This window comes from Melanerpes formicivorus, unplaced genomic scaffold, assembly GCF_026170545.1.
Source record: "Melanerpes formicivorus ecotype bairdi unplaced genomic scaffold, bMelFor1.0.p_v2 SCAF_63, whole genome shotgun sequence".
Classification (NCBI taxonomy): Eukaryota; Metazoa; Chordata; class Aves; order Piciformes; family Picidae; genus Melanerpes; species Melanerpes formicivorus.
The window spans coordinates 2,058,080-2,202,258 of record NW_027142415.1 but is presented as its reverse complement, the minus strand read 5'-3'; the positions used below and the strand labels follow the sequence as shown (position 1 = coordinate 2,202,258).

The 144,179-nt window shown below is 42.5% G+C and overlaps 2 protein-coding genes across 4 annotated transcripts in view; one reads left to right on the top strand and one right to left on the bottom strand.

Annotated features, from left to right (window-relative positions):
* GJA1 (gap junction protein alpha 1) overlaps positions 1-3,840 on the bottom strand; it is a 9,545-nt gene extending 5,705 nt beyond the window's left edge. The window contains exon 1 of the mRNA XM_068162317.1: positions 3,615-3,840. The gene's annotated coding sequence lies outside the window, so the exon portion shown is untranslated. The remainder of the gene's footprint in view (positions 1-3,614) is intronic.
* Positions 3,841-35,648: 31,808 nt separating this feature from the next.
* On the top strand, positions 35,649-100,909 carry TBC1D32 (TBC1 domain family member 32). Of its 3 annotated transcripts, none has more exons than XM_068162314.1 (34): positions 35,649-35,731; positions 36,971-37,125; positions 40,560-40,721; positions 41,667-41,844; positions 42,436-42,507; positions 43,927-44,052; positions 44,909-44,987; positions 45,132-45,232; positions 46,017-46,078; positions 46,850-46,994; positions 48,453-48,512; positions 50,163-50,262; positions 50,526-50,663; positions 52,251-52,343; positions 52,598-52,740; positions 55,733-55,860; positions 56,950-57,151; positions 59,138-59,220; positions 61,120-61,258; positions 62,325-62,412; positions 63,420-63,538; positions 64,600-64,716; positions 66,186-66,274; positions 72,056-72,178; positions 73,486-73,594; positions 74,659-74,752; positions 82,095-82,220; positions 86,222-86,305; positions 92,907-92,976; positions 93,953-94,071; positions 95,440-95,594; positions 97,027-97,167; positions 99,037-99,225; positions 100,003-100,909. In XM_068162314.1, exons 2-34 carry the CDS (start codon positions 36,971-36,973, stop codon positions 100,141-100,143), a joined length of 3,930 nt encoding a protein of 1,309 aa, XP_068018415.1. In that variant the 5' UTR covers positions 35,649-35,731; the 3' UTR covers positions 100,144-100,909. The 3 variants fall into 3 exon arrangements, with proteins under 3 accessions (XP_068018415.1, XP_068018416.1, XP_068018417.1); XM_068162315.1 differs by having other exon boundaries at positions 35,684-35,744; XM_068162316.1 differs by lacking the exon at positions 35,649-35,731 and adding an exon at positions 35,781-35,994.
* The last annotated feature ends 43,270 nt before the right edge of the window (positions 100,910-144,179 follow it).

The window sequence follows — 144,179 nt, the reverse complement described above, 5'->3', positions numbered from 1 at the left end:
CAATATAAACTCCAGGAGGAAACATTCCACGCTTGAATTACTCATACACAGTTCTGAAAAGCACCAGGGTGGGTTTTTTTTTAAGGAGATCAGTTACATGCTAGCCTTTGCCGGTGAAACAAACCCCCCCACACACACCAGCTCAACACACTGGACTGCTAATCAGATAACCTCGTGGTGGCACAAATGTATTATTCCTTTGCTTAAGCGTTGCTTTATGAAGCACAGTACTTCGTTTTGTTGCAGAGAAAATTCATTCATCAGCTTTAGCTTGTTTACTTTCAGGGCGCTGAAAGCCAGTTTTTAACAACTGATTACAGTAGCTCTTTGCTAGGTGTAAAAAGAGGGCTTGCAAGGAACAGTTAGTTAATAATCTGGCTTTGTAAACCATTTGAAATGGATGGCAGGTAACCTTTAAAAATACTTCTTCAGCATCCTGGACTTCAACTTCTACACTTCCAAACACTTTAAATGGGTCCACTGGATGCCACAGGTTGACCTGATCAATTGATACAATTTCAGCACGCCAGGAACTTAAGGACGTGGCGGGTGATGAGTACGTGTGTTTCAGGAGTTCTTGCTGATTATTACTCCACAGGATTATAACCTTTTCCTGACACAGACTGAGGCTGGCCTAGTAAATTCTTTAAAAGATGGGTTTCTTCCAGGTCCTACTGTGTGTGGGTAAAGACTGGGGGGGGGGGAAAGCCATAGAGCAGCAGGAGATAGGACAGCATTCATCTGCGTGGGTTTGGGATGACCACATATATAAGAAATTTGATTTGTAAGCCACAATTAAGAAATTCTAGAACTGTTTTTTATGGACAGCATTCATCATGTCATCTGGTTCATATTTTCCAGGAGGAATAATGCAAACTCAGTGCTGTGGTAACATGCCCAGGTCTGACTAGTGTTAGAAGGTCACATGCCAGTGGATGGAAGAGCAGTAAGGGTTAGAATGGGATTTAGAACCGGACAGTGTGGCTGAAGCTGTTGGGACACAGGCCAAAGTTTTGGTTTTCCAGCCTTTCCTACCTTTTAATGTGAGCTCATGCACACCAACAGCCAACAAAACACAAGATTCTGGACCTTGAACATCATTCAGCTTGAGTATTTCCCCAAAGCAACTAATATTGCAGAGAAAGGAGCTGTGACGTGCAGCGGATGGGGTTTGGAACAGAGAAGGTTTGTTCTATGAAATCTTACAAAAATCAGCAAATGCCTTCCAGACATTCCCCTGGGAAGGTGTAGTTCATTTGCATGTGTGCAGATGAGCTTTGGTTCACTTCATCCAGCAGACAAAGATTAGGCACTCAATGTTGCAGTAACTAGAATTTAAAGCGCCACAACTCTAGGTTTATTTGTTTTCTCCTAGAGTTGCTGGTGGTCAGCCTTGAGAAGGTCTACCCCATAGCCTTTGCCTCCCCGTGTTGTACCCTCCCCACCTAATTTAATTCTAGTGCCTAGTTGCAAAAGTGACTGGAAGCACTTTCTTAGCCATTCTCTAGCTGTACAAGGCAGATCTACCCTCTGTGTTACTGCCCAGATTGATCCCTTTCCTGCCTCACTTTGGAATGAGGAGAGGAAAGGCCGAATTCTCTGAGGGGGACCTTGGGCCCTCCCATACTCCTGATGGTGGATTTTGAAATATGGATGCCCAAAACATACATGTGGCATAAGCAACAGACTGGGTGCCTCCAAGCGAGATAGGGTTGCAGAAGGAGGAGATAACAGAGACCGGCGGAAAGACATCAATGCATGTGATGAAACAGATGCATTGCTCAATGTCATCTAACCTTATGCCCACAGGAATCCTTGGCCTAAGCTGAAGTTTGTTTCAGAGGCAAATCGTTTATTCAGCTTGCATAACAAGGAGAGCCGAGATAACTTTACAGTGTTGAATCTGTTTGCACTGCTGAGTGTATAAGCATTTAGATTTATGTCACAAATCAAATCCCTTGCGTGTCTCTCTTCCCTCTCCTGAACTCTGCTTGCTGCTCACCCTTCTCCCATTTGTATGCTTCCTAGGTATCATGGGTCACTGCCAGTGTTTGGCTTTGAAGTTTTCGAAGGAAACACTTCAGTAAACATCTCAAAAGGCTAGAGGCTTAAATGCTACAGTTGTAGTGTGCTGTCCAGATGTTAAAAATGGCAAGATGAAAGCTTCACTCAAGTCCTCCAGCTTGCTCCCTCTGTGCACACACTACACACATGCACACACAGAAGACTCAAGGCGTCCATAGCACATTTTTATCCCCATTACTAGGTTGGTTGGGGTTTTGTGGTCGTTGTTTTGGGTTTTGATTGTTGATGTTTTGGGGTTTTTTTGCATAAATCTCGCATACAAAAATCAAAAGGAACTCCTCAAACAAAATCCGCCACTTCACGAGGCTGCCTGGTTATCTCAAGGCGAAAAGTGAGGACACATAAGCACATGGTATTCTTGTTTAGGAGGAGAACGTGTTACTCGATAAGATACTCTGTGCTTCGTCTGTCTTTCAGCTGAAGGCTCTTTTCCTGCCTCCTCGTGTTGTTCTTTAAGTACTGGCAAGCAGCAGGCAACGATCGCTATAAGGAATCACTCCAAGTCCCGCAGTGTAAAAAGCTTTTTACTTTTCCAAGAGATGCCGCTCAAGCATTTATTCTTTTTCCCCCTCCACATTTTGGTATTTAAGCCTTCAAGGTAATGTAAAGGGAATGTGTCATGTTGGGCTCATGACACATATTGTGAATATTCTTATACATTCTTCCTAGACAACTTTCATTTACAGCTCCCCAAGACTTTCACGGACATTGCCAGCGTGGTAAGGCATATCATGATATCTCACATTCCTTCTCTAAAATCCTTCACTGAGGTTGCTAAAACAGAGTAACTATATACAAACCAGGTTAAAAATCCATAACCCACGTCTGGATTTTATCACTTCCATTTAACAGAAAAGAGGGAAACTTATCATGAAGACCACGTGAAAGTCACCACTTCAGAAGCTGCAGCATTTAACAAAGCACCTAATTAAGACCCTTGCTCCGCGCCAGCTTGCAGGCATCAACCAAGATTTCCATAGGGAAGCAAAATATGTGGGGCAGAAACGGAATAAACTCGGGACGAGGTCTCCCTCTTACTATCTTCTGATGCAATTTGGATACTGCAGAGAAGCTTGAAGGTTTTATCACCTCGAGTTTTTTTCCTCTTCCCCCCCCACCCCCCTCCTTTTTCTTTTCTTTAAAGGAGCTCATGTAGTCCGAGACAAGCAGCGAGGAGCGAGTCACTCAAGCACAAGCAACAAGTATGTAGCTCAGCCCCGCGTCTACAACTTCACCGCAGCTTCTTCTCCAGTGCAACAAGGTTACAAGTTGTAAAAAGTGGAACATTTGGGGAAGAGAAAAACCCAAACAACAAACAAACAAACAAACAACTCAGAGGAAGATGACGAAAAGAACTCAGCACTTTAAAGAGAACTCCCGCTTTTAGAGATGCGGATTTTTACACAAGTTCACTCACCAGCGCCAACAACACCGAATTCTTCGGGTGAAAAAAAAGCAAGCACGAGAAAAGAAGTGTTTTCAGAAAAAAAGATACACAAAATGATGAAAAAGGAAAGATTTCAACTTACCCCGGCTGCTCAGCAGTGAAACTGGATCAGAATACTTCTTTGGAGGGTTGAAGTAAAAATGGAAGAGCACGTTCAGGCACTCAGACCTGTCTATCGAAACTTTAAAAGTCTACGGCTGCTTTGGATTTTTCATCCTTCCTTCCCCACTAATGAAAGAAAAGTGCTGATACCTCGTAAAAGTTTTTTCTAACTTGGATCACTGGGAGAGCTTTTAACAAGTTTGCAAGGCTGTGACGGGCAAAGAGGAGGGGAGAGGGAGGGGTTGGAGCCCGGGAGGAGGGGCTGGGAGAGGGGGAAGCGGGGGAGGGGGGGAGAGAACTGAAGGCACAGCAAAACCAGCCCGGGGACAAGGAGAGCGCCAAGGCATTGAAGTCCACTTTTGCTGATGTAACAAAACAAATCAAAGGGGAAGGCAGCATCCAACCCCCACCCCGCTGGTCACTAAAGACACCTGGGTGGCACTTTCTCCAGATCTGGGCTTGCGCCCGGAACAGATGACACGATTTAGCTCTCTGGTGTGCACCAGAAGTTACACTACAGGGAAAGGGAATAATGTGTGAAAGGGATTAATGGGTAACCAGTGTGAGCCTCCTGGATTCTGGGGATGGAAGGCAGAGCTGCTGCTTCCATTGCCACCTTCCTACCATGCAGGAGAGGAAGACCTCTGAAGACCTCTCTACTTTTTGTTGGGAACACAGCTTTGTTGACTTTGGTCAGTTTCCTTTACGTGCACACATGAAAGTACACACCAGGAGCAGCGTGTTTGTTTCCACAGGAGATACACATCACACATTTTTTTTATTATCATTTGTGTGTGTGTGTGTGTGTGTCCATCCCATGGGAGAAATGAAGACATGATCTCACATTCCAGGAAACTCTTTCCAGGAAACTTCAGGAAATAAAGCATAGGACAGAGAATCAGTCTTCAAGAGGGAGAAGAGAGAATCATTTCTGAGTGTGTCTAACAGAATACAAACATGCTCCAAAACTGATCTGTTCAATTAGAACAAAACTAGTTTGCCTTCACTCCTGACCAGTCCTTGCTTAAATGCTTCTTGAAAAATGCCTCCTCTGTAGAACAGATTAAATTATTTCTCTGCCTGTGTTAAGCTGCTCACACATGAAGTCCTAACTGCATTAGGACTTGGTCTTGTACTCGTTTGCGTCGTGGGGTATGGACTCCTCTGCGGGCCTGCTTAAGAGCTTCTCTAGATGTCTTTGTGGTTAGAGAGTTCTCAATGAAGTTTCACAATTTGAGTTGTACCAGACTCATTTGGGTTTCAATTCATGTTATTCTCATGGGCCATTTCTGGGCTAAGTAGCATGGATAAAAAAGCTTTTGCTTTTTGAAGGCTATAAAGGAGACAAGAAGTCCAGTAGTGGCCATTGAGAAGTTCCCGAATAAAGGTCTTCTTTGCAGTTTCTAGAAACACTGAATATTATAAGTCTACAACACAATCTAAGTGTTGCTACTTAGTTTTTCACAGCCCATACCTACTGCTTTTCAACCAGAACTCTCTGGAGAAGAGAACTAAGACAAGTTCTTTGGAGAAAGATACTCAGCAGGGAGTTTTGAAGCCGGGAAACAAGCACCCGCTCCTGGTTCTTGCTCTGAAGTTCTTTTTAGCAGACCACACTGCCTCCTGTTAGAGGAAAAGAGCTAGTACAGCCACACATCGTCCAGTCACCTTCCTTCGGCTACAGAGATGTCTGGTTTCCCAGGCTTGCCCCCTTCCCTTTGATGATATTGACTGTTCATTTTGACAGCTCGTTCAGCTTTTGCACTTGCCCAAGCCATATGGCAGACAGAAACCTTTTCTTCGTGTCCTCCAAGTGTTGTTTTAAGGTTGTGTTTTCTCTTCATGGTAAGAGAAACAGAGCTTTGTGTTAACAGGCTGTGGGCTCTTCTTGAGAATGAAGAAAACTGTAATATGAAAACCATAGTGTTCTGCTGCTTCATGACTATGGCGGAGACAGCGATCAGAGCGCACAGAACTCTCCTGCCCCATAAATGTTGGTTATTCTGGAGCAAAGTACAAAATGTCACCAACATGGCTACCTGTGTGCCAGTGCAGAGACAGTGAAGAGATTTGGGATGTTGCATAGCTTGTGCTGAAAGAGCTGCCCCTTAGAAAAACAGAATTATGCCAGGAAAAAGCACTTGAATTATGGCATGCTCGAATGCAATGCTGGCAGGATCAGAAAGTCCAGCTTGCCCGATCTTGCATTTCTCCGTGTATCTTCCTGCATAGGCACTCCAATTGTTCAAACACCCTTTTTAAAAGAAGGACTGAAGAGTGTTTCTCCACTTAAATACACAAAGGGTATTTGTGAGAAGCCCAACACTCTTAAAATCCACTTTGGAAAACTAAGGAGGGAAGAACAATTTTGCAGCCATAATAAGCATAACACTTGGCTTTGCTAGGGCATTACCCACATGAAAAGGGAAAATATTTTGAGTCTCTACCATGATACTGTGTAGAAGTAGGAATTGGTATTATTACTAGTCCTGATACAAATGCCTTGGAAATGTCTCTTAGACTTTGGAAATATGTCTCCATGGCCACGTTTCATAGCCTATTACCAGAACATACTCAGCTTCAGATGATGCAATGAGCTAGTATTTCATCAGGTTACCAGAAAGCCTCTCACTCATTGGCATCCCAGTGGAAATAACCTTTTCAGACTGAACAAATGTCTTCACACACAGCCCCTCTTCAGCTGAAGCTATGTTCATCAGGAAAACATGGGGGTGTCAGATTTGCAAGTCTGTTCTTAGTTATGGACTAGAGACGGGCAAGAAGGTCACAGCTAGATTTGAAGCCTTGTTTGTGGAATACAGAATCTTTTCACAATATAGAAATGAAGATTTTGGGGGCCCACAGCTCTCTGGAATCTATATAACCATTCATTGACATTTCACCTTTTGGAGCAAACAGTGCTGTCTTGTGAGGCATTCTGTCAGTGTGGCAATGCTAGGACTCCAGAACCTGTTTGCCTTTCGTTTGGCAGTCTGCAGCACGATCTGCAAGGGCACGTTCACACCGCGACCCAGACACAGTGCTGGAGCCCAGGCTCCAACAAGTGCATTGTTAGGACTGAAGCTCAGGGTGACTTCTTCAGGATTTCTGTCCACTCTCTGCTGAATCTTTGGCTGAATCAGTGAAATAATTCAGAGCCCATAGTGCCACTATTCCCTTTCTACACAGACTCAGCAAAGGGACCCATAGATTGGCTTATTTGGTAGTTCCAGGCTGTGACACAGTTTCATGGTTAATAAAGAACTCAGTCCAGTGTTTTCTATATATTTATTACCTGAGCACAAGTACAGAATTCTATGCAGAAAATTTTCCCTCATGCTCCCTCAAAATTACTTTAGTAACTTGATTTGCCAGGAAAACCCTAGTGATATTTTTTTTTCCCCATTTGTAAGGCTCTCCAGTCCTTGGAACATTCCAAAATATCCCATTGATACCAGTGGGGTTCACGGTCCTACTCCCAGTTAGGCACATCTGTGATCTATGGAGCTCTTAAGACAAACATCATGTCTTCACTTGTTTTCAGTGTGTTTGCAAAATTCACTCCCTTGTGTTCCCCCCCCAGTGCTGTCCTCATCCTGCGACATTTGGGAGAGGAGTTCATCAAGTGAGCTGAATACCCAGGAAGCTGAGATGAACATCCACGTGCAACACAGAGCTTCTTGGGTGCCTTCTAAGGCAGCCGTGCCCTCACCCACGTCCCTGGATGGCACGTAGGCTTCAGCACGTTCTCCCCAGTAGCCCTTCTCACACATTTGGCTCGAAAGACAGACTGTGAATAATACGCGGCCCTGTTTCATGCCCTATTGAGGTAAAAGCTTCTCAGAATGTCCAGGGAACAATAATGTGGTATTTCTTGATTACCTAAGCACATAAATGTGCAGTCTAATGCCTTTTTCTTCTTCTTCTTCTTCTTCTTCTTCTTTTTTTTTTTTTCCCCTCAAAGCAGGCAGTGGTTTTCATTTGTTTAAGGAATTCACATCACACAGAAATGTAACACAGCTCTGAAGTTGCTGGCCACAGTGCCTGAACGTTCTCTCAGCTGGGAGTACTGGGTTGGAGCCCACTGGATGCACCCAGCACCACAGGGTCTGCTAGAAATAGCCTTTATGCTCCCAAGTCCCCAAGGGTCTTCTCTTGTTGAAAGCAGAGGCAGTTAGAGGCTATTGTCATCCCTCAAAGCAGGAGCTATTCCCACTTGGGTAGCTCAGCACATAGCATATAAGAGAAGGTTTTCTGATAACCATATGGAAAGTAATAATAAAAAGTGGGATAATCACAAGGCTGTCTCTTAGTGAGCACACTCACCACTCCTTGTTGGAACTGGTCTCTGAGATTCATTTGCTACAGGACTATTAAAGCTACCTATTCCCCAGGGCAAAAGAGGCTTAGTCAGAGCACGATAGATTCTGCTCTTACTGATCTGCCTGCAAAACAAAAAAAACTCCTGTTTTTAAAAGAGACCTTGCTGGAAACACTTCAAGACTGAAGCACCTCAGCTGAAAGCATGGAGAAGTTCTCAGTAACAGATGCCATTGGATCAGAGCCTGGCCCAGCAAATGGTCATTACTCTGGAAATACTTTGCAGTGTTGCACAGTCATCTGTTTAGAATCTGAGAGTGCTTTATAAATACAAACATAGAACAAATTATCTTATATTAACCTCTTTTATGGAGATAGGAAGTTTGTCATGGAGAAGATCAGTAGCTCTTCTGAGTCAGACAGCTCATGACGCAGCCGAGATTAGGAGCAAAATTTCTTAATGCCAGGCTTCTTTAACCTGAAAATTATTCTGTCCTGTTCTCTGGTTGTTTTTTGACATATCAGCTAGCAGTGAAAACAGCTAAATGAGTGTTTCTCTTTAAAAATTTAGGAGGATAACAAAGAAGGAAAATACAGTGTTCAGAGTTTGGGGTGGTTGTTTTTTTTTCCTCTCTGTTATTTCTGCTGGTTGGTGCCTGCCACTTCCTACCACTAAGACATCACAATTCTTCATGGTGGTACTCCGTTTGCTCACTTTCCCATGCTACATTTAGAACTGTGGATTTGCTCCTGGCTTGCTGATGGACAAAAAGAGAGAAGGGTAATACATGGAGGCTCAGAAGCTTTTCAGCTGTTCCAAGCAACTCCTAAACCTCATTACAGACGGCTTAAACACCAAAAAAAGTTGGTCTTAAAAGGATTTATCCCAATGTCGTAACTAATTCCAATCCATATCTCCTCTGAGCTTGCTGCCCCTCTGGAAAGACACTAGAAAACCACTCAAAGAAAGAATGAAGTATGAGTTCACAGATCCTTATGAATTTGGCTCCACCTTCTGTACACAGTGAAGATAAACATGAATTACATTGGACCTTGAATGTCATTTAAGCTTTGTGTTTATTTCATTTTCCATTTCACTTCCAAAAAATCCTGCGTTGAGGTGGTCTCATGCTACTCTGTGAGCTTTCATTTCTCTGTACTGATGAGGTTTTCCAGCCCTTTGGTTCCAAAGGATGGGAGGGCTTTTTTAAAAACAAACATGGCCATTTCAAACCATAGCAAGTGGGAAAGTAATGTAGGCTTTAACAAAAAAAAAGGGTCTTTACATTTCCTCAGGGGGTCTTGAAGTGAGCAAATACATTAGCAGTGAAATAAAACCAAGTTTCAGAATCGATATTGACATTACCTGCTACTTACTCTGATTGGTCATCTCATTGAATCCAACAGATCTGCACACATTGAGTGCTAGCCAGCAATGTAAATAAAGGCTCTATGGCCAAGCTCCAAAACAGAAACCTGAACAAACAGAATAAAACCAGGAGAGGTAGCTCCCTCAGATTCCTACTCGGTTGAAGATACTTTTGCCCTTTTATTGATGAAAAACTGTTTCTTCATTACCAAAGAGCAAATCAGCTGTGCAATAATCGTTGTGCTCTGGATTGTTTAGAAAAAGTGAGTGGTTTTGACATAATTCTAATACTTTTTATCCAGGCTTTACAAACAGCAGCTGCCTTTCTGTGGTAGCCTTTGAAATCTTGAGGAGATTGATGAGTTTTCCACATGTGGCTAAACCAAAAGACAGAAAGCTTGGCTTTTTTGGGCCATGTCAGAATGGTGAGCTCCCTTCCGCTGAAGGAATCTTGCCTTCTCCATTCTGTCCTCAGAATATCTTCAGGTTTTATTCTCTTTTGATTTCTGACCTCCTCATTGAAACCATTCCAGAGTTTCACTTTGCAGCTGAATGACTTTGGTAATGGGCTTCACTGTGTTTTAGTCACAGAGTAATATTTGTTATGTTTAATTAGGCAATATAATTTGTTACGGTGAATTAAACTGAGCTGCTTCAATACTTAAATAAGCCTTGAAGTCTAACCAAAAGTACTGTTTATCCAGAAGACCAAAATGCACTTTTTATTTGTGTGGGCCTACAAACTGTTTAACATTTTGAAAGAAGTCCCTTTTTTTTGTTTCCTACCACTTTCTACATTGAAACAGAACTAGAGTAAAATATGTTTAAGCTCTTGTTTATTACAGAATCACAGAATCACCAAGGTTGGAAGAGACCTCAAAGATCATCAAGTCCAACCTGTCACCACAGACTAAACCATGGCACCAAGTGACACATCCAATCTCCTCTTGAACACTTCCAGGGATGGGGACTACACCACCTCCCTGGGCAGCACATTCCAATGGCTAACAACTCTCTCAGTGAAGAACTTTCTCCTCACCTCCAGCCTAAACTTCCCCTGGCACAGCTTGAGACTGTGTCCGCTTGTTCTGGTGCTGGTTGCTTGAGAGAAGAGACCAACTCCCTCCTGGCTACAACCACCCTTCAGGGAGTTGTAGAGAGCAATAAGGTCTCCCCTGAGCCTCCTCTTCTCCAGGCTAAACAATCCCAGCTCCCTCAGCCTCTCCTCGTAGGGCTTGTGCTCAAGGCCTCTCCCCAGCCTTGTTGCCCTTCTCTGGACACATTCAAGTGTCTCAATGTCCTTCTTAAATTGAGGGGCCCAGAATTGGACACAGGACTCAAGGTTATTGTTCCATACATTTGAATAACATTAACATGTTATTAAATTTATTTACTTGTTTAATTAATCACAAGATTAGAGAATGCTTGTGGCCAGGCTTTTCCTGTAGGTATAATCATTTCCAGATTGCATGTGGGTTCGCTGACATTTAGCTGTGCTCACTCGCCTGCATACAACTTCTGCTGGTCATTTTAAACTGCCACAGAAATAAAGTGGATTGACTTTCCTTTCTAAGTTTCCTTTTGTTCCAGGCAAGAGGACTTTAATGTCACCTTAGAGAATGGGACTGAAATGCACTGTTTCAAAAGGTTACTGAAGGACAGTGGCAGGGTGTGTGAGATATTCCGGCTGAAAGGCAGAGGCAGTCTCGTGGGGTTCCTGGGTAGCATCACAGGGGTGTTTGAGGACATGCACATTTCAAGGCTTCCCTTTGAATTGTCCCTTCACCACTCTGTTGCCATTTGCTGTGCAGCTGCCTAGATGTTGGCCAGACTCATTTGAGGAGCATAATTGATTCTTTTGGCAGTCTGTAGGGTTAACTGTGTTGTAGACATGAAAGGGTCTGCGAAGAACTGAATATCAAGAAAGGTTACATAAAAGCAAGTAAAAATTATTAATAGGGTTGGCTGCTGGTAAAAACACAAATTGGTTATAAATACACAACTAATTAAGGAGTTCCCACAAGAACAGCTTTGGGAAAACAACTGGAAAATGAATCTACTGGAATTAGCAGTTTCAGTTATAAGATCTTCCCAGAAAGGAATCTTCCAGTCTAATCCATGAATACTTTTCCCAGGCAGTAAGGAACATCAGGTCCAGTAGTCTGCTTTGAATTTAAATGTATGCACATTCATTTCTTCAACATCTCAGAAAATTTATAATTAACTGAAATGAAGATTGGGGGGGGGGGGGGGAGGGAATAGTTGAGTTACATGGTGTATCAGTACTTTAATGACATGCACAAACAAGGCATAGAGAAGATAAAAATCCCTGACTCCACAGTTCAGGCTGGGAACTGCTTGTTAGCTATTCCTAGCACTGCTCAGCAAATGTGAGTGCTGCATAAAGGAAAACATCAGATAGGAGATAACAATGTCCATCGCTGTGCAACTTTCATGCAAACTACCTTACATCAAAAGAAGCTAAAAGCATACAAAACAAAATCAGTTGAGTGAGAGAAATTAGCTGTAATGTATTAAACTGAGGGTTAAATTTCACATGTCAGCCATGAATAACAAAACCCAACAGCTTTACAGCTTTTTTTTCTTTGCAGGCTGCATTCAAGAGAAACGAATTTCAGTTACCTGCCCCTCAAAACTGACGCTGACATATCATCCAAGAGCATAATTCTTGTTACCTTGATCACAATCAACCCCAAAATGGGTACCAATAATCTCAGGCTATTCCATATTTACAGAACAATTTTCAGAGGAAAGGAAAGTGAGAATTAATTTGGTGTTTTCTCACAGTCAACCAGGGGTTATATTTGGCAAATTATTCTGGTTTAAAATCTAAGTAAGAACTGGGAGGCAAACCCAGTAAGATGCTATCTCCTGTGAAAAAAAAATATACAAGCTTCCAATGGGCACAGCACAAAAAGATGCAATCCACCTGAGCCTGAGAACTCCTTTTGCTACCCATTGCACACTGGGTAATGGAAATTGTGAGCACTTACTACATTTTGTATGAACTCCTTTAGTCACTGTTTATACTCTTCTGTGTAAATTCCCTTTCTGAAACCTAGAAAGTAGTCAGAGGTATGAAGCCAGTTAAGCTGATGACTGTAGGAGAAACTGCCAAAACTGTTTGCTGATAAAGGAAGATCATGCTGATTAGCCAAATGAGCCAGAAATGAGGGCTAATCTTAGCTAGAGGAAAGCGAATCACACACTACAAACTGCAAGTGAAATGCTAAAACCAGAGTAAAATCTCTTTGTATTACCTCATGAAACTGTTACTTAAAGCACAGATCATTTTATGCATTCAGGTAGAGTCAAGTGACACTGATACACCTGCACAATTTCTTTTCTTTCCACGGCACATAAATAGATCTTCCTTACCTATTCACCTTTTTGTTCCCTGCCTTCAATACCATTTGATTTCAAGTAGGAAATCTACATCAAGAACAAATAGCATCTCTAGCAGCCTTTGAAATGGAAATGTAGAAGTCTCAGTGTGAAATTGTAAAACTCCTTGATATGCAACCTGCTTGACCTGGAGACTGCATCTGAAAAGTGCTGGCCTATGTGTTGGAAGCCCTGGTGTTACACACCAGCATAAACCAGCTCACTTCTACCACTGTTGTCTGCTTTAACAACTCACCACCAGTTTTTAAAGCTTTGATGGTGGATGTGTGCAGGCTTAACATCAGACTGGCAACTGAGAATTCAGTATATATATTCCATATATATATTTCATATACTTATTCTGAATATCCATGAAATCTAAGGAAAGACATTTAAGGCAATACTATGCACTTAAAAAAAAGTGTGAAGCTTCTTTTAGCTCCCTTGCAAACTCCCCAGTGCAGGCAAAATCAGGATAGGATAGGATAGGATAGGATAGGATAGGATAGGATAGGATAGGATAGGATAGGATAGGATAGGATAGGATAGGATAGGATAGGATAGAATTAACCAGGTTGGAAAAGACCTTTGAAATCATTGAGTCCAACCTATCACCCAATGCCATCTAATCAACTAAACCATGGCACCAAGCACCCCATCCAGTCTCTTCCTAAACACCTCCATTGTCCTGAGGAAGGTTTATTCTTCTCAATAAAATGCCAACTGGCTGCTACTGTTTTCAACTTAGGGGTAACAACAAAAACAATGAAAGAATGAACAACAACAACAAAAGACCAAACCAACAAAAAGAAAACCAAAACAAAACCCAAAACCCAAACCAAACTACAACAAGGAAAAAAACCAAACTACCACAACAAAATAAAGAGAAACAAACCAACCCAAACCACCCCAGCATCACTGCCAGACTTATTTTTTTGAAGATACTAAAATGTACTCAGGAAAGCAGGATGATCATGAGCTTTGCAGATGAAATCCCTTAAAAAGGATCCTAACACTGCAGTGCTAATCAATCATGCCCACGCTGATGATCACCACAGGAAGAACCTACTATGATTCCTGTTCAAGCTTAGAAAGATGTTTTCCTTACACAGACTCTACAGACAGAAGCATCAAGCAGCTTCATGCTCTCAAGACCAGCATGCTCCTACAAAGTCCCAGCAGGAAGCAATTAAGGAACTTCTCAGAGAATTAGGTGCCTCCAGACACGGCAGTTGCTGACTTGGAACTTCCAGGCTGCTACAACTGTAGAGAAAGACCTAAAATGTAACTCAGCACCAGAAATATTGTGTGTTTTTGAGCCAAAACGTTTATCTTAAATACTAAATGTAATGCTGAAATGTAATCCTTCTTTATGTCACTGTTAATTCCTGGTTTTCCTACAGGCTCACATTTCTGTGCAGTTCTGCAAGCCAAGGTTGCAGATAGATATTAGACTCAGTTTGCAGACTGCTACTGGGCAAAATGCCCTATGGGTTGTTTACTATCCCAGCCTGAATCAGGGTCTGAAGATTTGGTAGGCAGGAAAAGATGTCATCTGCAAATACAGCAAAATTAACCTGGAAGACACCGAGGACAGCACATCTGAATTTCCCTATTCAGATTTGCACCTCATCTAAATGTAAATGAAGCTCTATACTCAGGCTGGATGTTAGGAAGAAGTTCTTCATAGAAAGAGAGAGTGACCATTGGAATGTGCTGCCCAGGGAGGTGGAGGAGTCACCATCACTGGAGGTGTTTAGGAAGAGACTGTATGGGGCACTTGGTGCTATGGTTTGGTTGATTAGATGGTGCTGGGTGATAGGTTGGACTCAATGATCTCAAAGGTCTTTTCCAACCTGGTTAATTCTATTCTATTCTATTCTATTCTATTCTATTCTATTCTATTCTATTCTATTCTATTCTATTCTACTCTATTCTAGTCTAGTCTAGTCTAGTCTAGTCCAGTCTAGTCCAGTCTAGTCTAAAAACAATACAGAAAAGCACAATAAGACATTTTTTAAAGTACACCTTTTTCACTTAACAGAAGTTTTATTGGTAGCTATATCATTATTCTAAATAATTTGGAGCTTACCGAAATTAATTCTGATGTTATTCGAGGCTGAAGTTCAACGAGAAAAACTTCGATAGCAGCTAGACCTTTGGGAAGGTGTGAAACCTGGGGCAAGTAGGAGATCCACGTTCCGACCCGGTCCCACTAGGGGGCGATGTGAGACAGAGGAGCTCTTGGTCACCGCGGCGCTGTTGAGCCCTCTCAGTTGCAGTGATGTCTTCTACATCCATCAGCATGTTCTTATGCTTATGTATCCAAACACAAACACTTTTTACAGTATCTGCTAGGAAAAAAACCCCAAACCAGACAATTTTGCTGTTCTACCCCTCCCCATCCTCTCCAAAAAGAAATTCAAACGTTCATAAATGCAACAGAAAAGAATAGAATAGAATAGAATAGAATAGAATAGAATAGAATAGAATAGAATAGAATAGAATAGAATAGAATAGACCAGGTTGGAAGAGACCTTCAAGATCATCGCGTCCAACCCATCAACCAACACCACCTAATCAACTAACCCATGGCACCAAGCACCCTGTCAAGTCTCCTCCTGAACACCTCCAATGATGGCGATTCCACCACCTCCCCGGGCAGCCCATTCCAATGGGCAATCACTCTCTCTGTGTAAAACTTCCTCCTGACCTCCAGCCTGAACCTCCCCTGGTGCAGCCTGAGACTGTGTCCTCTTGTTCTGGTGCTGGGTGCCTGGGAGAAGAGACCAACATCCACCTGTCTACAACCCCTCTTCAGGTAGTTGTAGACTGCAATAAGGTCATCCCTGAGTCTCCTCTTCTCCAGGCTAAGCAACCCCAGCTCCCTCAGCCTCTCCTCATAGGGCTTGTGTTCCAAGCCCCTCACCAGCTTTGTTGCCCTTCTCTGGACACGCTCCAGCAAGTCAACATCCTTCCTAAACTGAGGGGCCCAGAACTGGGCACAGTACTCGAGGTGTGGCCTAACCAGTGCAGTGTACAGGGGCAGAATGACCTCCCTGCTATGTCACTGACACACCAAGAGTTTTGGTTCATTAGGGCCACTTTTATTTCAGGAATGAATATCTGTGAATTTGAAACTCGTGGATTCTGAACGGTTTCTACCTGAAGCGGTAAGGATTTGTCTTTCAAGGTCTTCTATACATGCTTATATAGTTGGCAAAATATAGCTGTCATAAACTTTTCATCCTTTGACAAAGTGATCAGCAGTTTTTGGCTGGGTTTTAGTTTTCCAGTGAAAGCCCAGGTAAGCTGCAGGGATGTTTGCTTTGCTGCCTATCAGCTTGGGACATCTGCAGAATCAATCAGCTTTCACCAAGGGCAAGTGCATCTCAGAAGATCAGCTCTCCTTGTTCCTCTTGTGCCAGGATTTCTGCATTGCAGCTGAAATACAAAAGACACAAAGTACATCTCAGAAGATCAGCTCTCCTTTTTCCTCTTGCATCAGGATTTCTGCATTACATCTGAAATGCAGAATGCACACAGTCTAGTGGTTTGGCTAGCACCCCAGAGTTTTCAAGGCCTCCTAGTACAACTAATTAATTGTCATTAATTTTAGTCTGGGTTCCTGACTATAATTCATATTTCTCTGTTAAAACATTCTGGCTCTTCTGGGAGCAATTTGTGGTATCCTTTTGTCAAGAGCCCTACAACACAGACATTTTTCATTAAAGGTGTCAGTCAGCTGTATATGAAGTGAGCGATGACTGATAATTGATTTGCTCAATTGCTTCTGGGCAATACCACAGGGCAATTGTTTCAACAACAGTGTCAATCTCAGAGAATATATGTCAAGCCTTCATGTTTTCATCTGGAGACCATGCACACCTACAGTAAAACCAAGTACTTCTATCATTTGAGATCTAATTATCTCTAGAAGGCTTGAAATTCCTTTGCAATAAGTTAATTAGAACAGTGTCAACTAATAATGCTACCTAGGGACATGCTGCCACTCGATGTCACCTGCAGGAAAGGCACTCTGGGTGTTTTGGACCTTAAAAAAAACCCAAACAAACAACTGTGCAAGGTAAACTGGAATGGGTTGTCCAGGGAGGTGGTCGAGGCCCCATCCCTGGGGGTGTTTAAGAGCAGGCTGGATGAGGCTCTGTCCAGGCTGATCTAGTGTGGGGTGTCCCTGCCCATGGCAGGGGGGTTGGAACTAGATGATCCTTGTGGTCCCTTCCAACCCTGAATGAAACTATGAAACTATGAAACTATAAACAACCATAGGTAAAGCGTGGAGCCAGCAGCAGAAGCAAGCAGCAGCAAGATCCATCAACGCAGAGCTGCAGTTAATAGTGGTGCATCCTACAGGGGTGGGGGAGATTTTCATGGAAGAAAAATGCTCACAGGTCTATATGAAATATTAATGATACAGAACAGACAGTGATTTGATTAATGCTTGGCTGCATGGATTATACTTCTGTAAATATAATCTGACTTCTTCTCAAAAAACAACCAGACTGAGGTATTTGTTTAATTGTGATCATCACACTGACTGAGATTTTCAGTTTGCCTTTTCACTTTGGTCAGTTTTTTGTTTGCTTATCTTTTTCCTTTGTTCTCCATTTGACTTTGCAATGAGCAGTGTTCCTTGTTCAGTATTAACAACTTTGCTGGATTAACATAGTTCTCAAAGAACCCAGGCTTTGGAACACGGTGCAGGGTTGAGCTAAGAATGGATAAGTGGAGAAAATGGGAATTATCTCAGCTGTAAGGACTTGGAAAGACAATTCCTAAAAGTATCTGGTTAATGTAAGATTTAGTGGCTGGATAGAATCAGTAAGAAGTGTAGCTCTGTTATGAATGTTATGCAAAGTCATGGAGTGTGCACATGTAATGCTATGACATTCATGCTTTGGGTAGATGTTGCTCTTGCTTGTTTAGTTGCCTTTCCCCCCCAGCTTTTCATAGAATCAATAAGGTTGGAAAGGACCTCAAAGATCATCAAGTCCAACCTCATCAAGCAAGGCTGTATTCTACATGTACTACCTCCAGTGATGCAGCTTTGAAAGTGTTTGGATTAAGTGACAGATCTCTTTTTTTTCCAATACAAATCATCTGTGGCACCAATTGTATCTACTGTCTGTGGAACAGATACCCTGCCTTAAGACTCACAAGTAGAAAAATCAGAGTAATTAGCATCAGATAAACTGGGGAAAGCGTTATCTGAAGGTGAAAGTTGAACAAGAAAACCATTTGGGGATTGTATTAACTAAACAGGGAAGGATATTCAAGTGTGTAGGGACCTTATCAGTCCCATTGCCTTCTCACTAAGCTGAATGTTCCTTCAGTTATTTCCTGATCTAATTTCTCCTGGAGATCAGCCCTTCCCATGCTCCAGATTGTTACCCAAGGCTGTGCTTCTGCACAGCTGAACGCACTAATGCCATTTGCCAAATGACCAACAGGTTCCTGTCTTGTTGCTGTAGCTCTGCACCAAGAGGTTAAAAGGAAAGCTTACAGACTGAGAACAACTGTAAGTAAAACTCTGTTTTTATGGAGGCAGGGGTTTTCCTAACAGTGATTCTAGGAGCTGGTTGCTTTACTTCCAGTTGTAAACTCAGATAGAGATGTAGGGTTTCCTCGTACATCAATTTCTGTTCCTCCAAAGCATACTTTGCCAAAAAGGTAAGACTGTTGAATTTTCTTTCTACCTCAACTCTTCTTTCTACCTTGAGTTATGGCATAAGAAAACATCTGGCTTGCACATGTGCTTCACCACGGGCTTTAATTACCCAAATTCTCACGATGGCTATATATTTGGATTTGCTGAATTATTAAACAATGCTGCAGGCTACAGCAGTTGCTCATGGTCTGCCCATTTAAAAATATGATGGCAATTTTATCAACATTTTTAATGGAAGTCCATGCTGAGGCCCAAGTAGCCAGCTATTAATCTGAGCAGTTTCTGTCCTACAGAGGCAAGAATATTGATGGGTGCATATTTGTCAGCATGCAGAACAAACTAATATGAAACCATTTTAATGAAAGGCAGTTCCCCCTTCAGCAGGGCTTTAGTTGCTGCTTGCTTCCACTATTTATTTGAATCATTTAATAAGCTGTTGCAGTCCAATTAAAAAGACAGATTGGGCTGAACCCATATTCGGAAGAACAGGGCATACCACCATCTCCTGCTGTCAAAATGCTGTTTAATTAGCACTGAAATGTGCAGAACCTACCTTTCCACCTAAATTACTGTAGCCAGCTAAACCACACTGTTTCCATATCTGTGAAATGTTCAAGATAATCAGGAAAGGAGCAGCTGTGCCTTAGCTCAGAGGTTTCAGATTCTCCTACATGCTTAGCTGAATGCACTCAGATAAAATCTTTACTGGTATCAAAGCAGCAGATCACAGACCTGGCAACACATTCAGATTTGTTCCAAGGCAATGAAGCTATTGAATAATTAAATGAGTTGAATGCATTACTATCTTGTTCTGAAAGCAAAACTGGTATTTTAATGTTCAGTGTGCTCAGCAGAGCCAGGCTGTGGGATGTGTGTGTCTACATAAGAAAAAGCAAGAGGAAGAATTGCTAACTACAGGAACATGAAGGTCCATATGCTCCCAACAGCTGCACAAGCTGCAAAATTGTGAGAAGCTGGGGAATATTGGCCTGACAGAGTCATCTGCCTGAGCACACAGGGTGCAAGGTTTGAATGTCACAGCCAAATTACTGCATCTGCTGCTGTCTCATTGAGGCTCCATTGTGGAGATACAGCCTGCTCCACATCCACCCTTCATCTTCTAGGTGACTGCAGTGACATGAATAGCATCTTGCTGCCCAGGAAGTTTCTGTGGGATGACTTCCAGGACAAGAGACTCCTCTGCTAAGAAATGTTGGCAGAGTTTGATATGGAGGATAAATGAGAAGCAAAATGGTGAGAAAAACTGAGGGCTAAGATAATCTTTTGTCACAAATAGTAGTTGCTCTTTCTGATAACTTGGTATCATCAGGAGTTAGGATTTCTATCTGCGCCCCAAGAATTTTAATCAGCAGGAGCTGCACTGAAGCAGTTTGCCACCAGAACACTTTCATATCGGAGACACATGGCTCCTGGTCTGCTCCAGCTAGCTCTCTGTGTTGAACCTGCCTCTTTTGGGATGGCAGATGCAGGGCATGGATTTATACTTCTGGAATACCTCTTGTGAACCAACTTAGGCACAGCTCGGGGACCCCAGTGGAAGGAGTACGGAGCCCAACTTTCAAGTACCAGTCACTCATTGGTCCATGGTAAGAACCAAATTTATGCAAGTACAACATGGAACAAAATTTGTTCCTAATTTGTTCCAAGAATACTATAACATTGTTTTCACTGACACATCCTAAAGTTCTTGCCCAGGTTTGTCCTTAAGAAAACTGAACTATGTTCTGCGTTTCCCCTGTGAAACTCCCACCCTTTGGAAGTGCATTGAACCAGGGCTCTTCCCAGATCTGGGTAAAGAGTTCTTCAAGGTGAATTGAACTGTGGAGCTTTGAAATATGTTCTTGTATTAGGAACCTGACAAGTATCACATTTCTACCTTGTGCATTCGTTCTTCGAAATGTGACTACAGTCGGATTCTAATATGCCAAACAGCTATGCCTCTTTTGCCTGTCATCTGTGAAGGAGCTTTTTCTTCATATAGAAAATTAGCTCTCTTGCTGTCACCTTTTTGTGTTGTGCTTCCTTGGAAAACAAGAGCTGTGGGCTCTAATTTGAGTGATACCATCACTTCAGAATTTTCACTTTACCTGGGAAAATTCAAAATTGCTAAGAATAAGAGAAGGGCAACAAAGCTGCTGAGGGGTTTGGAAGACAAGCCCTGTGAGGAGAGGCTGAGGGAGCTGGGGTTGCTTAGCCTAGAGAAGAGGAGGCTCAGGGGAGACCTTATTGCTCTCTACAACTACCTGAAGGAAGGTTGTAGCCAGGAGAGGGCTGGTCTCTTCTCCCAGGCAACCAGCACCAGAACAAGAGGACACAGTCTCAAGCTGTGCCAGGGGAGGTTTAGGCTGGATGTTAGGAAGAAGTTCTTCATAGAAAGACTGATTGGCCATTGGAATGTGCTGCCCAGGGAGGTGGTAGAGTCACCATCACTGGAGGTGTTTAGGAAGAGACTTGATGGGGTGCTTGGTACCATGGTATAGTTGATTAGATAGCATTGGATGATAGGCTGGACTCAATGATCTCAAAGGTCTCTTCCAACCTGCTTTATTCTATTCTATTCAATAGAGCTGTCACTTAGAGGAAAAACTATGCCAGCAGGATTTTTTCTGTGCTAGAAAACACATTAAATACTAAGACACTGCTAAGGCTAAATTGATCCTCCTCTCAGAAATCATAAGCCTTTGCATTTTATTAAAACCTGAAGGACTTGATTTGCTTTAATTATCATTTGTTTAACTCCTGTGTTCAAAGCTCTGATCCCACACTGTAGCAGCCACATGAAGTGCCTCATGGTTAAAGGGGGATGAATTATTAGCGAGAAGCAAACAGGCTGAACTAACATCTTAGAGTTCAATTACAGGTACTGCCTCACACACAGGATGCGGGAGCCTAAACAGGATTTAAACAGATGCCAAGGATGGAATCCAGTTGCTTGAACTGCACATGGTGAAACTGCCTATATTTAGCAGATGCAGAGGTGTGGTGCTGAGGGACATGGTTTAGCACCAGGCTTGGTAGACTTAGACAATGGTTGCACTCAACCATCCTAAAGGTCTTTTACAGCCAAAACTATTCTATGATTTTACTGGTGGCTAGGGCCATTTGTTGTCCTTGGGATATCCATGGGACTAGGAGAAAATTACAGAATTATAGGAGGTGCTCAGCTTTCTGGTAAGACTTGCCTTTAAGTTCATCTTAAGTTAGTTCCTCTTAAAACCCCTTTCAGTTTAAGCTCACCCAAAAGAAACACAGAAGGCTTGATTCAGTGGACTAAACCAGGCATCTAGTGCCATTTAAGATGCCCTAGGGCATTGGAGACGGGCACATGTGCCTGGCAGATGTGACAGAGGACAAACAGGATGCCTACACTGTTCTGGAGCAGCTGGATACCACACACTGTGCCTGAGGACATGTCAGATGACACTAAATGCCATTTTCAGACAACTGAATTTGCTGCTTATTGCCCCCAGAATACCATTAGCCACAATAAAGCATTGTAATGGAGCAAAAGGCCACACTTCCCAATACAGGCACCTTGCAGCTAGAGAACAGTCAGGATTCAGATAGTGAATGGTTTCATTTCTGTGAATAACCTTCTTTATCCTTTGGGTAAATAATAAAGTTTAGCAGCTTAAGATGGACTCACACCGTGGACTCTTTGGGCTTTTCCCCATGGAAGAAAACCGGCAAGGAAGGGAAGTGGCTGTGCTCAGAGCTGTCGACTGTGCTGAAATGCAGCTCAGCTTAGCACTGCAGCACCAGCTCCCCAGGCCCATTAGACTTGCTAAGTGCCACTTGCAGATCTGCTCGGGAGCACTGAGAGCAGAAGCTTATATTATATCTGATCCCACTGAAATTAACTGAAAAAGAGTTTGCAGCCAAAAAAAAAATTCAACTTGTAGGAATATGAATGGAATTAACTCTGTCTTCTCTAATAATCATTGAGTAATTTTAAAGGTAATTTCTCTCAGGATTCTCCTCCACTGCCCCCTAAAATCTTATCAAATATTCATTAGTTAATAACTGGGTTAGATTTACTGTTTTGTCCTGAAATTCAGGCTTTGTTGTTATTTTTTCCCCTCCCCACTGCTTTGCACACCCTGATTCAGTTCATATGGAGACAATAACCTTACCAGCACTGTCTTCAAAATACATTAAATCACTGTCAATTCACCACAGAGTAAGTTCTATATTCACATAAAGTTAGGTCCATTTTCCTTAGTGTTAATAAGGCTGTTTAAAGTATCCCTCAGTAACACAGTGAAAACAGGTCTAGGGAATGACTCTTCACATAGCATAAGTTATTTATTGTCACACAGGGGGAGAGGAAAAAACAATGTAGTGAAACAAAATGCCTCTTGATGATTCTGCAAAGCATGCCCATCCATCACTCATCAAATGATAGTAAAGAATTCATTAACTCTTTCCCTCACACACACCCCCTTTTCTCTTAGTGCAGTTTAAGCTTCTTAAGTAAGACTTGTAGTCAGTGAGGCACTGAGTGTCACCGTGCTGCAACCTTCTTGCTGCCTGGTGCTTAGAGACACAGCTGCCTGGCTGATTTCATGCTTCCCTTTTCTCTCTCAATTCAGCAGACCACAACTACAGGCAGAGTGGGGAAATGTTTCTGTGATGTGGTTTCTTGTGGAAATTTGACTCAGTTTTTCTCTGCTTGGCAAAGGCTTATTCATTTCCATGTTCTGAGCCAATCCTGCTCCCCAGCCAATGATAGCAGTGTGAATGCATCTGAGTGCTGAATGTGGCCCTTTGTATTTAGCTGGTTCCATAAAGGCTTCTTCTGACTCAGCTCTCATTCTGGCAATTAGTTGCAAATTTCAGCCAGTAGAATTGCCACTTAGAATCACAGAATCATAGAATGCACTGAGTTGGAAGGGACCTCTAGAGATTATCTAGTCCAGGTTGTTCAGAGCCCCATTAAGCCTAGCCCTGAATGTCTCCAGGGATGGGAGGTTTTCCTTTCATAAGTTGGTCTATTCCTACTTCACTTTTATTAAAACTTAAAATAAAACATCTTCTTTCTAAGAAATTTGTGGAGTCCACCCTAGATTACAGCTTCAGGTGTCATTAAGATACTGTCTAGCATTAATAGATTCATAGGTAGCACAGAGAAGCAGATGGGACTATTCACCACTTGCTTGCCTAAATGAGATGGCATCAAGGATCTCTCCAAAATATTTGATCATCTCCTTTGTCTCATCCTCTTTAGAATTCTCTTGAACATCTAAATGAGATTTCATAAATTCTCTGAGGGTTTGCTTTTGGCATGGACGATTGTGACTTCCATCCCAGTTTCGATTCATAGTGAAGTTTGAAGCAACTGTTTATCTGCTGCACAGTGCTGCTCTTTGAGGAGAGACTGAGGGAGCTGGGGCTGCTTAGCCTGGAGAGGAGGAGACTTAGGGGTGACCTTATTGCTCTCTACAACTACCTGAAGGGGGGGTTGTAAACAGGCAGAGGTTGGTCTCTTCTCCCAGGCAGCCAGCACCAGAACAAGAGGACACAGTCTCAGGCTGCGCCAGGGGAGGTTTAGGCTGGAGGTCAGGAGGAAGTTTTACACAGAGAGAGTGATTGCCCATTGGAATGGACTGCCTGGGGAGGTGGTGGAGTCACCATCACTGGAGGTGTTCAGGAGGAGACTTGACAGGGTGCTTGGTTGCATGGGTTAGTTGATTAGGTGGTGTTGGGTGATAGGTTGGACACGATGATCTTGAAGGTCTCTTCCAACCTGGTTTATTCTATTCTATTCTATTTGCGTGACTGCTGGCTGCCTAAACCAGCAAAAGTCACATTGCTGCAGCCATCTCTTTCCTCCTTGATGAAAGATCATGCTGATCTTTTTGTTTTTTTCCCTTGGTAAACTAAATTATTTTGAACATATAAGTTGGCAGAGGTATAGAAGAAGAATAAAAACTCACAGTTGAGAAATCATAATACAGTGAGAGGAAAGGATTATAAATACCAACCAACAAAGCAGAATTTGGGGATCAACTTGAACAGATTTTGTACTAGCTTCATTTGACATAACTTTAAAGTACAGATCCAGCACAGGACACGCAAGGATTTAAGACCATATGAGATCTCAATTATTGGGAAGAAATAAAAGACCCCAGAGGATATTCTGATTTAGTCTTTAAGGCTGGAAAAAGTGCAGAATTGCATTTAGAGGTCAGAAGTGACTGGCAAAACCCATTTACAGAGGAAAGACCTTGTTGTGAAAGTTAAGCCAAGAACCCCTGAACATGCAGGTGTGCACAGTTAGGAGATACATGCCAAGAAGAAAATTAGGAACTCCAAACTTTGCAAAGTAATTTCTTCAACAGTCATTAAAAACATTAATGTCAGATGCCCAACTTGTTGCACAAGTTTACCAGTCAGCTGTTGATACCTGAATGGCACAACTTGGCTAATACATTGAGAGTTTTAAAATGAAGCTCAATAAGCAGAAAAACCTGACCAAATGAAGAAGAGGTTCAGTGAGGAGCAACAGAAATGGTCAGAAGGCTGGGACTCATGTTGTAAACTACAATTAAATGTGATCAAACTTAGCAGAAGGTTGGCAGAGGGACAATGTGACTGGTCACAGACTGGGGTTTTAAAAAGTGTGATATTTAGAGCTAGAAGGATGATTAAGGGACTTCAACATCTCTTCTGTGAAGGAAGACTGAGAGTACAGGGCTGTTTAGTCTTGAGAAGAGAAGGCTGAGAGGGCATCTTACTAATGTCTATAACTATCTGAGGGGTGGGTGTCGAGGTGGAGGTGCCAGGCTCTTTTCAGCGGTGCCCAGTGATAGGATAAGGAACAATAGGTACAAGCTGGAACACAGGAAGTTCTACCTCAGCATGAGGAGAAACTACTTTACTGTGAGGGTGCTGGAGCCCTGGAGCAGGCTGCCCAAAGAGGTTGTGGAATGTCCTTCTACGGAGACTTTCCAAACGTGCCTGGATGTGTTGCTGTGTGATCTGCCTTAAGTGGTCCTGCTTTAGCAGGGCAGTTGGACTGGATGACCTTTAGAGGCCCCTTCCAACCCCTAACATTCTACGATTCTATGATATGATAGTGATATTTTGGCTAAATATCAGTAAAAAGTGAGAATGAGTGTTTTCTGGTGTTCTTGGTGAATAGTAAAGGAAGTTGCACAGCCTGGGAGTATTTGGTATGAGGCATCATTGCAAAAGTGCAGATGGATTATAGGAATCAGCTGCCCACTGCCTTTATGGAGGGGGGCTGGGGGGAGGAGGAGGGGAAGGCAGGGTTGAGGGGAGGGGGGGGGTTGGTGGAGAAAAAAAAGTGATATTCCTATCACTGAGAAGTTAATTACATTTCAAATAGCTCAGACACGAGTCAAGAAGGGGCTCCTCACTGTTGCTGTAGTTACCACTGAATACAACAGCAAGCAAGTGTTCTGGGGAATTAGGGTGAGCCATGGGGTCCCTTTGACTTGCTGGATAGTGTTGCTACAGAAAGAAATTGTGACCAGCACAATCCTTCCTGTGGTCTCATGGCCATTATCCAAACCTCCCCAAAGTCACTGGGAGTCTTTCCACTGATTTAAATAGACTCTGACGTTCTCACATAGTGAAATGAGCTTATGGCTAGCACCCAAAGTTCAGGAAAGCTCAGAGGACAAGGTCCTGACCTTTCCATGCTGAACAAGATTTAAAAAAACCAAAGAAAAAAGGGGGGAGAGGGGGGAAGAGGCCAGGAAGGTCTTATAAAGAATAGCAACTTTGGGGATTTCTTCCCCAGTGTCTAAGGTAATGATACATGCTGTGGCTTTGCTCCAAACTGATGGGGAAGAGGAACCATAGGAAGCTGGGTGGAGGAAGAAGAGTCTGGCAAAGCAGAGGGGAATGAAGATCACAGCTGGCAGCCTTTCCACAGAGCTCTGATAAGGGCTGCAGGGATTTAAGATGCTCCAACTCCCTTAAGAATCTCTCCCATTTTCCTATTTCTGTTACACATTCAAGCAAAACTAAATGCTGAAAAGCTGAGGAGACAAAGAGGAAAGGCTTTGTTTTGGTGGCAAGAGAAAGGAAGTAGGCCAGTTATGAGGGGAAAATATAATGCAAATCACAGACATAAAATGCAGTGTCTGATGCCCTGCTGCTATAATAGCACATGCTGCAATACTGTGAACTTCAAGGCTGTTAAGAACTCAGAGCTTCTCTGAACTACTTAGAGACTGGAAATGTATATGGTATAACAAATTAGGGGGAAGAAAGACACATTCTCATGTTTGGTCTTTTTTCAGTGGGTAATGACATTTGGTTCTTTCTCTCATCCAAGCACTGAATCAGTCACCACTAGGTGTCAGAGATGTATTCCTGAATCTGATGTCATCAGTCTTAGTATTGAATCAGACACAGAGTGTCTGATTCAAACGGTGTGCTGGCAAGTGGTGTGTTTCTGGTGGGCAGTCAAAAGGACTGGTGCAACCTGAGACCACTATCTTGTTCTCCTATCACTAGTTACCAAGGAGAGGAGACTAACCCCCAGCTGGTTCCAACCTCCTTTCACTAAAGAGCTAGGAGGTCACCCCTCAGCCTTCTCCAGGCTGAGCACCTGCAGTTCCCTCAGCCACTCCTCATAAGACCTGTTTTGTTGCCCACTAGTTTTGTTGCCCTTCTCTGGACAGGCACATGTGAACATCCACATCAGAAAACTGATGACATTAATAATAATAACCATCATCATCATCTCACACTAGCAATGTTTTAATCTAAGATGGCACAGAAAGAGCCTCAAATTTTGTCTTCCTGGAAGGTAGGGAGGCTTGGCAGTCACAGACCACCCCCTCAGGCATGTTCCATGTAACAGGTGCTGCTCAGGGCTTTTGCCAGCAGTGAATTCACTGGAAGGGTTTTGCCTCCCTCCCCCTGCCAGCCAGCCCAAGCACAAATATTTATTCAAATGGGGCAAACATTGGGGGGAAAAAAAAAATACAAGGCAAGAAAGAGAAATTCACTTTATTAGGACTGTGGAAAGTCTGTGCCAGACATTTAAAAGTATAATCAAGCCACTTAAGTCCAGCCATAACATTTAGATTCTATTTATCCCTAATGTATTTTTGTAACTGATTTTTGATGAATCAGCCTTCTAAAAATCTTTACATAAACTGTTCTTTGGATTTATATGCAAATACTACCCTTTGAAAACCTAAATGTTGGCATACATATTCCTCCTGCCGTTTACAAGCAGCCGAACTGTTTTCCTTTCAGATTATTCCTAGATCTTTTGATGGTAAATAGCACCCAAAGAAAGCAAAGTGCTACCTTTTGGTCCGTCACTAAAATAAACAGGGTTGGGGACCACAGAAGTCCCTCTGCTAACATACTGGCAAGAAGGCTAACCTGAACAGGATGAGCTAGCTCAGTTTTTGTTCTGATTATTTGCTTCTCACATGCAGTAAGAACAGCTGGGGAAGATTACTTGCATTATAAATGAGCTACTTCAAGGACTGCTAGACTGTCAAAAGTCATTTCACCTTTTGATGTTCTTAGTTGACCAAAATGCCACCCTTGACTGGAATGGAAGTGAGGTACCTGAATAGACCCCAATCCAAAAGAAGCAACAAATCAGTCTTGTAAAGACCTGTTAAGCTTCCCTACCAGTTGAAGTGCATTCAGGAAGAGGTAAGAGTTGGGCAGGAACTATGCACATCCTTCTTCTTAGGAAGAATTTCCTATCCTCTTCTGTTCTACAAAAATGGAAAGAACTTTTCATGACAAACTGTGCCAGGGGAAGTTTAGGCTTGAGGTGAGGAGAAAGTTCTTCATGGAGGGAGTTGTTAGCCCTTGGAATGTGCTGCCCAGGGAGGTGGTGGAGTCACCATCCCTGGAGGTGTTCAAGAGGGGATTGGATGTGGCACTTGGTGCCATGTTTTAGTGATCATGAGGTCTTGGGTGACAAGTTGGATTTGATGATCTTTGAGGTCTTTTCCAACCTTATTGATTCTATGATTCCATGATCTTCTTGTGTGCTTCTACAGTAATGGATGATTCTGAAGAAACTTGCTTCTACTTGGTCTCACAAGAGTTTCCACACTTGCATCATTTCCCTTGCGCTAAAGGTATCTTCATCCCTGTCCAGCAGCCAGGAGCAGTCAAAAAAGTTACTAAGACAACAGAAAACACGAGTCAAAGTCTGAGTTAACAGAATGAGCAGTAAAACAAAGATTGGGCATAGCTGTAACCTTACACGTAGCAAAGGCTCCAGAGATGAGCAGTTAGTGCAAAAAGGTCCTTAATCTCACCTTTCATGAGAAACAAAAATTTAGATTTCACCTCATGCCACTTCAGATTTCCAAGGCATCTTCACACACTCCATATTGCAGGTGACAAAGCTATCATTTCACTGAAATATCTGTTGCATTCGCGCTGCATTTGGGTGCAGCCAATAACTAAGTGCTCATATGGAGCCTGTCAGGTTCACTCAACTTCATTTATGCATTTTTTCTTTGCAAGGATTCACGAAACAGTTCATCTGAGTAAAACCTCCTGCTTAAGACACCAAAATGTGTAAAATCCCTCCAAAGACACTCAGCTGTGTTATACACAATACTGCAGTCCTAATAACAACTCCTACCATCTTCAGTGAGTACATCCTACGTGAAGTTACCCACGGGACAGCAATGTCCCCTTGAGGCTGAGAGGGTCAATGGCATGCTGGGGGGCATTAAGAAGAGTGTGGCCAGTTATCTGCAGAGGGCAGCTCGTCTCAGTATGCTCAGTTAAGGATTTCAGTCTCTGATGGATAGTTATTGGAGTCTCCTGGCTAAAATGCAAAAAAAATTCTACATATGGTTAAGTAAGAGAGAGAAGAAATGGTTCATACCTGCAAAGTGAGATTGTTGCCTTCAGGAACAGCTGAGAACGTGCAAGAAGCCTCAGGACTGATCTTCAAGCAACCTCTGAGGCAAAGCATTACAAACATGAGCTAATTTTCAAAACCAGGTGTAAAACTCATAAAATTCTAGCAGGGCTTATTGACTGCTTTATACCAAGATCTATGTTTGTGTAGAACTGCATGAAAACTGCACCTTGGATACCGTGGGTTATTTCTTGAATAAAAAGTAGGGAGAAAGGGAATAATAATTTCCCTGTATTTTCCCTACATTTTTATATCATTTGCATCACAGCATATAACTTACCTGTAACAATAAACAAATGCAGCAGGGCCTCTCTCTGTTTCATAATGCTATGTTTATTGCCTTGAGTTATATGCAATATAATGCACATCAATACCATATGGTGTATAAGCAGTAAAATAAAGAGTATGGAACACAATGGCATTGCAATTATTTAGTGCTATAAACACTATAAACCATCAGAGGAGCTAGCAAAATTATCCTGAAAACTAAGCAGGAATGTATTGGGAAAGTTTTTGGAGACCTTTGCCAAGAATACTCAGCTGTGAGTATATCTTCAGCAGTGGGGCTGAATCCTCCACTGGTGTAATTTAAGATAGCTCCATCAGCATAAATCAAGTTAATCAACATGCAATATCTGAGAGTCTACAACCACAAGGATTCCTCCCTTCGGCTATTGTATTATTCCCCAGTGCAAGCCCAGGAACCGGAGTTAAGAAGAAAGAGTGTGCCAAATGGGAAAGAAACTTGAAAATAGTAATTATCACATTATTAGAATACTTTGCATTGCTATGGGAGCACTCCAAGGATTCCATGCAGAATAATCAGTCTTCAATCAAGCCCTTACAAGTCCACAAAATCCATTTTACAGATGAGATATTCAGTATGTGAAAGAACTCAAGACTACACTCAGCTTTATCAAAACAGGATATGCTTGCATTTTCTCTGACCATAAAGCCAGGTTATGAGGTTCTGACCCCCATCATTAGCTGTCTTCTGAGTTTACAGATAGAACCATAGAATCATTGCAGTTGGAAAAGACCTTTAAGGTCATTGAGTCCAACCATTCTCTTAACTCTACCAAGTCTGGTGCTAAACCACGTCCCTCAGCACCACATCTCTGCCTCTTTGACACACCTCCAGGGATGGGGATTCAACCACCTCCTTGGGGATTGCATTCCAGTCTTTGGTAACCTTTTCAGTAAAGTTTCTTCCAATATCCAACCTAAACCTAGTGCAACTTAAGGCCATTTTCTCTTGTCTTATCACTTGTTACCAGGGAGAAGAGCCCAACCTTCACCTCAATAAAACCCCCTTTCAAGGAGTTGTGAGATAAAAGAAATTAGGACATTTCATGTTAAAGGGGCCTTTCTGGGACAACAGTACCAGAACTTGGGCCCTTGTGCTGGATCCCTTGTGGGAGCAGAAGCGGAACCAACAGATGACTTGCAGGTGTGACAGTCACTCAACACTACGCTTACACTACGCTGTCCAGGAGTGAAAGAGGGAGAGGAGAGCCCTGCTGCAGAGATGTCTGCCTTGCATGACGGCAACTGCAATTTGCAAGCCCCTGACCAGGCAACTGCGACCAAAATGAAAGAAGAGAGTTCTCTACATTGTTTCCTATTTCTGGCGTGGATGTAATTGCCTCACCTCAGTAACAGAAGCGTTTCGTAATAATGCAAAGTGTATTGAGTCTAACGGCAAAAGGAGAAGTGTTACAGATTCTTTTTGAATTAAACCCCTGCGGTGCTGGTGCGAGATACAGTTGGCCTGAGTGACTCCAGCAGTGATTACAAACGATTAAGATCACATGGAAGAATGGAACTGAAAGGAGCCCTACAGACAGTCTATAATCTCCCTCCAGTAATCACAGATAGTATCTGTAGCGTTTTGAAGTGCTAATGTAGTGCCCACAAATGAGCTAACAGCTGACTTCAGAAAACACACAAGATCCAGACTTCTCTGAAGCCATAGAACGGATTCCTTTAACTGCAAGCAACAGTCAAGTATTTATTTAAGATGTTTAATACCATAGGAATAGCTTCTGACTTATAGTTTCATAGTTTCATTCAGGGTTGGAAGGGACCACAAGGATCATCTAGTTCCAACCCCCCTGACATGGGCAGGGACACCCCACACTAGATCAGGCTGCCCAGAGCCTCATCCAGCCTGCTCTTAAACACCCCCAGGGATGGGGCCTCGACCACCTCCCTGGACAACCCATTCCAGGGTCTCACCACTCTCATGGTGAAGAACCTCCTCCTCACATCCAGCCTGAATCTCCTATCACTACCTGAGATCCTGAGAAGTCCTTCCCCAGCCTTCCTGTAGGCCCCCTTCAGATACTGGAAGACTTTTCACTAGACAAAAGAATAAGCAATCCCATCACCCCGGTCCAACATATTTTCTTCACATCCTGTGGTGATATTTGACATCCTATACCCACAACTACAATATCTATGCCATCAAAGTTTGCCTTCAGCATATAACAGTAAACACAAATAGCTCTACATGGAAAGAATTGCCGCATTACAGGTCAATAGGTTCAAAAGTCAGACATCCATGCAACTCTTGAATACTGCTGCCACCCTCAGGAAACACATGATTAAAAAAAAGTCTAAAATATTAATTAGAAATGGCCAAAAAATGGCAAATAAAGCAGGGATTTACGATGCCGTTTCATTAGTCTAGTGTACTTCTATGGCATTACTTTTCATAATGGAATATCATTGTATTAATCTTCATTTTTCCATAAAGACCTAAGTCCAAAATGAAGAGGTTTGCCTAAGGCAAACCAGAGCACATGACACATAGGGCCTTAGCTCCCTGAAGTTTCACCAAGAATGATTTGTGGATCAGAAAGCCATTTTGTTGGCCTTTGGGTATTGCCATTGAACCTTATTTTGTCCTTGATTCGTTGAGGCTGTTCCTCAAGTAAGGGCTATGATCATGTGTGAAAAATAGCTACTTAAAACATACCTCAATTTAGGAAGGATATTGAGACACTTGAGTGTGTCCAGAGAAGGGCAACAAAGCTGGGGAGAGGCCTGGAGCACAGCCCTGTGAGGAGAGGCTGAGGGAGCTGGGGTCGCTTAGCCTGGAGAAGGGGAGGCTCAGGGGAGACCTTCTTGCTCTCTGCAGCTGCCTGAAGGGAGGTTGTAGCCAGGTGGGGGTTGGTCTCTTCCCCCAGGCAACCAGCACCAGAACAAGAGGATGCAGTCTCAAGCTGTGCCAGGGGAGGTTTAAGCTGGATGTTAGGAAGTTCTTCCCAGAAAGAGAGATTGGCCATTGGAATGGGCTGCCCAGGGAGGTGGTGGAGTCACCATCCCTGGAGGTGCTTAAGAGGGGATTGGATGTGGCACTTGAAGCCATGGTTTAGTTAGTCTGGAGGTGTTGGGTGCTAGGTTGGACTTGCTGATCTCTGAGGTCTTTTCCAACCTTATTGATTCTTTGATTCTTAGATTCTTAGCACTGAAGTGTAGATTTTAATGCCTGCTCCGAACCACAGTTCCAACAGCTGCTTTTACAACCACACTCAGTGTATCCTTCAAAAACTACCTCATAAAATACAGCTGGAAAAATCAGTGTCTGTACAGCCACTAAGTTAAATTTCTAATCAATAGCATTCCTGATTGTTACTGGGCAGGATGGTTCCAAGTCAGTGCTTTACAATGTTATGCAACAGTACTATCGATTTCCTGATAGTTTCTCACTTCTTTTCACAGTATCACACAATTTTCCTCAGACAAAAGAAATCAGGAATGGCAATGTAAGATCTTCAGGCTTTATGAAATGCCAGCATAATTGGAGTTTAACTACCAGGTAAGTAAACTGACCCAGTTTTGTATTTTGATTCCCATAAAACCTCACACACGTATCACATTGGCTGAGCTCTGAGTAGCAAGGTACCAACTCATCTGATCTAAGTTTCAGCTGAGACCATGATACTTCTTTTTTTGTTTGCTTGTAGTGGAACTGATGTAAATTCTGTAGGGATGTGTCTCAACACAAGCCTCCTGAGTGCAGCTGATGGCATGAAATGATCCAGCCTGCGACCCTCATGCCCCTTTACCCACCGATTCCTTCTTGTTTGCTTTAACGGAAACATGGAGTAATGGGTTTAGTATTTCCCCAGAGTGCATAGGGAGGAAAGGACAGATGGTCTCCAAAATAGAAAATTTCCTTTGGAGATGATTTAAAAAGACTTTCCCATCAGCAGCAACATTTAAAGCCGTTTCCTTTTTGATATTTATGATTAGATTATGATCTAATGAAGTTTCAAAACATGCTCATTGTTCCTCCAAATGTGGAAACTCCCATGAACAGCGATGTGAGAGGGCACCAAATGCCACAGTGGTCATAGAAAGGTTGACAAAGTGTCTTCAGCTTTTATTTGGGGGCTCAAGGAACTGCTTAAGGGATATCAGAAGTATTCAGAAAGGTGGGGTAGGCTTCTTGTGTTATCTCCAGAGGCAGACTTCACACTTACTTCTCCTTTCCAGGTATCTATCTTACTCCTAGTTTGGGAAACTAAAATGGGGATATCCTGACTCGTCCTGGTAGTGATTTAGCTCTGCAATAGAATAGTGAAAGTTGTTTTTTTTTTCTGAAGTATAGTTTGACCTCTTCTTCAGCATATATTCTTTGGGAAACCATGTCAGCCAAGGGAAAGCATAAAGTGGCAAAAGAAGTTTGATGAAGTACAGAAGATGGAAGAGAGTAGAAAGGAATGTTTCAGAGCACCACAGTACCACAAGAACATCTTTATGTAATGCTCATTACAACTGCAGTTTTTCTTACAAGGTGTTTTATAAGGTAGAAAAGGCATGCTAACGTGGAGGCACTTTCAGTAAGGATCAGGAATGATGAATGTTATGTATGCTGAGTTTCTTATTCCATGCCAGTCATGGAATTGAGGTGCTGTCACTTGACTCAGAGCCTGTGGAGTGCTAGAGAAACTAGAAGTGTTGTACCACATCACAGCACATCTCAGTTTGGATGGAGACCAGAAAGATGCAGACTGCTCCGTGGCTTGTAAAAGAAATGACTAGTGTGGATAAACTGCTATCACTTGCAGCCCATTCCAAACAGTGCATTTAGAACATGTGGAGAGTGCACAGCTAAGCTAGTAGGACTAGTGAGTTTACTCAAGATCCTTGGTAAGCAGCAATCAGCAGACATTTGTTCTGGTTTTTGGTTTGTGGGTACCTGAGGGCACTAGCCACTTCAAAGTGCTGAAGAGAACAGTGTTAAAGGTACCACAGAAACTCCGTTGCAACTGATCAATATCTTGTTTCTGAGGAACTAGCAGTAAGACAGGTTTATGTTTCAACTATCAATGATCAGTTTTCAACAGAATACTGCATTTTACATGCTTGGCCCCCACATGCTAGTAGCTTTACTGTGAAAGAGCTGATCCCCACACTTAGAAAGAGCTCTTTTAACCCAAGGGGCCTGACAGCCACTTAGAGAAACATGTCATCATGCAAGACTGACGTTACTGACATTATCAGCAAATGGTGGCCGAGGGCTACCATGGACTGAAGTGAGCTCTGACACACCAGCCTAAGAACAGGAACAGAGAAGTTTATCAGCAGCTGAATGTTTAATGAGTTTTGCTGGGGGGTTGAAATTGATTAACATGTCCCAGTTACCCAAGCCATGTGTTTTCTCCTGCCACAGCCTGGGCGCATCATCACCCTGCCGAAAAAGAGGGAAGTGCAGATCAGTCATTTCACAGAATCACAGAGTGGTGGGGGTCGGATGGGAGTTTCTGAAGGTCATTGAGTGCATTGATCAGCATCACTGAGACCACTCCCTGTCTGCTCTTCTCCAGGCTCACCAGCCCTGGCTCCTCCTAAGGCAGATGTTCCAGTTCCTTCAGCACCTTAGTGGCTCTCTGCTGGACCTAGGTCACCGCTACCCCTCGGCACCTTCGTTTTACATAATTTGGCCGATAACCACCAAGAGAGACCACCAAGACGCGATATAAAGAAGGACCGCGGGAGCCAAGCACTTTTCGTGCGGTAACGCAGTGCATTTCACGCTTGGGAACGCTGCCTGCGAACCTTCGGGCTTGCCGGCCTGCCGCCCCTCCCGCCTGCGCGCCGGGGGCTCCCGCAGCCGGAGGAGCCTGCGACGACGGACGGTGCTGGCGGAGGGCCGGGGCTCAGAGCCCGGAATCGGCCGGGGCCGGGACCCCCAGCCCGGGGCGCCAGCTGCTGCCCCGCGCGCACACGGGGCGCAGGCACAGGTGAAGCTGCTCGGCACTCCCGCCTCCCGCCGGCCTCTCGCGATGTTGTCAAGGGCCCTGCGAGACTCGGCGGCAGCGGGCGCCGCCGGTTGCTAAGGGCCGGGGCTACGCGCGGCCGCCGCGCCGGGAGGGTAGCCGCCGCCTCAAGGTGATTCCCACCGGTACTAGGGGGCTCGGGGCGGGGACAGGGAGCCGGCGAGAACCGCGGGCGGCGACATTCCCTTCCACAAACTATAGGGCCTGTCCGGGCCCAGGCGGGACCCCGCAGCCTGGGGCGGGGCGGAACTGGGAGTGCGGGGCCGGATCAGGCCAAGTCAGATCGGGGGACGCCTCGGGGACCTCCTCCGCGTTTGAGTGGGATGAGGGGGCTGCCGTAGCCGCCTTGTTAAACCGGTGCTTGTGGCGTCCGAGGTACCTTGGCAGAGCCCGTCTTTGCTGTTAACGATGGCGTGAGAGATGGACCTGACCGGGGCTAGCCGCTGCTGACGCTTGCGGCTGCTTCCCTCCATGAGTTGCCATTAGAAATGTGGTTACTATCGATATTGATGGGCAGTGGAGTGACAGTAACAGCCGAGAAGGGCTGGGAATTCTCGCACTGCTCGCATTCCTGTAAGCTGTAAGAAGTTTAGGGCATGAGTTTAGGTTGATTAATCAAGGTAGAAATGGAGCTCTTGGGGGTTGTGTCTCCCCCCCCCCCCCCCCCCCCCCTTTTTCCCAGCCCTTGAAAATTAAACTGGTAAGGCACTGGCTTGTGGACTTCAGAGATGCTTCCAGTTTCTCATTGCTGCTGCTCCCAGCTGTAGGATTAAATTGGCAAGACCCTGTTGGGTTGCTGTAGTTGATCACCCCAGGGAAATTAAACGGTGCTGATAATTCCACCTGGCCCTTGCAACAGCTGTGGGCACCTTTAATCATAGGCGTGGTAACAGCTCTGAGCAGTGATCAGAAAATCAGAAGTGGGTAGTAATAGTGGATGAGAAGCAGCTGAGAGACTTGTAGAGGTTTCTCATCAAGGTAGAGTCATTACATCTGTGAAACATTTGTTTGTTTCATTTTAATTGTGGTGTAGCCATGCCTGTTTGATGGGAAAATGCTCGAGCAACTATAAACAGGGGTGTTCAGGCTTTCCTCAGTGTAGTATCTTGTTTTAAATTCTTGTACTAAGACAACAGGGTCTTTATTAAAACTGATTTGATTATTTTGTTACTGGTTTGCTTGAAATAAGCTCTGTTAAGTATTTCCTATCTGTGTTCATGTCTCTTGATAGAAAATGTTATGTTGTTGAAAATAAGTCACAGTTTAAGGGATTTATGCTTTCCTCAGCATCTTGAAGGGAGGAAAAGCCCCCAAATTACAAGGCCTTGTTATTCTTGTGCTTCCTTTATAGATGTCTCATTTTACAAGTGAAGATGAAGCTCAGTTGCAGTCCATGCTTAGACAGTTACTGCAGAGTGTGAAGGAAAAAATCACTGGAGCCCCATCAGCAGAATGTGCAGAAGAGATTCTCTTGCATTTGGAGGAAACAGATGAGAATTTTCACAAGTAAAAATATTTCTGCTATTTTTAATGTTTGGAAGGAGGTGAAGTATTTTGAGCAATGTTATTCCAGGGAAACACTTAAAATGTATCTTACTGTGTGAATGTGCATAGATTTATATATGTAGGTATTTTCTTTCACTGATGAACTTTCAAGAGATGTTAATTTAAAGTTAATGTTGCCTTTTTTGCTGAACTGAACCCCTTTAGACCAGTGAAACCATGGCAGCCATTACTCTTTCTGGTATGTTCAAATTTTGATAGTCCTAAAGGTACTTTCTTTTCATGGGAAAAGTTTTAAGGTGCATTTAATGGGAAATGAAGTGGTGCTTTGAATGCAGAATATGAGCATTGCTCTCTGGCACTGGAATATTTCTAGAGGTATTCTGGTCTTGTTCATGACCCATGGGCAGGTTAGTTTTCATGGAGGGTCAGGGAGGTCATTTATTAATGAGACCATCAAGAGACTTTCTCCTTGATCCTTACCCCATTCATCCAGGCTGCAGGTTCCTTTGTTAGCAGAATATGATTTTATATTGTCCAATATGCTAGTTCATTGCAGCATTTTGATCTGCACTATTTCTGCCTCAGGGTTACTTTACCTTAGTAATATGATCAGATTTTGAGGACTTTCTCCTTTGTTCCCACTTTGATGTAGAAAAGAGTGAAACACAGGATCCTCTGAAAGCTCATAGAATGGAAAATTGAATCAAGTGCAAAATTTTCATGCAGTAGTAGAAATCAGGATTTTAACTATATAGCATGTTTGCTGATGTATTTTTGCCTTAAGTTGAAGGTCCAGAGTGTTTTTAATACCTTATTTTAAATTTTTTCCCCTCTCCCGTGGTCCTTTGTAAGCCCAAGCAGATCAGTCTGACTTGATTCTGCACGTGAAGTGGTTCTATCCTTGCTGAAGCCTTTACTTGTTATAAATCATTTTTAAGGTGGAAGAATGCTGCAGAAGCTCAGGGCTGGAACATCAGGCAGACATAAATTTTGTAGCACAAATAATGATGTGATTGCTGTCTACATCAGAGCAAAGCAGTCCCTGCAAAACTATATAGCCTGGAAATGTTAGTCAGAGAAAAGGGGGAGGAGATTTTATGAAAGCTTTCATTCAGCTGAGAGTCGTGTGTAGTGTCATTCCTGCAGAAGTAAAAACCAAGCCTTGAATACAAATGAAAAAGCAAATAAACATCTTTGTGTCCTTCTTGAAATACATGTCTGTTACTTTTATTGAGAACAAAAGTCATGGAGAAATGGAAATAAGGGGGGGGAGATCTGTACCTGATAGAATAGAATAAACCAGGTTGGAAGAGACCTTCAAGATCATCGTGTCCAACCTATCATCCAACACCACGTAATCAACTAGACCATGCAACCAAGCACCCTGTCAAGTCTCCTCCTGAACAACTCCAGTGATAGTGACTCCACCACCTCCTCAGGCAGCACATTCCAATGGGCAATCACTCTCTGTGTAAAACTTCCTCCTAACCTCCAGCCTAAACCTCCCCTGGTGCAGCCTGAGACTGTGTCCACTTGTTCTGGTGCTGGTTGCCTGGGAGAAGAGATGAGGTAGGGCATCAAATGAAGTGTGTATCATGGGTATGAGGGATAATTTTCTGTGCTTATTTTTTGATGTAGTCTGATTTATTTTTTTAATTTTCTTTATAATACCTGAGAGAGGCAAAAGCTGGGTTTATATGCATTTTATAGCTCTATCTACGTGGCGAACTGACTTCTTTTTGTTTGCATTTTGCTCGCTCTGTATTTCTCCAAATGAACACAAAGCGTTTGCACATTGCATTTAGCATATGAAAATATAATGGTGCATCTGCTGTCTATGATTACTTTTGTGTGTGCTTCTCATTGACTTGCCCTTTCTACAAATTTGAAGACTGGCAATTAAAAAAAGAATGTTTATACATTCTGAGCACTGCTTTTTACAATTGCTCTAGCTCATACAGTGTCTGAGGACCCAGTGAGTCTTCCAGTTGAAGTCCTCCTCTGATTATTCTTTTATACAAAAAAGTATCACAGTATAACTAAGGTTGGAAATGACCTCGAGGATCATCGAGTCCAAACTATCAACACAGACCTCATGACTAGACCATGGCACCAAGTGCCACATCCAATCCCCTCTTGAACGCCTCCAGGGATGGTGACTCCACCACCTCCCTGGGCAGCACATTCCAATGACAAACGACTTGCTTGGTGAAGAACTTTCTCCTCACCTCGAGTCTAAACCTCCCCTGGCACAACTTGAGACTGTGTCTTCTTGTTCTGGTGCTGGTTGCCTGGGAGAAGAGACCAACCCCTTCCCGGCTACAGCCACCTTTCAGGTAGTTGTAGAGGGCAATGAGGTCACCCCTGAGCCTCCTCCAGGATAAACAATCCCGGCTCCCTCAGCCTCTCCTCATAGGGCTTGTGTTCAAGGCATCTCACCAGCCTTGTTGCCCTTCTCTGGGCATGTTCATATATTTTGATGTGAAGTTTCACTGAATATCTAGTAACAAGAGCCTAAGTGCCATTTTCCTTACAGTTAAGTGGTACATATAATGACAGACAGGTAGTTTGCCATCTTGAGTGAGATCCTCTGCACACTGTCATGACACACAGACATTCAGAAGCCTTAGATGTGCTCATATGCTAGAATTTATAACTGATGTTTTCTGTGTTTCTTCTCATTTCTGTGATTCTTCTCATGTATACTGCATAAACAATACCACCAGATGGATATAGCATAAGACAGTGCTGTGTGCAGGATGCTCTGAGTAGTGCTTCTTGGAATTTGAATTTGAGACCTTTTTTTTGTAGTCTGATTTTTTTTTGTCTACCAAACCTTAACCTTTTGTCTGAGTAGATTTTTACATTAGGAAGCAGCATAAAGGGGAATTAGAATAAACCAAACCAGGTTGGAAGAGACCTTCAAGATCATCACGTCCAACCCATTAACCAATCCAACCCACCCAAACAGCTAACCCATGGCACCAAGTACCCCATCAAGTCTCCTCCTGAACACCTCTAATGACAGCGACTCCACCACCTCCCTGGGCAGCCCATTCCAATGGGCAATCACTCTTTCTGTATAGAACTTCTTCCTAACATCCAACCTGAACCTTCCCTGGCGCAGCCTGAGACTCTGTCCTCTTGTTCTGGTACTGGCTGCCTGGGAGAAGAGACCATCATCCGCCTGTCTACAACCTCCAGGAACTAATTGGCATTGTTTCTTCCTGGAATATGCTGATAATGACCACATTGAAGAAAAGAAAACTTTCTTTTACGCTGTTGAAGTTTATTGTGCTACAGGTCATAAACCCTTACCTTGAAGTAACAGGTCTGCTGGGAGAGAAGTTAGTGAATGTCAATACTATGTGGAAAGTGTTTGATGGTGAGCTCAAGGAAGTGTGCTGCATTTTAATTTTGTCTATTTGTTGCAGCTATGAGTTTGTGAAATACCTTAGGCAATATATAAATAACAGTGTGGGATCTGTGATTGAAGAAGAAACAGAAAGATGTACTTCTGCTCAAAGTCAAGGTGAAGTATCTGGCTATGACACCCTTGTCCAACACGTTGCTAAGAAGACCCGTGAATCCAAAGAGTAAGAGTATACATATGCAATTCACATCTCTGTTTCTGCTTAGTCTTCATCTACCTTTCTCATTTTCAGAACTTGTTCTGAAAAATTGAATTCAGAACCACTGAGCAATGCTTTGCTTTCAGAAATCAGTGCTAAGCTGTTGTGACGTTCCTACCCTGCGCTGCAGTTTGCCATTCCTTGTCACACTCTGCAATGAAGATTATAAGCTATGAGTGAAAAGATTGGTTAACAAATCTGCTAAGTTTATGAGATATCTGGGGTTGGGGTTGGAGTTGGGTTAGAAGTAAAGCATGAGACAAGAATCATACTTCATGCAGTTTCTCTAGCTACAAATTAAATTCAGTTGTGATAGGGAAGTTGGTCTGAAGGGGGGGAAATGGTTTATGAGGAAATAAAGGTTGAGATTTTCCTTAATAATAAGTAGAAAGTCTGCATGACAATACTGCTTTCTAAGAAATTCAAACAAAAATGAGAAGATATGTGAATATCTTTTATGATTTCTTCCTTGGGATCTAGCCAGGTGTTCTGTGAGAGTGGCGTTTTGCAGTCAGATCTCCTTTCACTGGCTAGGTAAAAAGTGGAAGTTTGAGCCATCTTGCTTTGTATTTAGTGTACATGTAAAGAGATTTCTGCAGTCCAGTGTAGAATTAGTATATGGACCAATTGTGTGTGATGACCTAAGGTGTTTTGACTCAGAATGTCGCTTGGCCAGAAATGAATAGGTGTGGGAGGTCTCTCTGCCAATGACAAGGTGGGGTTGGAACTGGATGATCTTTAAGGTCCCTTCCAACCCAAACCATTCTCTGACTCTGTAAATTGAGTGAGTTTGGGTCTGGCACTAATGCCATGTTCAGTTTCTCATGAGTCAGTGATTGTTTGAAATGATTTTTTTTTTTATTAGACACTTTTGTGCTGTTTAATATCAAACCTGTGTTTGCTTTGAAGATACAGAGAAATGATGCATGCCTTGAAGAATGTCCTGGTGGTTGTGGTAGAATCCTTGATCAACAAGTTTGAAGAAGATCGGCTGCGTAATAAGGAGCTGGATAGTAAGACAAAGAAAGGACGGCAGAGTGGCTGTTACACAGACAACTGCTCTGACAGTGACTCCTCCTTCAACCAAGTACAGTGTGTTTTCTCTCCCTGTTACAACATAAGCAAAACTGTTAAGTTTTTGTGAGTGGAATTTGAGGACAGCCCTAGAAAAGTAGTCCTCCCCATCTTTTTTCGTTATATCCTAAACCAAATTAGTTACTTTTCTTTGAGCTACTAAGGTTACAGTGTTTTATCTAACCTTTAGTCAACATGTGCTAGGTGAGATTAATGTGTAAGCTCTGCATAGAAAAAGAAGAAAGAATGGTAGAAGCCATACATCATCTAACCTTTTGTGATTTCACTTGAGGAGCCAAGTAGTGTGCAGTTCATTTCCAGACTACTGCACTAGGTTCTTCTGCTGAATGAAACATTGTGGATTTTATGAAGAAACAGGAAACATATGTAAAGCAAAGCAAAATACGTCATGGCAGTTTTGTTGCTGTAAACTTTAACTTCAGGCAAATGGCATAAAACATTTAGAATGCTGACTTCAGTGTTAAATGGGTGTAAATGTACGACTCCTAATTGTTAGAAGTAAATGAGGTATCAGAAAGATTGATGGTTTTAATCTGCTGCTGTTTAATAAAATATGCTAATGATCATTTATAATGTGTTACAGAGTTACACATTCATGAGTCAAGAACAACTGCAGCTGCTTGTCGAAAGGCTTGACCCTCTGCAGCCTAAAGAAGTAAGTTTAAAAGAAGAAAGAAAATGTTTATTAGAAAAGAATGTTTGGGCTGTATTGGAAAACAGACTGTATGTACATTAGAGTTGATATGTACCTTGCCTTTGTTGGTTCATGTATCTTGTCTTCAGTGCAGCAAATGCTCTGCTGTGCTGTATTTCATTGTTGACAACCATCTGGTTCAATAGCTGGTGTTACAGGAAGTATCTTACTGTGTTTTTTGAAGGAGTGTGTTTGCTACATGTGGGCATTTTTAGATTGGAAAAAGACTTGTTCTGTGAGAAATAAGTTATTGAAGCTTATTTTCCTGTTTATGTTCACCTTGCCCTTCTTGGTAGCTTAAGTCTTGCCCTTTGTGTTACCCCTATAAGTAGAGAGAGATGCCTGCTGATTTGCCAACAAGCTGTTGCCAGATGGAATATATAAAGTCCAAGTTAGGTTTGCCTTCGTGTCAGTAGCAGTAACTAATTTGGGTCTATAACCACCAATTAACACCAGCTGCTGATATTTTTGGAGCTTGGAGAGACATCATTTTGAGAGTGCTGTCTCAGTAACATTTGTTTGGCATTGTGTGGCAGTGGCAAAAGGCATAGTAGGGGGAAACAGGTATAAATATTGTCATCAAGTTTTGTTAGAAAACCAGGTTAAAAGTCTGATGCTATTAAATATTGTTAAAGTTTCCTATGGTTTGTTTCAGTGATATGAAATACATTCCTGGAGATTAGTCAACTGTGAATAGAATGGAGGGGGGGAAATGTTATTTGAAATTTAGATTATAATGCTGATGAGAATTCAGCAGTAAGACATAGTGGCTAAACAACTCTGTTTCCAGTTTCCTTCACTGACATTTTAGAGAGCTGCTAGGCACATTTGAATCATATGGTGATAGTTTCCTATCTTCCCTGATAACAAAGGATTCGATTACAAGCAAAAGGCAGAACATAATCCTTGCATCCAATGTTGAAAACCTATATAAAATATTTTTGTTGCTTCTTCAGATGTATGCTGGTTTGTTTGTTTTTCTCAGTGATGTAGGTTTTGTTTAAATAATGATAAAAATATAGCAGAAGATAAATATTCCAGAGTTCCTTACCTGTTCTATAGCCAGGTCTGGCCCTTTCCCTCCCCTCCTCTCCTCCCCTCCTCCCCTGGCCCTTTCCCTCCCCTCCTCTCCTCCCCTCCTCCCCTGGCCCTTTCCCTCCCCTCCTCTCCTCCCCTCCTCCCCTGGCCCTTTCCCTCCCCTCCTCTCCTCCCCTGGCCCTTTCCCTCCCCTCCTCTCCTCCCCTGGCCCTTTCCCTCCCCTCCTCTCCTCCCCTGGCCCTTTCCCTCCCCTCCTCTCCTCCTTCCCAATCTATTGTAAATTCTGTGACTGAGAGGTTGTTGTGAACACATCTGTGGTGTTTATCTTTTTGACCACTTCAGGTTCGCCAAGAAGCGCTGCAGACGCTGTGCTTTGCCTCTCCCTCTGATGTACTGAACTCTGAGGGCTGGCCGAATCTGCGAAAGCATCTAACCATCTCCCTCTCAGATCCTGATGCAGCATTCAGTGTAAGCTAATCTTCTGTATTTGCTTCCCAGATGTGTATCCATAGTAAAGAGTGCTGAAGAGGAGTAAGAGGTTACATATATGCGTAGTCCATCAGTTTGTGTCGCACAAACTCTTCCTGAAGTAAAAGACCTGTGATTCCAGGAGATCCTAATTGAAAGGATCACAAAAGGATTTCAGTAGGGTTTTTTAGAGACTGGAGTACTCCTAATGGGAAGAAGAGGTTTGAATGTCTTCTACCAAATGAACATGTGAAAAAATAATAACTGACAAAACTCCTCTGTAAAACATCTCATGTTACTATTTCCTCAAGTGAGGTACGTGCTCCATGATGACGAGAAAGTGATGTAATACACAGGCACTGCTGAAGGGAAAACCAGCAACTGTTTAAACTACTTGTAGATGATTTCTTATGCCAGTTAAGCCTCTTAATTTTTTTGTTTTGAATTTTAAAGTGATTACCAAATCAATAGGAAAGTTACCCAAGCTGCTGTAACTCTTTCAGGTTAGAAGGTCTACAATTCCCTTTTAAAACAGTGCTAGTTAAAAGTCATTGGTGCACTTAACATATAAACATTAATGTCAGTGGCAAAGTACAGTAATATTCTCTGATCCACTGCTTTGTATCTCAGTGAGGCTTTGCATTGGTGCTGTCAGTTAAAGTATATGAGTCAAATTTCTTCTAGACTGTAGGTTTCTGTGATCTCAAACTGTGTATTACAGAATACACTTAACATCTATAAAGATATCTGAGCAATGTATAAAATCCAGACTAATGCCACTACCTTTTGATTGTTGTGCAATAATAATGCAGAGCTACACAACTGTTTAATATATTGCATACTTTTTCTTCCTTAGGAGAAAATCCTCAGGTTCTATGCAAAAACCTTTTCCTCCTCTCCATTTAACATGACAAAAGATGTGTATACAAGTTTAGGTACGTGCATTTAATTACATTTAAAACTCTGAGTCATGGGCTTCCTGAAAAATCAGTTAATTTTGATAGTGAACCTATGTAACACAGTTTGGTTTTTCCCTGTTACCATGGAGGTGAGGCTTATTTGTATTTCTTCTTTTCTAGCAAAGCACTTGGAGTTGTACTTTCTTTCTGGAGAATATTCTCTTCGTATTTCAGCTGGTCTGGATGTATCCAATACAGATATAAACCATTTACTTAAAAAGGTATAAATGAACTGTTCATTCCTTTTATTTTTTTTTTTCCATTTTAATAATTACTGAACCACTTTGCATTATTTAGCTGGAGAGCAGCCAGGCAAAGAGGGACCTGGGGGTACTGGTCGATGGTAGGCTGAACATAAGCCTGCAGTGCGCCCAGGCAGCCAAGAAGGCCAATGGCATCCTGGCCTGCATCAAGAACAGTGTGGCCAGCAGGAGCAGGGAGGTCATTCTGCCCCTGTACACTGCACTGGTTAGGCCACACCTCGAGTCCTGTGTCCAGTTCTGGGCCCCTCAGTTTAGGAAGGATGTTGACTTGCTGGAAGGTGTTCAGAGAAGAGCAACAAAATTGGTGAGGGGTTTGGAACACAAGCCCTATGAGGAGAGGCTGAGGGAGCTGGGGTTGCATAGCCTGGAGAAGAGTAGGCTCAGGGGAGACCTTATTGCTGTCTACAACTACCTGAAGTGAGGTTGTAGCCAGGTAGGGGCTGGTCTCTTCTCCTAGGCAACCAGCACCAGAACAAGAGGACACAGTCTCAAGCTGCACCAGGGAAGGTTTAGGCTGGATGTTAGGAAGAAGTTCTTCATAGAAAGAGAGATTGCCCATTGGAATGTGCTGCCCAGGGAGGTGGTGGAGTCACCATCACTGGAGGTGTTTAAGAAGATACTTGATAGGGTGCTTGGTTGCATGGGTTAGTTGATTAGGTGGTGTTGGACAGATGATCTTGAAGGTCTCTTCCAACCTGGTTTATTCTATTCTTTGTTTTGATTCTAAGCATTACATTTTCAGGTCCGCCTTTTGAATGAGTACCAAAAAGAAGCTGCCTCTTCCTGGATTCGTCATCCAGAAAAGTAAGTCACCTTCAAAAACCTGTTCCTGTGTCTTAATTCAGTGATACACTTTTTTTTTTGGGACACATAATTAAATGCATGTAATTTTAGCAAGAGGTGGTTACAGGATGTTCAGATGACTCGTCAGCTGTAAGGGGAGAAATAAAAATAGAAGGTGGGAAAAGTGAAATGCTGAGGTTGCATAGGAGTAGTTATAGGTCATATTAAGCTGCTTTTCTTACTTTTGAAGTGTTGTAAGTGCTTTTAAACAGAAATAATTAGTTGTTTTATAAAGTAGCAGGTGTAATGATATAGGATAGAATCAAGTTAACCAGGTTGGAAAAGATCTTCAAGATCATCGAGTCCAACTTATCACCCAACACCATCTAATCAACTAAACCATGGCACCAAGTGCCCCATCCAGTCTCTTCTTAAACACCTCCAGTGATGGTGACTCCACCACCTCCCTGGGCAGCACAGTCCAATAGCCAATCACTCTTTCTGTGAAGAACTTCCTAACATCCAGCCTAAACCACCCCTGGTGCAGCTTGAGACTGTTAGCACTGCAAAATATGATAGAGAATACTCTGTGTTAGTACTCATTTTATTCATGGTAACATAAAGAATGAATTTCCTTACAAGAGCAAGTTAATGTTGTTTATGATATGTTAATATTTATGATACTATTTAGTTGTTGAACAAGAAGGTTTTACAATAAGTTTGTACCTGAATGGTGAAAAGATTTAAGTGATTTTTGTTTTCTGTTCATTTTCTTCCTATTTGTCTCATAAGGTACATGGAAGAAGTAGTGGAGAGTACTTTGTCACTTTTGTCTGTAATGTGTGACCCTAATCTTCCCACCTCTTCAGATTTTCTGGGTCCAATCTACTTCTTGGCTCTGCTAGATATCAAAGCTGTATGGTTTAAAAAGTGGACGGTAAGCAAAGGAAAGAGGCCAACACCAACATCCCATAACTTGCCTATGCTCATTTATGACAAGTATTTTGCAAAGTTTGATATATCTTCTTATGACAGATGTGTTGTGTCCTGGTAACAGCTTACAATGGGTCCTGTAATTAAGGAAATCTGGGATTTTCTTTTAGGCACTTACACTTTTTGCCCCGTATCCTACTCTCTCCCTCCATTTCTGTTCAGTTAGTTTATTTTGAATTCTGGGAGCTTACTGCACTTTGTGACATTAGTCCTTTTGTCATGACTGACTGACAGCCATCAAGAGATGGAAATATTTTTCTGGGAGTACTGATGAGCATGGAAGTACAGTTATGCATGGGACAGACTTGCTAGCCTCCAGTGGATGTTAGAGGGTTTTGCAGCCTACCATGTCTAAGCTTATAATTGAGCATTTACATAAAATCATAGAATGGTTTGGCTTGGAAGGAAACTCCAAAAATCACCTAGTCCAAACCCCTTGCAGTCAGTAGGGACATCTGCTAGATCAAGTTGCTCAGAGCCTTGTTAATCCTGAGTATTTCCAGGGATGGGGCCTCAACTACCTCTCTGGGCAGTGTGTTCCAGTGTTCCACCACCCTCATGATAGAGAACTTGTTCCTTATATCCAATCTAAATTTCCTCTTATTTCAAACCATTGCTCCTCATCCTATCACTGCAGGCCTTTGTAAACACTCCCTCTCCAGCCTTCTTGTAAGCCCCCTTCAGGTACTGGAAGGCTGCTATTAGGTCTCCCAGGAGCCTTTTCCGGGCTGAACAACCTGAGCTCCCTCAGCCTGGCCTCATAGGAGAGGTTCTCCATCCCACTGATCATTTTTGCGGTCCCTCTCTGGACCCTCTCCATGAGTTCCATGACCACCTTGTATTATGGGCACCAGAGCTGGATGCAGTACTCCAGGTGAGATTTTTTTACAAGAGGAGAGTAAAGTGGCAGAATTGCCACTCTTGGTCTGCTCCAGAATGTCAAAACTCATGATTTAGCTGGATGTGAGGAGGAAGTTCTTCACCATAAGAGTGGTGAAGCCCTGGAATGGGTTGTCCAGGGAGGTGGTTGAGGCCCCATCCCTGGAGGTGTTTAAGCCCAGGCTGGATGAGGCTCTGGCCAGCCTGATCTAGTGTGGAGTGTCCCTGCCCATGGCAGGGGCGTTGGAACTAGATGATCCTTGTGGTCCCTTCCAACCCTGACTGATACTATGATGCTATTTCAGCTCAGTTAGGGTTTTCCTGGGCTACTCCATATTCTGCTGCACATCTTCCTAATGGTCATTTGAGTAATTTACACCATTTACACAAAGTGGAGTTGGATCTCTTGAATATGTGCTGTGCAGAGGACCTCTAATAAAACAGAATCAGAGATCATTTCTACTTTTTAATTAAAAACCAGAATACATTTGAAGTTGACATTAGGTCTCCTTTGTCGTTTTAGCATGCATATTACAGCAGAACAGTGGTATTTAAGCTTTTGGAAAAGAAATACAAATCTTTGGTAAGTACTTCCCAAGGCAAATTTACTTGGAACTTCTTGCTTTGCACATTGTGGTTTGAAGCTTTTTTTCCCCTTTTGTCAGAGCTGTGCCATATTGTTTAGCTAGATCTTGAATCATAGAATCAATAAGGTTGGAAAAGACCTCAAAGATCATCAAGTCCAACCTGTCACTCTAGACCTCATGATCACTAAACCGTGGCTTCAAGTGCCACTTCCAGTCCCTTTTTGAACACCTCCAGGGATGGTGACTCCACCACCTCCCTGGGCAGCCCATAGATGAACCTTTTTGGAGTGTAACTTGTTTTTAGAAACATCTTTGCCTAAATGAATCATTGTTAAATGCAAAGAAGGGTGTGTGACTAGTTTTGAGGAAGGGAAAATGTGTATGTTTTTCAGCAGACATTTAATTAGGGTCATTATTTATTAATTCCTTCAGGTGTACTCATATTTAGAATAGTTTTTGACAGTGTTCTGAAAATTTTGCATGGAAAAAAAATAATTCAAAATACCTCTGTGCTGACTTTTGGTAAAAGAGACTCAAAAAAGAAACACTATTGTGTTCTTTAAGTTGTGGTGTGAAGCATTAAAGATTCAGTGCCAGCAAGATAAACTGGGGAAACACCTTTATTAAGGTGTTAATCCGATCAGATCTTCTGTCTGTGCAGATCTGTGCACTGGAATGGAAGTTTCATTGTTTTCAATAAGACAGATGTGAGCTCCATTTCTATAGACAGGACTTTGGCTGTTTTGTGAATCAAATATAATGTAAAATGCATGGGACTGATAAAACCTTAAGATGGGCAACAAGGATACAGGCAGATGTTTGTCTTGTTTATCTGTATGCATAGAACAGAACCTAGGATAAAGCATGTTCCATGTACATGAAGTCTGAGTGGGGTAGTCTGATCTAATATTTTAAGCACTGAGTAAACATCTGATAAAGTATTTGGTTTTAAATGACATAGGTCTTTGTTTTTTTTCCCCTTGTGAATAAATCTTAGCAACTCCAAATTAATAAATCTAAATGAGCTTTGTTCCTATGCTACATTTGTGATTCCCTTCTAAATCCATGCTGATAATTGTTACACTTTTGTACACATTGATTACATGATAATGCTATGACAATCACAGAATCGTAGCATGGTAGTGGTTGGAAGGGACCTCTGAATAGAATTGAGTCCAATCCCTTTGCTAGAGCAGGATCAGCTAGAGTAAATCATGCAAGAACTCATCCAGGTAAGTTTGGAATGCCTCCAGAAGTGGAGACTGCACAACCTCTTTGGGCAGTGTGGTCCAGTGCCACCCTCAAAGTGAAGAAGTTTTTCCTTTTGTTTACATTGGACCTCCTGTGTTCCAGTTTGTGTCCACTGCCCCATTGTCCTGTTACTGAGCATTCTCCTGATGGTCATCCTTCCTACACTGATCAGCTTCAATGAGATTCCCCTCAGTCTTCTCCAGGTGTAACAGCCCCAGCGTTCTCAGTCCAGTAAAATTTTGCCTGCTGTTGTGTTAACCCATCTGAAACACGAGGTAGTAGCAGTGGAGTGGTTATTAAGGCTCTTCTGTTAAAGGACAGTACTTAGACACAAGAGAGAACAAATTCATTGTAAAGCAGCAGATACTTTACTATTTTCTGCCTTTTTTCCACAGATTAATGCAGCTGTCCAGCGATGTCTTGAGTATTTTGACTTTTGCAAGCCAGCAGTTAACAAAAATATCAGAGTCAATAATTTCTCCTTACAGCATTGCAGTGAGTATCTTTGCATGTCTCACATTATATGTATATACATCTGAATTCTCTAGGTCTTTGAGCATTCTATCTCAAGAGGAAGATGTTTTATCCTTTTCCTCCCCAAAATACACTATGCTTGTCTTCTGAGAGAACACTCATAGCAGTGGTTAGTTTTTTGTCTGCCTTTATATAGCACGAGATCCACATGCATTGCAAGTAGTAGCTAGGTACTGTAAACTAAACTGAGAGTCCAGTTCTCATTTTTCAGTTTTATTTTACAGGTGATAAAGAGAACTTGTCTTACTCTGGGCCAGAATTGCAGTATGTGTATTTTGTTCACTCACTGAGCCTCTTGGGAAGATTGCTAATATATAAGCAAGGCCAAAGTCTCTTTCCAGTGCAACTGAAAAATAGAAAAGGTAAGGGGAGGGCTGAGGAAAACTGTATCTGTTGAACAATACTTTATCCATGCTTGATACATGTTTTAACTGCAGTATTGGGGACATTATAGGACTGTTTAGGAATTCTGTGCCTAAAACTTTCTTAAAAGGTTGTATAAGTATTTCTGAGCACCCCCAGAGGTTTTTAATCTTTAATGCATGTGATTGAATAGATTGCATTTGTCCTTAGTTGAATACATTAATTTCATGTTGAAGGAGAGTTGGATCAGTGTGTAAGTGATTCAGTCTTTCTAGGTGTGAGTAATATCTCCTGTCAAACCAATTGATTTGGAAAGGAGGCATGTCCAGGAACCAAAACTGTTTTTCAGGTGTGAAACAAAATCAGTATTTCAAGCTAATTGCAAATTGAAAACATTTACTCTGAGCTTAATCTATTAAAAATTAACCAGTGGTAGAGGAACAGAGGTGTTAATTAAGGACAGAAAACATGAGATACAGAAGCCCTTGGACATCCAGAGAAATCTACATGTAAATATGTGCAGGGCTGGCAAGTGCAACTCTCTGAAAACAACTGTATTGGATTTGATGATCTCCAGAAGCCCCTTCCAACCCTACCATTCTATGAATATCTTGTGTAGGATTGAAAACATTACACTGGATACTACTCTGAGATGCCTCTTTGGAAGGTATTTTGTCCCTCTGGTTTGAAGATCAGGACTTAATAGATCCAGTGTAGAGCAATTGTGAAGAAGAAATGGCTACTAATAGAGTTGTTCTGTCACTTATGGATTACCTGTATAACACCATTCAAGCAGTGATCCATTGGTGATAGCTGCTTTTCTCTCTTCCCACCAAAAGTAACAATCTCACTATCTGTCTTCTTAATAGTGTCCTTCTCAGCTTTGTAAATAGCAACTCTTGCCTCACAAATTGTCTGATTTATTACCATAATTACATTAAACTTGGAGCAGTAAGTTTCCAATCTCCTTTTAGCTACATGCTAGTTGCTTTGTTTCAGACTCGAGAAATCGCTGTCTTACAGCTTGTCTCTCTTCCAGTTGTTTCACTGATCCTAATAGTAAGGTAAAGCTTTTTCACACAGTGTTGTATGTTGAGGATTCTCAAACTTTGGCTGCCATTTCACTGGCTGCCTGTTTCACTGGAAGATGTGGTAAAATGTTAACTGGCCTAAGTGGGAATAAGATCAAGTGGCTTATGAGACCTTGGCAGAGTCCCAGGGAATCAATAAGGTTGGAAGAGACCTCAAAGATCATCAAGTCCAACCTGTCACCACAGACCCCATGACTAAACCATGGCACCAAGTGCCACATCCAATCCCCTCTTGAACACCTCCAGGGATGGTGACTCCACCACCTCCCTGGGCAGCACATTCCAATGGCTAACAACTCTCTCGGTGAAGAACTTTCTCCTCACCTCGAGCCTAAAATTCCCCTGGCGCAGCTTGAGATGTCCTCTGTACACATGCTGATTTCCTCAATAAGACAGAGCATTGCTTATATATTTACCAAATCCATTTTAGTTGTGATATGAAAGTTACACTTCAAATTGCAGAATCCTTTCCTGTTCTGTTTTTGTCTTTCACAGATAGTGTATCCATAACCGATCTGTTGGTATTACTCATTCAGATTATTTATTACTCTCCAAGTTCCCCAAAGACAGCTTTGGCAGCACAGGCAGGTGAACATTTGTTTTTTAATATATGCTAATATATATAATTACAATGTGGCAGGTGGTAATTTCTTCTGCAGTTTCTAAGTTGGATCCGTTATTTGTGCAGATTTTTCCCTTCTCTTCCTCCTTTACTGTTCCTTCTTCCCTCTACCTGTGTTAAATCAGTGCTTAACAGAGTTGTAATTCAGAAGCATCTACATAAGCCACGTATAGATGTTTTGTAAGCTAAAATGTTAATAACTGCTTCTTGTCTTTACCAGAAAGTTACTCTCCAGTGAGTCTTGTTATGGAAATCCTGCAAGTTCTTTGTGATCAAACAGGCTGTGCTGCTGAATGTTTGTATACAGATGCAGTGATAGATGCCCTACTTCATCCTGTTCAAAGCTTACTGAGTGGCAGAGAGGTTTGTATATAACCTTCCAAATACTTTTTTCTTAAATCCATAGCATAGTAACATTTTTTCTGTGTTTTGTGCTGCAGTTTTATTTCTTCACATGGTCATTTCTGTACTGTTTTCTATGTGAGCTATTAAAAAAATGCCAGAAATAGTGTAGGCTGGCATTGTGATTGGTCTGGGAAACCTGGTTTTTCTCAAAATCTTGTGAACAGCAGCAAAAATTGTGCTGCAGTGAAACCATTCCCTTGGGAAGATCTTGAAGGTCTCTTCCCACCTGGTTTATTCTATTCTAAATGCAAGACCACATTGCTTAATTGTTTTGTTGTGTTGTGGCTTTTATGGTGGTTTGTTGTGTGGTGGGTTTTTTCCTACTCTGATGGTTTTTGTCTTTTGGATTTTTCTTGGATGTTTGTTTGCTCTGTCTGCTATTAAAAAGGCAACCTTTTAGGCTAGCAGCCTAAAAATAAAAGGGTCAAGGAGAGATTTTTTCAACCCTTTGTCACTAAAGATTTTAACTACAAAAGAACAACAAAAAAAAGTCAGAATTGTATTTTGACAACTGACATTAACATAGTATCATAGTATCAGTCAGGGTTGGAAGGGACCACAAGGATCATCTAGGTCCAATCCCCCTGCCATGGCCAGGGACACCCCACACTAGATCAGGCTGGACAGAGCCTCAGCCAGCCTGGTCTTAAACACCTCCAGGGACGGGGCCTTGACCACCTCCCTGGACAACCCATTCCAGGGCTTCACCACTCTCATGGGGAAGAACCTCTTCCTCACATCTAGCCTGAATCTCCCCACCTCCAGCTTCATTCCATTCCCCCTAGTCCTATCACTACCTGAGATCCTGAGAAGTCCTTCCCCAGCCTTCCTGTAGGCCCCCTTCAGATACTGGAAGGCCACAATTAGGTCACCTGGGAGCCTTTTTTTTTTCAGACTGAACAGCCCCAGCTCCTTCAGTCTGTCCTCATAGGAGAGGTGCTCCAGCCCTCTGCTCATCCTCCTGGCCCTTCTCTGGACACGTTCCAGCACCTCCACATCCCTCTTGTAATAGGGGCTCCAGAACTGGACACAGTACTCCAGGTGGGGTCTCACCAGGGCTGAGTAAAGAGAGAGGATCACCTCCCTCGACCTGCTGGCCACACTTCTCCTGATGCAGCCCAGGATCTGATTGGCTTTGCGGGCTGCAAGTGCACACTGAGAGCTCATGTTGAGCTTTTTGTCCACCAGCACCCCCAAGTCTCTCTCCTCAGGGCTACTTTCCAGCCAGTCCCTGCCCAGCCTGTATTTGTGCCTGGAATTGCCTCGACCCAGATGCAGGACCCTGCACTTGCTCTTATTGAACTTCATGAGGTTGGCTTGTGCCCACCTCTCCAGCCTGTCAAGGTCCCTCTGGATGGCCTCCCTTCCCTCCAGCGTGTCTGCTGCACCACACAGCTTGGTGTCATCAGCAAACTTGCTGAGGGCGCATTCAATGCCACTGTCCATGTCACCCACAAAGATGTTGAATACGACAGGTCCCAGGACTGATCCCTGAGGGACTCTGCTTGTCCCTGGCCTCCACTGGGACATGGAGCCATTGACAGCCACTCTCTGGGTGCGGCCATCAAGCCAGTTCCTTATCCATCTAGTGGTCCACCCATCAAACCCATGTGTCACCAGTTTGGAGACCAGGATGTGGTGCGGGACAGTGTCGAAGGCTTTGCTCAGGTAAATTAATAGTAAATTCCTTCCTCTTGGAGCTATATAAAATGTAGAGCTACCTGTAAGAGGAAAAAAAAAAAAGGGACTGCTTGAAAATAATTTCTCTAGTAAGCCCAGCTGAATTTGATTTAATAACAGAGGTGTGGAAAAGATTGAAGCAGTAGATTTCATCTTTGGGAGAGTAGTGCATTATTCCTCATTCTGACAGTCTGATACTTAACAACTGCTTCTGGGTACAGTAATCCCTCTAGCTTGGTGTTGCCTAATTCATCTTACTGTGGACTCCACTATGTTGGCCTGGGTGTGGATAGGGGGAAGCTACCCAAGGGTATTTCTGACTTTGAAAACTGTCCTTCTTTGTGAGTGCACTTGTGCATCAATCCTATGAATTTAGAATTATAGTTTTGGTTTGAAAAGACATTTAAGGTCACAGAGACAAACCATTATCTCACTCTGCCTTGTTGAATCTCATACAATTATCCTTGGTCCATCATTCCAGCCTGTCCAGGCTTTGCAAAGCCTTTCTACCCTCAAGCAGATTAGCATTTGCTCCCATCTTAGTGTCATCTGCAGACTTATTGAGGGTGCCCTCAATCCTCTCATCTAGATAATTGATAAGGATATTAAATAGAACTGGTCCCAAAACTGAGCCTTGGGGAACAGCACTTATTCCTGATCACCAATTGGATATAACTGTGTTCAGCAGAGCTCTTTGAGCCTGACTGTCTAGGCATTTTTTTTTACCCAGCAAACTGTCTACCCATCCAAGCCATGAGCAGCCAGTTCCTCTGAAAGGATACTTTGCTGGAATCCAAGTAACTAACATCCACAGCCTTCCCCTCATCCACTAAATAAATCACCTTGTCATAGAAGGAAATGTAGCCCTGGAATTGAGGTGGACCTGGAACTGGAATTCCATTTCTAGCCAAAGAGTTGCCAATGGGCATGCAGTGAGGGAGTCAGTGTGATTCTCACCTTGAACCAGCTATTGTTCTTATACACCTAGTTGGCACATCAAGAACCTTTCCACATGCATGGTGGGAGAAGAGACAAGCTTCAAAATGCCTGGTTTTCCTGTTTGTGCAGTCATTGGACATTAGTGATGAAGATTTCTGTGGGATGGCTTTCGAACATAGTCTGCTTACTTATTTTGTTTAAGCCATTAACCAGCCATCAGCAAGGTGACCTTCAGATTCTGCATCATACATTAGCCAGACTCTTAATAAGCAGCTCTCACAAAAGCATGGAATTTCAAACTGGTAAGATTTTTCTTTTCCTCTTCAAATAGGTGCATATAAATTGTCTTGAAACCACTTTAATTGATGTGGCTGATATTCTGGCAAGAATTGCTGCTGTGGAAGATGGTCTTTCTGTTCTTCTTTATGGAGAAAATGAAAAAACTGCCAAAGAAGATAGGTAAGAGTTCAGTAATGAATGGCATTAGTGAGCACTTCTGTGAATTGCATTAAGTCTTATGAGACTCATTTTCTCTTCTCTTCATTTGCCTCTACCATGGTATGTTTGTGTTTTGGAGTAAAATATCTTGTTATCAAGTAAAGTAGTATGTGTTTTGGAGAATGCATTAGGGAGAAATTTCTGTGTGTAACCAGGGGAAATGACAATTCAAGGAGATACTTTTACTAGGGAAGATTTCCATTCTTTAATTGTTTTTCTGAGATGTGAGAGCTTTACTTTCCCTCACTGTAGTTCCATTGTATCCATAGTGCTACTGTTCCGGCCAAAGGCCTCTCTTGTTTGTCTGGTTTTAGAATAAATCAACCTAATTTCTTGAAAGAGTGGATTTGATGTAGCATTCACTTCTAGGAGAGAAAGATCTTGTATCAGAAGTTGACATTTGGAACACTGTACCTAACTGAGGATCTGTGTGATCCCTTGGACAGTGTATTTAGCTCATGCTGAAACTTGAGGCAGGGCAGTAAAATTGAGGCTAGCCTTCAAAAATGTCCAAGCTACAGACAGAAGACACACATTCCAAACATTTTCACTAAGTGGGAAAATATCAGTTGTTGCATATGCTTTTAAGGGGATTGGAACTGAAAGTAGTCTTCTGGAGAAAGAGTTGTCCTTTGTATTGCAAATCTGGAAGACTTCAAAAGGAGGCTTCAGGTGGGGAAAGATGAAGAACAAAAAATGTTACCATCTGGTGATATCCTTAATGCTGATTAAACAGAAGCTAGAATGATTGTCTTGTTACTCTTCCCAAGTGGACTTTTATAGAACATGCAGTCTGTGTAATTCCTGGCTCTGTGGGCTAGATGGAAAAGATTTTTGGGTGCATTTTTACTCCATCTGGACCTGTAGGCAAAGTAAAACCACTTACTGTGCATTCCATTTCTTCTGACAAGTTCTAATGTATTTGGCTTCTTCATATTGGGTCGAAGCTTCTTTTCTCCTAGAAAAATGTAAATGTGTAGTGAGAGGATTCGTTTCAAGGCTTTCTGATGACTGCAAACCACCATTTAAAAAATGTTGTTGTATTTCTAGTCCTACAGCTGCTCATGTAATCGCTCAGTTTACAAAGAAACTTCTTCACGACGACGTTTCTCTTTTATCTGGACGTGAGCTGTTGCCAGTTGTTAAAGGAGCTTTCATCTTCGTGTGTCGTCAGATGTACAGAACTTGTGAAGGCCTGCAGGTGCTAATTCCTTATGGCTTGCATGAATCTATTGCACAAGCCTGGAAGAAGGTAAATGGATTGGGAAAATTGGATAAAATCTTCCTGTCCTTGTTCAGTTTGAAAATATCAGTGCATTTCATAAAATATTCTGCCATTTCTAGGATAGCAAAAATGATGGACTTTGGTGGACTCAAGCAGTGGTGAAAATGTTTTTAATGGATGAGCTGGGTATTTGTTTCCTTTATTTTACACATCTCCTGGAGTGTTAAGACAAACAGAGAAGCAGTCTTCTTGGCAAATTCTGCTGTAGCAGTGTGCCCAGGTGGCCAAGAAGGCCAGTGGCATCCTAGCCTGCGTCAGAAATAGTGTGGCCAGCAGGAGCAGGGAAGTCATTGTGCCCCTGTACTCAGCACTGGTTAGGTCACACCTTGAGTACTGTGTCCAGTTCTGGGTTCCTCAGTTTAAGAAGGACATTGAGACTCTTGAATGTGTCCAGAGAAGGGCAACGAGGCTGGGGAGGGGTCTGGAGCACAGCCCTATGAGGAGAGGCTGAGGGAACTGGGGTTGTTTAGCCTGGAGAAGAGGAGGCTCAGGGGAGACCTTATTGCTTTCTACAACTGAAGGGAGGTTGTAGCCAGATGGGGGATGGACTCTTTTTCCAGGCAACCAGCACCAGAACAAGAGGACACAGTCTCAAGCTGCACCAGGGGAAGCTAAAGCTGTAGGTGAGGAGAAAGTACTTCTTAGAGAGAGTTGTTAGCCATTGGAATGGGCTGCCCAGGGAGGTGGTGGAGTCCCCATCCCTGGAGGTGTTCAACAGGGGCTTGGACATGGCACTTGGTGCCATGGTTTAGTAGGCATGAGGTCTGTGGTGACAGGTTGGTCTTGATGATCTTTGAGGTCTTTTCCAGCCTTACTGATTCTATGATTTCTGGGATAGAATTTATATAGATGATTATAAAATGGGAGCTTAACAGACGTAGGACAACTGACTAGTTTAATAGAGGGATGTTCTGCAGATTTATTAGATCACATTTATAAGAGTAAATGAAGGACTGCTCACATTCATTTGAATGGTGCAATTTACTTTTTATCCCTGGAAAAATGAAACCAATCCTTCATCTTAATACAGTGGTTTTCACAGCAAGCACTTAAAAACATAATTTCAATTAGAAATTCTATCAGGTATAAAAACATGTGTATATCTATGTTTATGCCTGCAGCTGAAATTTATATCCATATCAATATAGCTAAATCTACATGATTTCTAAATAAATAAAATAAAATTGGACAGAATTACCTAATTGGATACTGAGTGGCTGACTTTAGAGGTGGTTACTTCCATTACTTGTGACACACATGGAGAAATCTGCATCAGGGAAAGAACAACCTCATAGGATGGGGGCTGATCTGTTTGAGAGCAGGATAGGGGAAAAGGACCTGGGAGTCCTGGTGGGTAGCAGGATGACCATGAGCGAACAATGCCATGAGCACTCTGGGGTGTATTAGAAGGGGTGTGGTAAGTAGGTCAAGAGAGGTTCTCATTCCCTTCTACTCTGCCCTGGTGAGGCTGCATCTAGAATATTGTGTCCAGTTCTGGACTGCTCAGTTCAAGAAGAACTTCAGGGAACTACTTGAAAGAATCCAGCATAGAGCCACAAAGATGCTGAAGGGAGTGGAACATCTCCCTTATGAAGAAAGGCAAGTTTCTTCAGAATCATCCATTGCTGTAGGAGCACATAAGAAGATCATAGAATCAATAAGGTTGGTAAAGACCTCAAAGTTCATCAAGTCCAACCTGTCACCCAACACCTCATGACTACTAGACCATGGCACCAAGTGCCACGTCCAGTCCCCTCTTGAACACCTCCAGGGATGGTGACTCCACCACCTCCCTGGGCAGCACATTCCAACGGCTAACGACTCTCTCTGTGAAGAACTTTCTCCTCACCTCAAGAGAATGACCTCATAACAAGAGAAGAGTGAAGTCTGTAGTTTAAAAGGATGTGAATAAACAGTCAGGAGGTGTTTATTTTACTTTCTTCTATTTCACAGGCAAGTTTGCTTTCAGAAAGAGTACCCACTCCTGTAACTGGGGCAGACTCAACTTCATCAATAAGTCTAGAGTCAAAAAACATGTAAGTTGATGCTCAATTTTTTTGCACCTGCACAAGTAGAGTAGGGTGAGTAGAATAGAGTAGGGTGAGTAGAATAGAGTAGGGTGAGTAGGGTAGGGTGAGTAGAATAGAGTAGGGTAGGGTGAGTAGGGTAGGGTGAGTAGGGTAGAGTAGGGTGAGTAGAGTACAGTACAGTAGAGTAAGTAGAATAGAGTAGAGTAAGTAGAATAGAATAGAAGTATCAGCACACTGCTTCTTTATCCACATCTGAGGAATCTTCTAACGTTGTCTCTTTTTGCCAAGAGCATAGTGGTAAGCAGAGGGAGTGCAATCATCCTAGCATAGGTCTCAGGAAGTTAAAAAATTGTTCTTGACCTTTCAGGGCTTTGTTGGTGTGTCTAATCTGTGTAAAATTGCCTTGCACAAGATTATGACTGCAGAAGTTGTTTTGAGGGAAATGTGAATTGGAAAGCATAGAACAAAGTAGCTGTCAGAGTTTATCTTATGGCTTTGATGTGCTGTTAATTTAAAATGCTGGTCTGCTAAATGGTATCTACACCTCCAAAACATTATGGAACAAGATGGGCAGCATTCTACAGATTAAGTGGAAAAACATCCTTCCTTTGATACTAAAATTTCATGTCCCTTTAGAGAGGTTCTCATGCATTGAGATGAAACTTCTACAGGTATTTGTGAGCGTGGACAGTCAGGGTGATTTTGGCTTCAGTGCAGGATCCAGTTAATTAAGTAGATTCTTGTTTATATTTAACTATTGATTTCATATATAATTTGCAAAGAGATCTCACCAGTTGTTTTTCTAGTCTCTGGTGGTGGCTTGTGAACTGGTTACAGTAATTGAAATCCAGAAGTAAAAAGAAACCTGGAGATGCAGAGGCACAACTGAGGAAGTTGTTAGTAATGACTCCCATTGACATAAACTACAATTTCCTCCTAGCATCTGGATTTTTCATTTGATTATGGAGCAAGACAGCTGATGTATTGCTAGGTGAAATTGTTCCTTCTGAGTGTGATGTGGCAGGGATTCTGCAGGAGAAGTGATTAAAGTTTGAGGTAATGATTGACTGCTGTGAGACAAGCTGCCTCTGCTTGCTGGTGTTAGGAGTCAAAAATGAGAAGTGAGAGCTAGAGATGAGAATCTAGACAGGGCTTTTGAAGAAGCAGAATCATGAGTCTAGTGATACCTGCAGGAAAGGTACCTAATCACTTTTATATTTAGAGCATAACATATTTGCTAGGGCAGAGGGTATCATCATCCTTTTATTTTTGCAATTGCTGTTCTTCTTGCCACATTTGGGGAAAACATTTTCCACCTAACTGCTGCTGCTATGCGAAGCTGTTGTGTGCATATAGCCTTACTTTCTTAACTCTGTGCTAATTTCTGGCAGGAGCATTTATACCCCTCAAATATGAGGGTTTTTTTTGTAGCTCCTCATAGTGCTTTTACATTGGTGAGAAGTTCTGTGCCTGCTTTGCCAACTTGTAACTGCCACAGTAATACCTTAAGACCTGTTTAGAGTCAGATTGTAAGTCATAAGTACGTTGGAGGATGATCGTTTGGCTTCCCCATTACATCATCATCTTACTTTCTCTATTCCTACCTAAACTTAGTTTTGCCAGGGTGAGTTTGTATGTTTGTACAAAACACAAATTAACACATTTTAACATTTTCCAAATGGGTTTTTTTTGCACTAATGTGGAGCAAACACATCAACATAGCTCAGTGAATAACGTGGTGGTGATGGTTTTCAAAGTTACAAAGCAGGTTTACTCTTTTCCTGTGCTTTTTAACATATCTATTATTATTATTTTTAATTATTTATTATTATTATTATTATTATTATTATTATTATTATTATTATTATTATTATTATTATTATTATTATTTTGCTACTCTTGCAGTTTGTTATGGGAAGAGACTTTGTTAGATGCCTTGCTAAACTTTTCTGCCACACCCAAAGGATTATTTCTGCTCCACGGCACAGGTGCCATGAATGACTGCGTGAACTTCATGTTCAGCAGTTCATCCAAAAAACTCCAGGTAAGGATTACAGTCTGCACATTTATTTTTTTCCTTCCTTTGGAAGAATATACACAAATAAAGAAGCAAAGTAATAAGAAAATAAATCCAGAAGCCATTGTGTCACTTAATGCTTGCCAAAATGAATTTAAAACATAGCTCGTGGCCTTTGGTATTGGTGCCACAGTGATGAAAGTCTGCTGCATGTTCCTTACCTTCAGAATGTCAGGCTGATGTTCAGTTCTTCCTGACTTTTTACTGTAGAATTTCAAATGACAGAATTTTTTCTTTCACTGCAGTTTGGTGCCATGGGTTAGTTGTTTAGGTGGGTTGGATTGGTTGAGGGGTTGGACGCGATGATCTTGAAGGTCTCTTCCAACCTGGTTTATTCTATATTCTGTATTTTCTTAGCCACATTGGTAGGTGGTGTTGAGATGTTGATATGCTAGACAGTACCTGAAATGTAACCAAAAATTGGATAATGCACATTTTAGAAGATGAACAAGTGTGTTACATACATCCTACTGAATGTGTGCAAAAAAGCATTACATTTACTCATTGCTGATGTTCTATATCTCAACTGTAGCATTTAAATCTTGATAAACTGCTTCCTAAAGATGTTTGGTTTAGAGTCTCACCCTGGTAAGTCTCGTAGAGGACAATATCCATGAACTGTTCAAGTCTAACACAGCAGACTAAACTTTGTAAACAACAGAATAGAATTAAGCAGGTTGGAAAAGATCTTTGAGATCATCAAGTCCAACCTATCACGCAACACCATCTAATCAACTAAACCATGGCACCAAGCACCCCATCTAGTCTCTTCCTAAACACCTCCAGTGATGGTGATTCCACCACCTCCCTGGGCAGCACATTCCAATGGCAAATCTCTTTCTGTGAAGAACTTCTTCCTAAAATCCAGCCTAAACCTCCCCTGGTGCAGCTTGAGACTGTGTCCTCTTGTTCTGTTGCTGGTTGCCTGGGAGAAGAGACCAACCCCCTTGTAGGAAAGATCAATGTTTAAAAGATCATTTGAGAGTTTTATGCCCTCTGAATAACTGTACTTTTCTGGGTTTGTTACAAACAGACAGATGAATATGAAGAGTTTGGTAGCAGAGCAATTGTCACACAAATGGCAACAACACCAGCAGGTGCAGTAGCTCTTCAGAGTTCAGGTCAGTTGAAGAGTGTTGTTATTGACAGTTCCATGCTGTAGTCTTGCACAGTAGAGAAAGGCAGTGAGAAAGATGTCAGAAAAGATGAACTAATTGGAACAAGCACACAATATTAGCAAAGGCTGCTTGAATGCATGTTGTTTTCTTCCTGATAGAAATGTATGCTTTCCAACTTTTGAGTCATTCAGTCATCTTGATGCAGGTTGGGGTTTGTTTGGTTTTGCTTTTTGTTTGCTTTCTTGTTTGGTTTTATTTTGCCTTTCTTTTCCTTAAATTATGCAGAATCATTGTGTCATTGGTTTGAGTTTTGTGCAAAGCATTTGACACTGTTCCCCACAACATCCTGCTCTCCATATTGGAAAGACATTGTTTTGATGGGTAGACCATGCAGTGGATAAGGAATGGGCTTGATGATGGCTCAGAGTGATGGTCAATGGCTTGTTGTCTTAGTGGAGACCAGCAGTGAGTGGTGTTCCTGCTGGGGCTGATGCCTGGAGCTTTGTTGAAGACATGGACAATGGGATTGAGGAATCCTCAGGAAGTCTGCTGACAACACGAAGCTGTGTGGTGTAGCTGACACTCTGGAGGGAAGGGATGTCACCCAGAGGGACCCTGACAGCCTGGAGGGTTGGACCAACACCAACCTCATAAAGTTCAGCAAAGCCAAGTGGAACATCCTGCCCATGGTTCAGGGCAATGCCAAGCACAAATCCAGGCTGGGTGGAGAATGGAAGATACATAAATATCATCTTACTCTAGGATAATAATCTTTGCAAACTGTTGCTGCAATTTTAGATCACACATGAGCAAACCACAGGAGAAAGGCAGTTTGACTAAAGGATTGAGAATGGCAAGGAAAGCAACCCTCAGGCAGTCTGCCTTGTGAGAGTTTAGTCCATGGTGTAGACAATGTTTAGAGTTAGGATTGTGGAGTGAAATACTTAACATGAGAAATGTTTTTCTGGTATTCTTGTCATTCTCCTCATTAGAGCACAAATTTGTTTTAGGCTTTATAAAGGCACTTGTAACTGAACTATGGACTCTCCTGGAGTGTGGGAAGGATGATTTGAGGATAACACAACCTAAATCTACTCCAGTTGACCCTATTGACCGAAGCTGTCAGAAGGTGAGAAACTAATCTTCTGTATAGGGCTGGGAAAAGCAGTGCTGTATTTCAGATAGGATGATGCATATCTTCCTGCAGAATTTTATTGCAGCTATACTTGCTTCTTGGAATACAGGTCGAAGTTAGCATAATACACTAGTCAAATGATGACTCCTTGAAATGGTTCTTCTGTTTCATGGCAGGTCACAATGCCAAAGGTCCACTAAAGCCAGCATAAATGGATAAATAACAATCATGACAAAAAATGAGGCTTAAAATACTGGCCATCAGATCATGTGTCTGATTAATAAGACCAGAGAGAAGGACATGTTTCTAGATTTTAGACTTCAGACTTCTCTATATTTTGGAGTTCTGTGACAATGAAAACATAACTTTCAAAATAGTTTGTACAATTTGCTGGCTCATACATATTTTACAGACCCCTCTGCCCATTTTGATCATACAGACACCTGCCACACTTTGCAATCTTATTTTGGACTGGTCTGTTTATATCAAGTTCAACCTGCAAAGAGTGATAAGATCAGACATAAATGGACTTGCTGGAGTGGGTCCAGAGGAGGGCCATGAAAATAATCGGAGGGCTGTAACACCTCTCCTACAAGGAGAGGCTGAGGGAGCTGGGATTGTTCAGCCCGGGGAAAGAAAGGCTTCAGGGAGACCTAATAGTACCTCCAATACCTGAAGGTGGCCTGCAAAAAGGCTGCAGAGGGACTGATTGCACAGTGATGGGATGAGGGGCAATGGTTTGAAATTACAGAAGAGTAGATTTATATTGGATGTTAGGAAAAGTACTTTACCATGAGGGTGGAAGAACACTGGAACAGATTGCCCAGAGAGAGGTGGTTCAGGCCCTATCCCTGGAAATATTCAAGGTCAGGCTGAACAAGGCATTGAGCAACCTGATCTAGTGGAGGATGTCCCTGCTCACTGCAGGGGGGTTGGACTAGTTGACCTTTGGAGGTCCCTTCCAACCCAAACCATTCTGTGATTCTATAATTGTCAATACTTGATTTTGCCTAACTGATTAATGTTACCTTTTGTCTCCTCTTTTCTTTCTCTAGTCTTTTCTCTCTCTGATAAACTTGCTTACTTACCCTGCAGTCCTTGAGCTCCTGAGTAAACAAGATATGCCAAATAAGACAACGTATTCACTCCGTGAAGTGCCTACAGATATTATTGTAAGTATACTTGGTAAGAAAAGAGATGAAAAAATATGAAGACATTTTTCCTGAGGAAAGATTAACAGCAGAAGTTGGGTTTTTTTTTGCTTCTTGCTGAATGATTCTAATTTTTTTTCTGCATTTTGTGTTATGTACAGCATGAGGGCAGTATATGCACATATCACTTCATGTTAACCTAAGTTTTCATTTTGAAATCTCACAGATGATGTCAAATTTGTTACCTTTATTTAAAGGTTATCTTTCCTGGCTTGTGGTAGAATTGTGTTTTTTCAGGGCAAGTAGAAGTGACATGGGTGAACACCTCTGTAGGTGCATGCAGTTTACCTACTGGAAAATGCTGGGGAAAATTTATACTTGTATAGCTGTGGATATAAACAACAGTAAGACTAATAAAAAAGAACTTAAACCAAACCAACAAACCCTCCCAAAACCTCAGCACAGATAGTTCACACAGAAAAAACAAATCCTGATTAAGACATGTTTCAGTCCTAAGTAAAATAATATCACCGTTTCTGTATTTAATACTGTTTTTATTAGTTCATAGTATCATAGAATCATTCAGGGTTGGAAGGGACCACAAGGATCATTTAGTTCCAACCCCCCTGCCATGGGCAGGGACACCCCACACTAGAGCAGGCTGGCCAGAGCCTCATCCAGCCTGGGCTTAAACGCCTCCAGGAGCGGGGCCCCGACCACCTCCCTGGACAACCCATTCCAGGGCTTCACCACTCTCATGGTGAAGAGCCTTCTCCTCACCTCCAGCCTGAATCTCCCCACCTCCAGCTTCATTCCATTCCCCCTAGTCCTATCACTACCTGAGATCCTGAGAAGTCCCTCCCCAGCCTTCTTGTAGGCCCCCTTCAGATACTGGAAGGCCACAATTAGGTCACCTTGGAGCCTTCTCTTCTCCAGACTGAACAGCCCCAACTCCTTCAGTCTGTCCTCATAGGAGAGGACAGACTGCAGCCCATTAGGTTACTGGGGTTTTTTTCTCATCTACAAAACACAGGCAGATTTAATCTGTGACCTTGAGGGGGACTTAAAATCAGATTATTTTGGTTTTTAAACTTTTTTCTTTCTAATGAGCTAATGAATTGCTGTCATGTTCAAATGTGGTTTTAGCACAAGCTTTGGGTTGGAACTGGATGACCTTTAAGGCTCCTTCCAACCTAAACCCTAATGGTAAAGAGCTTGTTCCTAACATCCAACCTAAACCTACTCCTCTCTAATTTCAAACCATTGCCCCTCATCCTGTCACTACAGGCCTTTATAAACAGTCCCTCTCCAGCCTTCTTGTAGCCCCCCTTCAGGTACTGGAAGGCTGCTATTAGGGCTTCTTACAGCAATAATTTCAGTATGTGTTTTAATAATGGGCTTCATTTTTTGTACCCCTCCCTATGAAACTATCATGTACATAAGATACAAAATCATAACATGAAATTTTTCCATTTGTCTCCTTTTGGCAGGATATCATTGACAGGCTTATCATTTTGAATTCAGATGCTAAAATTCATTCCTTATTCAGTTATGAACAGTCCCATACCTTTGGGCTGAGGTAAGAAGCCTGCTTTTTATTCTGTGATCACATTAAATAGGCTATAACATGCTTGGTTGTGTGGCTTCTGCAAAGATAAGAGTGTTAGGCTTTGTTGTGCACAAAGGTGAAATTCCTTCTTTTTTGAACATAAGAAGATTAAATGGAAAATGGCCTACAAAATAAGAATATTGATGAATCAAAACCTGTTACCTGTGAAGGGATATATTGTAATATGATAAACAGTAATAGAAATTACATGTTGCTGTTTTGGCTGCTTGACTGAAAAGAGCATGTGGTACCTCTGTTGTGATGCATGAACCAAAACCCACATATCTAGTTTCCCACTGAAATAATGTTTAAAGTAGTGGTTTCATTATCACCCCATTCATTTCCAAACCCGAAGATACTAATCCTTGAATTCACATTTTTCTTCTTAAACATATTTTGTGCATTTAAAATGAAAGATCTGCTGGATTGTACTTCACAGTACAAACTGTCTGGGGAGGTGGTGGAGTCACCGTCCCTGGAGGTGTTCAAGAGGGAATTGGATGTGGCACTTGGTGCCATGGTCTAGTCATGAGGTCTGTGGTGATAGGTTGGACTCGATGATCCTCAAGGTCTCTTCCAACCTTAGTTATGCCCAAGCATCCAAGAGGGCCAATGGCATCCTGGCCTGCATCAGGAACAGTGTGGCCAGCAGGAGCAAGGAGGTCATTCTGCCCCTGTACACTGCACTGGTTAGGCCACATCTCGAGTCCTGTGTCCAGTTCTGGGCCCCTTGGTTTAGGAAGGAGGTTAACTTGCTGCAGCATGTCCAGAGAAGGGCAACGAAGTTGGTGAGGGGTTTGGAACACAAGCCCTATGAGGAGAGGCTGAGGGAGCTGGGGTTGCTTAGCCTGGAGAAGAGGAAACTCAGGGGTGACCTTACTGCTCTCTACAACTACCTGAAGGGAGGTTGTAGACAGGCGGATCTTGGTCTCTTCTCCCAGGCAGCCAGCACCAGAACAAGAGGACACAGTCTCAGACTGCACCAGGGGAGGTTTAGGTTGGATGTTAGGAAGAAGTTCTATACAGAGAGAGTGATTGCCCATTGGAATGGGCTGCCTGGGGAGGTGGTGGAGTCACCATCATTGGAGGTGTTCAGGAGGAGACTTGATGGGGTGCTTGGTGCCATGGGTTAGTTGTTTGGGTGGGTTGGATTGGTTGATGGGTTGGACGTGATGATCTTGAAGGTCTCTTCCAACCTGGTTTGTTCTATTCTATTCTAAGTGAAAGAGCAGATTTCTCCTAGAATGATACTTAGATCCCTTGTAAGGTAAAGGCAGAAAATAAGTTACTCAGCCTCATTTGTATCATGAATATTTTGACATTAAGTCACTGTTTTTTTGGTCATAAAATATCATGGTGAGTGATTTTGCTTATCATACTTTATTTTTAGTCAATGGGTGCAGTAGGTGATAAAAATTGATTTCTTTTAGTGTACAAGATCAGTAAGAGAGATTTAGGAAAGAGAATTTAAATGGTGTATACTGTGTTGCTATCAAAATCAACCAGCAGCTGGAAACTTGCCTCAAGCAGTGTGTATTAGTCAAAACTTTATGTAGAGCACTCCAGGGAAATCCAGGTGGTATCTGTGGTTTCAGGTTGGACTTGATGATCTTTGAGGTCTCTTCCAACCTTGGTGATTCTGTGATATATGAAACAATGTGATAGGCAAGTGACAACTTTGTGGGTTTAGGAAACATAGTTGCTAACCACCTGTGTACTCTTCTCCATTGTGTTTTCATCTGCATTGTAAACACACCCTCTTAAGTCTAATTGCATCTTAATAATGAGCATATGCAATAATTTGTTCCCTTAATTGTACTTACATTATGCTTATTGTTAATTAAGAGAGAGAGTGTTGTTTCAGTGATTGCAGCACAATAGAAGGGCACTAATTATCTTGTTTTGTAAAAGCAGAAGATCTGAATCCTGAGCATTCTTCCTCCTCAGGTCAACATTCTGTTTAGATGTATGCCCTCTTCATGATGAGTAGCAAAAGCTTTTTGAAGATGTTTGTATATAATCCTTTAAAATCTCATTTTCATAAAGTGAAGTAAGGCAGATCTTTGTTTTAATTATCCTGTCATAGCCCATGAACGCTGTTGGGCAGTGGCACTGATGAATCTTTTTTTGATCACCAGCATTTGAATGGCTGGCTGGCACATCTGCTCCTGTAACAACATTTAGGGTGCTGTTGGCTGGATGTGCCAAAGTAAACCCTTACCATGCCACATCCTGTGGCACTGAACATCCTTGTGAGTGGAAGAAAGCCACATTCATAGAGATCTCCCTCTTGAAGGGAAGAAGGACTGTGGTGATAGAGAGGAGGAACTGAGCCTGACAGTATTTGTTTCTTTTCTGAATCCACCAGATTTGAATTCTTGTGATGGAAGATGAAGGACTATGTAGTCCTACAGTTAGTTTCAACCAAGCCATTTTCAATCAAATAAGGAGAACTGATTGAGTTAGAAAATAGGTGATTAGTTTGTTATTATTTTGTTGAATGTTTTCTGTTTAGGAAGGAATAGAATAGAATAGAATAGAATAGAATAGAATAGAATAGAATAGAATAGAATAGAATAGAATAGAATAGAATAGAATAGAATAGAATAGAATAGACCAGACCAGGTTGGAAGAGACCTTCAAGATCATTGTGTCCAACCCATCAACCAATCCAGCCCACCTAAACAACTAACCCGTGGCACCAAGCACCCTATCAAGTCTCCTCCTGAACATCTCCCATGATGGTGACTCCACCACCTATGCAATTGAGGGTTGGACTCAATCTCTGGAGGTCCCTCTGATGTTCTGTGATTTGGAAATGAGCCTCTTCCTGCCAACTGTGCACACTGAATATGTATGTGGGAAGAGACCTTTGCAGTAGTGCTCACTAGATAATGCACATGTCCTTCAAATATGTTGCCCTTGATTTTTTTCACCATAAAAACAGTTAGGTATTGGAATAATCTCCCAAGTAGGGGATGGTCAGTTTTAAGACTCAGCTTGACAGGGTGTGGGCCATGTCATTTAAATTACACTATCACCTAGAAAGGTTGGACCAGATGGTCTCTGGGGTCCCTTTCAACCTGGCATTCTGTGATTCTGTTTAATAATCCAAAGGTAAAAGAGTCTCTGTTAGTAGTGATGGGGATTTGCAGAAGGATTATGTTGGCAGGCTTTCATATCATGTAATCATTCAGGGTTTTTTTTACTTTATGTGTGAAGAAAAGCTGTTAGGTTTATTAATCTAAACCAATTCATAATTAATCGAGCAGACTCAGTGATAGGATTATGTCACTGATTTGTTGATGGTGTTTTCCTTCTTTACTTCACTGAGGGAAATTAAAACACTTCACTTGCTGCAATCCACTCCTGAGTGCTCTAGGCTGGCAAGTAATGCTCATGAAAAGCATTTTTGTTTAGCTAGGGAAACTCACCATTAGCAATCACACTACATGTCATTTATAAGTACATTGGGTAGCTGAAGTGCTGTGGGTGCTCTTTTGGAAGCCTTTTCGTGTGGTAAACATCATAGGGAGTACATCAGTCCCTGAGTTTTCGTAAGTGGCAGAACCATAACTGCCCTTAGATGGTAGGTTTCCAGTTCCCCAAGCATCAGAGGTGTAAGTTAGGGTATTGATAAATAGTCTATCCAAAAGATCTCATATTCTTCAATACCTCTGAGTGCTGACTTCAGTGGGACTTCTTTAGAAAGACTACGTGGCTGTTCTCACTGTTTGTTACTAATGCCCTCAGCAAAGGTATGTGCAAAGCTTAGTGATACTGTGATACTGCCAACAGCAAAAATTCCTAAGCCATTCTCTGTGTAATTTGACACCTACAAAGTCACATAAGTGTGGCCAAGGATTAATAGTCAAGATGATAAAATGCCTTTTCCCTTTTTCTTCCTGTTTGTTTGTTTTCTTTGGGCTTTTTTTGTTGTTTAGTTTGGGGTATTATTTTGGTGGTACATCAGTCCCTGAGTTTTCATCCACCACCTCCCTGGGCAGCACATTCCAATGACAAATGCTGGTTGCCTGGGAGAAGAGACTAATCCCTTCCTGGCTACAACCTTTCTTCAGGTAATTGTAGAGAGCAATGAGGTCACTCCTGAGCCTCCTCTTCTCCAGGCTAAACAATCCCAGCTCCCTCAGCCTCTCCTCATAGGGCTTGTGCTCAAGGCCTCTCCCCAGCCTTGTTGCCCTTCTCTGGACACGTTCAAGTGTCTCAATGTCCTTCCTAAACTGAGGGGCCCAGAACTGGACACAGTACTCAAGGTGTGGCCTAACCAATGCAGAGTACAGGGGCACAATGACTTCCCTGCTCCTGCTGGCCACACTATTCCTAATGCAGGCCAGGATGCTGTTGGCCTTCTTGGCCACCTGGGCACACTACTGGCTCATGTTTAGGCAGCTGTCAATCAGCACCCCCAGGTCCCTCTCTGTTTGGGAGCTCTCAGCCACTCTGACCCCAGCCTGTTGCTCAGCATGGGGTTGCTGTGGCAGTAGAAGCATATTAGGAATTACATGGAGGAAAATAAGCATTGACTAACAGGCTACAACTTTCAACCAATATTATTCTCTGGTTCATATCAAGTCTTGTGTGCATGCAAAATACCATGCTAATCAGGCTTAATTTATGGTGTGTTTTATGTCTGTGATAAAGCAGAACATAAAAATGGCAACAAGAATGTTTAGTCATATTCTTTTCCTTCACCATGAAGCTTTCACTGAAGTTGTTGTGTTGTTGTGCTAGGCTGAATAGATTGGGGGGAGCAAGAAAAAAGTAATCTGGTTTGGATTCGCTGTATCTGATGTACATGACACATATTGGTGTATTTTTGCTGTTAGTTTGCCCTGAAGTCAATAATGACACTTGCATGTAATGTGCTGCCATGTGCTTTGGTGATTATTAGTTTAATTTACCATTGGTTTCTGTTGCTCTGAAATGAAAAACAAAAGAACCCCCACGGCAGATTTGGTTTTGTTGCATGTCAAATCTTTTGTTAAAGCTTTTGAATTGTGTTAAATTTGATTACAGAGAAATACTTAAAAGCTTATTTTCTAAAGGAATTACATTATTTCATCTCTCTCTCTCTCTTTCCCCCCCTCTTCAGACAACCTCACTCTTGGGTTGTCTTACCAGCCTATTAGAATAGAATAGACCTGTGAGATTATCAAGTTCAACCTATCATCCAACACCATCTAATCAACTAAATTATGGCACCAAGCACCCCATCCAGTCTCTTCCTAAACACCTCCAGTGATGGTGACTCCACCACCTCCCTGGGCAGCACATTCCAATGGGCAATATCTCTTTCTATGAAGAACTTCTTCCTAACATCCAGCCTAAACCACCCCTGGCACAACTTGAGACTGTCTCTTCTAACATTTCACATGGATTGTGACTTGTTATTCTAAGATATAAAACTAAAAGCAGACTGAGCTGACCAGTGACTTTATATTTTTTTTCTCTTGGTTATTCACTACACACAAAAAAATCTGTTGAGAGCCATTCTGTTTGCTCAAGGATGTGCCACTGAGTGGCTAAAAAGGATTTTCAATGAAAGAGTGTTTCTGACCCAGTTCTCTCTGGGCATTTTTCAGACACTTCAAGGGTTTGGGGTTTTCTGTTTCATTGTGGCTTTGTGTTGTGTTCAATTTTGAGATCTCATAAACATGTTAAGCTTTGTCTTTACTCTGCATTGCTGGACTCCTTACTGATGTGCTATCATTTCCATGTGTCCTTCTGCAGGTTGTTAAATGTGCTATGCTGTGAGCTCAATACCCTGTTACTCTTGGAGACTCAGTATAAAGTGTCACAAGCTCTACTAACTGCTCAGGAGGAAAATGTCACAGAAACTTCAGAAGGACGAGGGTAAGAAATGACTGATGGAAACTTTAGTTTCACTCTAAAACTTTACTACTGAGATCAAAACCAGGAATATGTTACTGGCTTTGAACATACAAATACTCTCTCTGGTGATGGCTTCAGATATGCATCAGTTTAGAATAGAATTAACCAGGTTGGAAGAGACCTTTGAGATCATCAAGTACAACCTATCATCCAACACTATCTAGTCAACTAATCCATGGCACCAAGCACCCTATCCAGTCTCTTCCTAAACACCTCCAGTCATGATGACTCCACCACCTCCCTGGGCAGCACATTCCAATGGCCAATCACTCTTTCTGGGAAGAATTTCTTCCTAACATCCAGCCTAAACCTCCCCTGGCACAACTTGAGACTGTGTCCTCTTGTTCTGGTGCTGGTTGCCTGGGAGAAGAGACCAACCCTCACCTGGCTACAACCACCCCTCAGGTAGTTGTAGAGGTCTCCCCTGAGTCTCCTCTTCTCCAGGCTAAGCAACCCCAGCTCCCTCAGCCTCTCCTCATAGGGCTTGTGCTTACAAACCCCTCCCCAGCTTTGTTGCCCCTCTCTGGACACCTTCCAGTAACTCAACATCTTTCCTAAACTGAGGGGCCCAGAACTGGACACAGTACTCGAGGTGTGGCCTAACCAGTGCTGAGTACAGGGGCAGAATGACCTCCCTGCTCCTGCTGGCCACACTGTTCCTGATCCAGGCCAGGATGCCATTGGCCGCCTTGGCCACGTAGAGATTGTGCTTTACCATCTGAGGATCAAACCTGCTATTTCCTTACTAAGGAAAAAGTTTTAAGAAACTTGATGAATGAAACCTGATTTTTTTTTTTCATTCCTTTTAAAAACATTTATACCATGGACTGGAGAGTGACTTTAGAAGTTGTCTGTGTGCTAAGTTATGAATAACTGCATAATTGTGACAGCAGAAGTTTGCTGGTAAGCCAAATAAGGAGCAGAATTTGATAGTCCATTAACTGTCTCCCTGCTGAGCATGTGGCCATGAAGCTTGCAAAGTTTTCTTCTCTTTTTTGCCCAGTAATTGCTCTGATGTTTCCAACCAGCAGTGAGCAGGGATGTACAAAATTAGAATAAAGCTTGCAGACACCTCAAAGGACTTCATGCTTCTGTTTATTTCTTTATGCCTATTTGCTTTCCATGTTGTGTTTAACTCCACAATGTCTCTCAATGTATTCTTGGTCTTTACAGTTTAGTGAGTTAAACAGTTGGTACATCAAAGTGGTTCTCATATTTGAAGGTTTTGGGGTTTAGTGTTTTTATTTTGGTGTGGTTTTTTTCCTCAGAGACTTTATAATTGATGGCCTTTCAGTGGAGAGAAACCATGTTCTTGTGAGGATAAATCTCATTGGAGGCCCAAAGGAAAGGATTTTGCCTTTGAGAGTCCTAGATAAGGTTAGAATCTTAACAGCTTCTCTTCCTTAACTGAACGGTTTTGCTGACAATTCAGGAATTAGAGAATTATTCAACAGTCAGAAATACCAGCCCTCCTTTTGCTTTCTAAAGGGCTACAGTTAAGAAGTGATACATTGGGAAAAAAAATAACCTTGTTCCCACTGTTTGGGGATTGGCATGTGTCTAGGACTTGTACATCCAGAGGAAATGCTTATATTGCTCCACTCTCATGTCACTTCTCCTGCTAAAAGGTATATGCAAGTTGCCTTCTTTAAACCTTTTTATTTCTATATGTAGTTTTCCATGTCTTGCATCCTCCTTCTATTTGATATTTTGTCCACACTTGGGTTTTCATCTGAAGTATCTAAAATCTGGGGCAGTGTTTGTTAAGCAGCTCTTATAAATGTTCTGCTTCTGACTGGCTACCAGTCTCATAAAGGTGAAATGCAAGTTACCATCAACACAACAGAGAACACTGCATCTGTGTGTGAAACTGGAAATCACAGAATCACCAAGGTTGGAAGAGACCTCAAAGATCATCAAGTCCAACCTGTCACCACAGACCTCATGACTACAAAACCATGCCACCAAGCGCCACATCCAATCCCCTCTTGAACACCTCCAGGGATGGTGACTCCACCACCTCCCTGGGCAGCACATTCCAATGGCTAACAACTCTCTCTGGGAAGAACTTCCTCCTCACCTCCAGCCTAAACTTCCCCTGGCACAGCTTGAAACTGTGTCCTCTAGTTCTGGTGCTGTTTTGGTTTGTGGTTTGTTTTTCATTATTATTAAAATGGCAGTTTCCTTTTTGGTTGAGAAAAATAACTGTAAATTCAAGACTGTCTGTGGTGTGTACTGGAAAACATTCTGGCTCAGATGATTCTCTTGGGTTTTGTATCCTTCAACTTTTTTTTAACTAACAGAATATCTCATTGCAAATTGTGGCAGCAAGCATCATTTCAGTGCATGGACAGTAATTCTGGGGAGCTTACCTGTGTGGTAATTGAGAAAATGTCATAAATTCTTCTCCTAAGCTAATTTCTTTCTGGTGCTGTTTTCAGGGCAGTGATCCATATCCTTGGCCAATGTTTTCATCGTTCCCTTTGCCAAAGTGCTACCTCGCAGAACTTCCTAGGAAGGCTGAACTCAAACAAGGTATTTACAAAGCATGCAAGCATCTCAGTCGTTTAAAACTCTTTTCTCCTTCCTCCATGCTGTCCCCTCCCCCCCCATCCCCCAGATGATAATCTCAGAAGTGTTTCAGGACTCTTATTGTTGTCTGCATTTGTAACTAAATAAGTTGGCTTGGTTTTGCTTGTTGGGCTTTGTGCAACTGTCAATCTGCAAAGCTCCGTTTAGTAACCTCATTCTTATGCAAACCTCAAGATTAGCCTTTTGGCTTGTCTCAGGTGGGTGGCTCATGAGATACATTTATATGATCTCCCTAGGAACTGGAGCAAGACCGCGTGGTTCAGCTACACATTTTTGGTAGGCTGTTTCTGTGATTCAGATCCCTGTGTTTACAGAGCTTGGTGGTGTGTGAAATAGACAGCGTTTAGGATAGTTGGTTTCCACACCGCACATCAGTTTGGAATGTGGGCAGGCTGAAGAATCCTTTGAAGAGCTACCTAGGCAAAGCAGGTTAATTCCCACAGAGAAACCGTTTTGAGGTTTTAATTTGCCTAGACAATGCAAAAGAACCTGATGAATGCTTTACAGTCATAAAGGAGCCTTTGTGTTTGTTCATGTTTGCTGCCTCCTCGAGATGTATTTATTTGAAATGGCTTGTGAATTTTCTTAGCCAGGCACAGGTTTTGAAGTGATAGAAAATTCTACATGAACTCCCTTCTCTTCAATCACAATTTTTGTGGTCTGGTCTCTTGTTATGGCTGAGCATATTTGAGAGTTCACTACCATCAGGAGATGAAGATCTTGCTCATTTCTTTCCTCACTTTGTTTTGTCTTTGTTATTGCTAGGTGTTTTGGTTTGGGCTCATGGGTGTTTTTGTTCCTCTGTTCCCTCATCTTCTGCCCACCTCCTTCAGCACTTCTGTCTTTTCTTTGTTGAAAAAATAATTTCAGATTCAGGTGTCCTAATTGTGGTGGGGCAGAAGCCCAGGACTGCCATCAGCTGCAGGTGATTAGCAGTGAGGAATCATCCAGGGCAGCTGCTCCTAGTTGGCTGCAGGTGTAGTCCATAAACATTAGGCTCAGTATAAAGGAGGATGTTTGCTGAGGAGCAGTGTCGTTGTAGTTTGGTTTCTGCTCTTGCTCAAGCTCCTTCTGGCTCTCTTTTGTTCTCCTGCTCCTGAGGACTGCCTTCCCCTTGCTGGGTTAAGTAGAACTTTATATGCTTCATGTTAGCATTGGTATTGCTTTTGCTGTCCTGTTAAATCCATTTTCATTTCAGCCTGTGTGTCTTCTCTCCTTTTGCTGATTCCCTTTCTCTGCTGGGGGGGTGGGGTGGGTGGTGGTGTCACTGGTGATAGAGCAACTGCTGTAGTTTAGGCCTGTATATGGGCTAAATGTAGAAGTTCTAGCTACATGGCAATACAGTTGTGCAGGTTGTAGTTGCCTACTAAGGTGTGAAAGTGAGCTGGCATTTATTTGGTGTCATGAGTTGGGTTTTTTTGGAAGCTTTTTTTATTCAATATTCCCTAGTGTTTGCACTGTGGTGACCTGCTGGATGAAGTGACAATCCATATTTAATGACAAGCAGTTAAGTGAGTGGTTTGGCTGGAAGAAAGTAAGATACTGTGTGAAATACATAGTTATGCTTGATTGCATGGACCTGCTGGAGTGGGTCCAGAGGAGGGCCACAAAGATGATCAGAGAGCTAGAGCACCTGTTTTAAGAACACAGGCTGAAGGAATTGGGGCTGTTCAGCCTGGAGAGGAGAAGGCTCTGGGGAGACCTTGTAGCTATATTTCAATATCTGAAGGGAACCTACAGCAGTGCTGGGGAGGGACTGTTTAGAAAGGCCTGTGGTGACAGGATGAAGGTCAGTGGTTTGAATCTGGAGCAAGGTAGATTTAGGTTGGACATCAGGAGGAAGCTTTGCACAATGAGTGGTGAAATACTAGAACAGGTTGCCCAGGGTTGTGGTTGAGGCTGTGTCCCTGGAGATGTTCAAGATCAGACTTGATGTGGCCTTGGGCAATCTGGTCTAGTTGGAAGCATCCCTGCTGACTGCAGGGGGGTTGGACAAGAAGACTTTTGCAGGGTCGCTTCCAACCCAATGCAACCTGTGATTCTGTCATTTCAGTTTAAACATTCTTGTGAGTTGTCTGAGGATCCTAGGGGGGAAAATCCATTGGTTATACAGAAACATGTTCTTGTTCTCAGTAGGTTACTTACCTATCTCTGTTCTGATGACAGAAGTGGAAATTGTTAGCTTGGCAGTTGCAGTAAGTAGGTAGCTCATATTCTACTGAGGGTATTTACTCTGGGATTTTGTATCTTCTCTAGACCTTTTGCAGGCTTATATACAGGAATCTTTGTTAGCTGTGTTTTGAAGTTAAGTTCTTTTTTTGTTACAGACTATGTTTCCAGGGGAACCTTAAAGCAAATACAGGGCTCCATAGTCTTCAGGGAAATTTCAGAACAGACTGTAACTCTGTGGTCTTTCTTTCCTTATCCAATTGTTGGACCATCAGTTAAGATTTTTAAAGGTGACATGTTTAAACAGTATAATTTGGCATGCATTGATGCTGCTAGACACTAACACATCTGCAGTTTAAGAGGGACATTGGGACACTTGAATGTGTCCAGAGAAGGGCAATGAGGCTGGGGAAAGGCCTTGAGCACAAGCCCAAGAGGAGAGGCTGAGGGAGCTGGGGTTGTTTAGCCTGGAGAAGAGGAGGCTTAGGGGAGACCTTATTGCTCTCTACAACTACCTGAAGGGAGGTTGTAGCCAGGAGGGGGTTGGTCTCTTCTGCCAGGCAACCAGCACCAGAACAAGAGGACACAGTCTCAAGCGGTGCCAGGGGAAGTTTAGGCTGGAGGTGAGGAGAAAGTTCTTGACAGAGTGAGCATTAGCCAATGTGCTGCCCAGAGAGGTGGTGGAGTCACTGTCCCTGGAGGTGTTCAAGAGGGGATTAGACGTGGCCCTTGGTGCCATGGTTTAGTCATGAGGTCTGTGGTGACAGGTTGGACTTGATGACCTTTGAGGTCTCTTCCAACCTTGGTGATTCTGTGATGGCACAATGTAAAGATGTAGTTTTGCAAAACCTGCAGAAGAGGATGAATATTGGAGACAAACTGTGAAGAAAAGTAGAGGTCAGGTCAAGAAGCCAGAAGGAGGCAGCAGAGATGGCTGGGCTATGGTCATGGAGTCCTGCTTTCTTGCAATTGCTGAGTGGTTTGGTTTTCTTGGTGGTAGTAATTTTTGTTTCCTTCAGAGGAATCAGAATTTCACCCAGATCTCTGCAAAGCTGCCTGATTAAATCCCAGCTAGTAGCCTCTGATCCTCATCTGCCAAACTGAATTACTAGAGTCCTTCAGGAAGTAAAATAACTATTTAACTTGTAGAGGAGTGTTGCTTTGCAGTTGCAAGCTTTCCTCCAACCTTCACCTGTTACAGAAATAGCAGAAAAGGGCAGAGAGAGACCCAGAAATCCTACTGATAATGCTGTGAGAGTAAATCCTTCCTCACATTAAGTTTTCATACTCACGTACACTGTTCAGTGCATGTTCTTTGGAAAGATACTAACTGAGGAGTTAGTTATTTGAGAATGACAAAGGGATTGCATGGTAACTACTTTGGAATAATTAGTAATAATTTGCTGTAATCATCTTCTGAAACACTATGTATCATATACCACATTCTAGTGACAGGGATACAATTTGCTGAATATAAGTCAGTAAGGTCTTTACACTTGCTTGAACTAAATTATATGTCTCATCATGCTGTTGAAAATATTCTGATCATCCTAAAAGTGTAAGATAATTTGTTTGTGGAAAAAATTAAGCTTCATTGGAAAACTCAGTACTGACACAGGCCTGGAGAAGAGGAGACTCAGGGGTGACCTTATTGCTGTCTACAACTACCTGAAGGGAGGTTGTAGACAGGCAGAGGTTATCACAGTATATCACAGTATCACTTAGGTTGGAAAGGACCTCGAGGATCATCGAGTCCAACCTGACACCGCAGACCCCATGACTAGACCATGGCACCAAGTGCCACGTCCAATCTCCCCTTGAACGCCTCCAGGGTCGATGACTCAACCACCTCCCTGGGCAACCCATTCCAATGCTGAATGACTCGCTCGGTGAAGAACTTCCTCCTCACCTCGAGTCTGAACCTCCCCTGGCGCAGCTTGAGACTGTGTCCCCTTGTTCTGGTGCTGGTTGCCTGGGAGAAGAGGCCAACTCCCTCCTGGCTACAACCACCCTTCAGGTAGTTGTAGAGGGCAATAAGGTCACCCCTGAGCCTCCTCTTCTCCAGGCTAAACAATCCCAGCTCCCTCAGCCTCTCCTCATAGGGCTTGTGTTCAAGGCCTCTCCCCAGCCTTGTTGCCCTTCTCTGGACACGCTCAAGTGTCTCAATGTCCTTCTTAAACTGAGGAGCCCAGAACTGGACACAGGACTCAAGGTGCGGCCTAACCAGAGCAGAGTACAGGGGCACTATGACCTCCCTGTTCCTGCTGGCCACACTATTCCTAATGCAGGCCAGAATGCTATTGGCCCTCCTGGCCACCTGAGCACACTGCTGGCTCATATTCAGGTGGCTGTCGATCAGCACACCCAGGTCCCTCTCTGTCTGGGAGCTCTCCAGCCACTCCGACCCCAGCCTATAGCTCTGCATGGGATTGCCATAGCCAAAGTGCAGCACTCGGCACTTGGACTTGTTGAAAGCCATCCCATTGGACTCTGCCCATCTGTCCAAGATTGGTCTCTTCTCCCAGGCAGCTAGCACCAGAACAAGAGGACACAGTCTCAGGCTGCACCAGGTTCATGCTGGAGGTCAGGAGGAAGTTTTACACAGAGAGAGTGATTGCCTATTGGAATGGGCTGCACGAGGAGGTGGTGGAGTCATCATCGCTGGAGGTGTTCAGGAGGAGACTTGACAGGGTGCTTGGTTGCATGGGTTAGTTGATTAGGTGGTGTTGGATGATAGGTTGGATGTGATGATCTTGAAGGTCTCTTCCAACCTGGTTTATTCTATTCTATTCAGAAGTGAAACTAACAGCAGGTATTCCAAATAGCTGTAGACTGGCATAAAGAGTTGCAGAATCACAGTATGCCAGGTTGAATCTTTAGTCAGAAGTGTTTTAGTGACAAAATTTGTTTCTATGATGTTGGGTTTTTTTTTCCCTAAAATGTAAAAACAGAGCAAAGGATAATTTGCAAGGTGTGAACCTTCATCATCTTAGTGACTGGTTAGTGGTATAGGCTACAGCCCTTCATACTGATGGGAGCTGCATGGTCCCCTGGCAAAGGAATTGTGCACAGCTGGAGTGAGTGTGTGTGCATTTCCCTTGTTACAGATCTTTCTTTTTTTCCCTAGAAGCTGACCAGAAAATATTTCACAGCAGCATCAGGTACTCTGGGAAGCAATCTGCCTGAGGAGAGGCAGTCTAATTGATTGTTTCCATTTGATACGGTCAGGATTTTCTGTTAGAAACTTGAGTTGGATCAGTCTTCTCTTGCACAAAATACTTCATGTAATGACTTGGCATTTGAACTTAAAAGTTGTTCTGCCTTCTGAAAAATAGAATTTGGTCAGCCAGTGTGTTTTGTAACAAATCTGACATACAGAAAGAACTTAACTGCCACAGCCTATGTATGCGTTCTTTTAATTACTGCCTTGAATATATTCAGTGTGCTGTGTCGTCGTGGGAGGTGGCTGATGTTTGTTGTTCACTGTGAATTCCAAGATAGGATATTTTGGATGCAGAAAATATCTGATTTAAAGGGGAAACAAAATAACTTAAGGCTGGAGAAGAGAAGGCTCCCAGGTGACCTAATTGTGGCCTTCCAGTATCTGAAGGGGGCCTACAAGAAGGCTGGGGAGGGACTGCTCAGGATCTCAGGTAGTGATAGGACTAGGGGGAATGGAATGAAGCTGGAGGTGGGGAGATTCAGGCTGGATGTGAGGAGGAAGTTCTTCACCATGAGAGTAGTGAAGCCCTGGAATGGGTTGTCCAGGGAGGTGGTCAAGGCCCCATCCCTGGAGGTGTTTAAGCCCAGGCTGGATGAGGCTCTGGCCGGCCTGATCTAGTGTGGAGAGTCCCTGCCCATGGCTGGGGGGTTGGAACTAGCTGATCCTTGTGGTCCCTTCCAACCCTGACTGATACTATGATACTATGATATTGATGAATTGCAGCTTAGCATTTTCATGTAGGATTACACGTGGTGGTCCAGCATTTGTTGCTATGAATCTTCTGTTTTCAAACCTCAGTGAGACTCAGCTAGTTGTAAAATTTAATGCCTCAGCCTGTGATGGTTTATTCTAGGGAACTGGTAAAGTATGTGTAATTTCTTCTAACTTAGTAGAAAATGTAGGCCCTTCCCCCCAAAAATAATCACTTTAGCCAAGAGAAAGGCAGTCACACTTGCTGTCCTTTTGTCATTGCATCAGTGGCCTTTTTTATTCTGAAGGCATGCCTCCCTACTGTAAAGAGAGAATGTGTCTTTAAGAACAAGGAAAAAGTACCAGGAAGGAGCAGTCTTTGAAACTTTCTTTGCATTTAAAAGGAATCTTTCCTAAAGATCTTTTAGTAAGCATGATGAATACATAATGAAAAATGTTATCTGATGCATTTGTGCCTCATGTATAACAATTGTGCCCAAAGACTGTGTGTTAATAATGTTCAGGTAAAAAGTCAAGCATTCAGAAGTTCAAAACCCCCCTGAATTATATTGTTGCAGCCTCTGACAGCACCAACAAAGGGCCTGTGGTCCTGGATGCACCTAGGTTCTTCAGGAAACTCAATATTCTAAGTGTTTGGGGGTTGTTGGTTTATTTCTGTGGTGTGGGGGTGGGTTGGTTGGTTGCTCTTTAGGGTTTTGTTTGGTGAATTTTAATATTGCCACAAAACTTGCAAGGTGACATTTCAGCAACAGCTGAAAACTATACTTCTTGTGGGTTGATCCTGGCTGCATGCTAGGGTGTCCACTAAACCACTCTGTCACTCCTCTCCTCAACTGGACAGATGAAAGACAACAAACATAATGAGAGGCTTGTGGGGTTGAGATAAAGACAGCGAGAGCTCACTCACTGGTTACTGTCACAGGCAAAACAGACTCACTTTGGGGAAATTAGTTTCACAGAATGGTAGGGTCTGGAAGGGACCCCTGGAGATAATCTAGCCCAAACCCCCCACCAGAGCAGGATCACCTAGCACAGGCCACACAGGAACACATCCAGGCAGGTTTTAAGTCTTCAGAGAAGACTCCACAACCTCTCTGGGCAGCCTGCTCCAGTGCTCCAGCACTCTCAAAGAATTACAGAACACAGAGGAACACTAATTTTATTTCTTTTTATTTCTTCTAGATAAAGATCTTGAGAAGCTCTTATCAATCCTAAAAAGTCCAGAGAAGCAAAGTGGATGGACAGAAACTTGTAGGAAACAGTTCTGCAAAGTCATGAAAGCCAGGCCAGATAGCATCAGCGGAACAAGTGAGTATTGCTGAGTGAAAGCAAGCAAATAGAAGTGATACATGTTCAGAGCCATTGTTCCATCCTTCAAGGAGAAAGCTATTTAAATTCCAGTTTTCATCAGGTCCAGCTAAAGAAGGTTTGGCTAACTTTAGTCTTGAGTAGTAGTCTTCCATAGACTCTCTCATTAAGTATGTGAGAGAGAATTCTCTAGGCTGTGATTTCAGAAGATCAAATTGAGGTAACTGCATCAAACTTCCATTTTGAACTGATTCTCAGAGGACCTTACTCTTCCTGGCATGAAGAACATAGATTCTCTGATCTTACTAAATATGGACCACATCTACTGCCTCAAAGATCAGTGAGATCCAGATTCTACATGTGGTCTGCTCTCTTTAGTATGACCAATTTAAAAACATCACATTCACAAAAGAGATTTCTTTCCTTTTCCACTCTAATTCTGTAACAAGCCTCCTTGAAAACTTGAGTAAGGACCTGTGGAAGTGCACCTGAATGTGCATTTAATTTGTGACATTTGATTAGGATTTGAAAGCCATTCATAAAGGAGATACTTGTGTATCAGTATAGGCTATGCAACCTTCATCTCTAAAGGAAGCATTGTCAGGTTTTATTACCTTGTGTTCTTCTGTTCAAAGAAAATGCAGCTTGTGCCTTTGCTGTTTCAAGGTACAATAGTTGAAAGTCTCTGTTGCATTAAGAACCCAAAGAAGTCTTCCTTATTGTTGCCATTAATAAATCTATGAAACACCAAGTTGGGAATTCCCTTCTTAAACTGAATCATAGAATCAATTAGGTTGGAAAAGACCTCAAAGATCATCAAGTGCAACCTGTCATCCAAGACCTCATGACTAGTAAACCATGAGGTATGGTGGTTGGAGTTGGAAACTTCAGATGCTGCTCTTACAAGGAAATCAACTGTCCAGGGTTTTCACTCTTGAATTTTTAACCTCCAACATAAGTTAAGCAAGATTATTGTTAACTTTTCAGAAAGTTCTTTTAACCTCCTCTGAAGCATCTGTCAGTTGGTCTAGAACATGATCCAGTAACACTAGGTACACTTGAGGGTCTAAAAATATCTGATACTTGTCACAGTTTCTAATATAAACCAAAGTGGGACTCAGATCACCTGTCATGGTGGTTATCTATCACATTGTTTTTTTCATCAGTATTCTTATGCAGCTCAGAAGCCATTTTGATTACCTCCCTTTTGTACATGAGTTCTTCAAGGGGGAGAAGTGTCCTACAGGAATTCCTCTGATTTATGAGCATCCTGCAGTTGTTTAGGGAGTTTTCAACCCCCTTTCATTTATTCTGTATCTGATAACACACTCCTAAATTAAAATCCTCTTTATTTTGGATGTGTGGATTAAATTTGCATAAGGTAATTGCCAGTCTCTTAAACATCAATGTTATCCAAGCTACCATAATTTAAGAAAACCAACGTTTTCACTGAGTTGGGTAGGGCACAACACTAATCTCTCTCTCTGAACATATCCTCTGCATGAGAATTGGGGCTTTTACAACAGCACAATCTGTACTATACAATGAGCTTTCCTAAACTTCTGTTTCCTCTTCCAGTTAAATGCAAAATCACTGAGGCACCTTTATCAAGATTTTTCAGGAAGTGTCCATGTGCCAACTAAATGATTTAGCCTTAAAAGACAGGATTTAGAATAACTCTTTGTCATTTCACACAGGCATTCTTTTGGAAGAGACAAAGTCCAGTGACAATCCTCTATTTATCCCTTACCCACATTTGGTTTGTTAAACTCTTCTGTGTGTCTTCCTCTCTCAAACCTGATTACAAGCATTTCAAAGATACCCTGATAACACTGAGATGCTTTCACATGATAGAAATCAATTTAGTGCTTGAGTTTCCTAAGATTGCTTAGCAGTTGAGCTGTCACTTGGCCCATTAACTCAAGCACTGAACTGAGTTATTTGACTGCTAGGTCAAGTGTGTAGATGCCTTCCAAGAAAAAAAAGGAAGAAATGTACTATTTCTGCCTTGTTTGAGAATCTTCTGCATTAGTGATATTCTAGGTTCTTTTAGCATATTTCCTGTTTGCTATTACAGCATTTCAGTAATCACAATACTAATAATCATGCAGTTAACATCTAGCTAGTTACAGCTTTGAAGTTGAATTTATGCTTTTTGCTGTATGCAGCTCCAATATCACTGTGCACAAATATTTGTTGTCTGGCTTGTGGACCAAATTCCACTAAGCATATTAGTGAAGATTTGTGAGGTTGTTTATTCTCACAAGAGGAATAAACTGCTACTGTTCTATAAAATAAATTGCTTTTTGCCAGTCCCATATGGTTTATTAACCATGATTAAAAATAACTCTATTATGTTTAAGTAGCAGTTTCTTCTCTCCATAAAAATGCATAAGAATATAAATCACACATGGAATTTTTTTGGTGGGTTTGATTTAGTAGTCCTCTGCAATTCAAAATTCATCTTATTGCTGTTGGATCATACTAAAGAGAGCAGACCACATGTAGAATCTGGATCTCACTGATCTTTGAGGCAGTAGATGTCGTCCATATTTAGTAAGATCAGTGAATCTATGTTCTTCATGCCAAGAAGAGTAAGGTCCTCTGAGAATCAGTTCAAAATGGAAGTTTGATGCAGTTACCACATTCAGCTGTTGTGGTGAAACTTCTTTCCCCCTTTGTCCTACCCATCAACATAGTCTTGGCAAGAATCTCTGTTAAAAACTTTTTGTGGACTCCTTCAGGGTAAAGGAATTTCTCTAAATGTTTTGGACAACTAATCAAGACGAAACTAATCAGGATTTAATGTCACTATGGTAGTTTGAAATGGTTGCAAGAAGAGTTAATTATCCTTATGGTATCTTTTTCTTTGTTGTTTGTCTTGTGTAACAAGCATCAGGCTGTGAGTGCAGGTTCTGTCACCTTCCCCCTCACTCATGGAAGACCTTGCACTGCAGTCATGTATTAGGTTTCTAGCTCAAGGGTTTTCTAGCTTTGTCCACTGCCACCACAGATCGTTACCCTTTTCTTCTGCATCTGTTCAAGCAGCTATCCCCTATGGTTTAGCGGGATTACATGGTCTAAAACTGGCCAAACCACCTATGGCATCATCTGATTTGTCTTAAATAAACAATTTTTATCTTGTGATGGCATCATCAGGTAGTTTTATATAATGTGGGGGTTTGATTTTGTGAAACAGCTCCTGAAATTTAATTTTTCAGCTCCTTACAGCTATCTGAAAGGAGGTTGTAGCAAGGAAGGGATTGTTTTCTTTCTTTTCTCTAGTAATGAGTGATAAAAGGAGAGGAAATGGCTTCAAGTTGCATCAGAGGTTGTTTAGGTTGGATATTAGAAGAAACTTCTTCACTAAAAAGGATTCTGAAAGACTGGAACAGGCTGCCCAGGGAGGTGGTTGAATCCCTATCTCTGGAGGTGTTTCAGAGAGGCAGAGATGTGGTGCTAAGGGACATGATTTAGCACTAGCCTTGCAGAGTTAGAGAACGGTTGGACTTGATGATCTTAAAGGTCTTTTCAGCCAAAACTATTCTATGATTTACTTTTGTCACCATTATTTTGGGGTGATGCAGGTGTTTTTTGTTGCATGAGAGTTCTTATTGGGCTTTTTTTCTTTCCTATCTACATACACAGCCAAATAGGCTAAGATGTTTTCAGTTTAGTTATAGTAGATTTCATATTGAAACTGTGTAACAAATTTCCAACTAATCCTTAGAGGATATAAAGGTAATATGGGATTCTCTTTCTGTTTACACTGAATACATTCTCAGTAACACCATTAAAGTTTAATTTAAGCATAGTATTAAGAATGCAAAAGGATGATGCATGCTTTGAATTGTTCCCCCATAAAAACAGGAATAAACATGCAGGAGCTCAAAGAGCTTTAGTTGCTCTCATATTGTTGTTATGTTAGGTAATGCTGCTCCATGATTGTGGGTTTGTTTTTCATTGCTTCTAATGTTTTAATGGGGTTTTATTCTTTGCAGTTGTGGCAGAATTAATTGAAAAGTTGGTGTCACATCTTTCTGAGAGCCAACGGGACTGTTTTTTCAGCACGGGAAAATATAAAGGTCAGTTTCCTAATAATGTATTGCCATGCAGCCTCTTCATATTTAAATTGCTTTCCTTGTAAATGTATCTGTAGCATTCTGTTTGTTTGGTTTGGGGGGTTGTGCTTTAATATGTTCTTTAACAACTGAGAAATTCATTACCCAACTGGCAGGAAATAGCTCACTTTGGAGCAAAAGATGCTGTGCTTGAGTAAACAGTACAGATAGTTTTTGGTGGTGGGCTCTCACATATCTCTCTGTGTAATGGAGAGCTAGAGATGCAGAACAGATGAGGGTATGATTCAAAATATTTGTTGACATCTGTTATTGAAAGATTTGCAAAGCTGATAGCATAACCACTTAAGATGGTGTAAGCAATCTGGCTTACCCTTTGAGAGCCCCATAATGTACGATCAGCCCAAAGGTATGCCAGTTGTATTGCATAAAAAGATGTGCGTTGAAGAACTCTGTTGGAGAGGGAATGAATCTTAGTTTTGTACTTACAGGAAGAATAAAGGATGAATGATGAAGTTTAAGTGTAAAAGAATACATTTTAATGTTTTAAAGCATTTGCAAAATTAGAAGATTCAGAAGGACTGTTATTACCTGCTTGGAAATGCATTTGCATTCTTTATTCTCTGTCCAGAACTTTCCTCTTACATTGTAGTGCAGGCATTTAAGGTACTTACACTGCTGCTACCTCTGGAGAACCAAGCCTGCTTTAGGGAAATTCTCTTATTTATACTGATATTTTATTCTCACATCCATAGGATGCAAATATAGTACCCCTGGAGAATTCAGACTTGCCTTTGAAGTTTCAAAGCATGAAACCTCTTAAGCAATTTAGAGGATCTCTTTCTTTTAGGTAGTGGTCTTTACCTGCTGCATGGTCACTAACAGAGTGCTCTTAATTTTGAGAAGCTCTCTCTGTTTAATGAAGAAGAGAGTGGCTGAAGTGACAGTTGGTCCTGTCACTCTTTTATTTTTCCTTAAAAGATCCTTGAAGGGTGTTTGTGTTGTCCTGCATAAGTTTGTCCTTTACTTTTCAACATCTCCAGAGGCACAATAAGCAACAGAAATCTTTTCATGCATTCATAAGACTTGCTACTTACATGTTTCTGACACTTCCCAGTTGACATGATGATCTTGATGGTTCTTTTAAAAGCCCATGTAATGGCTTTGTGATGTGAAGAGTTGCTGTCATTGGAGGTGTTTAGGAGGAGACTTGATGGGGTGCTTGGTTGCATGGTTTAGTTAGTTAGATGGTGCTGGATGATGGGTTGGACACGATGATCTTGAAGGTCTCTTCCAACCTGGTCTATTCTATTCTAAAGGATTTGACACTTAGATTGCCTTGCTTGCTCCTCTCTGTACCTCTCTAGGTCCCAGGTCAAATTGTCAAGCCTTCTCCAGTGATATGGAAGGCCTGGGTGTAGTTTTCTGTCTTAGGGAATGTATATCTTCAATCTCTTTGGAGATCAGTATAGTCCACAGGTCTGAATTGTCAAGGTTATCCCTTCTAAACAGGAACTCAAGGATCTGAGGAACTAAAAAGCAGTTTGTAATACTTGTTTGATTGTAATGAGGAGAAGCCAGATTTGTCTTGAAAGGGGATTCAGGGCAGTGCCTAGATACTCTTTAGCACGTTTCTTGAAATGAGAAGTTGATTATCTTTAAAAATGACAGCTTTTGCTAAACTTGTAGGTAGTTGTAATTAGAATAATACAGGCTTCCATCTGCTGTGGAATTCCCTCAGGATTCCAGCCTGTTATAAAATTTGCAAATATGGAAAAAAATCAAATTAGTTTGGGTTGTTATCATTTTCCAAGATAACAAAGAAGGGGGGGAAAAAAAAGATCTGATGAATAACTCTGGGGTTGCAGTGTTTAATTATAAACAGTAACACAAATCCTGCTTGAAGTTTGCTTTCTGCTAGCAGCAATGTTACTGCTGCCATGTGAATTCAGATGCGTAAAATAACATGCAACATGTGCAGTAAGTGTTCATGAAGCCTGATGACAGAATCACAGAATTGTCAGGGTTGGAAGGAACTTCAAGAATCACCCAGTTCCAACCCCACTGCCATGGGCAGCAACACCTTGCACTAGACCAGGTTGCCCAGAACCACATCCAGCCTGGCCTTAAAAACCTCCAAGGATGAGGCTTCTACCACCTCTCTGGGCAACCTGTGCCAGTGTCTCACCACTCTCATGGGAAAGATGTTTGCCTCATGGCTCTGTCCAGCCTGATCTAGTGTGGGGTGTCCCTGCCCATGGCAGGGGGGTTGGAACTAGATGATCCTTGTGGTCCCTTCCAACCCTGAATGAAACTATGGTAAATACCCTTCAATTTGCTGGTTTAGTCTGTCACAATCTCTATTTTACAATGTTTTACATCCTAAAGAAATGCAAAATAATCTGGTGAACAGGTTATTTTATTTTCTTGTATTAGATAAAGAAAAAGGAAGCTGACAAAGCATGATGCCTATTCCATTTAGTAATAGCTCCAGTGCTGTACTGTGGTGGTATTTAATTCACAGTTCAGAGAGGTGTTCTGCCCTTTGTGTGAGGATAAATGGCATTCTTACTTAGAAAACTGATCTGTCGATGCCTCTTGTTATGAAACCCTTTGTGTTTCAAGACAAATATCAGGTGTTTTGATAAATATCTGTCAAATGAGTTTTGGAAATTAAAAATGAAATTAAAAGCAGCCAGGTCAGTGTATTAAATCAGAGGTAGGGGCAGCATTACAATAATAGTCACAATGTACTCATGAGCTTACCAGTCAACTTTTGATCCCTGGATTGCAATCTGCAGCATTACATTATTTAACTTGATTGTTAATAATTTTCTAAGCCTAATGGAGCATTCAAGCTTCCTAGGTCTAGTTTTTAATCAGGGGGAAGTAGTTCTTTGTGTATTCTACATGACTTTGTAGTTTACTAAAGCCTAGTCTTTCCAGTCTCTTCATTGGTGGGAAAAAAGTGGAAAAACCAAAACTTTTGACTCAGGACAAAGTTTGTGTGTTCCTCTCTGGGCTGTGGATTTGCCCAGTGTATGGGGCTCTGATTACATCCAAAACACTGGTGTACAAGAGCAAGAGGTTCTGCTTTGACAAGATATTGTGTGTAATACAGAATTATTATTATTCAATCCAAACTCTGTTAATTGTATCCTCTTTCACAGTACAGGGGGAAATAGCAAAGGAAAACTGGTAAGGAGGGACCTCTTTTCAGCAACTAAGAGGTTAATGCAACAGACAAGAAAAAGCAATAAGAATCAGTGAAAGCAGTTGTGCTCTTTTAATGGGAAATAGGCCTTCAGTATTTGCTCAGGCTGTGGGCTGTGATAGTTCATCCTGTTCACCATTACCCCACTGCTGGACTGGGATACCAGCTCCTGTGCTGCCACCCACAGAAGGCTCCACCTCCACACTGAAGTAAGGCTTCCTGGCTTCCTTGTGTCTTAAGAGGTTAACAACACTGCTTGGCCTCTCCACTAGCATTACATGCGATGGTGTCAGGACTGAGTTAGCCATTAATCATAGCCAACTCATTTAAATTCCCCCTGCTTTCCAGGACATGAGTATGCCTCTTGCCTTCACAGCTGCACACAAGACCCTGAAAATGAACTGACTTAATATGGTAATTGCAGCCTAGGTGAAGGGGGAACTTGGAACAGGAGCTTTAAAAAGATATGAACTGTTTTGTTCATCTTGGTGGGTTTTTAACTGAAATGCCCTGTGATTTTCATATCTGTTTTCCCAGATATTGAGTTGCTGGTATGCTACTGTGCAAAAGATATTTGGACTTCTTTGGGTGGAAAAAAAATTAATAATCTCTTTGATGTGGGCTTGCTATTTCTGTTCCATCAGATTGTTGAAGAAATTTGTTTCACTCAAAGGCTGGTTGATTTTTTCTTCTGTATAAATGGGAGTGAAAATGGTGTTTGTTTACCTTCTGCTGTAAAGCTAATGATAACCACAATAACAGTGAACATTTCCCTTTTTATAAGGTGATGTTAATAAAGATACATACTGCTACTGATGTGAAGGTTAAGGTCAGTTGTTCAGGTCATCCAACTTTCAAGTGAGGAGCTTGAACTAGAAATATGTGAGCTAACAGACCTAATTCCCTCTTGCTTTTTGCTCTGTAACCCAATGTATTTCAAATACAGAAATCAGTTTGGTATTGGCATGGTATTTCAAGTGCTCTGAGTTAAAATACCATCGCTCCTCTGGATGCAGGAGGAGGCTTTGGAAGAGAAACAATAGTTGTGAACAGCTGGAAACATGACCTAAAGGTACAATATGTCACCTGAAAGGGAAAAAAGAGTTCTAAATATTCATCATCCACACTCTGTCATGAAGAATCACAAATGAGGAATTACACATAAAGTATCTTCATCAAGGTAGAAATACTTGTCAGATTAAAGACTTGATGGGGTGCTTGGTGCCATGGTTTAGTTGATTAGATGGAGCTGGATGATAGGTTGGATGCGATGATCTTGAAGGTCTCTTCCAACCTGGTCTGGTCCTATGCTCCATTCTATGCTCCATTCTATGCTCCATTCTATGCTCCATTCTATGCTCCATTCTATGCTCCATTCTATGCTCCATTCTATGCTCCATTCTATGCTCCATTCTATGCTCCATTCTATGCTCCATTCTATGCTCCATTCTATGCTCCATTCTATGCTCCATTCTATGCTCCATTCTATGCTCCATTCTATGCTCCATTCTATGCTCCATTCTATGCTCCATTCTATGCTCCATTCTATGCTCCATTCTATGCTCCATTCTATGCTCCATTCTATGCTCCATTCTATGCTCCATTCTATGCTCCATTCTATGCTCCATTCTATGCTCCATTCTATGCTCCATTCTATGCTCCATTCTATGCTCCATTCTATGCTCCATTCTATGCTCCATTCTATGCTCCATTCTATGCTCCATTCTATGCTCCATTCTATGCTCCATTCTATGCTCCATTCTATGCTCCATTCTATGCTCCATTCTATGCTCCATTCTATGCTCCATTCTATGCTCCATTCTATGCTCCATTCTATGCTCCATTCTATGCTCCATTCTATGCTCCATTCTATGCTCCATTCTATGCTCCATTCTATGCTCCATTCTATGCTCCATTCTATGCTCCATTCTATGCTCCATTCTATGCTCCATTCTATGCTCCATTCTATGCTCCATTCTATGCTCCATTCTATGCTCCATTCTATGCTCCATTCTATGCTCCATTCTATGCTCCATTCTATGCTCCATTCTATGCTCCATTCTATGCTCCATTCTATGCTCCATTCTATGCTCCATTCTATGCTCCATTCTATGCTCCATTCTATGCTCCATTCTATGCTCCATTCTATGCTCCATTCTATGCTCCATTCTATGCTCCATTCTATGCTCCATTCTATGCTCCATTCTATGCTCCATTCTATGCTCCATTCTATGCTCCATTCTATGCTCCATTCTATGCTCCATTCTATGCTCCATTCTATGCTCCATTCTATGCTCCATTCTATGCTCCATTCTATGCTCCATTCTATGCTCCATTCTATGCTCCATTCTATGCTCCATTCTATGCTCCATTCTATGCTCCATTCTATGCTCCATTCTATGCTCCATTCTATGCTCCATTCTATGCTCCATTCTATGCTCCATTCTATGCTCCATTCTATGCTCCATTCTATGCTCCATTCTATGCTCCATTCTATGCTCCATTCTATGCTCCATTCTATGCTCCATTCTATGCTCCATTCTATGCTCCATTCTATGCTCCATTCTATGCTCCATTCTATGCTCCATTCTATGCTCCATTCTATGCTCCATTCTATGCTCCATTCTATGCTCCATTCTATGCTCCATTCTATGCTCCATTCTATGCTCCATTCTATGCTCCATTCTATGCTCCATTCTATGCTCCATTCTATGCTCCATTCTATGCTCCATTCTATGCTCCATTCTATGCTCCATTCTATGCTCCATTCTATGCTCCATTCTATGCTCCATTCTATGCTCCATTCTATGCTCCATTCTATGCTCCATTCTATGCTCCATTCTATGCTCCATTCTATGCTCCATTCTATGCTCCATTCTATGCTCCATTCTATGCTCCATTCTATGCTCCATTCTATGCTCCATTCTATGCTCCATTCTATGCTCCATTCTATGCTCCATTCTATGCTCCATTCTATGCTCCATTCTATGCTCCATTCTATGCTCCATTCTATGCTCCATTCTATGCTCCATTCTATGCTCCATTCTATGCTCCATTCTATGCTCCATTCTATGCTCCATTCTATGCTCCATTCTATGCTCCATTCTATGCTCCATTCTATGCTCCATTCTATGCTCCATTCTATGCTCCATTCTATGCTCCATTCTATGCTCCATTCTATGCTCCATTCTATGCTCCATTCTATGCTCCATTCTATGCTCCATTCTTTAGCAGTGCTTGCATCTAGAACCTGCATTCTGCAGACTCATCATGAGTAAGAAACAGCCCACTCCAGAATTGGTATTCATGCCTAAAAGCAGCTCTGCATTAGTATGCAGTTAAAATTATGTTTATCACAACACTTTCTTATTTCTGTTTATTCTTTTATTGTAGCTGTGGATGCAGATGTGAAGAATGAAAACCTTTCATCTGTGCAGCAGCTTGGTGTTGAAATGACTGTCAGGTACGTGGTAGTTAAATATTTTTCCTCATGCATTTGTAGGATGTGTTTGATTTCCACAGAAGGGCTTTAATGATCCCTAATCCATCAACTCAGTGTTTCATACCATTTAAATCTAAAGATCATCTTTAAGAAAATGAATTCTGACTTGGAAAATGAAGAAGGTATTAGTCCCTAATTAAATTATCTTTCCAGATTATATAGGTTATTATCCTTTATCATTGTAAAGCCTCACTGTAACTTGTTAGTGAGATTTACCATAAAATCACATTATCCTGAGTTAGGTCTCTTTTTTTTCCCCCCCCGACATAATTTCTCTAAGTGGTTCTGTTTAGCTAAGCTTAGTTATATGCCATTTAAACATTTTATTTGGCTTGTAATTTGCAGAGCAATGATGAAGGAAAAGCTAATCTGCCTGTACTGCCACAGATTGTTATCTTTAGCACTGATCTTTGAATTCTGATGTTAATAATTACACATTCCATACACTTGGATGGAGTTCCCAGTAATCTATGTAAAGAAAGTGAGTCATGTGCATTAGAGCACTTGCTCCTCCCCCCCACAGTATTTAAAACAGAACTACAGGGAATTTAGATGGAGAATAGTAACTGAGGAGCAGATGTTTGCTGTGTATCCTTCCTAGATAATAGGTTTTATCATCCACAGAAATGGTTTATCTACAACACACTGATTTGTGATGAGCAACATTATGAGAGTTTAACTGTCACAGACCTAGCAAATAAGAATTCTTGCTTTTTAGTATCATAGTAGTATCATAATATCATTCAGGGTTGGAAGGGACCACAAGGATCAGCTAGTTCCAACCCCCCTGCCATGGGCAGGGACACCCCACACTAGATCAGGCTGGCCAGAGCCTCATCCAGCCTGGGCTTAAACACCTCCAGAGATGGGGCCTCGATGGTGTTAAAACCCTAACACACACCTTTCAGCAACTTTGGGTTTTAACTTTCTGCGCTAGATATGGAAAATACCTCAATTTGCTAAAAGAACAACATGCAGAGGATGGATTGTGCTTCGTGTTAATGAATTGTGAGAAGTTCCTCAGACAGCAGCGAAGAACTGTGGTGTCCTCACTTTGTATCCTTTCTTGATGGCGTGAATTACATTGCCTACAAGTGACAGTGGAATTTCAACTTTCATTTGAGGGTTGTGATGGTGGTGTAAACGTGTGGTATGTACTGAAAGAAGACAAGGACTTTCACTTTGAAATGTCCTTAAGTTAAAATGCACACCCAGTGCACTCAATCTCCATCTTTTGGTTCCTATACTATGTTAGGATTCTGCCACTCATTTTGGTTTATAAAGTGCTTTGGAGTAGGGTCAGATCGTTCTGTGGCTGCAGCTGTGCACATGAGTGTTGCTCAGTATTTGTGCTAACTGCCACAGTACCAGCAGTGGGTAGTGGTATTGCCCATTCACGATGGGTGGCTGTCACCTGATCAGCAGGAATGTTTTTGCTTCTGACTCTCCTGGATCTTTTAAATATACTGTGAAATATTTTGTTTAAAAAAATAATAATAATGAAGCAGATGACCTTTTCCAGCAAGCTTCAGGTGTTAGACTTGCATATCACTATGCAAATGTGCTCCAGGCATATTAGTCAGAATATGCTTGCTTGATTATTTGTTTGTTTAAAGCCTTTGTGTCCAGTTCTGGGCCCCTCAGTTTAGGAAGGATGTTGACTTGCTGGAATGTGTCCAGAGAAGGGCAACAAAGCTGGGGAGGGGTTTGGAGCACAGCCCTGTGAGGAGAGGCTGAGGGAGCTGGGGTTGCTTAGCCTGGAGAAGAGGAGGCTCAGGGGAGACCTTCTTGCTCTCTCCAACTCCCTGAAGGGAGGTTGTAGCCAGGTGGGGGTTGGTCTCTTCTCCCAGGCAACCAGCACCAGAACGAGAGGACACAGTCTCAAGCTGCACCAGGGGAGGCTTAGGCTGGATGTTAGGAAGAAATTCTTCATAGAGAGAGAGATTGGCCATTGGAATGTGCTGCCCAGGGAGGTGGTGGAGTCACCATCACTGGAGGTGCTTAGGAAAACACTGGATGGTGTGCTTGGTGCCATGGTTTAGTTGATTAGATGGTGTTGGGTGATAGGTTGGACTTGATCTCGGAGGTCTTTTCCAACCTGGTCTGGTCTATTCTATTAAAAGAAATATCTCCAGAATTCCTGTTTTCCTCTCCACCATTATTCTTTCTTGTAGTGTAAGCACAGTTGTTATGGTGTGGTCCTTTGTTTTTTTGCATTTACTTTGACTTTGCTTGACTTCTCTGGATTGGAAAAAACCCAGCATATAGGGAAAAAGCATAAATCATTTCTTGTGATTCTGTTTGTGAGGCAGCAAAGCCTCAAGAACCTGGCTCCTGAGCAGCCTCCTCTTGTTTCATCTCTAACAAACAAGCCCTAGCCTCTGTGCGCGTGGGCCTAGGGAGTTCCTTAACCTTCTCACACAGGCTGCTTGCAGGAGCACTACGCTGGCTACGACTGGTTTGCCTCTTCTGTCTTCCTCCTCATGTCTGGAGATGGCGAGAGGACACTGAAGTTTCTTCAGCAATTTTCACATCATCTTGTTTCAGCATTCCTCTGGATACCAAGACTGCATTTATCAGTAAGAATGAAAAAGCTGGCTGTTTTTCCTTTGCAAGTTTCTAACGGAGGCTTTATCAACTTCCCTTAGTTTTGGGTGGGTGTTTATTAATGCATTAAGTTTCCATGAAAGCTGCCTAACTGAATACCTGACCCTGAAACAAATGGGTGGGGATAATGTAGATTTGACATTTGCTCAAATGGCTCTTTAAATTTAGGGAAATAAGAGGTGGACTGATAGTGAAGGCAATGTTAATTGAATTTTAAAGCTGGTAGGAAAATAAACTTTGCTGCTGGCATTAAGGTCTGTGGGAAAGCTGCAGTACTCTTGAGTGACCTTTTTTATATTGCAGGGGTGTTTTTTTTTGTAGTAAAGCAGTTTTAACTTTGACTAAATACACTAGAAATTTCAGAAATTATTAGTACTCAAATAGTGGATGCTTGAAAAATTAAAATCATTCATATTTTGGCTCAAATTTGTACTAGCAGAAGCATCACTACCGTCTTTCATTAAGGGTGATTCCATCTATGTGTAAACAAACCCTACCAGTTTGGCTTTGTACATTGTCACATTGTCTTGCATGTTTTGAACCTAGACAGAAAAGATTACAACTGTAATCTTTACTGGAGAACTGGGTCTATAGGAAGCATGGTTTAGTTTCTATACCTCTTCTGCATGTAGGCTTCTGTATTAATAGCAATTGGTATGTGACCATTCCAACCCTCGACATGGTATTTCTTGCCATCAGGAGTGGCCATGTGGGTTGACTCACCACTGAACCCAGCCCTGAGGTTCTTCCAGCACAACAAATTGGTTTACTCTATTGTGTGAATATAATTGTGCTGAGAAGTTCAGTGTGGTCTTCCCCACAAGAACTAGCCAGCACTGCAGGCAGCTTGCTGCAGTGCTAACATTCATTCTCAACACCTAAATGATTTGGTTTTCAGAAGGTGTCTTGAAAACAGAGAGAAAATTCCATAATTAAGCTATTTACATAACTACTGCAATGTAAACTGAAGTAAAATGTCAAAATGTGAATGTAGAATTACCCAGCTCTTGGATTGTGATGCTGCCTACCTCTAAGAGGAGGAAAATTCCAAAGGATGTACCTTGACCTTCTAGCATGAAGCGAATGATTCATTACCTACACACTAGGCACTGATATTTAGAGCTTACTTATGGTTCTCCATCCTTGCCTTGACAATTAAAGCTTACATGCAAGAAAGAACTAGATCTCTAATTTAAAGGAATAGTTGAGATGTTTCTGCTGTCTAATTTTCATTAGTTTAACTACATGTTTCTCCTGCTGTCAGTTCTGTTTATCACCTCGAAAATAACTGGGATGACTTACCTTACAAGTAAACAGTTGTGTTGTTGCATTGTTCTCAGCAAGGTATTTTAAAATAAGACATTTTAATAGTCTGAAATCCTTTCCCTAAATGTTGTTCATCAGATCCACCTGCCTGTTACCACAGTGGAGTCTGGCATCCATCCAGTCTATTTCTGCAGCGCTCACCACATTGAGATGTTGCTGAAAGCCGAGCTGCCGCTTGTCTCCTCAGCTTTTCACATAGCTGGTTTCACTCCAGCCCAGGTAACTGTTGACAGCCTGTCAAAGTATCATCACATTTTTGACTTAAATCCACAAAAAGCAAGGCTGCTCAGGACCTACTGTTACTTTTCTATACAGCACTCATGTGGTGGTGATGAAAGTGGGGTTAAGAGAGAGTATTAAATGTATAGTGTCTGAAAATAGACAGCAGCTGGTTTGGGTAGAATAAGGGCAGTGCACTGCAGATGACCACCTTCCCCTACATGTTCATGAAGAAAACTTTGCTGAAGCAAATATATACTAAAAAAAGGATGTGTCATTAAAAATAAATAGAATCTCTCATTCAGGTGATTTTCTAAATGTTCTACAGGAGGGAAATGAGTAATTTTGAGAGGTATATAATAGGAAGCAGTTCATGTGATAGCAGAGCAAAGTGAGCTACCTTAACTGCTACACCAGGTAACAGTGAGGTCATGGGATCACAGAATGCCAGATTGGAAGGCACCTTAAGGATCATCTGGTCCAGCCTTTTTAGGTGATAGTATGAGATGGCCCAGCACCCTCTCAAAGTGAGTCTTAAAACTGACAGATGCAGAGGCATATTTATCCAATATTTATCCTCTATCCAAAGAGGAATATTTATCTATCCTGTTTCTTTCATTTTCCTCACTTACTGCTGTTCCTGAGTAATGCAGAATGCTGTGTGTGGAGCATTCCTTGTGCAGACTGCAGTAATGAGTAAGGTTGCCAATGCAAAGGACATCTTCCCACAGCGAGAATGCTTATTGCTGTTCCAAGGCAAGAAAAATATGTTAAAGGAATTTTGAAGGTGTAAGATTACTAATAAGATATGGAACTTAAGAGGCTTCTTAAGGGGGGCAAGTGCTAGTGTGGTACAGGTATTGCTTGTAGTAATCAAGTTGGGATTTGGTCTTTGAGGGGAGAATAGCAGCAGAGGAGGGACTTACCTCATCATAGGAATGACATTCATGGTACTGATACCGGTTTGGGGTAGAAAAAGAAATGAAGCTCCTTCCACAGTTGTTGAAGTTATACACTCAATAATAGAGCAGTTACTGTTCTAAACTGCTGGCAAGGACTTTTTTAAACTCATTTATTGTGGTGGGTGCCACTGTCTGATTTTTGGAGTTCTGCTGCAGGATTAAAAACAAACCAACCTTGAACTGTGAAAACAGCTCCGATGTTTTTAAGTGCTTGTGTACATCAACAAATACCTGAAAACAGATTTCATGCCAGCATAGGGCTGCTCTCATCTAATTAGAATCTTGTTACTTCTGTTCCTGCATATTTTTAAACACTTGAAGGACAAATTAGCAGCTGATTTGGGGTCTAGAACTAAATGAAATGTGCTTGTGCACATCTTAATACGTTGTAATTTAGAACTGGCAAAAGGAGTCACTGAGTGTATTCCATACCCACTTCATTAAAGGAAAGTTAGATCCTTAGGGAAAGTTAGATTCTCAGGGAAGGATCTAACATTCATTTGTAAAGCAAGGAACTACTTCAATTTAAAGGAAAAATCCACATTAAACACACCTTCATTGCCTTCATTACCCTTTAGGCCATGTTTTAAAATACCTTTACTTTGATTAGACATTGAGTTTTGTGTCTCAGCTTCAGGAGTGGCCAGAATATACTCCTCAGTTAAGTGAGATGCATGGATGCAGGAGGTTAGATTGGGCAGAACTTACTGGAGGGCCATTCAGAGGCTGTGGTTTACAAAATGGTACTCTTGACCACTCCTGTACTTCATCCCCTTTGTTTTCATAAGTAGGGTAATGTTACAGGAAAAGTGGTCTGCAGTATAAAGAAGTTAATAGAGAAAGAAAGTTGATCTATTTTGATAATGTCTACAGCAATTTAAGTATATATCCTTTTATTCCCATCTAGATTTGTCTGCAATGGATAACTCAGTGTTTCTGGAATTACATGGACTGGACTGAGATCTGCCACTACATTGCTATTTGTATTCTCCTTGGTCCTGATTACCAGGTGTACATGTGCATTTCTGTCTTCAGACACCTACAGCAAGACATCCTGAAGCACACTGAAGCCAGAGACCTCCAGATTTTTCTTAAAGTAAGTGTTTGTATTTTAATGTTTCAATTGCTGAAGGGAAGCAAAGCTTTCAATACTAAAAGTATGTGTTGCTTCATCTCAAGCCCTTACTGATTTTCACTTATTGATTTTAAGTGAGTGAAATAATGCTTAACAATTTTCTTCCAGGAAGCAAATAAACTTTGTGTAGTATTTTCCAGAGAATAGCTTTCCTTCATTTTGTCCTGATTTGTTTGCTTTGTAAGCAAAGCAAATAGTCACATGAAGTCATGAGGGCATGTGATTCAGATCTCTCTGTGGCCCCAATCTCATTAACTGAGATGTTCTCTAGAAAGTCTTTATTCTGGTTTTATTTAAGGATAAAGCTCTTTCTTTAGCATTGGTTTTAAACAATCACTATCTGCTGCTACTTTCATCAAGGAACTAGTTGGATGTGGCAGCCACATCAACAAACATCTAGCATCCCATGGGACAGTACAGAAACATTTCAAAAGAATAGTTTAGTACCTGGCTTTGCCTTCTTGAAGCTGACTTTGTTTTCCTTAAAACCTTCATTTGTCATGTTTTCCACAAATGAGATGAACACCACCCACCTGAAAACAAAAAGTGTTTGTTACCAAGGCTGGCTGGAAGCAGCTATTACCAATTCTTTAGCTCTAAATAAAATGCACTAATGTGTGTGTATTTTAAACAGCCAGGCTCTGACAGGCAGAAAAAGAGATATCTTTGGATGCTTGGAATTCATGAAAGGTGAATCCTTTTATTCCTAGTAAATGTTTTCTGTGTGTATCTGTGCAGGAAGAAGCACTCCATGGCTTTCGAGTGAGTGATTATTTAGACTACATGGAAAGCTTGGAGGTGATCTACAGACCTATGCTGCTGAAGGAGATGAGCAGCATAAGAGAGCAGACTACACCACTGAAGCAAACAAGCACTTAAAGGATGTTGATACAACAGCTGTATAAATGTGTATGATTGATACATCAATCTCCCCTGAACTGTCAGGCTGTAATAAACGTACAGACTGTAAAAGAAGGAGGCTTTTCAGAGTAAAGCTTTTGCAAAATTACTTAATTGAAGTTTGACTTAAAACCCCACATTTTCCCAACAGCATCTCTGCACAGCTTTGTTTTCAGAAAGCAGCTTCAGAACCCACCTGTAGGATAGAAAAGAATAAACCCAGGTTGGAAAAATCCTTTAAGATCAAGTCCAACCTCTCACCCAACACCATCTAATCAACTAACCCATGGCACCAAGCACCCCATCCAGTCTCTTCCTAAACACCTCCAGTGATGGTGTCTCCATCACCTCCCTGGGCAGCACATTCCAATGGCCAATCTCTCTCTCCATGAAGAGCTTCTTCCTAACATCCAGCCTAAACTTTCCCTGGCACAGGGGCTGGTGAGGTGCAGGCTGATGCTGAGGTATCTTCCTTAAAACATCAGTCTCTTATAAACCCTTGAACCCGTTCCAAATTCAATGCATTACCCTCAAGGAATCATCTTTAGCAATAGATGAAGGTTTCAGGACTGTGCTAAGAGTCTGACAGTGATTAAAACAACTCTATGCATGAAAAGTCAATACCTGAAAAACAAATTCCCATGCACAGCTTTGTGGATGAGGTTGAGGAAATCACAGGTGAGAAGATTCATATTCCTGTCTTTTAAAAAAATAAATCATTTTGTCCTAAATTCTGCTGTTGGGTTGTCATATACACTCTGATGCTTAAGTGAGGGAGAAGTCCAGGAGGGGCCCTGGAAAATGAACGTTTTTAAAGGATTCTGAGTTTATCCAGACAGCAAAATGGAGTAGTTTTGTCTATGCTTGCCCTTCATCATCACTGAAATGCAAAGGATAAGGCTGCGAGATAAGTACATTTTTTTCTAACACCAGTAAAGGTAAAATTTCAACACTGAAGTTGACTGAATTATCAGTTTGAAAAGAAACATCACAGTATCACAGTATAACTTAGGTTGGAAAGGACCTCGAGGATCATCGAGTCCAACCTATCAACACAGACCCCATGACTAGACCATGGCACCAAGTGCCACGTCCAATCTCCCCTTGAACGCCTCCAGGGACGTCGACTCAACCACCTCCCCGATGACGAACGACTCGGTGAATAATTTCCTCCTCACCTGGAGTCTAAACCTCCCCTGGCACAGCTTGAGACTGTGTCCCCTTGTTCTGGTGCTGGTTGCCTGGGAGAAGAGACCATCACCCTCCTGGCTACAACCACCTTTCAGGTAGTTGTAGAGGGCAATGAGGTCACCCCTGAGCCTCCTCTTCTCCAGGCTAAACAATCCCAGCTCCCTCAGCCTCTCCTCACAGGGCTTGTGCTCGAGGCCTCTCCCCAGCCTTGTTGCCCTTCTCTGGACATGTTCAAGTGTTTCAATGTCCTTCTTAAACTGAGGGGCCCAGAACTGGACACAGGACTCAAGGTGTGGCCTAACCAAAGCAGAGTACAGGGGCACAATGACTTCCCTGCTCCTGCTGGCCACACTCTTCCTAATGCAGGCCAGGATGCCATTGGCCCTCCTGGCCACCTGGGCACACTGCTGGCTCATATTCAGGTGGCTGTCGATCAGCACCCCCAGGTCCCTCTCTGTTTGGGAGCTCTCAGCCACTCCGACCCCACCCTGTAGCTCTGCATGGGATTGCCGTAGCCAAAGTGCAGCACTCGGCACTTGGACTTGTCATCATGGTTTCCTTGAGGAGCACTGCTGTGAGGAGAGGTATTAAGTAACAACTGAGGAAAGATTCTGGGGCCTTGCTTTTCCATATTCTCTTATATCATTGCTAAATATTACTTAAGCAATCAATACAGATTTGTGCACTACTTGCTTTTTAAATCTGAATTTCAAAGCACTGGGCATGGTGCTGGTGAAGTAAATAATACTCAGCTGACAATCTCTGACTAAAGAGCTGCCTTTTTGTATTCCTCTTCCCCCAGCAAGGAAGAGAGAGGCACTGCAGAGCTGACCCTTAATATCAATGGCTTTCATTAATATTGCATCAGATCAATGCAAAGAGGCACAGTACACAGTAATCAGGAAGATGAGTCGAATATAAACCTAAAGCCAGCAGCCTCAGGACCAAGGGCTGCTACTGAGAAAAAGCACTCTCTGCTCTGCCTCCAGCTATTCAAAGCAGCTGCAGTTTCCCCATCTGCAACACAGCTACACATTCACACAAGGCCATGTTGATTAATTGCAGAGTATTTGTAAAATGTTTACTTGGAAAATTCTATGGAAAAGCTGAATTTTAATACCTGATAATAGCTATCAAGTAGAACAAAGCTGCTTCTGATATATTAACTAATCAGATGAATATTATCATACATAGAATAGAATTAACCAGGTTGGAAGAGACCTTCAAGATCATCGCATCCAACCCATCAACCAATCCAACCCACCCAAACAGCTAACCCATGGCACCAAGCACCCCATCAAGTCTCCTCCTGAACACCTCCAGTGATGGTGACTCCACCACCTCCCTGGGCAGCCCATTCCAATGGGCAATCACTCTCTCTGTATAGAACTTCTTCCTAACATCCAACCTAAATCTCCCCTGGTGCAGCTACAGACTGTGTCCTCTTGTTCTGGTGCTGGCTGCCTGGGAGAAGAGACCAACCCCCACCTGTCAGTCAAGGTCTGTGCTGTTATAGGGGACATGCCATTCTAAAACACCATAGAAGGGACCTCTTCTAGTCTAAACCCCCTGCAGTGAACAGGGACACTAGATCAGGTTGCCCAGAGTCTTTTCTAGCCTGACCTTGAATATCTCCAGGGATGGGGCCTCAACCACCTCCCTGGGCAATGTGATCATGACCCTCCTCTAGACCTGTTCCATCACTTCCACGTCCTGTCTGTGCTGAGGGCTCCAGAGCTGGGTGTAGCTCATTTATTCCAAGTTCCACAGCCCAAGTTACTATAGAAGGAGGTAATTCTGTGCTACCTGACCTTTTTGTCCCTAAAATATATTTAATAAATAAACACATTGGGTTAATATCAATGGAATATGATCTCTAGATTAGAGATCATAATACATCTCTATAACATACCTCTCTGATGCATTTTAAGCAACATAACCATAACACCACCCCAACAAACACACACAAGAGGTTAGAAAATTCTGCAGCAGAACAGCCAAAAATACAATATTATAGAGCATTAAAAAATAAATCATATAGAATTAAAGAATAGGTGGCAATGACAGCACAGCCTCTCAAACTCTCTACCATTGGACTGGAAGTGAAGATACCATCAGTTTGAGCAGAGAGAACATCACAACTTGTTTGAAACAGAACATTAGCCCTATAAGGAGAGGCTGAGGGAGCTGGGATTGTTTAGCCTGGAGAAGAGGAGGCTCAGGGGAGACCTCATTGCTCTCTACAACTACCTGAAGGCTGGTTGTAGCCAGGAAGGGGTTGGTCTCTTCTCCCAGGCAACCAGCACCAGAACAAGGGGACACAGTCTCAAGCTGCACCAGGGGAAGTTTAGGCTGGAGGTGAGGAGAAAGTTCTTCACAGAGAGAGTTGTTAGCCATTGGAATGTGCTGCCCAGGGAGGTGGTGGAATCACCATCCCTGGAGGTGTTCAAGAGGGGATTGGACGTGGCACTTTGGTGCCATGGTCTAGTCATGAGGTCTGTGGTGACAGGTTGGACTTGGTGATCCTCGAGGTCTCTTCCAACCTTGGCGGTGCTGTGATACTGTGATGGTGTCAGAAGTGACTGACTACTTTCCTTTAAGAAAGTCTCTCTGAGAGCTGCAACACTGGTACCATTTCTGCTGCCACCTCTTCTGGCAGGTTGTTTATTAGCTGCTCACACATAAACAGGCAGAGCTCTGACTCTTACTTCCAAGCCACATTACTCACCTTAGTTTGCAATCATTTCAGCTGCTGTTTCCAGATACACAGGACACGTCCTTTCAGATTTCACTTCTGTTCAAAATCTAAGCTAAAGCAGAACAAAGCTTTTAATTTCAGGTTATCAGTGAGGAATCAGTTTTTATTACTTCACCTAACAGGAACCAATTCAAAAAGTTTTGTATAGTCAACAGAAACTCAGGGCAGGGAATACTTCCCCTGTTCCTCTCATGCCAAGCCACTAGTAAATTAAAACAGCCCCACAGCTCCAGGGCATGAATGCTGCTTGATTCTGTTTCATCACACAGAAAAGGGACTGCACAGGGAGATATCAATAAGGTTTGAAAAACATTGGTTTAGATGGGGTTAAACTGGGAGCTGACACTCGACTAATATTTCATCAGGTCAGTTTCCTGCACAGAAATAGAATGAGACAAAGAGAATACCTCACATTCACTTGCAACGATGAATGGGGAAAGCAAACTGTTCCATGGTAGATTTCAAAACAAACAAACCAACCAACCAGAAATGAAAACTCCAGGGGAAATTTACCATTTGAAATAAATCAGTGCTTGCTCTCTTAAGAGATTTCTTCAGCTCTTGGTATTTCCTGTGCTTTGACTCAAAGCTCATCACAGTATCAGGTTCATCCATGATGTGGGAATTACCTGCTTCCAGAGTGAACTCACCTTAAAAAATGCTGCTTTAAAGTAATACAGACATTCCTAAGCCAAGACAGAAGTCCATGTATGTAGGAAAGCAGAAAGTATCTATGGAAGGTTTCAGGACAATAAAGTACAACAGGCTGCTGATACTGGATGGCCTGATGATAAAGACTGCAGGTAAACAACCTGAAGTGCAAGACAGGAGGATGCTTGCCTCCATGCTGGAGAAGCTCAACCTGATATGGGATGAAGATGACAATAGACAGATGCATATCAAAGGAGAAAACTCAATTAGCAGCAGTGGTGCAAGAACGTCAGGGAATTGCTTGGCCTGCTCAATCTCTCCTATATAAACTGCTTGTTCTGCACCAATAAACGATTCCTCCTTCACCAACCAGGGAGTCCGTGCATGCATTCCAACACACATACACAGTGCAGCTGTCCTTTGCACCGTGCCTGCAGGTGAGGTCACTGCTGACAACAAGCAAAAGTCCTAATACAGCCAGGAAGCTGAAATCTCACCGTTGATAAATGAACAGTGGTTGAAATGGGAAGCAGCCTAACAAAAGAACACACTACCATTTGTCAAACTGCTCTCTAGAGGGGGAGAGAACATTTCAAGCAAAGTAGTAAGAGTGATGCCTATTTCATCATATTTGCATTCATGAATTTGAACTTCCCTCTCCCCCCAGTTCTTGATGGTTTAGATAAGGTACATTTTCTAGAGTTATCAGCAGAATTTTCACTTAGAAGACAAATTCATCATCATATCATGGAATGGCTTCATTTGGAAGGGACCTCAGAGATATCTGCTCCAGTGTCCTTACCAATGGACTAGATTTCAGCTGCTCAAGGCCCCATCCAACCTGGCCTCGAGCACCTGCTAAGGGAGGAAGCATCCACAACCTCCCTGGGCAGCCTGTTCCTGAGTCTCACCACCATTCACAAGTATTTTGTTCAGATCAACCTTTTCTTGGTTTATTAACCCCACTGCTGTGAGCATTGCTGCCACCATTTGGGTTATGGACCTTCTAAGGTAAAGCTTTCAGGTCCAAAAGAACTTACTCCCCATTTTGTTCCAGTGTTTAGTTAGAATTTTATTGTTCTCCAGCTCTAAAACCAAAGAAAAGCCTCCTGCTAGATAACAGGAAACCAAGGTTTGGAACAACTATCATTTTGGCAAGGAATTCATTCTGAGGGAAATTACAGACCCATGCAGCCAGTTAGACCATCTGTCTAAATCATTTTGGAGTCATTCAGATACTCATAGGAAATTCATTTTGTACAGATCCTGGGTGTGAGGGGAACCACCATGGCCTCTGGATACCCCAACTCTTCCAGGCTCCTATGGAAATTCAATTTAATGATATTTCAGCCAAACCACTTGGAGCCAAGCAGCTTTCTCCCTTAGAGAAATTGATTTTATATCCTGAATGATTGCCTTCAGCTTCCACATGTAGAAGAACTGAAGCTTCCAACAATATCCTGAACTGTAGGAATGGGAGAATCTCAATTTAGTGCCTAACAACCACTGCTCTGGATTTGTTCTGTGGACCAGCACCATGGCTGTTCTTAGTGCCAGCTGCTTTTCATCTGTGAGGCTGGAGTTTCACACTGCTATGGACAACATCATGCAATACTAACATGCTATGCTGAGGAAAACAGCATCATCTTCCACCTGCAAGCTGCTAGCTCCTTCTCACTTGTGAATAATAATGGCATTGTTTGCCACTGGATAACTGACATCAAATGTCATCAGTTTCCAAGAGCACAGTGATTCTTCCCAGAGAGGGGAAACCCTCTTAAACATCTCCCATGAAGCAGCCTCCCCTTGTCCATCAGTACAGCACCTCTCAATAACAAGGAATTATTTGAAATGCACTCATTGGAGAAAAGAGAGTGATAAAGCACTTCCAGCACATGCCCTTACACACAGCTAGAACAACCTGACAGCCTGCTGCCTTCTGTTACCTCTGCTCCTGTGTCAAACACTCCCACCCCATGCACCAGTGATTCTTACCACATCTCTCCACTAGCTGGTTTGTGTCATTAAAACAGGAGAAGAGTATCTTCTGATTTTGTGGGGGTGTTCCAGAAGCTTGAGTGGGGAGTGGGAGCCCCCTGAGGGTTGCAAGCTGGACCTGTAACACAAGCAGTAGTGCACGTGTGAAAAAATCTCTCCTCTTGTGTCATGCACAGTCAGCCTGTCATTTCTTACAGTAGAGGAGATGAAACTGTCAAAACTCCACTGTAAGAAGAGTTTGTTTCCCCCTCCCACATGAATATATCCCTACTATAAATGTCAGCTATTGAAGTAGTTTGAAAGATTTCAAGAAATACATCAACATCCTTTATGGCACAGCATGGTCTGGATTGTCAGCAGCCAGTTTAACTTGATTTTACAGAGCAGAGGAGTTGAATGTCAAAACCTGACCTTCCAAATGAGCTTTTCAGAAGATATGAATGGGCAATAAACTAGAAAAAGCCACATGTTCTCTCCTACTCTGACCAAGGAAGCAAGCTTGGAACCTACACCGCAGCAAATGTTTTCCTGTGGGACAATGCCAGCTGAGACCCACAGTCAGCTCTCTTTGGCACATCGCTTTACTTCAGCTTGCTGACTGCGTTGCCCTTTTCCTCCACTACCAAGCACAGCTGCCAGTGTCTGTCTAAGGTCTGTGCATACCCATCAGTTCCTCACACTCTTTAAAAACCCAACAGCAGTGTTGTACAACGACTGCAGCAGTGGTTGGTATGGGATACACCTATGAGCCAGCTCAGATCAGCTCCCCTGGCTTTCGCAATTCCCACCTTAAGCTCCTGGCTAACTTGAAACCGCTAATGGCCTGCACGCCATGGCTGGCTCATGACTAACCCAGCAGAACAAGGACAACACAGGACAGGAAGGTATGAAGCATTCTTTAAACTACAGGAACAGTCTCATGATTTATGTTTATGAAAAGGTCAAAACCACAAAGAGAATGTGCTGCTGCTCACAAAGGCTAAGGACTTATCTACACTTCATCTCTTTAGCCAAACATGCCACCCTGCCCTGCAGCAGAGGCCAATGTTGACACATCTTTGTGGGTATCTAATCCTAGTGAAAATTTCACTGAGATCAGAGTAGGCTCTTTGCAAATTCAGTCGTGTCATCTGTGACTACAGAAAGCTGTGCTAAGACTTGCTGAATCTTTCCTGCAAAAAGCTAGGTTGAGGAATTTAGGCCAGGTGTGATGTCTGAGTTAATATGTAACTTGGGAGTTATTGAATCTGGCTGAAGAAATTCAAGTTTTAAGTGTTCCTGCAAAGAAAACCTTAGAATTACCACCTCAGTGAAGGAGGCAAGGCAGTCAAGTTAAAAGAGTAGCTTGGAAAAGTACAGACACTTCTCTACTGGCTTCAAACTAGTGGTGGAGTCACTGTCATTGGAGGTGTTCAGGAGGAGACTTGATGGGGTGCTTGGTGCCATGGGTTAGTTGCTTAGGTGGGTTGGATTGGTTGATGGGTTGGACGTGATGATCTTGAAGGTCTCTTCTATTCTATATTATATTGAGGTGCATCATTACCTTTAACAAAGAACAGGGTTGGGTTTTCAGGGTTTTTTTGAGACATTTCTTGGGTTTATTAATTCCAGAGCAACTGACCCGAATAAGATCTCAGGCCTCCTTCTGACAGAGCTGAACGTCAGGAAAGTTCCTATTCAGGTGTCAACATGGAGAGGGAGAGCTCATAAAATTCAGCAGGCACGCTGTGCTCCTTTGTGGGGTGACTGTGCACTTTGATAGATTGCAATTATTATCAGTTAAATGTTCAATTCTTTCCACAAAGTAATCAGCCCGCAAAGATTAGCTCGTTATGCAAATGAAGACAGTGAGCACTGCGTGCACAGTGGTGTGGCAAAGATGCTGCACTGGCAGCAAGCTACTTCAGGCACAGAGAGAAACTGGAATTTAAGAGAGTAAATGTAATAATAAAAAACAATTAGAGAGAGTGTAAACATTAGGTCTGAGACTGAGAAATTAGAAAAGAAATAACTACCAAATTAGTGTGCCAGCATGGAGCTGGAAAGCAAGGCCCTTCATAAAATAATGAGAGCACAACAGAGACCATCTGAATTGAAAACTGCAGCTCCAATGGATATGAAAGTGTCATCTGCTTGCAACAAAACTCAGCCCCAAGGGTACAGGAAATTAACAGAGCTCTCACCCTACTGTAGGACTGTGTCTTCTGAGCAACGCCGTCCTGCGGTCACGCAGCTGACAACATCCTGACGGAAGCATTTTGTTAAAGCTGCCTGTGTACTGGCCTCAGGCAGCTCCTTTGAAGCTTCTGACAGTGAGAAGTTTACCATAAACCCATGGCAGGGATTTAAAAAACCCTACCAGCCTCACCTGAGATCAAGTTCATCCTAAAATCCCGACCTGGCTGCTCTGGAAACGCTGGCAACCTCCTCAGAAGCAAGCGAGAAGGTGCTCATCTTGTAACACCAGACAAGTTGCTTAAGCTGGGGCCAAGAGGGTCAAGAGCATCCTGGCCTGTATCAGGACCAGTGTCACCAGCAGGGCCAGGGAAGTGATTGTGCCACCAGTGAGGTCACATCTCAATTATTGGCTTCAGTTTTGGGTCCCTCACTACAAGAACAACATTGATCCAGTGGAGCACGTCTAGAGAAGAGCAATGAAGACGGTGAAGGGTCTGAACATCAGGTCTGAGGAGAGGCTGAGGGTACTTGGGTTGTTTAGTCTGTAGAAAAGGAGGCTGAGGAGAGACCTTCACACTCTACAATTGTCCGAAAGGAAGTTGGAGCCAAGCAGATGTTGATCTCTTCTTCCTATTAACAAGTGGCAGGACAAGAGGAAACAGCATCAAGTTGCACCAGGGAAAGTTTAGACGAGATATGAGAAGAAACTTCTTCACTGGAAGGGTTTTCAAACACTAGAACAGGCTGCCTGGGGAGGTGGTTGAATCCCCATCCCTGGAAGTATTGAGAAGAGGCAGAGAATGGTGCTGAGGGATGTGTTTTAGCACCAGACCTGTTAAAGTCAGATAACTGTTGGTTTGATCGTTTGGACTTTTCCAACCGAAACAATTCAAGAATTCTATGGCACAGCCTAGTCCAGGTTGGGAAGCCTTTTAGAGACAGTGAATGCCCATGTGCCTGAGAAGAAGAGAAGGGCTGTAGAAGGTGTTTTTAAGTACCTTATTGGATACCAGTTCTGTTTTAAAGGCATCTTACTGGTACAAATACATCTTTCTTAAGCAAAGCAGTACTGGGCGCACCACAGCAGACCCTGATGCTGTCTAACACACACAGCCCCAGGGGAGTCATTGCCACCGTGTTTGCCATAGCCCAGTGATTGTAGTTCAAGAAGATTCTTTCCCTGTTGATGCATCATGTCAGGTATTGAAATAACACTGAGGAGCAGCAAATTGCAATGTATGCCAGCATGGGGGGGACTTTAATGAGAACAGAAGCTCCTTTGAGCTAGCTTAGCAATATTTCTGGCAATTTTTTCTCTTTTCCAGCAGATATCAAAGCAGTGGAAAAACTTCCCCAGTTATGTTCTTGAATAGAAATAGATCAGTGCCCATAAGGAGTTTACCATCACCCATTATGCTTTATATACCTTCCTCTCCCTTAGAGAGAGAAAAATTCAGAAGATTTCAATTGATTATTTTCTTTCTTCAGCTTTCCCTTCCCCACTGTCTCCACACAAACAAGTGGAGAGGAGATACCTCCTCTGGAGCAGATCCTATCCAAGCTCATTATGCCTCCACTACTGTTATTTAAGCTCTGATAATAAGTTGGAGGCAAGTGAAGAGGCATGAGTGAGATGCTGAGGTGTATCAGCCGGCCAGGCTCTCAGTATCTACTGCCAGAATAGGACTTTCAGCCATTTAGAGTTCATTCTGAGTTCACACTGGCCTCTGATAAACTCAGAGGAGTTTTTCCATCAACTCCAACAGCATCAATAAGTCACTTTGTTTTTCCACCTTGGTGTGTATGTATAGAGAAGGTTTAATAAGAATAAAAGTGCTTTTAGCTTCTGTGCCAATTCTTCCTCTCTTTTTCTTTAGCCTTTTTAATACTATTGGCAGAACTTGATGCAGGAAAAACACTGAACAATATGAACAAAAAGGAATCATCATCTTGCACTGTCCCTCTCCTACTTTAACAGCCTGCTAAGAGTAACACATGTAAAAGCATCACAGAAAACATTTCCCAGCTCTAACACTCTGTTTTGCTTCTAACTATCCAGACAACCTTGACTAATTGTATTGATTGTTAGACAAATGCAAGCCCTAAACCAGCAATGGATCATTATCAACATTTTGTCACCATTCCAAGAAAAGCAAAGCATTTGTTCCAATAAATTTAATTAAAGGTGCATTAAATTTGAATCATCAGAAAGAAGTATTTAGGTTATTAACATCCCAGTTCCACTTTAATGCTCCTGGCTTTAGCAATAGGTCAGTAACAAGCTCCAATTTTTCATCACAAAACAATAGCCAAAGAGAGCCACTCATTCAGCCCTTCCATATTAATGACAAATTTCTTTTGCTCTTTTTGAATGCCACTGCTTATTCTCTCTCCTCACAAAGCTGCCTGCAATGATTAGCTCTGACTCAGTCCTAGGCTCTGAATCAGCCATTAGCATGCCACACCTGCACCCAGACCAAGGTCAGGGCTGCCAAGGGATGGGTTTTTAAAAGTCCCAGGTGGTTAGCTCATCCCAGGCCTTTTAATGTCATCCTGCCTGAGTTTGCTACGCACCATGATGTGGAAATAAAATGATCTGCTCTTCTGTGAGGATGCCTGATAATCTAATAGCAGCAGTGAGAAAGGAGGAGGACTTCACGAGCAATAAATCAATGCTGGGCGTGCAGTGTGCCAGGAAGAATTGACGTCGGGTTGCTGCGGATTACAAGAATTGATCATTCTGCAACTGATAGAGACTGATTCGGTGCCTTAGCCTCTTTGAGGTGCTTGGGATGATTCCCTGTGCTCTCAGAAATATCTGAAACATAATCCCTTTAAGAAAGTAATAGTCATCACCAGAAGCTCAGCCTCGAGATAGCAGTAAAACAGAATATGTCTGTGCTTCCCTAATGCTGTGGTCTTGAACAAGAGTTGGTTTTAGTGCATGACTGACAGGCAATGAGACTTCTCTTACAGACTGTCACTGCTGGTGAATTGACTTGGTATTGCAAAACCAACACAGACAGCTGAAGAGGCAGATGAGGAAAATAAGGAGCTGTGCATATTGCTTTCCTGGTCCTTGTAAGAACTGACACCACTCTCCAGGGTGCTTTCATTTCCAAGCTGTCTGTTATTTGCTGTGAACACAACTGACACTCATTTGATCAGCTCTCCTTATCCCCACTGAGAACTGAACTGGTCTTTACCAAATGTATAGAAAGATCAGATTACATTTCTGTAAACAAAAGTTATTACTCTGATCATCAGTGCATGCAGAAACCATTGCAGCAGATGGACAGAAGTCTCAAACATTTAAATATACCCCCAGCCCCTCAGTTCCAACAGAAGTTAAAAGGGAAAATTCCTTTGCATTTCCATCACCTTAGCAGGAATGAGAAGCCATGCCCTGTTCTGTTATTAAATAAGCTCTGATTTGTTTTTGCAGTAACAGTGAAGCTCCATGGTTATCTTGCTGCAAGAGCTGATTCTATGCAAAACTGGAAAGACTCCCAGACATTTAATAATCTTTATAAATCAGGCTTGCAGGATCCAAATTTCACAGTTGAGACCTTTCCCACCTTTTGCCTGGGAGCAGTGCTCACCTCAGCCTACCTCACCTATGCACAGTTCCACAGTGTAGTGAGATGACTGTGGGATTCGATGCTGCACCACTGTACTCTTAAAAGCCAGCCAGGGTTCAAAATGAAGCTAACGAAATAAGCTCCCAGTCTATGCTTCTCCTTCCCAGAAACTGTGCAGATTTCCACACACCTCACACAATTCTGTAACTTCTGTGATTCTCAATGTAACTACAGAAAACTTTCTCCTTCACATTTAGTTATTTATTCCTGGATGCATCACAACTGACAGTGCTGATCTCCTCACTGCTCATTCAGCAGAGACTGGTGAGCAAGACATTTGTAAGGTCAACTCAAAAAAGCCTTTGCTGGGAGAATATTTCCTTTCATTCTTTTCTTTCCTTAACTTCAGTAAAATCAAGAACAACCATCAAACCAGTGCCCATTGGGTATCCTGGAGCTCGTTTAAAAGCCTTTCCTGAGGCTGTTTAAAGTCATTGCTTCCTGCTCTAGGCATTACTGTATGCTGACACCTTCAACAGCTCCTGTTAGCAAATATCTCTGTACTAAAACTTCTCCCAGTAGTAGTATCTCCCTCAGATAGGTATTAAAAAGAGTGGGGGGAAAAAAATAATGAAAGAAACCAAAAGAAACTTTTGGTTCAGCAATCTCCAAGCATCACAACTTTCTATAAAGCACAGATACCAGGCTCTGTTTCAGTACAGCCCCTTGGAACAATGTAATTTCTATTCTACAGCAGCAGACAAGGAATGATCCTCTTGTGCTGTCTCCTGGCAGCAGTGGTTATACTATATCTTTTAAACCTGTTATCAGCTCATACAGCATACTGATGCCTTTCTCTTCAGTCTAGCACACCATAATGAGAAAATCACTCTTCTCTGGCTTTAATTCATCTCCGTGACATCGCCTACTGCATTGAGTTCCCACTGTCCTCAAAGGGCCAGATTTGTGGTCAGAACCCAGGTGGTAGGTAGGACTAAATGCAATTCCTCCCCACAGTTCCTCATCCACTGCAGTACATGCAGGCTGGCCACATTCCAGACTCCTGTAGATACTACCTTTGTGTGAGAAAGATCTTTCATGAAAGAAGGAATATATGGGACTGCACTGCAGTGCATTCCTATTTCAGCTGCCTATTAGGGCCAGATATCTCAACTCTTATAAACCATTACACCTTTGTCTCCCCATCTCCACCTCCCTCCAAAATCAATCCTACAGTGATTTAAAGTTATGGAGGATATTGTCTCCTTCCTATAACTCCATTTTTCCTTCAAGAGCAGCTGAGAACATTCCAGGCAAGACAGATGGGAAGTTAAATCTGAGCAGAGACAATGCTCTGTTGACATAAACCCACCAGTCCTCCATCAAAGTTTCTGACAGCTACAAATATTAACCCATAAGAGGACCTGCACCTCGGACTGCAAGGGAGACTAGGTCTGAGCACTGGTTTTAACAACAAGCAATGTGAACACACTCAAGCAAGTAAGTACCTTGGTATTGTAATCAAAGATGTGAAGCCTTAGGTTAAAAAAACCAAAAACCACCACAGCAACAACCAACAACAATGGAGCAAAACAAGAATTCCATCTTCCTTGCCCTGAAAGACAGCTACACAATGCAGATGGTCTCTGGCAACAAGGAGATTTAGAGTAGAGTAAAAGTGCTAGATAAAAGCTGAAATAGGCTACAATTTGAAGAGCACCGGGAACAAGGTTTTTAAAAGCCCATTAAGACGAATGAGCTATTCAAGAAATCCCAAAGCGCTGCTCTGCACCTTTGCAAAAGTTCAGACCTCACATTTCAGTCCCAGAACGAAACAGCAAAAAGAGCAAAGGGCTTATCTGTTCTGAGCCTCGCTCCAGGATCTGTTAGTAAAAGCCCAGTCTCCATTCTAGAGCCACAAATGGAATGCAGCTGAGGATGGAATGCATTTGGCCTCTCATTCCCTTACGCCTGATGAACGCAGGAAAGTTTAGCTCCTATAAAAATTGCTTCAGGCCACACCTAGAAGGCACAGCCTGTGTGGCAATTTGCATCTCACTATAAAAGCAAGTGATTTCCTCCTGTTTTTTAGGGGAAGAGATGTCATAACTTTAGACTTCTGTGGTATTTCTGCTGTAGCTAATGAGGGCGTTCTAAACCCACACGATGCTGGCATTGCAAACAACTGCAGCTGACTTACTCCTTGCTTCAGGTTTCCTTTGGAACTGATACTCAGCCTCTGCCTATGTCATGCACAGATCTGCAAGAAACTAATCTTACTAAGGTGAGCAAAGATGGCACAGACTGTTTTGTTCTCACCATTTCAAAAATGATTCTTCCCTGCTGGGTTTCCTGTCAGGAACACAGTGAATGGTTTTCTTCTGTTTGAAGTGCAGGAAAAAGATTTTCATCTTGTAATGAAAGGAAAAGTGGCCAAATCCCATCAGTTAGGAGCTAAATGAAATGATAGAGACTGTGTCTTCTAGCTGCCACTTCATCTGTGAGCTGTCAGGCTTCCACTGATGGCATACTGGCAGCATAAAGAAACGTGGCAATGTCCTTGCTAAGATGAAACTCTGGATACTGGGTATCCAGCCCACTTCACCAGGAAACTTTGCCTGCAGTCACTTGGTCTCTGTTTTTATTGTTGCAGTTTAGTACCAAACACATCAGTTCAAGGATATTGTCAGCAGCCAGTCAGCTCTGACTTCCTCATGGCCAAGATCTACTGTCCAGTGGAAGCCTCTGTTTCACTCAAGCCAGCTTTTAGGACCCAACTTTCATCTCAACACTCCAAGGGTCAAGGGGTAGCTTTAAAGGCACTGCCTGGACAATGCAAGATCCCTGACTTTGTCTTAGTGTTCTGTGGTTAAGCCAATATGCACATAATAAGCTGATCTGAAGTGCACTTTAAGGGCTAACTCCTTAACAAGATATAAAAGCTATTACCTTACCAGCATTCTCAAGAAAAGGCAAGAGGAGGAGGCCCCTGCAGGAGGCTAAAGACAGAAAACAATGAATGCTATTTTAATGGAATGAAGGTGGAGGTGGGGAGATTCAGGCTAGATGTGAGGAGGAGGTTCTTCCCCATGAGAGTGGTGAAACCCTGGAATGGGTTGTCCAGGGAGGTGGTCGAGGCCCTGTCCCTGGAGGTATTTAAGCCTAGGCTGGATGAGGCTCTAGGCAGGCTGATCTAGTGTGGGGTGTCCCTGCCCATGGCAGGGGGGTTGGAACTAGATGATCCTTGTAGTCCCTTCCAACCCTGAATGATACTATGATTCTACAACGTGGTGGTAATAGTTCTGCAAAGCCACAATGGTGTCTCTCACCAGATTCAATTAGTGCAATCATTCTGAAACATCCCATACTGGAAAAGCTAAACAGGCTGTCTCTCCTGTTGGGATCAGGTAGAGGAGAGATGTGCTGCTGTAGTCCTGCCTGCTGTCTGCCCAGCCTTTTCATAAGCAATTTATCAAAAGGGTTTTATGTGTCCCAGGGTAAGAGCCAAGCACTATGAATGTCAGGATCTACTGACAAGGTAGATAATGCAATACCTTTTACTGGGCCAACAAATAAAATATTATGCACTAGCTTTCAGGCCAAAAGGGCTCTGTCTTTTGGATGTTGTCAGACTTTCCCTAGGATGGCATTTAAATGAGGTAGCTGATTTAAAGCGTTTCAGCTGTCCAACTTAAATCACATCTTAGGACTAAATCAAAGAGAAAAGCCTTCTGGAAGGAAAAAAAGGCAAGAATTATGTCCATCAGAACTATTTCCTCTGTTTTAGAGAGCCTGCCCTGATATGTCTTAGCATAGTGCATTAGTGCACTGTTTTCTTCAAAGCTATTTGACAAATTCTTACAGTCTGTATTTTCCTTCAAACTAAGAATCAGGAGAAAATACACTGCCTAATTAACCTGGCAAGCAGCTCAGGAAACCTTAAAGAGAAGCAGAGGTTTCTTAGAACATCTTCTGATGAAACTGTAAAACGAAGTAGAGACAAAGGAGAACTTTAGAGCGCTGTTTGATTTAACAGAAACTGAGGGATTTCTGAAGAAACCCAGAAAATTCCAGCGGGGAGGGGGGGGGGGAGAAAGGGGGGGGAGCCTAAACTCCCACAGTTCAACCACCCTGATCTAGGGAACTGGTTCTCTGAGTAACCTGACAACTTCTTGTATGCTTGACTAGCTTTTTTTGGGTGAAGAGAGGCAAAAGGCCAAATCACCTTGTCAATAAAGGCTCAAGTGTGAGACATGCAAGAGTAAAATTGTAAACCTTCCAGACTGCATTCTAAAGGCATCTGGCTTGCTGCCTATGATTTAGACTTTGAGACCTCTAACAGTCTCAAGTGTTGATGAAGTTTTTACCTGTCTTATCCAGAAGGGCAATAAAACACATTAAAGTACTTCCTGAAATGCTATGTGAGAATGGTAGAAGCTGTGAATGCCTCTTTGGGGAGTTAAGGTACTATTTTTTTCATTAGTAACTCCTAATGCTACAAGTGAAAACATCAGCCTCTTCTCACCCTCCTTTTTTTGGTGCCCAGTAAGTCTCATACATAGCTGCCACTGTTTTGTGAGCCATTTAATGTTTTTACCCCTTTCCAGAAGCGTCCACAACTCCCCTTCCAGAAGCGTCCACAACTCCCCTTCCAGAAGCGTCCACAACTCCCCTTCTCTTCTCACAAGAGTTAGTTTCACTACACATCATGCTGCTGCTGAAGGATCACTGTACTTTTAAATGATTTTTCATGTCAAGCAAGTACTGCCTGTGCTAAAAGACAGCCCTAAGCATTCTTTAAACAAGCTGCCTCAATCTTTAATTACCAGTGGAATGGAGGAACTACAGCTAGTGACAGGCAGTTACTTTAAAACAGTTGTGTAAGGGCACTAACTCATCAGCATCTTAGTCTGGAAGAGTTATGGAACCCTCAAATCCATAAAACTGCTTAGCCTGTGCTATGCAAAGGGTAATTTTATAGCTTGAATGCAGGAGAAGAATGTTTTCTTTCTTAGCACTGAAAGCAGGAGGCGCAGTTGTCTAACAGCTCAGACTAAAATCTGCCACTAAATCAGGACAAACTATGAAGTGTAGTGCACCCAAGCAATAGCCAGCACCTATTTTTGTGATTTGTAGACTAATCTTTCCTATTTGCAAAGAGTTACTGGGTCCTTTCCAACTAGTGATCCAGCAGTCATTTTTGCCTTGCTCCTAATCCCTGCGGCATTTCCTGAACACTTTGTAATGTATTACCCATGTTGATAACAATTAACAAAGTAGCACAGGAAGAAACACAGCTGTCTCCCTAGATTTGGAACCAAATGCCATCTGTGAATTAAGAGAGAACTGTAGATTTTCAGAACTCTGTATGCACTCTGGATATTTATTTCTCCAAGCAACAACATTAAGAAAGCAAGCATGACATATATTGCTCTCATTCCAAGCATGGATTCAGCAACAGAGATGTGAAACGATTAGCCTAGGGTCACACAAAACAAGGTGGGCAGTGGTACTGTTACTAAGGATTGCTCAGCTCCATTCCTGGTTTAGTTGGCAGCTGCACCCATCAGGAATGACATGGTTTTATACTTGAGTCAGGTTTAGCCTATAGCACAAGTCTAGCAACGGCAGTTAGGCAGAGGATAGCTTCCCTTTTGAGGTCCGGGTGTAAAACCCTTCCTTCATCTTCATACACCTCACAAGAGGCAAATATCTGCTGTTCATTTATCAGAGGGACTATTAAAACCACAAACAGACATTTTTATATAGAATCTTGGTCTCTGCCACAACCACATCTGAGCTCAACCTTACAGAGCAGCTGCCCTATCTCATTTGCTCACCAGATGCTTAGCAACACTTCATTTTGGTGACAAGTTGATAACAGCAATCAAAACTCCCTCCAACATCTCCATCCAGATGTCCTCCCCTCTCTCTTCTAGTGATGATTGTGAGAAAGATCAGAGTTGACTTCCTCTGTGCTCTGAGCAGTCAATGCTCTAGTCTGGAAGAAGAGACTGAAGGATTCCAGTTAAAAAGCAACCATATTTTAAATCAGAACATGCACAGCGCTTGAAACAAGCTAAGCAAAACAATGGCAAATGTTGATTTCTTACCATCCCCACATGAAAAATGTACACCTTCTGGAGCAGACATGCCTATCAGACACTGGAAACTGAGCTGAGTGAATTTCTGTGAGTCAGTGACCTGTCATACATGAATGAACAGACAGGATCCTATCATCTGAGGCTGCACAGCACAAATCTCATTATCACCTGTGTTTGAAGTTCTAACTTCAGATGCCTGAAAGAAGATTAAACATGTAGAGTTTAAGGCTTAACCACAGAGTCCATGGTTGAATCTTTTTCTGTGTATGTAAAAACATCAACTGTGTCCAGTTACAGAACACAGAATTAACCAGGTCACAAAAGACCTCCGAGATCAAGTCCAACCTATCAGCCAGCACCATCTAATCAACTAAACCATGGAGCCAAGTGCCTCATCCAGTCTCCTTTTAAACACTTCCAGTGATAGTGACTCCACCACCTCCCTGGGCAGCACATCCCAATGGCCAATAACTCTTTCTGTGAAGAACTTTTTCCTGACATCCAGCCTCTACCTCCCTTGGCACAGCTTGAGACTGCATCCTCTTGTTCTGGTGCTGGTTGCCTGGGAGAAGAGACCAACCCCCATCTGGCTACAACCTCCCTTCAGGTAGTTGTAGAGAGCAATAAGGTCTCCCCTGAGCCTCCTCTTCTCCAGGCTAAGCAACCCCAGCTCCCTCAGCCTCTCCTCACAGGGCTGTGCTCCAAACCCCTCACCAGCTTTGTTGCCCTTCTCTGGACACCTTTCAGCAAGTCAACATCTTTCCTAAACTTAGGGGCCTGGTTACCCCTTCTGAAAGTCTAACCTATCTTTCATTCTTAACAGTGAAGCACTGAAACTTATGAAAAAACAGAGACTTAGAGCCACTACAAAAGTCTTCTAGCAACAGGACAGTTTTGAACCAGATATTATACCTAGCTTCAAACACATTATACTTTGGAGAGCAAAGGTTTAAATATTCAGTGGTATAGATTAAACCATACAATACATCAAAATACAAGAGATGTTGCTATTTTCTTGTAAATCCTTTTAAAAATACTATTTGATTCATTCCACTCCAACTATTAGAGTGGCTTCTTAAAGATTCAGTTTCACTGAAAGCTTTATCTGTCATAATGGCAGCACAGAGTTTTCTGCAAGATGTCCCCTAAGGCATGTGCACTTGTTTGTTTTTGTATGGCTATTCAGGCCTTGACTGGTAAAACACTTCAGAAAGGAAACCAAAATAATAGATGTTCCAAACCCTTCTGAAGGGCTTCAGATTTGGCTGAGGATCTGACCTCAGACCTACTAGCCCTTTCCTAGTTAGTGTGCTTCCATGCAAAGATTAACAAGCTTGTGCAAGATTCCTTTTGCCTGTGCAGTTCTCCAAATCCTCTATGCTTTCCTTGTGCCTGTCACTCACACTCCTGAACTTTGCTTAACTTAGCATCTGTTGAACATTACAATCTATTGATGAAGGCAGAGACACAGCTCTTGACCTTCATGAATATGTGACAGCAGCTTTCAGACAATGGAGCATGACTCATTTGACAGACATTAGAGCTGTAATACTCACTTGTAATAATGATTTAGTTTCCACATCTTCAAAGAGCAAATATACACCTCCAGTCTGAACAAAATTAAGTTTACACTAAGAGAAACTTTTAATAAGAGTAAGGATTCCATCAGCTTTAGCCAAACCCTCTTGTGACAGTTTGGGGTGGGGGAGGATGAGGGGGACATGAGAGGAGGATGCTGAAAGGAGAGAGAGGAACACTCTGCCTTTTAATATCAACTGTGCCACCTGGCTTTTCTTGAGACAAGAAAGTCTCTTCAAAGTGTTAGAGATATAGTTGTACATAAAGCTGTCTCTGTTATGCAGTGAAGGATCCTACCTAAGCGGAGTCTGGAGATCACTCATTCAAGAAACACAGAAACAGATGTGCTGTGTGCTTCAAGAGACTTCAAGCAGTTTGTCAATACTGAGAACTGAGTAAGACCAAAAAAAAGCAAAATCAGAACAGCTATGGAAACTATTGACCTGCTTAGCTAACAGGCTGCATCTCCACAGACATGATTTCTGCTTGCCTAAGCCAATAGACTAGTGACACCACATTTTTCTTCTGCAGAGATTCCCAGCAAAACAAGGTGTGTACCCAATCCACCTCATCATTTTATGGTTTAGAATCACAGAACCATTCAGCCTGGCAAAGTCCTTCAAGCTCCCCAAGTCCATCTGTTAACCCAGCACTACAACATCCACTGCTTAACTACGTCCCTCAGCGCCACACCTACATATGTTTTAAATACCTTCAGGGATGATGATGATGCAACCACTTCCCTAGACAACTTCTTCCAGGGATTGTCAATCCTTTTAGTGAAGAAATTTTCTCTTATGCCTAATCTAGATGTCCCCTAGTGCAACTTCAGCCCATCTCCTCTCCTCCCATCTCTTACTACCTCTAGAGCATCCCAACACCCACCTTTCTCCATGGCTCTTTTACAGGACAGACTCTACAGGAGTTCTAGAAGTGTTTCTCAAAGCTGCAGTGCACTCTGTGAGCTCGTACTAAATGCAACTAGAAAAGACTTTTTGAAGTTCATTCTTCAAACAGACTGAAATCCTTCTGTCAATATTTCCCAAGACAAAAAGTCTTACACATATTTGTTATTCTGTTGAGAGTTTCTGAAAGGGTGAAGAATTTGCTGTAGGTATCAAATTTCCACAAGGATGCAACTGTTAATCAATTTGAACACAGGCTGAGAATATTTAGAGGTTTATATATTATTGTACAGAGCCTCTAAGGAATTATGCATTTGGAGATCACAGAATCACAGACACATTCAGGTTGGGAAAGACCCTCAGGATCACCAAGTCCAACCACTGACCCTGCTCTGCAAGCTTCACCCCTAAACCATAGCCCCAAGCACCACATCTAAACCACCTTTAAACACAGCCAGGGTTGATGACTCCACCAGCTCCCTGGGCAGCACATTCCAAAGGCTGACCAACTCTTGCTGGGAACAAATGTTTCCTACTGTCCAGTCTAAACCTCCCCAGTGACAGCTTGAGGCCATTCCCTCCTGCTCTGTCACTAATGACCTGGGAGAAGAGACCAGCACCAACCTTTCCACAACCTCCCCTCAGGGAGCTGTAGACAGCCAGGAGGTCTCCCCTCAGCCTCCTCTGTTTCACACCAACCATCCCCAGCTCCTTCAGTCTCTCCTCATCACATTTATTCTCCAGGCCCTTCCCAGCTTCCCTGCCCTGGCTCCAGCACCTCAAAATTAAGAACTGTCTACATATCAGAAGAAGAAAAGAGCCAAAACAAATCAGTGCAGTGATCAAGCCAGCAGTCCCTCACTTCAAGCCCCTGGTCAACAGTCCAGAGCAGACAGACAGGTGTAGGCAACATCATAGCAGGTTCTTCCTTTCAAATCCTTTCTGGGGATGTTTAGATTCAATATTAGCAAAATTGTCTCTTCTGCAAGAGAGGTCAGGCATTGGAACACACTGCCCAGGGAGGTGGTGGAGTCACCATGCCTGGAGGTGTTCAAGAAGGGGGAGGCCGTGGTCGGACATGGTTTACTGGCCATGGTGGTGCTCTACAGCTTTGTACAGATAGTTTGTACAATATTTTAGCCTCCCATTTCAAGACAACAATGTAGAAACAGCTACTTAAAGTAAAGGACAAAATTCAGATGAAACTGAGTCTTAGATTATTCTGATATTAAAAGGAAATGGGCACCTGTGCCCAGAACTCACAGTGAGCTCAGTGGCAGCCTAAAAAACCACAGGCATTGCTGACAGGAAACAATGCTAAAGTGATAGGACACTTAAAACACAACAGTTTTGAGGGGCTTATTCCATTGCTATTGGTTTCAGACACTGAAATAAGTTATTTAAAAGGCAGAATGTTAATGAGCATAGGAAGCTTCTGTTTCACACCACCATCACCACACCAAGCCAAAACCCAGGCATCACCTAATTCCAAAACCACCACCACTGCGTATGGGGATTTTGACTTGGATAGTACTTCCAGATGAAAACAGACAATGCCAGTGCTAACAGAAAATAAAGTTCATATTCTTAACCACACACAAGCCTAAATCTCAAAATCCTACTGTGGTTTGTTGGGGTTTTTTTTTGCCTGAATGTGGAATCTAAGTCAAAATCGCTGCCTATCTCTGTCTCCTCCTGGAGCCTGGAACCTCTTCTCCTCCAGCATTTTATTACTCCCAAGATCTAAATTTCCAATCTCACTTATACCTGTCGGGGCTGACAAGAGTTTGTCAGAAGCGTGAGATCTCACGTTCCAGATGCCTGGCAGTTTGAAAAATCTCAACTTCCCATCTGAGGACTGTGATGAGCAATTGCACCAGCAAATGAGGTAGAAGAGAACTTTAGTCTTTATCACTATTTTGAACTACTCCCTTCCCCAACACTCACAAGAGCACATTTTCAATCCGTGGGTAGGATTGCTCTTCTTCCCTCAGTTTTGAAACACATCACATAAAGAGCATTTCTATCCTAGACTTGTGCCACTAACGATGCCAGAATGCAAATGAGAGCGCCTTTTGTTCGCAACTGCTTTTATCTTCCAAGTCATAGTTGCTTTCTGCAAAACAACAGAGCGCACTGATTCCTTTTCACAGAAATCTCTTTGACAAAACGGCTCATACACCTGTCAGAGCAACAGAGGATGGGGGTGTGGGGCTTTTTTGTCAAGCAACCCCCCTAGCAATGCCAGTGTTAATTGCTGTATTGTTCCAAGGAACAAAAACTCGCAGAAGAAACAGCAGCTGCCTACACAACGCTGAGTATCTAGAAATTGTTGGAAGCTAATTGTAACAAGCCTGCGACACTTGTTTCAGCACTTGTATTTCACAGCGCAGAGCCTTCAGGAAAAACTAATTCTTTCATCTTTTCTGCCTTTTGAATCTTTGGGTTTCTTATCAGTTTACTTTGCATGTAGTGACTGTTGCTTTTAAGCAGCTATTGCAGCATAAACTCTTACTTGGATTAGAAGAGTCGCTGCTTCAGGCAGAAACACATTTCTTAGGGAAACCAAAAGCGCAACAGCATCTGCGCTGCTGTGGCTTGACATTGGCTGTGCCGCCAGGCACCAAACGCAGTAGATACCCTCCCATCCCTTGGTTCAGTCCAGAATCTCTCTCACCGCTGGTTTCTACAAGCAGCTGGGATGACCTTCTGATCAGTTAGGATTAAATCTGGTCCAGAATCCCTCTCATCTCTGGTTTCTACAAGCAACTGAGGTAAACTTCTGCTCAGTTAGGATTACATCTGGGAGTGGCAAGGTAGTGATAGGACTAGGGGGAATGGAATGAAGCTGGAGGTGGGGAGATTCAGGCTAGATGTGAGGAGGAGGTTCTTCACCATGAGAGTGGTGAGACCCTGGAATGGGTTGTCCAGGGAAGTGGTCGAGGCCCGTCCCTGGGGGTGTTTAAGAGCAGGCTGGATGAGGCTCTGGCCAGCCTGATCTAGTGTAGGGTGTCCCTGCCCATGGCAGAGGGGTTGGAACTAGATGATCCTTGTGGTCCCTTCCAACCCTGAATGAAACTATGAAAGGTGGGATGTGAAACAAAGGAGACAGGACACAGACACGTACCCATGACCAAACCATGAAACCATTTGGATTTGACTGTAAGTATCTGAATCATATCTGAATCATTCAACACAGACCCTCTTTCGAGTCAGAAGAGAGGTAGGAAGAGTTAAAGGTTTAAAACAGATGGACTAAAGCACCCAATTCTCTCCACTTTATAATGAACAGAAAACTTACAGCCAGTTCCCTACAGCCTGAATTTTACCTTAGGAATTCTTAGCCCTCATTGTAAGTGAAGTGATGCCCTAAAAGCTGCATTTCAAAAGGAGGTGCCTTCTCAAGTTGTTTATTAAAAACAACCAACCAACCTTTCAGATTTCAGTGAGCTTTCATTAAGAAATAAAACTCAAGGGATTACACTCTCTGTTAATGTCTGTTCAGCAGGCTTGACTTCATTCACTTTTGAAACTGAACAAGGATTTAATGATATTAAAGTCATCTTCTTATTGCCTTTTTTCCTTGTAGAAATTGACTGCTAGGGTGAAGAGATAATAAATAATAATGGTATTTGTCTCCTTAGTAATGGAAAAATCAGACAGAACAGTTCAAGCCTGTTCCAAAAGTCAGCAACCAATATAAGGGGGGTGGTGGTGGTGGAATAAAGTTGGGGAAAAGAGTTAATCTTTTCTCCTTTAGCAGGTGCTGTGGTGTTTGCAAGACAAAATAGACAAAAGTGGGCTGGGGTGCATGGACTGATGACAATAGGAAACTAAGTTTAATTAATTCTGCTACTCATGGAACAGTTTGGTTTAGCTCCTAAGTGTTCCAGAAAAAAAACTGAACAGCTGTTAGAAACTTTGAAGATTACATTTGATCATTAAAGTGTGAAATAGAGAAATTTATGTCTGTTTTAATTGAAAGGCTTAATGCAACCTTTTCAGAGGAGTTAGCTCCTCTGTGTCTTCAAATTTCTCCTGATTTTTTTTTTACTGTGCATACTTTACACATGCCAGGAGATTTGAACTGTGAGAATTAGATGGTGAGGACAGTATCACAGTATCACTTAGGTTGGAAAGGACCTCGAGGATCATCAAGTCCAACCTATCAACACAGACCCCATGACTAGACCATGGCACCAAGTGCCACGTCCAATCTCCTCTTGAACACCTCCAGGGACGGTGACTCCACCACCTCCTGGGGCAACCTGTTCCAATGACAAATTACTCGCTCAGTGAAGAACTTCCTCCTCACCTCGAGTCTAAACCTCCCCTGGTGCAGCTTGAGACTGTGTCCCCTTGTTCTGGTGCTGGTTGCCTGGGAGAAGAGACCAACCCCTTCCTGGCTACAACCACCTTTCAGGTAGTTGTAGAGGGCAATGAGGTCACCCCTAAGTCTCCTCTTCTCCAGGCTAAACAATCCCAGCTCCCTCAGCCTCTCCTCATAGGGCTTATGTTTAAGGTCTCTCCCCAGCCTTGTTGCCCTTCTCTGGACACATTCAAGTGTCTCAATGTCCTTCTTAAACTGAGGGGCCCAGAACTGGACACAGGACTCAAGGTGTGGCCTAACCAATGCAGAGTACAGGGGCACAATGACTTCCCTGCTCCTGCTGGCCACACTATTCCTAATGCAGGCCAGGATGCTATTGGCCCTCCTGGCCCCCTGGGCACACTGTTGGCTCATATTCAGGCGGCTGTCGATCAGCACTCCCAGGTCCCTCTCTGGTTGGGAGCTCTCCAGCCACTCTGACCCCAGCCTGTAGCTCTGCATGGCAAAGGACAGAGGCAAATTAATGGAGATCCAATCAAGATGATAATAATTCAAATCTGTACACTTAAGACTGAACAATTTGTCCTTCCCACCTTTTCTGGTTGTAAAAAAAAAGGAGGGATAATAATTGGTGCCATCCTAAAGAGGTCATTTTAGTTCTTCTTAAGGGAATACTTGTGCATGTATTGGCAACCTGTAGATTTGATGGTGGGGAGGAAAGCATCTCAAATACCCACATGTGGCACTCTAAAACATTGGATTCATCTATTTCAGCTAGTCAAGTTTGTACTTAAGTGAGACAAAACAAAGATAATGAAGCTGCCAGCCCTACAAGAATCAGAAAGCCAACCCTCCTGCTCTGCAATGTATCTGATGTTGCAGAAACCATGCGTGGATACCACCTAGTCTCCTAGAATCTGTCAATTACATCAACATAAAAGAGTCCCAAGATGAAAGCAAATTTGATATAGAAAACGATCCTTAATACTTTCAAATATGTGCATCTCTAACCACACAGATGCAAAATTAAACTCCTTCACAAGTAGGTATCTGAGTTCATATTTAAGTTCTAGCTGTAAGTAGCTTCATTTCCAAATGTGACAAAAGTTATTCAAATCAACATGACAAAGAAGAGTCCTGTGGAAGTACCTGCAACTATAGCAGAACTTAGACCATCACTTGTGGCAGAGAAACTGCAGATATAACTCTCAGAGGAAAACAGGCATGAGGTGTGTATTAGGAGAATCTACAACATTAGAATAAACCTTTATTAGAATAAACCAAACCAGGTTGGAAGAGACCTTCAAGATCATCGTGTCCAACCCATCAACCAATCCAACCCACCCAAACAGCTAACCCATGGCACCAAGCACCCCATCAAGTCTCCTCCTGAACACCTTCAATGACGGCGACTCCACCACCTCCCCGGGCAGCCCATTCCATAGCGCAATCACTCTTTCTGTATAGAACTTCTATAGTATCCACCCATGCACCACAAAACCTGGGTTCCACCCTCTTGGACAGGATCAGAACAACTCAATATTAATGCATTAATCATAAGACTATACTGAAGGTAAATGTGAAAACAGAACCAGCCAAGAGCTGTCCCTGGTCACCCACAGACTGCAGTCCCTCAGGGTGTCCCTGCTGTGGTATGGGCTGCTGATGGCTGTAGCCCTTCAGAGACATACCTTTCCCAGCACAGAGAATCTTCTTCCAGGAGTGTGTCTCTGGCTATACTTCCTTTGTTTTCCATTACACTGTGTCACCTCCCCCAGTGGCTACTAGAGCCCTTAGGTGTGTTGGAGCACACACCATTTTCAGGGCTGTTGCCATCATTGGTAGCCTCGCAGCTAGCTCCTGGTATTGGAGACCACCCTGGCCATTGGTGCCTAAATACTGGATGTAGTGGACTGCAAGCTACAACAGAAACAGGTGAAACAGATGAAAGGAGGCATCAGAAATCACTGATGAGGAAACCTAACTGTAGCACAGCTTTTACAGTTATTGTCTGAATCTGAAAAGAGATGATATGTTTTGACCATGCAAGCTCAGAATAGCTGCAAAAGAAGCTGGCAACACCTCAAACAGGGGCTTGCTTTTTGGTCTGTAAGAACTGCAGCAGTTCCCTCTCATAAAACCTGTAAAATATAATTCTACTACAGTCTTAAAAACCATTTTGAAATCACACAGGCTTACTAAGTTTCAAAATCTGCTGGTTTTACTAGAGCCACTGACCTAGTCAGTATTCAGACAGAAAGAGAAAGCAGCCAATATCAAAACCACTGAATAGTGACAAATAAAACCTCCTCAGCTTCAGGGGGTAAAAAAAGCAGCACAATAATTCTCAGAGTCCTACATTTTAATTTGCTTCTATACTATAACACACACAATGGACCTGCTGCTTTCCTGTATTTTAATAACTTTCTCATGCCAGCAAAGTTGGCTGGTGGGAAGCTGCAAGCAGGCTGCAGCCATGGACAGATTCAGAGTTTAAACTGAGGTTGGAAACATGGGGCAGAAACCCTGCAGTTCATTTACGTCCTCTGAAGGTGTGCTCATGCAGAAGGGGTTGGCTCTTCATTAAGTACACCCTGATGAGAACATCATCTATGTTGGAAACTTGCCTCCCTTTCCCTTTCCTTCCTTGAAAGTCCATAAATTCATTCATGCAAGCTCTGCTAGTAATCTCATTTGGAAAAGCATTTCTAGGCTACTCTGCTCATCCACAACGTATGAATAATAAATTGAGAACCACCTTTCCTGGAATAAAGCTACCATCAATCAAAACACAGATGAAACACATCCACTCATTTATGAATAGAGAGAATATAATCTATTTTTTTGCTTCTTTGCACCTGTTCACTTGTCCATCTGTCACAGAACAAAGGGGAATGCAGCTGAGGTCAGGAATTAAGGGTACAGGTCTGATGCTGTTGAATATCCTCAATGGGCTTGTCCACTTCTAGAACAACTGCATGAATTAATAACATGAATGCTCAATTTATCTGACACAAAATTCCACTTTTCTGTGCCAGCTATCCATATAGCCAGCCTTTAATTTGAGTGTTCAGAATCCTACTTAAAACCACCAACAAGCCTCGCTGAAACCAAAACAAACAAAACCACCAACACCCTCTGGAATTACCCCTAGGATCATATTTTTAAGCTAGAATCTCTGTGCTCAAAGAGCAACTATGACCTTTAAAAATACCAGAACTTGAAAATACACAGTGACCTCTCCAAACAGTAATGGAAAAAAAGCACAAAACAAATAGAGCCAAGGGCAAGAGAAAGTGTTGAAGAAGAAACAGCAAGATGCTAAGGGCTCAGAGGAGCTCCCTTGGAAAGACCTATGAATTCACAGAATCACCAAGGTTGGGAGAGACCTCAAAGATCATCGAGTCCAACCTGGCACCACAGACCTCATGACTAAACCATGGCTCCAAGTGCCACATCCAATCCCCTCTTGAACACCTCCAGGGATGGGGACTACCACCACCTCCCTGGGCAGCACATTCCAATGGCTAACAACTCTCTCTGTGAAGAACTTTCTCTTCACCTCCAGCCTAAACTTCCCCTGCAAACTTCAAACTGATAATTCACAAACTTAGCTTCTTAAGATTTCTCACAGGATCACAGGATGTCAGGGGTTGGAAGGGACCCGAAGAGGTCATCAAGTCCAACCTCCCTGCCAGAGCAGGACTATACAATCTAGCTCAGGTCAGAGGAACACATCCAGATGGGCCTTGAAAGTCTCCAGAGAAGACTCCACAACCTTTATTAGAATAAAGGAATAAACCTTTATTAGAATAAACCAAACCAGGTTGGAAGAGACCTTCAAGATCATCGTGTCCAACCCATCAACCAATCCAACCCACCCAAACAGCTAACCCATGGCACCAAGCACCCCATCAAGTCTCCTTCTGAACACCTTCAATGACGGTGACAAACCTCTCTGGGGAGCCTGTTCCAGTGGTCTGTGACTCTTACAGTAAAGAAATTCCCACTTGTGTTGAGGTGGAACCTCCTGTGCTGCAGCTTACAGCCATTGCAACTATTTTTCCTCTTGGATTATTTAGCCAGGTGACCAGAAGTCATCTCCTATGCTTGAAATATAGATGTTTCCAAGATACCTGCTCATTATTTTTTCCCCCCTCCAAACACTTCATTTGCATTTTGAGTATTTTCCTCAAGAAAGATAAACTTTTTGAAAAGAAAGCCAATCAAAGTGTTGATCCAAGAAAGGATGAAGTGATTTATATGCTTTCATTCTCCCCTCCAAGCTCAATTAAGTCTCTCAAGATGTATTCCTCAGTAACAAGACACAGTGTAGTAGAATATATCATTGGGAGATGAAGCCAATTTGCATCGCTTCAGTTGTTCCACTAAAAATGCTGGAGGTTTCCATGGACAGAAGAAAAGAGGCATGAAATCATTCATTTAGTCAAACCCTCTCTTTCTTATTGCAACCAGTTTGGACAGAAGATGAGTGGTTAGGCCAAATTAAAAGGGTGGGGGAGGGAAGGAGCAAAATCACACTTATTTGTGCATTGAAATACTGCAAAACATCCACTTGGTGTTCTCTCCTGGAATAGAATCAACAAGGTTGGAAGAAACCTCAAAGATCATCAAGTCCAACTTGTCATCCAAGACCTCATGACTACTAAACCATTGCACCAAGGACCACATCCAATCCCCTCAGTTTAGGAAGGATGTTGACTTGCTGGAAGGTGTCCAGAGAAGGGCAACAAAGTTGGTGAGGGGTTTGGAACACAAGTCCTATAAGGAGAGGCTGAGGGAGCTGGGGATACTTAGCCTGGAGAAGAGGAGACTCAGGGGTGACTTGAAGAGATTTAGACTGGATAGTAGGAAGAAATTCTTTATAGTGAGGGTGGTGAGACTCTGGAACAGGTTGCCCAGGGATGTTGTGGATGCCCCTTCTCTGGTGGTGTTCAAAGTCAGGTTGGATGAGACCTTGAGCAACCTGGTCTAGTGGAAGGTGTTCCTGCCCATGGCATGGGGTTGGAACTAGACCAACTGTAAGGTCCCTTCCAACCTAAACCATTCAATAAATCTATGAACTAGTTATGTGACCTGGCTTTCCCTTGCATGAGTGTCACAAAGAACAGTCCATTTTTGTTTCCACCAGCCCCAACACATGTAGTCTTAGATGTTAATAAAGAATTATCAAGTAACTTCTGACATTTAACCTTAAACATAACTACTTATTTTTTCCAATATAGGCTTTGTTACTCTATTTTATGGCTGAAAAACTCCTTTGATTGCATTCACAATTATTGCCCAGGGTGCTCTTCTGTAATGAACTGTTCTGAAGCTAAGAAATTTTGGAAGGCAATTACAGGAAATCATCAGTTAATGAAGAACATGTCACCAAATTAAATCTCTTCAAGTTTTCACATGAAAGACCAATGCTAAGTTAAAGGAATCATAGTGTCAACTATTTTATCCAGCATTGTGGAGGAGTACATAATCATTTCAAAGCAAAAACAGACATGAAATTAGATGGTTTCACTCCTCAACAGTCCTTTGAGAAGGAGGAGAGTTAGAACAAATATTTATCCTACAGGCAGGAGTCCTAAAGAGGTCTACAGGCTCTGTGTTTCAACTTTCTTATAAAGTTGTTTGGGAGAACTGAAAAATAACAAGCTGATGACAGTGAAGCCTGTAAAAGGATACTTCTGATACCTTCAGTTCAATACTGCTTGACAATCTAATTTGTTTTTTCAGGTTGGCTCAGGATTAAGATTGATTAAATCAACTTAGCTCATTCCAAATGAAATAGGAGTGACATTTATTGTCATGGGAAATGGTAGAGTGGTGCCTCTGAAAAAAATCATTTGGTAGATGACACAATTTATTGCTAAAATGATTCAGAGTCCTTACAGTCTTTTGGGCCTCCAGTAAAAGGATTTGGACTCTAAGAGCAGCAAAGACTTGAATCACTTCTTTCTCATGGCTGATCAGATAGAAAAAGTAATGAGTTTTCTGTCATAGGTTTGACCAGAGCGCTTCATATTGCAATAAGAATTGTCTTACCATGCAGTGAACAACACCAAGCTAGCAAGAGTGAGTACACTTGCTCCATCTCTAAGCAGATGTATTAATGCCAACTTCTGACAGACATTCGAGTCCAAGCATGCTGAGCAAGACCTTGCAAACAGGCAACACTTTCCCTTAGTATCTGGTATACTGCAGGAAGCCACAGTGTTAATGTTTACACTTCCAGTCAGTCACTAGGGATTTGAAAATGCACAGGCCAGATGTTAGAAACCTACTTGTACTTTAGGAAGCCAAGTTTGAAACTTCCTACTGGATAATCCTCTTTTCAGCATCTCCAGAATGTTTAGATTAAATATGTCCTCTTGAGGAAACACAAGGCAAAAGATATTGAAGCTGATACTTGGAGCTAACCAGTCTGCCTTTCTTCACTCAGCATCAGTTCAGCATCCTGTGCCAGTCATGCAGAGCTGTACATACAGAACCTGTGAGGCAACAACCTCATGCAGTGCTTTGAACAACCTAAAAGCTAGCATTGAAAGGTGTGAAAGCAAACTATTATTCTGTATTTACTTCATCCATTTTCTTTCACAGATACTGTGTTTCTCTTCATCTATTTTATTCATGAAGTACTTGGAAATGCCTGCCTCATAAAACCTCAAGAAGAAAAGAGCCTTTGGAGAAGCAGATTAGCAACAGAATAAAATCTAGATGGAAGGCAGAGTTTTTCCTCTTCTGCTGTTTGAAAGAGAGTCAGGCCCACAGGGAAGGGGGCAAAAGAGCATGAAATGCGCAGCCAATGTGATAAAAATCAATCCTATACAAGGGAGATGATCCTCCTAACACATTATTTAATAAGCTGACCACCTCCTCTACAACATACCCTAACACCCAGTAAATATTTGAAGACACTTCTCCTATGAATGAATGCATTTTATTCTGCCGTGTCTAGCCAGACAACTGAGTGATTAAATGTGTACTTGACTCTGAACACCTTAAATGATCATAAACCGGCTTGGCTATGTGTTATCATCCAGCATCCCCGAGACAAGAAAGATGAGAAGGAAAAGAATATTCATTGCTCATTCTGCATTTTGAAAGATAGGTTTCCACATTCAGAAAGCCCTGGTTTGTTTGGGGTTTTTTTTGCCTCCAGTAGAGACATATTATCAAGACAAACTATGAACGATTCAATTTCTCCTGCTTCTCATCAATAAAATGAAGTACGTTTTTATTCGCAATGAGTCCTCAAAGTTAGCTCTGGATAGAGATTGAAAAAAGAAGATCAGGTCACTACAAAACAAGGATGCAAGCCCTCTCCCTTCCCTCGAAAGGAATGTAAATTTAGATTTCAGAATAACGAAGAACTCTAGGGACAGGTTGCTGTGCAGCAGCTACCCTGGGGACAGTGTCACAGAGCACTGCGAAAGGACCAATCCTGGTGTTTGCGAGCCGAGCAGACTTTTAAGCCGCTGCTTTTCCTCTCGGTAAAGCGCAAGCATTCTCCCATTAACTAAAATACCCACTCTTTTCTTCTCATCCTGACCTCATTAGCATCCTGTCGATTGTTTAAGAGTCTTTTTCATTGTAAATTCTCTTTCAAACACTGCTCCCCCCACCCGCACCCCCGCTTCCCTCCGCGGGCCTTTAATTGTGCCGACTACAGAGATTTGACAAGTATGACAACTACTTTGAATTAATGCTGCAAGATTATTTATGTGGTGCCTTAATTTTAAAGAGCAAACTTGATTAAAACCAAAACCTTGAGTCCCAGGCTTCTAAACAAAGGAGGCGCAGAAGCAGGAGCGCAGGATGGGCACTTCCAGCAGAGGACCATCTCACTAAGGCATTTCAAAGCAAAACAGCAATCAATTATGAATATGTACACATGCTCTGCAGTCACAATGTGAGGACTCCACAAAGCCTGGAGCCCTGAAATGCACCTGTTCAATATAGTCAAGAGAAAGGAAATCATTTTAGTTAAATGAAACCTTCAGTCCACTCTGTGCCTAGTTAACGCTGCATTGATTAAGGAGTCAACAAGTTCCAAATGGAAATCAGAGTTTTTTGCAGTATTTGAGAACAGTTATATGTTTATCAGAAAGCAATCTAGAAAAAGGAAGGCTCTTTGAGCTGGAGTAATCACAGAATCCTTTAGTTGTCTCCTCTGTCTGATCTTAAAGGTCTTCCAGTCTCAAGCCGCACCAGGGAAGGTTTAGGCTGAATGCTAGGAAGAAGTTATTCACAGAAAGAGAGATTGGCCATTGAAATGTGCTGCCCAGGGAGGTGGTGGAGTCACCAGCACTGGAGGCGTTTAAGAAGAGACTGGTTGGGGAGCTTGGTGCCATGGTTTAGTTGAGTAGATGGTGTTGGATAATAGGTTGGACTCGATCTCAAAGGTTTTTTCCAACCTAATTAATTCTATCTATCCTATCATCAAGGCTAACTCTACAGCCTCTGCTGTTAAACCACACCTTTGCATCTCTTAAACACCTCCAGGGATGGGGATTCAACCACCTCCCTGGGATACTACAGCAATGGGTGTGGAAAAACTGAAGGTGAGGACTTGGGGAAAGATTTCCACGCTAATGACTGTAGTCTCCTTTTTATTGCCATCATGTTGTTCTTGAGGTGTACAAACACTTGACCTGAAGCCTGTGACCATGAAATCCCTTATCTTGCTTACTGAGTTTGAACATAAATAGAGAGTTGTTATTCAGAACACCTGAAGAAGAGATGATACAGAGCTAAGCAGTACTCTTCCAAAATGTTTTACAAGCATGTGCAAATTATTACACTACCACAGATCATAGAATGGTCTGGGTAGGAAGTGACATCCAAAAGTCATCTAGTCCAAGCCCCTCTGCAGTAAGCAGGGGTATCCTCAACTGGATCAGATAAGTAGCTGTATCTTGGAGGAAGCAAAGCAACAAGTCAACAGCACACTGCATCTCAGTACATTTGCTCAGCTCACAAAACACAGCTGAATTAAGATAATAAAATAGGAAACTGTTAAGAGATGGGAGATAATTTTAGCTGACAACTGCTCAGGAGGTTTGTTAACCTTGCTAGTCCTGTAAGCAGTGAATCAGCACTTGACCAACAGCACTGTTAGGACATGTGATATGAAGCTGGTTTCCAGTGTCATGAAGGAGCAGAGCAGCCCAGTGCTGGCGAGGGGGAATCCCAGGACAGGAGTCCCTGTCCTGCCATGCTTTGGCAGTAGGATGTCAGATCCACAAGCCATCTCTGTGAGTCAGCAGGAAGCCCTGCCCTGAGATCACCTACAGACTGAAGGGTCACTTCTGAGGATATTGGCTCACTATGTGTACCAGCACTTGGGAACTGCATAAAACTTTTGATGGGATGTTTAAGGGCAAAGGCAAACAGGAAAGGGAGGCAGCTGGGGATGCAAGGAGCCAGGCAGTTCCTGGATGGACTGCATGTATGAGGGCAGTTGCTGAAGGGACACAGTGAATGTGTGTGCATTGATGTGTGTGAAGGGGGTTTGTACCAGGAGCTGGAGTGTGTCTATGAGGCTCAGAGGCTCACGTGCCCCAGTGTATGCAGCTGGGGAGTCCTGGGATCCAGGGGTTCTGGGCAGCCCTAGCATTTGTGCCAGACACTGGAGTGATCTGTATTGGATATTCCTAAGTAAATCTATATCTTTCCACTTAATGACCCTTTACCCTGATCTGTCCTAACAGTGGAAATGAAGTTTCCCTTGCAAGTCAGTCTGTAGCAGGACATGGCTTTTTTAATTGTGTGTTTGTAAATGCACCCCAAAACATGTACACACAGAGTTCAATATACATGTGCCTACTTATACACACTCATGCATGTGTCTGTATATAAAAGAAAGGCAAGAAAGAAAAGGCAGTGCTGCTAGGCTGGTAACTGACCACATGCCCTCCACAAGGACACAGAGTTTTCAGCTTTCAGATGAAGGACAGGTTGTTGTAAGGAAGCAAGCTCAGCACTGAGAGCAAACCAAAAGAAAAATTAAAACTTAGTAGAAACTACATTCTATTTTCAGTTGCTTAGCACAGTTAGTTTTTGGGGCTTTTTTTCAGTCTGAAAGGGCTCCACCACCATGTCAGGCCAGCTCACCTCCCAGCATGATGTGACCTTCCTTCAGGCTGGTCACTCGAGTGAAGTCAGACAGTTTCTAGGGCACTTCATTTTAGCTGTAGTAGTTTGAGGCTATTTCAGACCCACATTAGCAACTTTCTCCGGTATGGGTTACATAAGCATTTCCCATCATGTTGTTCTCTTGAGATAACCAGAAGTCAAAGTTGCATATGCATATGTAGGACAATCAAACACATTCATCTGTGAACCACAGCAAATCGGAAAAACAGAGACAAGCTAATGCTTAGCTACTAGGGGAGTTGCTTTTAGATGCTTCATGTCTGTAACTGATGAAAGGCACAGGGATTTATCAAAAACTCAGCACAGAGTCACAGAATGCCAGAATGCTAGGTGTTGGAAGGGACCTCTGGAGAACATCTAGTCCAATCCCCCTGCTAAAGCAGGGTCACCTAGAGCAGGTTGCACAAGATGCTGTCAGGTGGGTTTTGAATAACTCCAGACACAAAGGCTCTCTGGGCAGCCTGTTCCAGTGCTCTACCACTCTCAAAGTAAAGAAGTTGCTCCTCATGTTTCAATGGAGCTTCCTGTGTTCAAGTTCCTGTGCCAATGACCTCTTGTCCTGTTGCTGAGCATCACGGAAAAGAGACTGGCCCCATCCTCCCGACACCCACCCTTCAAGTATTGCTGAGCCATCCATGCATCCTTTTCTGCCTCTCAAGATGAGAAGTTTTCTTCCTGGCAGTCTAACTAGGAGTACAAATACTGAGATTTGAAACAAACAGTAACCATGCAGCTAAATGTCTTTGGAAAGAGTAAGCCTCAATGTTTTATTTTGTTTTAAGTCAGCCTTATTTCCCTCAGTCAGAAGCAATTCAAATAAACTGAGCACTATTTAAAAACAAACAAAGGAGTCATGTCTAAACTGGAGCACGGGGAAGAAATGAGGCATGTCATTTCCATTAAGCCATGCTCAGCATGCACAAGTAGGGAGAGAACTTAGTAGAGTTGCTCCCAAATGCCTTTGCTTGCATATGCTGTAAGTGCTTACCTATATTTGCATTGACTTCCTCTCTTGTTCTTGCATGAAATACTCCAATCAGTTTTAACCCTGGCTTTCACACAAGACAAGTCTGAAAAATAGGAATCTGCAATCCTCTTATTTAGCACTCATATAAAAGAGATATAAAAGATAAAAATCACTTAATAGATAAAAAAATCCACCTGCAAGAGAGCTGGCTTTCTCTCCAATGCAGCTTGCACTGATCTAAAAGGTCTACTGCACTTGAATCTTAAAACCTTTTCATCTCTCTATTACTCTCCCTACCCACCGTGCCCACACTCTTCTGACCCACTGTGCCCACACTCATAGTATCATAGAATCAGTCAGGGTTGGAAAGGACCACAAGGATCATCTAGTTCCAACCCCCCTGCCATGGGCAGGGACATCCCACACTAAATCAGGCTGGCCAGAGCCTCAGTCAGTCTGGGCTTAAACACCTCCAGGGATGGGGCCTCAACCACTTCCCTGGACAACCCATTCCAGGGCTTCACCACTCTCATGGGGAAGAACTTCCTCCTCACATCCAGCCCTCACATCCTTAGGGATAGCCACTGAGATTATCAAGAACACAAACAATGTCAGCAATTCCTTGCTTGCATAAACCAAGGAATTTTTGCCTTCAATTTGAGTCTCTGCTAAAGTTGCTTAAACAGGATAACTTGGTATGTCACTTTTCAGTCCTGAAGTCAATGTCAATTAGCTTTTCAAATGACAAAATTCCAGTCAAAGTTTCTGGCCTTTCAGGTGAGATTGGCTAACTAATCTCTTCCCTGAATCTGGACCAAATGAAGAAGGAGGGAAAAGAATTGATGAGACCTGGTCAAGCATTGCTGTTATTCAAGCATAAATTTCTGTCTCTTAACAGACTTTCTGTATGTTGCTTGCTGGATTTTGGAATAATAACAGACACCAGGTTCTCAGGGAAACAAACAAACAGTGAAATTCAAGTCCCCAGGCTGGTGTAAAAGTATCATATGTCTATTTCTTTCCTCAGGTTACCATTTGAAGCATTTCTATATCACAAAACTACCTCCCTAGTTGTTATTGTGTGCTTTTTACTTGCATTTTAATTGCTTCAGCAGGTATTCTTTCTCTGTATTCACATCATTTAAACTGAGCTCCTTCCTTCTCCCAAGAAAACCACTGAAAATGAAGGTAAGCTGCCTAAAACTTCAAACCAGCCTTGGCTTTACAAGCTGATATTTATCATTCACCACTTGGCTCCCAACATGGCAGAAGCTGCCTGATCTTTTTCTACCATTTAGGATTATGCACACCATCTCCCAGGGAGGAAGGAGGATCATTTCAGCTCAGAACTGTATGTTTCTGGCTTTACATCTCTCTCCCTCTGGAGACCAGTTACTATCTGGGCTTTCAGTCATAATTCCTGGAATGACTTGGTGCATATATCACAATCATTTCATTATTTACAGATATCCACAAGCAGCTGGCAGGAAAAGAGCCTAACAATCCATATTTGTGAGGTAAGGCTAGTATTTTGCTCTTCAGATTTTGAACAAAGACATCCAGTGACAGGATAAACACAAGGAGTTTTGAAAATAACTATTTGGTGCTTGTTGAAAGAGTGGCAATGAATGGACAGACAGAACAGACTAGAACATTTCAGTTAGATGAACATTGTAGATCACTTCCAAGTCCTACATAAAGTCTGTGTAGTCAAAATACCTCCAAAAGGAAAGGAAAAAACTGATCCAGGACAAAGGACACTGTTACTAAATGATGTCTCTTCTTGTATCTATCCACCATTAATTGACTCCCAGTAAACCAACAGCTGATTTCTCACTTTTCCCCTGCTGCTGTCTTCAGCTTGCTTATGTAGATCCTAGTGTGCAACACACTCTGCATCCAGCACTTCCTAATCCATTCCAGATGACAACCAAAGTTGTAGGACTAAATACCATCACAAGCCTCAAGTCTGGCACACCTGCACTAATGTCTTTTACTCTGTTTTCTCACAAGGATGTGTCAGTCATATCCTGGGGGCTGTTGTCTCCTGAGAAGAGATCCCCATCCAGGGGCTGGCTATTCTCAGTGCTGTGGCCAAATACAGTGCTGGTTTTGGAAGTGATTTCTGGCTGTGTGCTTGAAAACACAAGGATTTTCTTGGACAAGTCATTTAACTTTAGCATCCATACAGTATCACAGTATCACTAAGGTTGGAAGAGACCTCAAAGATCATTGAGTCCAACCTGTCACCACAGACCTCATGACTAGACCATGGCACCAAGTGTTGCAATCTCAAAAACCAATGACAAGCCTGCTGCAATCCTTATTTGCTAAACCTCTCCTTAAATCACAGGATCTATTTCCCTAAGGTACAGCCTGAAGACCCTAGGAGTACACTCTAGCCACAATATTTACAGATTACAACACCAGGTATAACTAACATGACCTCATAGGGGGGGAAAAATAATAATAAGAAAAGAAATCATCAAACCAAGCACTGAAGCATAGATAATGCAGGACTTGCTGCTCCTTTCATTTGTAACTGCACCAGCAGTCAGAACACTGTTGTTCCCTCTCAGTTCCTAGGGCAAGAGTCAGATTTCTCTCAGTGTGATGTCAGGTTTCCAGAAGCAGCATTACCCAAGCTGCCAGCCTCAAGGACAAGAAGTTAAACAAAAGCATAAATGTCACTCTACAGGGAGCCTGTATTTTTTCCAACCTAGAATTAGAACTGAAAGGCTGCAGGAAGCAGACCCCCATCAAGGCCAAAGATTAAAACATAATCACTTCCACAGGTGCACTGTGCATAATGCAGCAGTGGCCTGACATGAAGGTACCTCTCAAAGGAGACTTCTCAATTAGTGAAATAGCTTTTCCTGGCAAGCTAAGCATTACTGTGCTTTTTATGAAGCTACTCTGTTAGCACAAGCAAAGCCATACCTTATCAAACTAAATTCCTTATTCATTAGCTGCAGAGTGAAAATCCCCTAGTAATGGGCATGACAGTCCTCACACAGGACTGTATGACAGAAACCATGCAATGGAAATACAGTTCCATAATTGTGTAGCACAAGCATCCTATGGACAAGGCTGAGTTATCACCAAAAGCCTTCACAGCCACCAAGATTTACCTCTAGCCAAACCCAGGCAGTGACATCTCTGTGGGATGTGGTAATTTCTCTTCACTATTAATGAGCCTCTCCTATCTCAAAAGTAAGTTTCTCCCTAACGTCCTCCACCTTTGCTCCTATTCTCCAAGAGCTGACAAGTTTCTTCAGCTTCTGTGAAGGGCTCCCATAAAGATCAGCTCCCATTAGCTGGTGAGGATTTGCATCACCTCTTAATGACAAGGCTCTCTCTACTCACCCTTCATTTCCATTTTCTTACTTGCTTCCTTCCAATGAAATCCTCTCTCAGTTCGGTGCCAGCCCATGCACATCCTTTGAATTCCCCTCACACATCTCCTTCTGCTCCCTTAATTCCTCCCAGCATATTCTTTTTGGACACTTCTCCTGTTCATGAATATTTCAGGAGACCTTTTTGTCTGAGGCACCGTGCGATGCATTAGTTCAACTACTCAATTTTTATTAGCTTATTGCTTACTGTATCCTCCTTTCCCTATAATTTCTCATGAAATCTTTGCCTTCTCCTCCCCCCTCCTTGTACATCACACTCCTGACACAAGAGAGTGGAAGCCAGAGAGCCAGAGAAGCAGTCATATTACTTTGTTTCAATACTGTTTTCCATTTTACTAGGCAAATCCTCACCACACCAGCACCGTAAGAAAACAATCTGATTTCACCCATGTCTTGTTTAAAAGTGGAAGTGATGCATCACAAAGTAATGCAGGATGGAAATGTGTGAGTGGGTCCTTATAGACTCCTAAGGCAAAGCTGACTAAGCTTTAACAAATTAAATAGAGAACACTAAAGGTGTTTTGCTGCTGGCTCCTGTGGATAGCAGCAGGTCCCCTGTGCAAATCTGCTGGCTTGATGCAGGAGTTACTTGATACAGCACAAGCTTCAATTCTGCACCCCACTGCTTGTGCAGGTGGTGTTGTTTAGAAACCAGGAACTCTGCTTCCTTGCTTCCTCTGCCATTTGCTCATCCAGTTCAGCATCTGTCCCTGTGCTTTCCTGCTTGATACCACTGTAATTTTCCCACTTAATTCACAAAATGTAGCATCTGCCATTCAGAAGGCAGGCTCACCTTAAGGAAGCATCTGAACTAGGCAGAGCCGTGAGCAGGTGTTCCTTTCAGTCTTATCTCCCCGTCATCTCATTTTCTCTCTCTGGCTGAGAGGGGGTGGGGAAGGGAGGCAGGAACATCCCCATTTCCACAACGATTCCACTGATAAATCTTCAGGAGATTAAGAATTCTACTGAAGGATTTGAAAGTAGCTGCTGATCTGTTTTTGCAGAAAAAAGGACACGCCTTTCAACTCCAAACGAAAATGCACTGGAGGAAGGAAGGTGGGAGAGGAATGCTTCTGTACCTCTGAAACCCAGAAGTTAATAAGAACTGTGATTATATAACCCCAAAGCTATATTTGACCCAGTTCTGCTCTGAAATCCCTTCCTTCTAAATGCCCATGGCTTGCTAATTAACATTCACATATGGTCACCACACTGACTGCAAAGGCAAAAGGTCAGGGGTGTTTGTATCCAGAGTCAAAAGCTGCGCTCCACTGCTCTGATCCCGGAAGGTTCCTGAAGAGCAGGAGTGTCAATAACCTAACAGAGCCTGAATACCACTGTCCTGCTGTATGTGTGCTAGACAGAGCTATGGAGTGTATCCAAGTGTGGGCAGGGAAAAAGACAAGTAGTAACTGCGGGTCAAGAGTGGATACACTTCGGTGCCAGAATGGTCTCGCCTTCCTCAGCAGAAAGGAGATGTTCAACATTTGCTGCTGTGGAAGTGGCAAAAGGTTGTTCTCTTCTGTTTCAGAGAGAGTTTTCACTAGAGAAAGAAGAGCAAAAAGTAGAAGAAAGACTTCTGAAATTACTGACTGCTGCTGACATAAAAAGGAGGCATTCTACTCTTGAGTGAAAGCTTAGAGAGCCTTCCCTGGGCTTTTTGCTTGTTTGTTGGATGGAAGGGAGGAAAAGAATGTAATCCAAAGCCCAAGAGACTATCAACTATCCATTGATGCATCTTTGTAAACCTTCAATTCCAACAACTTGAACAGGCATTCCTCATACCTGTTCTGTAGATGGGGTCACTGGAACAGAGAACTGAAGTTGCTTGAAAAGTGAGAGAGATTGCTGATACTTGTAATGGAATAAGGGCTTCTCAGGATTCCAGCCCTGTCCTCCCACCCTCCTAGTCACATACAGCCCCAGGAGGAGCATCCACACGGACAACCAACAGCAGCCAGCAGAAATCTCAGAGTGACTTGCCACAGAAAAAGGGAAAGTATCATCTTTGCCACATATTTTAAGCCTGTTACATTATACAGGTTGTCCAGATGGCTTGTCAGCAGCACTTTGCCTCACCTCCTCCACAATTAGAAGTCCTGAGAGCTGGAAGTCTGACAGGCCACAGATATTTAATAGGGAGCAGTACAATTCACCTCAGGAAGCTCACAGTTCACTTTTGTGTTCAGAGACCTCTTAGGTGAAATTGCTACTTTATATTTAGTTTTGCATTGACAGGGGCAAAGTTACAGCTTGCCTAAACAGAAAGTACTTATGGGGTAAGTCTTGCATCCTAAACAGAGACATTCAGATCAACCAGCTCTCTGTGCCCACTCCAGATGTTGTTGCTGTGCCTGTTCAAGCACCAGCTCTGCCCCACCTGTTCCCAGAGCTCAAAAAGTAAAGCTTTCACAAAGAACATAGGTGACCCAAGGACAGGAGGGTCTTGTGAAGTCTTGTCTGTCCTACAGAGTGTATTAAAAGAAGAAAGTTTGCTGGAGTACTAAGATGAATTCAGTCCTACCTATTAAAAAACCAGTTCCACTGTGCCTGAGTAACAAGAGGAGTGAAAATAACCCTTCAGCCTGAGGACCTGAACTTCTTCCTAAGATGCTGCAATGACCAGACTTGAGCATGAAGAGTTGTGAATCTATGGTCACCATCTTGGCATGTAAGACCTGGAAAGGGCATGTCCTAAGCCAGACCCAGCTATAGCGCTTCTTATTGGGTGATTTAGGTGATACCCACCCTCCTCCAACTCCACACATCTGTGGGCTTTTCATAGTTTCATTCAGGGTTGGAAGGGACCACAAGGATCATCCAGTTCCAACCCTCCTGCCATGGGCAGGGACACCCCACACTAGATCAGGCTGGCCAGAGCCTCATCCAGCCTGGGCTTAAACACCTCCAGGGACGGGGCCTCAACCACCTCCCTGGACAACCCATTCCAGGGCTTCACCACTCTCATGGGGAAGAACCTCCTCCTCACATCTAGCCTGAATCTCCCCGCCTCCAGCTTCATTCCATTCCCCCTAGTCCTATCACTACCTGACATCCTGAGAAGTCCCTCCCCAGCCTTCCTGTAGGCCCCCTTCAGATACTGGAAGGCCACAATTAGGTCACCTCGAAGCCTTCTCTTCTCCAGACTGAACAGCCCCAACTCCTTCGGTCTGTCCTCATAGGAGAGGTGCTCCAGCCCTCTGCTCATCCTTGTGGCCCTTCTCTGGACACCTTCCAGCACCTCCACATCCCTCTTGTAATAGGGGCTCCAGAACTGGACACAGTACTCCAGGTGGGGTCTCACCAGGGCTGAGTAGAGGGGATCCTATTTCCAGGTGTCCAGCTTTACAGGCATCAAACATGAATCCCATCTACACCTGCTAGATAGCAAGATGAATAAAGAAGGATGGCAGAGAGTTCAACAACAGACTCTTTACTTGTATGATCTTTGATCATTCTGTAAAACCATGGACTTTTTAATTAAGAATAATGATTTTAAATGCCTTTGAAAAAATGTTGGACTTGAACATGATGATGTTGTCAATAACCACTCCTCCTGGTTTCTTCATCAGCCTGCTTTTGGTTTAGTGCAGAAAAGGGGGAAAAAAACATATAATACTGTGATTCAGAATATGAATACATTAAAACTGTTAAGTTGGCTTCAGGCAAGCCACTTACTTTCCTATCTTAAAAATTTGGCTGATAAGGTCTTTCTGCTTCCATTTTCTTCATTTAGATTGAGTGTTGAAGGCAAGGAACTATTTTTCAGCCTTAGTATGGGCTGGACGTAGTTCAGTGAAGTCTTCGTTCCTAGTTTGGGATTTCACTATTAGTATTTGAAGAGAAAGAACAGTGTAGGTGCTAGAGAAAACCTGAGAACAAGGGGAAGTGATTGCAAAACAGATGTAGTTTTGCTGCACAGCCTCAGAAAAAGGCATGCTGTTAGAGGAAGTGTTTAACCTCAGTGACAGAAGGACTGCACTGCTCAAAAGGGTTGGGCATCAAATTGTTATAATAATGCCTTCACCCTGAAGTGGACATGGATTTAAATAGCTGATAAGACTTCAAAGCAACTACACTAAGAACTGTTGAACTACAAGGAAATCTTTTAAGATACACTCCCTGCAGAGTAAGCTGAAGGGTCTTCCTCCTGGAAGGTACATGGAAATTGTACACCTTTCAGTT

Excerpts from the sequence above, each read along its gene's own strand:
- TBC1D32 (XM_068162314.1), top strand. The coding sequence starts at position 36,971 with ATGTCTCATTTTACAAGTGAAGATGAAGCTCAGTTGCAGTCCATGCTT. Across the intron at positions 52,741-55,732 it reads GCTTACTGAGTGGCAGAGAG|GTGCATATAAATTGTCTTGA; the intron begins GTTTGTATATAA and ends CTCTTCAAATAG. Across the intron at positions 74,753-82,094 it reads GAAGGCTGAACTCAAACAAG|ATAAAGATCTTGAGAAGCTC; the intron begins GTATTTACAAAG and ends TATTTCTTCTAG.